The sequence below is a fragment of the Coregonus clupeaformis genome, chromosome 28 (assembly GCF_020615455.1).
Source record: "Coregonus clupeaformis isolate EN_2021a chromosome 28, ASM2061545v1, whole genome shotgun sequence".
Lineage (NCBI taxonomy): Eukaryota > Metazoa > Chordata > Actinopteri > Salmoniformes > Salmonidae > Coregonus > Coregonus clupeaformis.
Window position 1 is genome coordinate 11,070,580 of NC_059219.1, and position 144,179 is coordinate 11,214,758.

A 144,179-nucleotide genomic window follows, 5' to 3' on the forward strand; every position below is an offset into this window, starting at 1 on the left:
AGCTGAAGTGAAATACACACTTATTAAACACGTATTCTAGACTGTTTGGAGTACTCCTGTCAGGCTAGGCATAAGGTATTGGACAGTTCGTTGCTGATGGATATCTCTAGAGGGCCATCTATGGTAGCTCACTGTTTCAACTTTACTTAAACCAATATTTGGCCCTATGCTTTGCTCTCAGGTGGATTTATGTTAGGGAGACTGTAGAAAACACTGTATGGAGGACTAAACGTGTTCCTGTGGTAATATAAAAACGTTTAGCACAATTTATTGTCATATCCAAGTTCTGCTACCCTGGGAACCCTAACCGATATATATCTCCTCAATATCCTCAAATCTCCACAAGATAAAACCAAGCATTTTTGTTTATCTTTTCGGTACACAAGCTTTAGAGGCCCAGCTTGCGTATCATCTTTTATTTTCCTGTCCTTTATTAATGCAAAGAGATTTAGGCTCAGCGTCCTGGTTAGAAATAAAATCCATCCCTGCCATTGATTAATGGCCGCCTCAACCCCCCATGCCCCCTGTCCCTTCACCCCTACACCCCCCACCCCCTCTCCTCTTGGTCCGCTTTTCCCAGAGTCCTGACAATGGATTTGTGAGCAGGCTAATTTTTACGAGGGGGGTGGGGGTAGTAGTAGAGATGCGTGTAGAGGGAGGCGAGGCATCAGGTTTTTGCACACAGATATGTGCCATTGTGGCAGAGAGACTGCATCTGTCCCCCCTCTGTCCCCCTCTCCACTCGGGTGTCACGAGAGGGACGGACAGGAGTGTCGCTTTAATTGGGGGACGAGATGCTGCTGTCATGGCTCATGAACTTGATTTTGGACTCATGCTCAGCTGGAGTCCGAGTCTGGACCTTGTTGGAGATGGTGGCTCTTCATGTTTGTGGATTATTTGGGGATTTGGATTCAGAGGCAAACACTCATCCTGACCACAGAAAACACAGAACAGAATGACATTTCGTCCTTTTCAAGTCCTTCAAGTAATATTTGACACCTAAACTATATTCATTTGAGCACAAGCAGGGTATATAAAATATTGAATGAACCCTAGAACTTAAATTAAGATTGTATCTACACATTTGTACTTTTCCCCTTCTCTTGTACACTGTCCATTATCGCAAACATAATGTTGGCAAGTTTATAACTCATCTCAGTCTCACAGCCAGTATGGTCAGTATAACATCAAGTCCATCTGTGTCAAGTGCATTGCTGAAACATCTCTGCTGCCCTCTACTGTGCTTTATAGTAATTGCAAGACATAGGCAAAACTGCACAGTCAAAGCAGCCCCTGAGCCCCATAATGGCAAGCAGTATCTCATCCCCTATCCATCTCCCTCCGCACCCCCTCTCAAATAAATGAAATTTAAATAAACAACATAATGTAGATATTGCAAAGCAGTCTTTGAGATAGTAAAAGATGGCAGAACATTGCATCACATATATTAATTACATAGCACATAGAGAAATAGGAGAAGCTCACTCTCTTTCTTTTTCTTTCTCTCTATTCCCAGCTCCTCCTGAGTTTTTGCAGTGGCCGCAGTCTGTCTCCAGACCAGCAGGGAGCAGTGCAGTGTTCACCTGTATGGCCCAGGGTGTCCCCGAGCCTCACCTTATCTGGCTGAAGAACGGCAAAATCCTGACGCCTGGTGACAACGTCAAGCTCACCAACAATAACAGGTACAGTAGTATGCTTTTACTCATCTACATTTACTTTTAGATCTGCCAATATAAGATTAAGTAATGTAATTAATACATTCATTACACCACCATTATCATGGTCACTCCAACTCTTAACAATGTCCTCTACCCTCCCCCCACAGTACGCTGGCGGTAACGCGCATCACCACGGAGGACGAGGCCATCTACCAGTGTATTGCTGAGAACAGCGCTGGCACCAACCAGGCCAGTGCCCGCCTGGCCCTCACCCAGTCCACGGAGTTGCTTGAGGCCCCCCAGGACCTGACGGCCATGGCCCTGTCCCCCACCACCCTGCAGCTCACCTGGGCCCAGCCCTCCCCAGAGGTCACCGACGGCATCATCGGATATGTGCTGCACATCCGCATGTTTGGCGGTAAGGAGGCTGTTGTAATATAATATTACTTCATTGTCCAAAGTGAATCTATATTTTTGCTGTCTTATGTAATTCATATGGAGAATTGAATATCATTTTTTTGCTGACACTTATGCATCTAGAAGTACACAAGACTGCCTCTTTTGAATACCTTCCTGTCGTAAAATGCAAAGATGATGACCTCACTTCCTGTTTCCTGTCCCCTCCAGAGCCAGACAGCAGAGAGCTGCAGGAGGCCGTCAGTAAGACCACCTTCCAGCATGAGTTCACCACCCTGGAGCCGGCCACCACCTACTCCATCTACCTCAAGGCCTACTCCCCTCTGGGAGCCAGCCAGCAGTCCAGCACTGTTGTGGCTACAACACTAGGGGGCGGTAGGTCATTTAGATATCATGAAATTAAAGGAGATATAAGCTGTTGCATATCAGAGTGCCTAATTTCTCATGTTCCTCTATCGCTCCTATATTTTCCTCTATCTCTTTTATTTTTCTCACCTTTCTATCTTTTCCTGTTTCTGTCAAATCTCTTAGTTTCAGTTTTTCACATTTTGTTTCTGTCTATTCGAAGCCTCACTCATCTCTTTCCCTTTTCTCTATCTGTCTTCTCATGTGTGGAATTCAATGTGTATGTTAATCCCTTCATCCTCTCTGTTTCCCTCTCTCTCTCTCCCCTCTTTCCTCTCCCCGGTCTTTCCCCTCACAGTACCCAGTTCTCCCAGTTTCTTCACCAAGGTGCTGAACAAGACGGCAATGCAGGTGTTCTGGGAGCTGCCCAGTAAGCCGGGCAAGGTAGAGGGCTTCAAGCTGTCCTACCGCAAGGTCCCCCAGCCCAACTTCCAGGGGCAGGAAGCATTTCCTGGTCACATCAACACCCACACCATCTCCCATCTAGGTCAGTGATGAGGCAGCATACTACTAACCAATGTCACTGCAGGGTCTCAGATTGCAATGACTCACACAAAGCAGACATTTTCACAATGCAGAGCGCCAGTACTGGTACCAAAAGGACCTTTGAAATGGAATGAATGTAACTAAAATCTGTGTATTAGGGTGTTGCTTTTTAAAACTGTTTATGGTTGATTTTCCTAACTGTAAGCTATAAAAATAAAGAGAGTCGCACACTCCATATGTACAACCTCCCAGTAACTGGCCATCTGTTTCAGAACCCGCTGCTGTGTATGAGATCCAACTGGTGGCCTACAACGGCAATGGGGACAGCGCTGCCAACAAGCGTCTGGTTTCACTGGCTGAGAGTGGTACCAGCGCCAAGACCAGCACCGGTGAGACACAAACACTGACCTTAGGATCAGTACCCTATGTGTAGAGTACTGTCAAACACCAGGTGGCGATGTGGAGCAATGATGATCTCTAGTCAGTTTGTGTGTCAGGGGTACATTTTTTATTTCAGTAATTTATCCAGAGCCTCTAACAGTCTTCTTGGGTCTTCCTCGAGTCTTCTTGGGTATGACGCTACCAGCTTGCCACACCCGTATTTGGGGATTTTCTACCATTCTTCTCTGCAGATCCTCTCAAGCTTTGTCAGGTTGGATGGGGAGCGTCGCTGCACAGCTATTTTCAGGTCTCTACAGAGATGCTCGAACGGGTTCAAGTCCGGGCTCTGGCTGGGCCACTCAAGGACATTTAGAGACTTGTCCCGAAGCCACTCCTGCGTTGTCATGGCTGTGTGCTTAGGGTCGTTGTCCTGTTGGAAGGTGAACCTTCGCCCCAGTCTGAGGTCCTGTGCGCTCTGGAGCAGGTTTTCATCAAGGATCTCTCTGTACTTTGCTCCGTTCATCTTTGCCTCGATCCTGACTAGTCTCCCAATCCCTGCCACTGAAAAACATCCCCACAGTATGATGCTACCACCACAATGCTTCACTGTAGGGATGGTGCCATGTTTCAATCTTGGTTTCATCAGACCAGAGAAGAGTCCTTTAGGTGCCTTTTGGCAAACTCCAAGAGGGCTGTCATGTGCCTTTTACTGAGGAGTGGCTTCCGTCTGGCCACTCTACCATAAAGGCCTGATTGGTGGAGTGCTGCAGAGATGGTTATCCTTCTGGAAGGTTCTCCCATCTCCACAGAGGAACTCTGGAGCTCTGACAGAGTGACCATCGGGTTCTTGGTCACCTCCCTGACCAAGGCCCTTCTCCCCAGATTGCTCAGTTTGGCCAGGCGGCCAGCTCTAGGATGAGTCTTGGTGGTACCAAACTTCTTCCATTTAAGAATGATGGAGGCCACTGTGTTCTTGGGGACCTTCAATGCTTCAGAAATGTTTTGGTACCCTTCCCCAGATCTGTGCCTCGACACAATCCTGTCTCGGAGCTCTACGGACAATTCCTTCAACCTCATGGCTTGGTTTCTGCTCTGACATGCACTGTCAACTGTGGGACCTTATATAGACAGGTGTGTGCCTTTCCAAATCGTGTCCAATCAATAAATTTGACCACAAGTGGACTCCAATCAAGTTGTAGAAACATCTCAAGGATGATCAATGGAAACAGGATGCACCTGAGCTCAATTTCGAGTCTCATAGCAAAGGGTCTGAATACTTATGTAAATAAGGTATTTCTGTTTTTAATTTTTTATACATTTGCAAAAATGTATAAAAACCTGTTTTCGCTTTGCCGTTATGGGGTATTGTGTGTAGATTGATGAGGAAAATATTAATTAAATCAATTTTAGAATAACGCTGTAACATAACAAAATGTGGAAAAAGGGAAGGGGTCTGAGTACTTTCCTAAATGCATTGTAAATTACCAAAGTTACCATAGATTGCCTTATATTTTCTGTTAATTACCTAAATTACTTTGGTAAATTACCAGTGGCTTTGCAAACCTAGTCAGGGGATATAAGTAAAAACATATACTCATCCTGGATAAGTGTGTCAGCTATATTATGAAAAGATAAATGTAATGTAAATCTCTTTAGTTAAACTTTCAGATCACAGAAAGAACATGTCAGTGTGGGTCTGCACAGATGTTTGTCAAGTATATACAGTGAGGGAAAAAAGTATTTGATCCTCTGCTGATTTTGTAAGTTTTCCCACTGACAAATAAATGATCAGTCTATAATTTTAATGGTAGGTTTATTTGAACAGTGAGAAACAGAATAACAACAAAAAAATCCAGAAAAACGCATGTCAAAAATGTTATAAATTGATTTGCATTTTAATGAGGGAAATAAGTATTTGACCCCTCTGCAAAACATTACTTAGTACTTGGTGGCAAAACCCTTGTTGGCAATCACAGAGGTCAGACGTTTCTTGTAGTTGGCCACCAGATTTGCACACATCTCAGGAGGGATTTTGTCCCACTCCTCTTTGCAGATCTTCTCCAAGTCATTAAGGTTTCGAGGCTGACGTTTGGCAACTCGAACCTTCAGCTCCCTCCACAGATTTTCTATGGGATTAAGGTCTGGAGACTGGCTAGGCCATTCCAGGACCTTAATGTGCTTCTTCTTGAGCCACTCCTTTGTTGCCTTGGCCGTGTGTTTTGGGTCATTGTCATGCTGGAATACCCATCCACGACCCGTTTTCAATGCCCTGGCTGAGGGAAGGAGGTTCTCACCCAAGATTTGATGGTACATCGTCCCTTTGATGCAGTGAAGTTGTCCTGTCCCCTTAGCAGAAAAACACCCCCAAAGCATAATGTTTCCACCTCCATGTTTGACGGTGGGGATGGTGTTCTTGGGGTCATAGGCAGCATTCCCCCTCCTCCAAACACAGCGAGTTGAGTTGATGCAAAAGAGCTCCATTTTGGTCTAATCTGACCACAACACTTTCACCCAGTTCTCCTCTGAATCATTCAGATGTTCATTGGCAAACTTCAGACAGGCTTGTATATTTGCTTTCTTGAGCAGGGGGACCTTGCGGGCGCTGCAGGATTTCAGTCCTTCACGGCGTAGTGTGTTACCAATTGTTTTCTTGGTGACTATGGTCCCAGCTGCCTTGAGATCATTGACAAGATCCTCCCGTGTAGTTCTGGGTTGATTCCTCACCGTTCTCATGATCATTGCAACTCCACGAGGTGAGATCTTGCATGGAGCCCCAGGCCGAGGGAGACTGACAGTTCTTTTGTGTTTCTTCCATTTGCGAATAATCGCACCAACTGTTGTCACCTTCTCACCAAGCTGCTTGGCGATGGTCTTGTAGCCCATTCCAGCCTTGTGTAGGTCTACAATCTTGTCCCTGACATCCTTGGAGAGCTCTTTGGTCTTGGCCATGATGGAGAGTTTGGAATCTGATTGATTGATTGCTTCTGTGGACAGGTGTCTTTTATACAGGTAACAAGCTGAGATTAGGAGCACTCCCTTTAAGAGTGTGCTCCTAATCTCAGCTCGTTACCTGTATAAAATACACCTGGGAGCCAGAAATCTTTCTGATTGAGAGGGGGTCAAATACTTATTTCCCTCATTAAAATGCAAATCAATTTATAACACATGCGTTTTTCTGGATTTTGTTGTTGTTATTCTGTCTCTCACTGTTCAAATAAACCTAACATTAAAATTATAGACTGATCATTTCTTTGTCAGTGGGCAAACGTACAACATCAGCAGGGGATCAAATACTTTTATCCCTCACTGTACACAAGGACAGGGAATGTGTTTTTTGGGTACTTTTGTTTTCAACTCTTTCTGGGTGTAATTAGTGCACAATATTTGCCTCATTATATTAAAGTTAAAGCAGATCGCTGTATCGACACCACAGATGGTGTGAGTCATGGCGTTTGTGTGGGTGCGTGTGCGTATGAATGTGTACCCCACTACTGTTTCTCTACTAACGCAACCCATTTTTGTGTGTGTTTGTCCAGGTGGGCAGAGCCCATGTAATTGCAGGCAGGATGACGAGGGGTCAATGACTGGCATTGTGGTGGGAATCCACATTGGCATGGTATGCATCATCTTCTGTGTGCTGTTCCTCATGTTTGGCTACCGCCGCAGGTAAGGAGGCACTTTTTGGTAAAATTGAATATGGTAGCAGAATATGGTTTTAATATGGTTTTATAGTAATAGGAAGTGTAATAACTCTAGATTTTAATTTGCACATTGCTTTATTTATTATTGCCTGGATATTGAGTCACTTTGACTCGAGGACATGGGTCTCATGCCATGTTTGAATGCTTCTCTCCCAGCTTCTTCTGCAGGAAGGGGACCCAAGATGGCTGGTCAGGGCCCCGAGGAGGAGACAGGAACCAGCGGGCTGGCTCACCAAAAGAGGGGGTGATCCGCATGCCCGAGGTCATTGAATTAGTGCCTCAGGTAAGGAGCTGTAATATGCACAATTCTACAAATATTATACATCATACACACTCACAGTTCTAGCTTTCTGTGTCCTATGGAGCGGTTAGTATAATAATAACCATCCTTCTCTTTTCTGCCTGTAGAGATGTGACTCTATCACTGCTCCAGTGATGGTTGTTAAAGGTCAAGCCCTCCCAGCGCAGTGCCAAGTCCTCATCGAGCAGCCCCCACCATGCCAGCCTGGCACAGGCACCGGCTAAAGCACCCAAACACCACTCCACTTACCTCCCCCAACCCCAGTCCCTTTACCCTGAAAAATGAATGGCTGTTCTATGGTTCCTCCACCTCACCTGCCCACCAACGCCTTAGCCATAGTCTGCCTATTGCAGCGTCCAGCCATAGTTCTAGCACTGAATGAGAGAGAGAGATTGAGAATGAAATTGAGAGTAAGAGATGATGTGTTGAGGACTTCTGTTGAATGTCCAATACCACAAAGGAAAAAAGGTATTTCATAATAGCTTCAAGTAAAAACAAAGTAGAACCAATGTAGTCATGAGTAACTATTGAGATTTTAACCCCATTTCAAGTCAACTTACTGTCTTGTGTCTTTTACACCAAAGCTGAAAGCCTTATTTTAACATTTTATTTTTAGTTCCATGGAAATGTATTGATAGCCATAGAGGAAATGGGCACAGACCATTTATTATTCAAAATGCTGCTTGCTCATCTCTGAAGAAAACTGCAAATTACTATAGTCCTTATATATTCTGTGTGGTATTGGACATTGTGCATCTTCTTAAAACCAAAACCCATAAATAGCTTCATTTTATGTAATTTTAAGTTAATCGCCAATGGTGCCATTTTCAGGTTCTGCCAAAAACAGATAGATATACTGAGGCCTTTTACCAGTTTGAACAGTGAACATGGCTCTCAGATGATTAGATGTTGAGCTTGAGTCAATGGATGAGATAGAAAGTCTATTAGTCTCCATCTTACATTGAGGCCAGTACCAAAGTGATTTCTGTGTTCAGCTTGTGAAACAGTAGATATAGTGAATGTTGTCAGTCGATAGGTTTTCTCTGGTTAGCTCCACAAGATTGTACCTCAGGGCTACGTAACGTGGTCTGCTTTAGCCTTGCCGAACCTGACTGAGTTGATAGTTTGTCTCACCGTGTTAGCCTTGAGGCGGTCCGGTGTCAAGGGATCACAGATTCAGCCATTTTTGTTCAACCCCTATCCCAAACTCTTTGTTACATTTCTGCTCCCCCACCAAAACGTTTTACCTCCAAAGATAGCTACCTCAGCCTGACGAGAACGTCAGAGCTATCAAGGTAACCATTTTGCCTGTCGTGCTGCTGGTCAAGCATACCTACCTCAACCAAAAGGGTACTTCTGTACCCCCTTTTCCTTTTTCTTTTTGGGTGCCAATGTCAGTCCTGTGCCAGCTGCCACTCCTTGTGTTCAGAGGGTGGTACACTCTTCGATTACTTCCTGTCAAGAAAAGAAGGAGGCCTTGGATTGTGATTGAATGTCACTGGGCCCAATTTCTACCCAGAATGTAACTGGTTGGATCTGTGGGTCTGCAAGTTCACTTATGTTGTTTGACATTGTATGATTCCTGATCGCCGATTCTCTGCTTGAATCTACTGCCAGCTCCTAACCCTGCTATTGGGTCTCAACAATTTGTCCAAACCCTGAACTTCTGCCTTAATTTTAAGCGGGTCATTCAGAGTTGGGCCACTTCAGCTACTGACATGCAGTATGGAAGCACATGGCTATGATTCAAGCACATATTCTACCTCAGACTCAGCAGCTTCACAAATGGGTGATGGAGAGACCACCATCATTGATGATGTCACAACAAGCTGTCAAGAACAACAACATGTCTCCTCAGTCAAACAGGGAAAGCGAGATGAATGTCTCTTTATTAAGGCACCACCTGCTGCTGCCACCATCTCATCTCGCTGGAGGAAGACATGACTCAGAAATGTGCAACAGGAAACAAAGTTGGAAGCCTGACAGAAAGTGAGCAATAAATATGAACTCACAGCTTTTTTTCAACTTTGAACATTGCATGAAAGTATGGACATTAAGGAACATAAAGCCCAAGTTTCACCATTCCGTTATGGATGAATTTGCTGACGTTCTTGCCCTTTCCTGCAGAATTCCAAAATGTAATTATAAATGTATTTTGTTGCTGAGACGGCCATTTTTGGGAAGCTTTCTGTCACCAACTAAAGGTGATTGGTTTGCAGTGCGTCAAATACCTTTGTTGTCATTGGAACCTGTTGTTCAGCAGACCATGGTTCAATTTCTCTAATGACTAATTTGTCTTGTATTTTGTCTTCATGTGTATTCATATTCAATTCTTACCTCACACTCACAAGGCATGAATGACACTAGCTTTTGCCGTAGACCGCTGTTTCAACAAAACTTTCAAAATATTATATGAAAACCAAGTCGAACGATATCCAAAGATGTGTGATTGTTACGGTTTTCAGTCTTTCCTTGATTAGCCTTTTCCCCCCCAAAAAAGTTGTTTTCAGTTGGGTTCCTGTTTTAAGGGGCTGCCATTAGCCAATGACGAGACACACAAGCTTACATAAACAGCTTACATAAACCAAAAAAAAACTAATTCAATGCTAATTCATGAAACCACCTGTAACACTGTAAAATGTTCACTGGTTGTTTTTCATGTTTCTCACTGACAGACCACATGAGACATGGAATTCCACACATTTTCAGTTTCTTTTCAATATAACATTTTACTTTGAAAACCGAAAATGGGATATATATTTTCATATATTGTTAAAAGAAGGATGGAGTTGAAATTGCCAAATAACTGTCCTTTGAATTATAGAAATACTATGACCAAATAACTCATACATATTCGAACATTTAAATAATTTATGTTCCATTTATTAATGACCTAAGCACAGGAATATCTGTGTTGTTAAAAAATATTGTGGTAGAGCATCGCCTTTCCCCCTTTTGTAACTACTGACTAAAATTCCAGTCAATTTGCTGGAGATACTCGGGCAAGTCTCCATCAAGCATAAGAGGATTCCATTTAAGTAAATTTGTTTTCAGATCCTCAAAATATATTGTGTTGTAACTGTTTGAATGGCTGTGAAAGACTTAGCCTCAATACAAGTTATGTCTCTATTTTGTGTGGAGGCCCATCTTTCATTGCCAGTTTCTGAATCTAGTATTCTGTGCAGAATTGGATTAGCTACCACCACATACCCTAACAAAGCCACATAGTGCCACTGTCCTCAAGGTTCTAGATCAACTGTTTACTCCAGGTATCACTGATGCCTTCCTTTTTTTTTTTTTTTACTGTGAATACCTTATCTACCATTTTTTTTCTATTTGAGTATGATATGTGTGATACCAAAAGGAAAAAAATTGCGGTCAATATTTTATTATTTGAATAACAAGACATAAGTTGACCCAATATTTATTTGAACAAAACCACAAATGTTGAAAAGAATAGAATGCTAACAATAAGTTTGGCTTTTCTTTTTATAGAACATTTCTTCTTCTTTCCTTTTATACATTTTCCCTCTCAAGGCTGTCCTGCTGTGTATGGGAAATCTTGCCAAAATTAAGACCTATTAATGAGTTCCTTTTTTAAATGTTATTATTGTTATTAATATTATAATTATTGGCATTTTTGGATTCCCTCCTTTTGATTTTCATATTGGTTGGCTCTTTTAGTTTCTGTTTTATTTGTAGTTGAATGATGTGGAAAATGTTTGCTAGAAATTTGAGAATTTTAAAAAGAATGGTGTATTGTCAGCAAAAGGAAGTGTAAAAAGCAGCATTTTGACATTGAAGGAACGATACCTCAAACTGTCTTGCATTCTCCAAATGTATATTTCCTCTCTTAACTCCTTTAGCAGCAGCTCAGCACCAACCCTGTTAAGTTAATTTGCAAAGATGGACACTTGCCATACTAAAATAAGCCATATAGGAGTTTTCCTATGCCATAATTGACACTACTGTTGTGTATTACAGTCCATACTTTGATATCAGGTTACTGAATTGGAACCTAACAATTGAGTACAGTATTTCTTGATGCCAGACGCACAACCTACCTCTTGCTAAACATTTACACATAGTAGAAAAAACCTGAAATGTAGTGAATAAATGCTTGAACCAATGAAAAAACCAATGCTTTAATGTTCCTACTTTTCTCTAAAAAACATTCATTTTTGTGTGTCATAAGAACCCCCCCAAAGCTTTAAACTGCTTTTAAACTAGTTACAGACCAGATGAGAGGAAGACGTGTATAATGTGTACTATTATAGCATAACTAGAGACCGTAACATTTATCTTTTTTTCTTCTTTTTCTTACTGTACAAATGGATCGTTGTTTGGTTATTAATTGAATTGAACTAACGCAGAGTAAGATCACATTGTAGTTGTTTTTGTCCCTGACTTTTATACCATAGGTCTCTGGTTGATATGACTGTTTGAATATGTAAACTGTTTCTTTATGTTTCTCCTTTCAGATGAAATGACACCTGTAAACCAAATAAAACTAAGATCATTATGTAGACATCAGTCATCCCGGAGAGTTCATTTATAATGCTGGTGATACCCTCATAATGAATGAAAGTTTAAATGTATTAACACTTTTATTTATTTATTTCACCTTTATTTAACCAGGTAAGCCAGTTGAGAACAAGTTCTCATTTACAACTGCGACCTGGCCAAGGTAAAGCAAAGCAGTGCGGTAAAAACAACAATAACACAGAGTTACATATGGAATAAACAAAACGTACAGTCAATAACACAATAGAAAATCTATATACAGTGTGTGCAAATGTAGTAAGTTATGGAGGTAAGGCAATAAATAGGCCATAGTGCAAAATAATTACAATTTAGTATTAACACTAGAGTGATAGATGTGCAGAAGATGATGTGCAAATAGAGATACTGAGGTGCAAATGAGCAAAATAAATAACAATGTAAATAACAATATGGAGATGAGGTAGTTGGGTGGGCTAATTACAGATCGGCTGTGTACAGGTGCAGTGATCGGTAAGCTGCTCTGACAACTGATGCTTAAAGATAGTGAGGGAGATAAGTGTCTCCAGCTTCAGAGATTTTTGCAGTTCGTTCCAGTCATTTGCAGCAGAGAACTGGAAGGAATGGCGGCCAAAGGAGGTGTTGGCTTTGGGGATGACCAGTGAGATATACCTGCTGGAACGCATACTACGGGTGGGTGTTGCTATGGTGACGAATGAGCTAAGATAAGGCGGGGATTTGCCTAGAAGTGATTTATAGATGACCTGGAGCCAGTGGGTTTGGCTTCCAATAACCTTTATTGTTGATTCAAAGATGTGTGTTGTAGACTTTTATCAAAAAGCTATACCCCAGACCTGAACCAGCTAAAATTAGAATATTATAATGTAATGGTTAATGTTAAAGCTGATTTAATTTAAAATGAGTCATGCCTGGTTTCACCCAGTCAACCCTGTTGAATTAATTACACCATAAAGTGTGCCTTTTTCAGAAGCAGCGACAACTATTTTTTCCCTAATGCAAGGTTAGTCAGAGTGTGGGTTTGATTGAATTCCAGCCCCAGTGACATACTGTAGATCTACTGTATGAAATGCAACCGTTCAACATGTAGTTAAAAAATAAATGTCAAATATGGCAGCGAGCAGGGGGTTCACAGGATGACAGAAAGGACACAAGATCAGTTGGATAACAAAGCAAGCAGTCTTATCATGTAGGAACTATCTTCCTTTATGTGCAATCATGAGTCTAAATACAACATCTGGAGTGAATCTGACATATGGTTTATGAGGAGAAGATTTTGAGCATTAGCGTTACATATGCAAAGAATGAGTCGTCAACAGTTTCCTTGTTTTTTTAGATATCAATACCAAATTCAGTGTGTTTTATCTTAGGGACGTCCATGATAGCGACGCCACATTTAAAGTTGATAGGCCACTTTGGAGTGGATTTAAAGTGGTTTAAATGGACACGTAAAATCAGATTTTTGATTTGTCAATAACTCAGCCATATTTTGACCAATCCCATAGCTTTCTCAAACTAAGTTAAGACATGTACCATGGGCCTACATTCCAAATTTGGTTTTCCAGAATTTCCAAGATGGAGAAAATCTATCTGAAGTTTCAAGTCTCTGGGTCAAATGTGGCGGTGGATACGAGGGTTTAAATTAGACTGCTTATCACAGTGTCAACTATAGGCCAATCAGTTACTTATGGCCTCTAGTTTCTGTGTGCCAAATGAGAAAAAAAGTGACCAATTTATGCTTGAGTTATTTGATCATAATCTAAGAATAAAATCGTTTTTCACAGCTTTGCTGTGAACACCTAATTATATTTACTGAACTCGAAAACGATCAGATGCTGCTACAGTGTAGAGTGTACCAGTCTACTCAGCTCTGGCATAGATGCATATGTTTCTATATGGCCTGCTGCCCCCACACTCTGCCCAGGGAGTCCAGGCTAGTGCCAGCCCCAACTAACACCTGCTGAGAATCTGATTAGGCCTGATGCCAGGTAGAGGAGAGAGAAGCTCTGGCCAAGGTGAAAACCGAGTCAGCATTTACCAATTCGATTTGATTTTATGTCATTGCCAATTCAGATGGGGAAAATATGTTTTTGCTGTTGGTTTGCAGTTTAATGACACTGCAGACTCAGCAAGGGGAGAGAGAGTATTTCTTCAAAAGTGTTTTTAGGGTTTGTGATGCCAGCAAAAATTATTTTTGTTTGTATAAGGCCTTCGAAAATGGAGAGAGCTCATTTCTTGTTTTGAAGAAATCTGCTTAACCTGCAACATTGTCATACAACTATACTGTACAGGGGATAAATGTCTAACAAATGCCATTTAATGCCCTTACAAAGTATATTGGTATTAAGTATGTAATATATGACCTGGTGACCCCAACATCTATAGTGCCATTTCCACAGTTGCAAAATCAGTCTAGAAAAGAAACACTGCCAATGTTAAAGGTAGACATTTTCAGTTGACTGCCTGAAAGTCATGAAAGGATTCAAACCCACAGTAACCTTACTGAAATAAATCCCAGTGTGGAGGAACATCTCCTGAGAGACATCTTAAAATAAATATGTTATTCCTGATTGTGAGGTAAGCAATGGGCATTGAGCATCTCATTGACTTTAGTACTGCCGAGAACAAAAGAGAGGGATTCAGCCGGACATCAAGAGCGTGTAGACAGCTTTATGCCTCTTATGGGTCTTGTTAATGTCTCAGTGATGTCTGGTTAAGCCTGCCACTTTCATGTCACCTAAGCCCACACCCTCCTATTTTTCTCTCCCCCTCATAAGGGCTATAAATACACATGAGGATTCACACACTGTGGATGGTCATTACTCTCTGAGCAAAGTTATATCCTGACAATTACTCACACAGGTGAGAACATGCCGCTAATTCAATGTTGTCTGAGACGTGGTGAAATTATGGTAAGCGTTACAGATAATGGTGAAATTAACTTTCCTTTTTCTCCACTCTCTTCTCGTCAACCAACCAACCAACCAACCAACCAACCAATTAATTTCCCCATGGAGACATTTTCCAGCTTGCAGATGTCAACATTAAGACCGCCAATGACACATTATCTTGAAAATGGTGCAAACATTTCTGATAAAGTTGTTGGAGGCAGTTTGCTTAAACTGCTGTCTGCATCACATTACCACTGATTACTACCATTTACAGAGCCATACTACCATATTTGACTACCGCATTTTTTGTTGTTGCAGTTTTATAATGCTATTCTACACATTTTGTCATGAGGCTAATATAGCACATTTCCTGCAATTCTACACTTTTGCCATGGGTCATAAAGAAAATGTTGCAGTTTAAAAAGCTAATTTTCTGCTTTTGTTTACATTTTGCCATGAGGCTGAGAGAGAATTTTGACGTTCCTGCTATTCTACACATTTTGCTATCATATGCTATCTGGGGGGGTTGGTGCCTGTAGGTCGGGGCCCCAGGGCCCATTCAATAATCTGGCCCTGACCATACATGACTGAGAGACAGATACCTATGGAGCAAACTTAATATTTTTATACCGCTAGCAGAGATGTGACTATTGGAAAGAAAAAGGGGGAAAGCTATGAGAACTTTCCTCTCCCTGTCTCCTTTCCTTTCTGAAATGATGTGTAAGAACTGGATAGGTGAAAGTTAACTCCTGGTAGTCATCATTGGTCTGTTCTTTCATGTCAATGCAGTAAGGACAGGAGACGAGGAGCCATGTTAGAGTGAGATGCACCCACTTTCTCTTTGGAATTTATTTAGTTGTTTTGTCTGGTAATGATATCCTGTTGGTGATGAAATGCATATTCTCATTTTGGAATACAGGCCATTTACCATTTCAATTATCTTCCGATGAGCTTAATGTCATAACAGGTTCATGGACAGTCTGACTATTAGCCTAGCATGGCACTTCATATCCTCATCTCCCATGGACACAACTGGGGACAGTTTTTTAGGACGTTTATTTCAGATCCAAATGATCCTGTGATTGTGTTCTCTTCTCTATTTATAAGAAACTGTCATACCAATGTTATACTGACACTGTCAAATAAGGTGCTACCAAAACTTCAAATCAATATTCATTTTGAAGGTCAATAACCACCATCTAAAGGCCATCAATCATGTTGTAGTGCAGTAGTGGCATCTTTCGACATGACAACCATCTAACACTTACATATAGAGCATTATTGAAGAATATATTACATAGGACCTGACAGTCACAAACAGTTCCTGACATAACAGCAAACAATACAGAATCCAAGCTATATTAAGCCTGTCTCCTTTCAGTGGAACCTTCCATCTAATTTCTCATAGGACTAGGATCAGCGATTTCTGGTAGTGTCTGTTGTCACATGTTGGGTTGTGTGGGGAATACATATATGTATATTTTCATCCATTTGTCCCCTGACACCACAGAAATAGACTGTCATTTCTAATTCAACTTGGCATTCATTTGATCTGTGGCAGGTGTGATTCTTCCGGACAGGACCCACCGCAGCTTCTGGCCCAGGGAGTCCTCAGGGAATTGCATTCAGTTTACACCAGAGCATACAGTACTGAAGAAGACAGGATAGTACTGTATGAGTGCTTAAAATTGCACAGCTATCTGTAGGCTCTTCGGCAACTGTTCTCATTTTTTATACTGAGTTCACGCTTCTGAGTTCACTGAGTTCACTGAGTTCATGTTTATACTGTATATACAGTGAGGGAAAAAGGTATTTGATCCCCTGCTGATTTTGTACGTTTGCCCACTGACAAAGACATGATCAGTCTATAATTTTAATGGTAGGTTTATTTGAATAGTGAGAGACAGAATAACAACAAAAAAATCTAGAAAAACGCATGTCAAAAATGTTATAAATTGATTTGTATTTTAATGAGGGAAATAAGTATTTGACCCCCTCTCAATCAGAAAGATTTCTGGCTCCCAGGTGTCTTTTATACAGGTAACGAGCTGAGATTAGGAGCACACTCTTAAAGGGAGTGCTCCTAATCTCAGCTTGTTACCTGTATAAAAGACACCTGTCCACAGAAGCAATCAATCAGATTCCAAACTCTCCACCATGGCCAAGACCAAAGAGCTCTCCAAGGATGTCAGGGACAAGATTGTAGACCTACACAAGGCTGGAATGGGCTACAAGACCATCGCTAAGCAGCTTGGTGAGAAGGTGACAACAGTTGGTGCGATTATTCGCAAATGGAAGAAACACAAAATAACTGTCAATCTCCCTCGGCCTGGGGCTCCATGCAAGATCTCACCTCGTGGAGTTGCAATGATCATGAGAACGGTGAGGAATCAGCCCAGAACTACACGGGAGGATCTTGTCAATGATCTCAAGGCAGCTGGGACCATAGTCACCAAGAAAACTATTGGTAACACACTACGCCGTGAAGGACTGAAATCCTGCTGCGCCTGCAAGGTCCCCCTGCTCAAGAAAGCAAATATACAGTGCCGTCTGAAGTTTGCCAATGAACATCTGAATGATTCAGAGGAGAACTGGGTGAAAGTGTTGTGGTCAGATGAGACCAAAATTGAGCTCTTTGCCATCAACTCAACTCGCCGTGTTTGGAGGAGGAGGAATGCTGCCTATGACCCCAAGAACACCATTCCCACTGTCAAACATGGAGGTGGAAACATTATGTTTTGGGGGTGTTTTTCTGCTAAGGGGACAGGACAACTTCACCACATCAAAGGGACGATGGACGGGGCCATGTACCGTTAAATCTTTGGTGAGAACCTCCTTCCCTCAGCCAGGGCATTGAAAATGGGTCGTGGATGGGTATTCCAGCATGACAACGACCCAAAACACACAGCCAAGGCAACAAAGGAGTGGCTCAAGAAGAAGCATATTAAGGTCCTGGAGTGGCCTAGCCAGTATCCAGACCTTAATCCCATAGAAAATCTGTGGAGGGAGCTGAAGGTTCGAGTTGCCAAACCTCAGCCTCGAAACCTTAATGACTTGGAGAAGATCTGCAAAGAGGAGTGGGACAAAATCCCTCCTGACATGTGTGCAAACCTGGTGGCCAACTACAAGAAACGTCTGACCTCTGTGATTGCCAACAAGGGTTTTGCCACCAAGTACTAAGTAATGTTTTGCAGAGGGGTCAAATACTTATTTCCCTCATTAAAATGCAAATCAATTTATAACATTTTTGACATGCATTTTTCTGGATATTGTTGTTGTTATTCTGTCTCTCACTGTTCAAATAAACCTACCATTAAAATTATAGACTGATCATGTCTTTGTCAGTGGGCAAACGTACAAAATCAGCAGGGGATCAAATACTTTTTTCCCTCACTGTAGCTATGGTCATTAAACCTCATACTGAAAGTATGAGAACAGGAAGCTGTTTGTGTAAGTGTGTACTGTTTTACCAACACAGCTTTTTTCTTACACAAGATGAGACATTGTTTGCTCTGTTGTAACAGACCTATGACAGACAGGAATGACAGAGCTATTTTGGGGGATCGTCAAATGATTAACCCGGGTTAATAATTAATCATAGAGAGTGGAACCAAATATCATGGGCAAATAGTTGTCATTTCACTTTTCTCCTCATCCTCTTTGTGAGAAAGACATAAAGAAGTCCTCCTACCTGTCTAGCAGAGAAGCAGGCACAATGAGCAAGCTCACTTTAGTTGCAGGTAAAAATATTTTCAATATGTTCATGTATATTCTGTTTGTGTAATGTGCAACCTCTCTTTATCTGTGCTTGACTCTAAATCTGTGCTCGTCAAGGTCTGTGCTTGGCTCTTTGCCACTTGGGTGAGTTTCCACTTTTTCCCACACAGATTCTATCAACATGAGACATTTTGTTATTCAAATTGTCACTCAATATTCATGAAGAGAATGATGTTTCTATCAGTCTCTGTCATCTGAAAGGGTTATATAAGGAAGATACTACAATGAAGTTGTGTCACCCTGTGAACTTTGGACACTGGCCATGTCCGAATACCCATACTAGTGTGAAAAAAAATATATTTTATTGCATGTGACATTTTCAAAATAGTACTCCTAATACGCAACTCCCGCCATTTGTTAATTTTGGTACAGCGTGTCAATTTATCTGATTATCAGCTGTCAAACACGTGAGTCGGAAAATATGAGTATGCAGTTTAAGTATGTAGTACGCTAGCATGGGTATTCGGACACGGCCAGTGACTCCGCAAAAAACATATATGATAGACAATGCATTTGGTTCCTGTCTAAGGCTCTAGCTCCCAAGTGGTGGAATGCACATTAATTCTTGCAAACTCCATTATACCAAAGAAGTCTAAAGGAAATTAGTGGGTGGGATTTGACAATAGGGAGCGCTATGATGCAAAGGTATACAACAGTGTTCCTGGGTTCTAATCCAAAATGGTAGACCAAACATCTCTAAAATGCTTTTTCAACTAAGCTAATGCATTACAAAGGCATCAAAGACATCAGTAAAAATTCCATCCTCCTGTTATCATCTTAAGCTCTCCCTTTCCCTTCCTAAGGTCCGTTACCTAAAGGAAAAGGGCTTTGGAGGGGCCATGGTCTGGACTCTGGACCTAGATTACTTTGCTGGACAGTCTTGTGGACAGGGAAAATATTCCCTGATCAGCTGTCTTCGAAAACTCCTCAACATTGGTAAATCACATTTGAACAATTCCTTACTTGTCCAAATGTACTGAACCAGCATATAAACACAACATGCAACAATTTCTAAGATTTAACTGAGTTACAGTTCATATAAGGAAATCAGTCAATTGAAATTCATTAGGCCCTAATCTATGGATTTCACGACTGGGAATACAGATATGCATCTGTTGGTCACACATATCCTTGCAACATGGGGCCTTGCATTGTCCTGAAACATGAGGTGATGGCGGTGGATGAATGGCACAACAATGGGCCTCAGGATCTCGTCACTGTATCTCTATGCATTCAAATTGCCATCGATAAAATGCAATTGTGTTTCGTTGTCCGTAGCTTATGCCTGCCCATACAATAACCCCACCGCCACCATGGGGACTCCGCAAACCCATCGCCTACATTACCCCATTCACGCTGTCTGCCATATGCCCGGTACAGTTGAAACCGGGATTCATCCATGAAGAGCACACTTCTCTAGCGTGCCAGTGGCCATCGAAGGTGAGAATTTTCCCACTGAAGTCAGTTACGACGCCAAACTGTAGTCAAGTCAAGACCCTGGTGAGGATGACGAGCACGCAGATGCTCTTCCCTGAGACGGTTTTTGACAGTTTGTGCAGAAATTCTTCGGTTGTGCAAACCCAGTTTCATCAGCTGTCTGGGTGGCTGGTCTGATGATCCTGCAGGTGAAGATGCGGGATGTGGAGGTCCTGGGCTGGTGTGGTTACACATGGTCTGCAGTTGTGAGGCCGGTTGGACGTACTGCCAAATTCTCAAACTACGTTGGAGGCGGCTTATGGTAGAGAAATGAACATTAAATTCTCTGGCAACAGCTCTGGTGGACATTCCTGCAGTCAGCATGCCAATTGCACACTCCCTCAACATGAGACATCTGTGGCTTTGTGTTGTGTGAAAAACTGCACATTTTAGTGGCCTTTTTATTGACCTCAGCACAAGGTGCACCTGTTTAATGATCATTCTGTTTAATCAGCTTCTTGATACGCCACACCTGTCAGGTGGATGGATTATCTTGGCAAAGGAGAAATTCTCACTAACAAGGATGTAAACAGAAAAAAGCTTTTTGTGCGTATGGAACATTTCTGGGATCTTTTATTTCAGCTCATGAAACATGGGACCAATACTTTACATGTTGCGTTTTTAGATTTTAGTTCAGTGTATATGCAAACACATGTAAGTTTTGCAGCAAAGTGCTATTCTGAATAGACATATTACATTTTCTTTTCACCCAGAACTACCTCACCTGCCGCCTACAAGCACCCCATGGCCAGGGGCACCACCCACAACCAAGGTCACCACTACTACCCGTGTGCCCGGCAGTTTCTGTGCAGGTAGGGCTGGTGGGCTGAATGTCAAAGCAGATGCCCCGGGTTCTTTCTATAACTGAGCTAATGGCATCACCTGGATCCAGAGCTGCCCCGCTGGCCTAGTCTTCAGTGACAGCTGCAAATGCTGCAACTGGCCCTAGGACTGCCTAAAAGCATGTCTGTTAATGACCTATGTACAGCACTGAGGGGCAATTTGCACATTTAATGCATTACACTTTATCTCTTCCAAACACACTTGCTATATTGATTATACAGAGCACATACCCTGTTATTTTATTTGACTGGCTTTATCATCACACTGAATAAAAATTATGTATTTACATTTGTCTCCTTTGTCCCTCTTTCCTTTTCTCTCTCCTTCTACTGAAATGACAGGTATTTTCTCTCTCCTTTTACTGAAATGACAGGTATTTTCTCTCACTGTTGAAATGACAGGTATTTTCTCTCTCCTTCTTCTGAAATGACAGGTATTTTCTCTCACTCTGCTGCCAAGAAGAGGCTCTGGAAGAACATATCATTTTATTACATGTGCACCTGAGCCTCTAGACTGGCGCCCAGTCTCGAGCCTCTTGTCTTTACTGCACAGTTTTAATTCCATAAAACTTTGCCTTGCCAACAAACTGAGATCTAGGGGCTATATTCAATATGTATATTGTAAGATTAAGGCCATTATAAGGTCCAACCAAAATTTGACTTTGGCTTTTAACCTAACCCCTCCTACAGGTTTTGGAGATGTGCAGGGGGCTGCCACACTGGGTGCCCAGGGAGTTATTGTGGGGGGTTAAGTGCCTTGCTCAAGGGCACAACGGCAAGCAATGGCCTCAAGGATTTGATACAGCAATAACCCTCCAGTTGCCAGCTCACTTCCTGACAGATTTATTGCAATATTGTCGATACGATATATCGTCAAAATAATATCCCGATATGTCGTTTCTTTTTTTAATGTATATATTGTTATCACTAATTCGTGATATCTAGGCACCAGTCCAAATTGTGTTAGTGCTAGTTCCAGCCACTGTCAGCAACGTTAGAATAGAAAGGTTTGATTGGACTGATGCTACACGATTCAGAGAGGGCAGTACAGACTTACTTTTGTAAGTATTAATTGAGGACCCAGGTGAGGCGGTACACAATCTTGTTGGCCGTCAGGTCCTCTGTAGCCAGTTCCTGCATCCTCATGGACACAGTGTTGTGGTAGAGCTTGAAGAACCTGTCAAGGTGTTGTAATGTGTTGGGAAGCACTGCACCCGTGTCACTGCTCATTGCGGCCTCCAGCATTGCCCATGGCGCGCTTCAGCACTATCCACATTTGCTTGGCCAGGTCATCCGACAGGCCCTGCATCTTGCCAAAGTAGTTTCGATTGAGGTTCATGTTGTGCATGTTCTTGCTGCCCATGTGGTACTAATCATACATGATGTCATTCCATGAGCACTCCAGGTTCATCAGCTTGTGGTGGCCCTCCAACAGCTCGGCTTGCTCTATCATTAACGGAGTGTCTGTCAACTCAGGCACTGCACAGGAAGGTAGGATAAATATTACTACATAAATACATTGTAACTGTTGTCGTGGAAATTCTAACCAAGTGGGAGAGACACAGTAGTTCCTTCAAATAATTAATATTTATTTAATTAATAATTGCAATAATGGAGCTGGTCAACGACCACCCGTAGGTGATCGTTGAGAGCCCAACGACCCAGAGTTCGGCCTCCCCTTTTATAGAAGGAAACACTCTCTCTTGTCTATGTGCAGTTTAGCAGGTGTGTGAGATCATGGTGGGAACAGAGCGCACAAACAAGTGATAATAACAGTTCTGTTACTCCCTTCTGCCGATACCTTGCTGCTGCTGCTCAAGCTGGGCCCTGTTATCCTCATATCTCCACACAGCTGTGTCCTTGAAAGATACTTACAGAACAGGATGGACCAAAACTGTGGTCCCTCTCAAAAGGCCTTTTGTCTTTGGCCACATGACCAAACCACACAAGGACAGAGATGAAAAATACTAGCTCTTCTCACATAAACAAAACAGATATTGGTAAAAATACAGGTTTAATACAGTGCATGCCATAACATAAGCTTTAAGAACTATTAAAGTAATTATTAATTACATTGTCTCTGCTATACAAGTTTAAAGAGGTTATACAGGATTATTTCCCTCACACTGTACAGTGTCTCATCAAATGCAATGCAAGCCAACAATAATAGTTCCCAATCAAGTGGCATTTGTGCAGCTGACCATACATAAAAACATATTATTCAGGTTCTCCACAGCTGAGGCAAGCTGACTCTGTTGCATCACAGTATATTTTACACGCTTCAGGTTCTCAATGGTGTTGATGCTTTGCCTGCAGTCATTGCCGACTTCTGCCAGGGAGATCTGGATGTCCTTCACATCCCCCAGGGCATTGTGGAGCTGACATAGGCCTGAATGGACCCTGTCTAACTGGGAGTGGATTGCAGCCTGGAGAGTGGGGACAGACAATTGTACATTGTTTAGACAGGGTTTTACATTCATCAAAGGGCAGTACAGATTCACAGAATGCAGCCAATGTCAAAGCTAAACAAATTATTTTCTACGTTCAGTCGTGCTTCTACAAAACACCAGATCTAACTGGGTGATCAATAAACCATGGGATTTATGTCAGTTGCTAGTTCTTAACAGGTAAAAGATTCATTTTCGAATGATTATGCTAGCTAGATAGCTATTGCGGCATACAGAATCAAGCTAACGAGCTAGCTTAAAAATAGCTTGCAAAATAACTTTACCTAATCGATTTTGGTAGCTAGTATCAGACTACAACGCTAGAGTTACAAACTCTTAATAACAATGACTTGGACAATAGCTTTCAAAAACAAATTAAAAAGAAGAAAAAAAGCTTGCTACCTAGTCATAGAAGAAAAACATTTAAACATACCCTCCATGACAGCCAACAGCTGGTGTTCTTTGATGGACATTGCAATCAGTTTCAGTGGTAACCTGGTAACGCACATCGTGATCGACAGGTGGTTGCGCCAGACAACATAGCTGTCACCAACCAACCAGTGTAGAGTATGCTACGTTCGGGGAGGGGGGGTCAATGTAAATTGTCTGGGTGGCCATTTGATTAATTGTTCAGCAGTAGAGACAGATTCCAACATCTGTAAAATGTAATACTTCCCCCAAAAAAACAAATCCTCCTCCAAATATGGTATTTTACAGTTAATACCGTCAATGGCACTCACACTGCCAGGTCTCTGGCCTCCTCCCTATAGGCTGTTTCATCGTTGTCAGTGATCAGGCCTACCACTGTTGTGTCGTCAGCAAACTTAATGATGGTGTTGGAGTCGTGGGTGAACAGGGAGTACAGGAGGGGACTAAGCACGCACCCCTGAGGGGCCCCAGTGTTGAGGATCAGCGTGGCAGATGTGTTGTTGCCTACCCTTACCACCTGGGGGCGGCCCTTCAGGAAGTCCAGGATCCAGTTGCAGAGGGAGGAGTTTGGTCCCAGGGTCCTTAGCTTAGTGATGAGCTTTGTGGACACTATGGTGTTGAACAATGAGCTGTAGTCAATTAACAGCATTCTCACATAGGTGTTCCTTTTGTCCAGGTGGGAAAGGGCAGTGTGGAGTGCGATTGAGATTGCGTAATCTGTGGATCTGTTGGGGCAGTATGCGAATTGGAGTGGGTCTAGGGTTTCCGGGATGATGGTGTTGATGTGAGTCATGACCAGCCTTTCAAAGCACTTCATGGCTACTGACGTGAGTGCTACGGAGCGATAGTCATTTAGGCAGGTTACCTTCACTTTCTTGGGCACAGGAACTATGGTGATCTGCTTGAAACGTGTAGGTATTACAGACTCGGTCAGGGAGAGGTTGAAAATGTCAGTGAAGACACTTGCCAGTTGGTCCACGTCCTGGTAATCCGTCTGGCCCCACGGCCTTGTGAATGTTGACCTGTTTAAAGATCTTGCTCACATCGGCTATGGAGAGCGTGATCACACAGTCGTCCGGAACAGCTGGTGGTCTCATGCATGCTTCAGTGTTGCTTGCCTCGAAGCGAGCATAAAAGGCTTTTAGCTTGTCTGGTAGGCTTGAGTCACTGGGCAGCCCACGGCTGGGTTTCCCTTTGTAGTCCGTAATAGTTTGCAAGCCCTGCCACATCCGACAAGCGTCAGTGCCGGTGTAGTAGGATTCAATCTTAGTCCTGTATTGACGCTTTGCCTGTTTGATGGATCGTCTGAGGGCATAGTGGGATTTCTTATAAGCATCCGGATTAGTGTCCCGCTCCTTGAAAGCGGCAGCTCTAGCCTTTAGCTTGGTGCGGATGTTGCCTGTAATCTATGGCTTCTGGTTGGGATATGTACGCATGGTCACTGTGAGGATATCAGAACAGTATCAGAGATCAATATCAGAGATCCTGGTGTCAGCACTGTGTGAATTTGTATGCTTGTGTGTGTGAATGGAGCTGGATAAGGCTGACAGTATGACCCTTTGAACTGCAATGGGGAGTCATTATGGTGACCTTCCAGTAGATAAGAGGGCTGTTACAGTCCTGTGTTGTTCTGTTCCTGGTTAATTAAACCCTGTCAGCTTAGCACACCTCTTCTGCCTCTATGGACCACAGGATGGATGTTACCACCACATGTCACTAACACTGGTAGCTATGATAGATTCATTGATTTCTATACTGAACAAAAATATAAACATAACATGCAACAATTTCTAATATTTTACTGAGTTACAGTTCATATAAGGAATTCAGTCAATTGAAATAAATTCATTAGGCACTAATCTATGGATTTCACATGACTGGGCAGGGGCACAGCCATGGGTGGGCCTTGGAGGGCATAGATCTACCCACTTCGTAGCCAGGCCCACCCACTGGGGAGCCAGGCCCAGCCAATCAGAATGAGTTTTTCTCCTCAAAAGGGCTTTATTACAGACAGAAATACTCCTGTATTTCAGCTCATGAAACATGGGACCAACACTTTACATGTTGCATTTATATTTTTGTTCAGTGTAGTTAACGCTGGTTTCCTCCTCCTCCTTCTCTCTCTCTCCCTTTATCTATTTTCAGGGTGATTATTCATGATACGATTCATTAATACAGACCACATCGAGAATTCAATAAATCTGATTTTTTATATCAATAAAGACTTTTGACAAGTCCCTCTGTGCATCTTCTGTGACATCTGGGAGATTTTAACCCACTTAACCCCAAACTTCTCCAAGTTTTCACGATCATTGTAAAGCCCTAGTTATTTTGTTCCTGAAGATTATTATTTATTTAATGTGATTAGTGATTCATTTACAGTATGTGCCTCATTTTAACGTCAACCCTGTTATGTGAACTGAACTCTCATTTTAATATAGTGGAACATTGAACATTAATAGTCAAATCAGTGTAAAAGCAGGTGAGCTGGTGGGCATTTTCTGGTGTTTTGTGGTGGGAAACTGAGTGGGTCGAGCATAACACGTCAACCTGTTACCCATAGACAGAAAGGCTAGAAAGGTTTTAACAAAAAAAAGTATTTATTTTTTAAAGCTTGCATTCAATTGCCACTCCCTGTTGAACACACACAAGCTTCCATTCCCTCTATCACACGGGGATTTCTGGCTGATTTAAGATGAAGTCGTCAACCTTGTTATTGTCAATCCTGTTACTTTATAACCCTGTGAATTCCGAACAACAGTAAACAGCAAATACTGTACACTGAACATCACAATAATTCCAATGCTTTACACAGACATGCATTGTGTAGTTATTCTAAACACATTTCTATACCTTGTTATCTTGCTTTATCTTGCTACCCTGCTTCATAAACAATGTCTGTTACTTGAAGTGGGTAAAAACAATTATGTGTCAACATTTGTATAATTTGATAAATGTCTGTTTTTCCCCACAAGGTTCAAGGCAAATCCACAAATCGTACTCTCCCTTTATTAGAACTCTTACCGGCTCAGGAATATACAGATTTTAGTGGGATGGAACAACCCCTAAGTGAATTCATACCTCTGAGTATATGATATTCGGAACATTACATGACTCTATCAATGTGGCTGCCTCAAGCCTCAGAGTTTACTGTAGCTACAGGAGAATGGTCAGGAGAATTGATTTGTATATAGCGTAATGACTGGCTTAGCCCACTACTTGTGACCCTACTAACAAGTATCTTCTTGACCCCTTTAGCACAATGGTAAGATGAATGGGCTTGATGCATTATTGATTCCACCTGTCTGCACTCTGTTGCCATATACACCTAGTGTACAAAACACTGCTATTTCCATGACATAGACTGACCAGGTGAATCCAGGTGACAGCTATGATCCCTTATTGATATCACCTGTTAAATCTTCTTCAATCAGTGTAGATGAAGGGGAACAGATAGGTTAAATAATGGTTTTTAAGCCTTAAGACAACTGAGACATGGATTGTGTACCATTCAGAGGGTGAATGGGCAAGACAAAATATTTAAGTGCCTTTTAATGGGGTACATTATTAGGTGCCAGGGGCACCAGTTTGAGTGTGTCAAGAACTGCAACGCTGCTGGGTTTTGCACGCTCAATAGTTTCTCTCTCGTGTGTATCAAGAATGGTCCACCACACAAAGGACATCCAGTCAATGGCAGGCCAGTGGTCGAAAACATGTAATTGATGAAAGAGGACAGAGGCTGACATGAATTGTGCAGAGAAACAGACTGGCTACTGTTAGTCAACTGACAGTTCAGTACAACATTGGTGCCCAACGACTGGTGCCCAAAGACTGGTGCCCAAAGAAACTGCGATTGCAGTGGGCTAAGGAACGAAAACACTGGACACTGGAGAATTGGAAAAACATTGCCTGGTCTGATGAATCCCAGTTCCTGCTGTTTCATGCTGATGGGAGGACTAGGGTATAGAGAAAACCAAACAAGTACATACATCCATCATGCCGCGTGTGAACATTGCAGGCTGGTGTTGGTGTGGGGTATGTTTTCATGGCACACATTGGGCCCCTTGATAAAAGTGGAGCAACATTTGAATGCCACAGGATATCTTAACATCATTGCCAATCAGGTGTATCCCTTCATGACAGCAGTGTATCCATCTGCGAGTGGAGTTTTTCAGCAGGATTATGCCCCATGCCACAAGGCTAGGATTGTCAAGGAATGGTTCCACGAACATGACAGTGAATTCAGCTTACTGCAGTGGCCTGCCCAGTCACCAGATCTCACTCCAATTGAGCATCTGTGGGATGAGATGGAATGAGCTATTCGGAGTAGAGATCCACTACCAGCCAATTTAACACAACTGTGGGAAGCATTGGAGTCAACATGGGCCAACATCCCTGTGGAACGCTTTCGAAACCTTGTAGAGTCCATGCCCTGACCAATTGAGGCTGTTCTGAGGACAAAAGGGCGTGCAACTCAATATTAGGAAGGTGTTCCTAATGTTTTGTACACTCAGTGTATTATAATATACTGTAGTTGTGCTTCGGTTTTCAAACCTGAATGGCTGAGGTGAATGCATGAATAGTAAGTACAATACAAAATTATGTTTTTCTCCATGACATGCACTGAATGTGACAGTCCTCTGGACTGTTGTCTTTCGAGTGAAACGGCCAACCATTTTATTGTACCACCTACTGCATCTGTACATTGTTTTGTAATTTGATAGTTCTGTATAGTGATTTGTGGCTATGGAGATCATCTCATGCAGCCTGGCATTGTAAGGACACAGTGTTGCATGGAAAAGCAATCTGTAGGCAGACAGCAGGCAGTGTGACATAAGCAGCATGGTGTATATATCAGGGGACACCCAAGGGTTTTAATGGTTTGTAGAAAGTTGTGGAACGGCGCTTAAAATTAGTTTGCCTTTCCATTTTATAGTAATTGAAATAGAATGGCATGTGCTTAACTGTTGCTGTATAACTGGATATCCAAAGTTGGCAGAAACCTGTTGCAGCCCAGTTGATTCTGTTCTGCCTCCCTCTGGACCTCTTGGATACAACGAACCATTCATGTAAGCTCGCAAGATCAGGGTGGCTCCGAAGGCTACCTCTGAACTTCCTTAGCCATGGTGCTTAATGCTGTAGATTAGGCCCAGAAAACACGTGTCTTTTCTGGGTAAAGTAATCCTGAAGGATTTGATCCCTTCAACCCTTGGCTTCCATAAAAGTTTTGTCTCAGGTTGGGCTTGGCCCCTAATTCAAGTGCCTCTTCCCATGCTTCAACAATGTCCTCAAAATGTCAAAGATGGGCGTACAGTCAGAGGGGAGACATTTTGGTGGTGCTGTTTAGCCTGTCACTGTCTTCACCTGACAGAATGAGTAAGTCAGTCTACATACTCCTTAGTACCGCTCATTTCCAGGTCTGCTCTCCCTCAGCCCTCCGAACTTACAGATGTACTTACTGTCAGCACCAGTCATCTACCGTCACCTCCAGTCTCTTTGGTCTGGTCCACACTGGGGGCGTCAGAGTCCTGCTCTCCGCTGTGGGGGCCCTGGTGGGCGGACAGGCGGTCCAGAGACCTGGGCGACATATCAATGTCCCTTCTCCTATAGCACCAGCACATGGCCAGGTCGGCCCGGAACGAGGGCGTGTAGAAGCCATAGATGACCGGGTCAAAACATGTGTTCAGGTTGCCGAAGACAAACAGGGCGTGGTGGATGTATTCAGGCGTGACCTGCAGCATCTCCGGCTGGAACCAGTACCAGATACCCAGGAGGTAGTAGGGCGTCCAGCAGACCACGAAGGACATCACGATGATGATGGTCATCTTTAGAGTCTTCATTCGTGCTTTGGGGATCATGTCTGTACCACTGCGTCTCAGGCAGGACTCGCCAGCTGGAAAAGTATGGCACTGGTTAGTAGCATCCTAAAGCTAATGCAGCTATCATATCTCTCCTAAACATTGTCAATGTATAATTAATGTTGGAACAGCATATAGGCCTCCTGAGGTTGCCATTTTGGCCATGCAAGTATTGTGGTTGCCAGATTGGAATAGCTAGCTTGTACCTTTGTTCCTGTGGAGTTGCTGATTGATCTCAATGAGGATGCGTGTGTAGCAGAAGCTCATGACCAGCAGCGGGAACACGTAGAGAGTGACGAAGTAGAACATGTTGTAGACCGTCTCCTGCCATCGCTCTTTGAAACTGCCATGGGTTACACACTGGGTGAAGTCTACGCCCTCGGCCTTGATGGCCCGGAAGATGAACAGCTGGGGAACAGGAAGTCAATGAGTAACAACAACCACAACATCTAAGATGTATGACAATCCACCTACTGTAAATACAGTAGTACCTTTCACACAGGTATACACTCGGCTACTACAGTACTACTTTAGGTTGTGTTGGGGATAATTTAATCTGCCTTCAAAGTATAACACTCTGTTGAGGTCTTGGCTGCTATTTTGTGCCCGAGCACTGGCCAGAAAGGGGTGGTTTAATGAGAAAATGCAGTGGCTGAGTCATGTCTGCAGTCTTTTCTGATGAATTAATGCAGTGGTCAGTAGCATTTTATTGAATGCTTGTCACAATAACTTTCAAGGTGGATCCATATTCTGAAATGGCTTTCAAAATGATTTGGGGACATAAATCACCATGACAGACATATATAAATATTGAATTGATTTATGGTTTACAATTTTATAATTGTATCCAATCTGAGTTGGGGGCAGAGTTGTGTTAGTTTTTTGCACCAATGCAGTTTTACTTGTTTTCCAATTCCCTATGTATTAACAAAACATTTGATTGTTTTCCGTGTTTAAATACTTGCTTTTACGACATCTCCCTCCTTCCCCGGCTGATGTTGCACTTTCCTAATTCTCAGTAATATAATCACATTTCACACTCTGGGGGGCACAATGAACTAACTAATATCAGCATGCTAGGAATTTAAAGATTTTTTCGCTGAAATGCCTCCTCATTTCCAGGAAGAGTCCAGAAGGCATATCCCTATCTGTCTATCTACCCCCTTGTCCTTGCCCCTCTGCTGCATACGGGCGGTGATTACGTGGGACCTCTGACGGTGCGGCACTGATACGTAAATCCTGTCACGCCCCTCTGCACTCTGCAGCCCTGAAAATTAAATTACAGGGGAAGAGCCTGAGGCGAGACGTTCAAGATACTCATGCTCTGTGGTGAATCACTCGCCTAGCAGCAGGTGCACTGATAAAACTCACAGCAGCCCCAGCGCCACTCTGACCGCAAATTAGGCTTATTTGTCTCCTCAGATTCATAAATCTATCCTCATGAGGGACGCATGCCATTTCCCCCCCTTTCAACATCCCGTCCCACACCCTGACACTCTCCCCCCTTCAAGCGCAGTCACTCTGCTGCTTGAAGTAAGTCATCCAAACAATGTAGAGAAGCCTGGACTATTTTGAAGTTGTGGTGCAGTAGTATGCCATTATTCTTTGAAACCATTTCACATACTGTGCAGGAATATACCCAAGAACAATCCTAACTACATTAAGCTATGTACTGTATAGTGTATTTCCTTAGGCTACATTATAAATCAGATGACTTATATACAGTATATATATATTTTTTTTTTACAGGACAAAAAGATGCCCCGCAGTGTGATCTTGAATTGGTTGTAGCCCAAAACATATTCAAGATCACACTGTGGGGCATGTTTTTTTTCTTCTCTTAATTAAAAAAAGATTATATTACAAGGCATAAACCACTGTGAAGTTCTGAGGAAATATTTGATTTCCCTGTCAAAGCAAATCAATGAACTCATCCATCCACATTTCACTCTACACCAGCTGTCCTCACAGACCAGTGCACCATTAACTATCGCTTTCACATAATCCTTAATGCACTGTTTTTGTTTTTCAGGAAAGCATTTTTCACAGGATTGTGTTTTTGATCCAAGGAACACATTGCCAAAGAGCCATGGAGATCCCCAGCCTAAATTCATTAAATCCCCAGCTAGGTCCATCAGTATGTGTGTACAGTAGGCAAAGAGTTGTTTCAGTTTCTGGATGAGATGACAGTTGAGTACAGCACACCATGCAGGAACAGAATCGTAGGTAATGCCTCCTCGTTAGTCACTGTGTGTGTATGTGTGTGTATTAGATGTACGCTTGACCTTTACCAGATTAATTTAGTATCTGTCACAAATGGTGACCTCAGCCATCCTTTCCCCTGTCATCTCCCATCATCCACTGGGTCGAGAGTGTGAACTGGTACTTGAAACATCTGTGCAAACTGATTGATTATGTCTACACTCCCGCTCAGCCCAGTCAAAGCTCTTCTCTGTCCTGGCACCCCAATTGTGGAACGAGCTTCCCCCTGAAGCTAGGACAGCAGAGTCCCTCCCCATCTTCCGAAAACAACTGAAACCCTGTCTCTTCAAATAATATCTTAAATAAGACATCTTAGTCTCTCCCCCTCAACCCAAAAAATAAAAAATGAATTGCACTTGTCTTTTCCTACTAGCACTGAATTTGCTGTTAACTACTGTATTGAGTAAAAATGTACTTACTACAACTGTGATAAGCTATCTTATTTTTTTTGTGATTACGATCTTGTCTCATCACTGCAACTCCCCAACGGGCTTGGGAGAGGCGAAGGTCGAGTCATGCGTCCTCCGAAACATGACCCGCCAAACCGCGCTTCTTAACACCCGCTCACTTAGCCCGGAAGCCAGCTGCACCAATGTGTCAGAGGAAACACTGTTCAACTGACGACCAAAGTCAGCCTGCAGGCGCCCGGCCCGCCACAAGGAGTCGCTAGAGCACAATGAGCCAAGTAAAGCCCCCCAGCCAAACCCTCCCCTAACCCGGATTACACTGGCCAATTGTGCGCCGCCATATGGGACCCCCGGTCACGGCCGGTAAGGACACAGCCTGGGATCGAACAGCAGGCTGTAGTGACGCCGCTACAATGTGATGTAGTGCCTTAGACCGCTGCACCATTCGGTAGTCCCTCAACTAGCTATCTTAAGGTTAATGCACTTACTCTAAGTAGCTTTGGATAAAAGCATCTGCTAAATTACTAAAATGTAAATATAAATGTCTAAGTGCCTTGACAAACCCACAGCTAGAGCTGCACTTGGCATGAACACGTCATCTCAACAACATATCAGGAATGAACAAAATCACTTTAACCTTTTACAGGAATTTACCTTGAAGTTCTTGGTGTGCCACACTATTTATAGTAAACAAGGCTACCTGGGTTTTAACTCACCTGTGGTAAGGCCAGAAGCACGCTAAGGCCCCAGGCCAAACCCAGCATCCTCTTGTTCCTGTGGTGGGAGTTGAGTGAGTCCAGCGGGTGCAGGATGGCGTGGTGCCTGTCCAGACTGACCACCACCAGAATGAAGGCTGACGAGTGCATGGCAAACAGCTTGAGGAAGCACAGCATCTTACACATGGCGTCTCCGCCATACCACTGCACCGTGATGTTCCAAATGGCGTCCAGTGGCATCACCACAAAGGTCATCATCAGGTCGGCGGTAGCCAGGCTCATGATGAGTGGTCGCAGGTGAGAAGCCAGGCGCCGGCCACGCCCCCGGCACACACTGACCAATAACGCAAGGTTGCTGCAGGCAGCAAATAGGAAGAGGATTAAGGTGGCGCAGACACGGAATTGGGCGGCTCGGGTGAAGGTGGGCGCCTCCCAGTCAACCAGAGGGGGAAACTGGGACATGTTTGAGAGGGCAGGTTGCATTGATCCGGTGGCACCCGCTAATGTAGGCCTCAGGAGGGACAGGTTGCCAGACATCCTGGGTTGGAAAAGAAAAGGGTTATATGAATGACTGTAGATTACAAAGTAAAACATGTATGTCATTATCGTCATTACATACATTATTATCATATACACATAAAAGTTTTTATGCGCCGTCAGTTATTCTATGTTGCTCTGGATAGGATAAGTGATTATTAATGTAAAATAAGACTTCAGGCGACTGAATAAACAGCATACACTACATCAAGATGGTTGTTTTTAATTTCATCATTTAGTCCACCAAACAACTCATCAGAGAGAAGCGTACCCACTGGGCACACCATGATATTTCAACGTGGAAAATGTGGTAATATTTGGTTGAGACGTTGATCAATGAGATTACAACATATTCACCCACTCAAACAGATGGTTGAATTGCCAATGTGTTATCACTATGCTTTCAACCATCTAAAAGCACAACCAAATTCCAATGGAAAAACAATGTCTGATTTTTGGATTAATTGTCACCCAAATGTCTATCACTGCGCTTTCAACCATCTAAAAGCACAGCAAAGTTAAAATGGGAATACAGTGTCAGATATTTTGTTTAATGTGTTATCACTGTGTTTAATTAATCTAATAGAAAACCAAATGACCTGTATTGCAGTTGAGAATACATTAATGCCGTTCGAGATTCTGTGCAGATTGTTACAGCAATTGTGAAGATCTCCATAGACCTGCAACGTGCTACGCATACTATCTTTAACATGCATGCTTTATTTGATTACATAAGAAGAAATGTATAGTTACAATAACCTCAAAATGTGCCAATGGACGTTTTACAAATTTTAAGGTTGAATGTAACATTAGTTTGCAAGATAGCCTAAACCTTAGGCTATTTACTGTATTACAAAAGTAATATTAAATTCTGTTTGGTTGACAACGCAACCAAATATCAACATTTAAAGGAGATGTATATACTGCTTGGATAGTTAGATCTAAGCCACTGTCTTAATCCGATTCTTTAATTTATATTTTTGGTTGAGTTGGAGACGTGAATCCAACATATAATTTGTTAACCTTTGGACAAGTTAATAGGCAATTTATTGTATTTCAAAAGTGATATTGAATTGTTTTTGGTTGTCAATGCAACCAAATATCAACATTTGAAGGAGATGTATATTCTGCTTGGATAGTTCCATCTGTGCCACTGACTTAGTCTGGCTTTAATTCCAGTTTGTCTACAAATTAATAATTGATATGTTGGATTCACGTCTCCATCTCAATAAAAAAATCGACGTTAAAGAATAAGACTAAATCAAATCATACTTTAAATGCACTTTAAACAAAGTTTGTATTTTCAATTTTTTGTTGAATTCTGGGTTTAATTTAAACAATAGCTGTTGATGACTTTGAAAATGCTATACAGGCCTAAATAGCATCATTGATGTTACAGTGGGGGAAAAAAGTATTTAGTCAGCCACCAATTGTGCAAGTTCTCCCACTTTAAAAGATGAGAGAGGCCTGTAATTTTCATCATAGGTACACGTAAACTATGACAGACAAAATGAGAAAAAGAAAACCAGAAAATCACATTGTAGGATTTTTAATGAATTTATTTGCAAATTATGGTGGGAAATAAGTATTTGGTCACCTTCAAACAAGCAAGATTTCTGGCTCTCACAGACCTGTAACTTCTTCTTTAAGAGGCTCCTCTGTCCTCCACTCGTTACCTGTATTAATGGCACCTGTTTGAACTTGTTATCAGTATAAAAGACACCTGTCCACTACCTCAAACAGTCACACTCCAAACTCCACTATAGCCAAGACCAAAGAGCTGTCAAAGGACACCAGAAACAAAATTGTAGACCTGCACCAGGCTGGGAAGACTGAATCTGCAATAGGTAAGCAGCTTGGTTTGAAGAAATCAACTGTGGGAGCAATTATTAGGAAATGGAAGACATACAAGACCACTGATAATCTCCCTCGATCTGGGGCTCCACGCAAGATCTCACCCTGTGGGGTCAAAATGATCACAAGAACGGTGAGCAAAAATCCCAGAACTACACGGGGGGACCTAGTGAATGACCTGCAGAGAGCTGGGACCAAAGTAACAAAGCCTACCATCAGTAACACACTACGCCGCCAGGGACTCAAATCCTGCAGTGCCAGATGTGTCCCCCTGCTTAAGCCAGTACATGTCCAGGCCCGTCTGAAGTTTGCTAGAGTGCATTTGGATGATCCAGAAGAGGATTGGGAGAATGTCATATGGTCAGATGAAACCAAAATAGAACTTTTTTGGTAAAAACTCAACTCGTCGTGTTTGGAGGACAAAGAATGCTGAGTTGCATCCAAAGAACACCATACCTACTGTGAAGCATGGGGGTGGAAACATCATGCTTTGGGGCTGTTTTTCTGCAAAGGGACCAGGACGACTGATCCGTGTAAAGGAAAGAATGAATGGGGCCATGTATCGTGAGATTTTGAGTGAAAACCTCCTTCCATCAGCAAGGGCATTGAAGATGAAACGTGGTTGGGTCTTTCAGCATGACAATGATCCCAAACACACCGCCCGGACAACGAAGGAGTGGCTTCGTAAGAAGCATTTCAAGGTCCTGGAGTGGCCTAGCCAGTCTCCAGATCTCAACTCCATAGAAAATCTTTGGAGGGAGTTGAAAGTCTGTGTTGCCCAGCGACAGCCCCAAAACATCACTGCTCTAGAGGAGATCTTCATGGAGGAATGGGCCAAAATACCAGCAACAGTGTGTGAAAACCTTGTGAAGACTTACAGAAAACGTTTGACCTGTGTCATTGCCAACAAAGGGTATATAACAAAGTATTGAGAAACTTTTGTTATTGACCAAATACTTATTTTCCACCATAATTTGCAAATAAATTCATTAAAAATCCCTACAATGTGATTTTCTGGAGAAAAAAAATCTCATTTTGTCTGTCATAGTTGATGTGTACCTATGATGAAAATTACAGGCCTCTCTCATCTTTTTAAGTGGGAGAACTTGCACAATTGGTGGCTGACTAAATACTTTTTTCCCCCACTGTATATGAGTGATAAAGTATGGTCACATTTAATTTGCTCTGTTAAACCTACCCTTTGGAATGACTTCGATAGCAACAGTGAATCTATTTAGTTTTAAGTGGAGATCTCCCACCAATAATTCTCACGATAGCACATTGGTAATACTCAGTGACAAATATCATAGCTAAGCAGGGCTGGGTTTGGTTAAAACCTAAAAACCCTGGATGGGAGACCAAAGGGTAGATTCTCCAGAAGGAGGTGCTGCCCAGCCTATTGTTTTTTTTCTGATAGTGTTTTTTACATTGAAGATCTGACGTTGTTTTAAAGGTAAAAATTCAACATATTTTACACAAAGGTTGTCTATGTTTAAATTTGGTTACCATGATGACATAATCCGGAGGCAGAAATGTCACCCTCAAAACAACAGCTGATGATTTTCCACGCAGATTCCACATCACAATACGTTGACAAATTAAGTTGAAACAACATTTATTCAACCAGTTTGTGCATGGTGGGCAATGGCATCAAGATGATAAACAATTATCCCGCTGACAGAATCGCAGAGTGACATATTGTGATCTCTTGGTAATCAGAATATGACGCTGCCTGTTATTGCTCAACTATACACAGAAGGCCAGTGGAGATGTATGGGTATTCAACACACTGTTTCTCACTAATGAGACACGAGGCAGCCTCCCCCTGCTAATAACAAACCTCTGCAGTATAACTCACACAGTAATCGCACCAGCACTGCATCTTCCCCACTCATAACTGCTGTTTTTATGGCTCTAGTTGGCCTCCCAAATATCCCTCTATTCTGTTGGCTAGACACAGGTTTGGCATGTCAGCTAAACTCTTGCCCAGTGTAACATATTTATCTGAAGTCTTGAACACCAGGTAAAAGGCCATATAGATGCTACTGTACTTTTCACGACAGATGTTTGTGAGGAAATGTACATAGGATGTATGTTTGAATGGAATGCTCTGTGTGGAATTGGACTTGGGATAAATGCACTGTACTGAAAAAACAGACATTAAATCCTATGCTCAATAAGCAATAAAGGACCTGCTGTTTCAAATAGGCTGTAGTGTTGGTGAGAAGCATTGCAATCATTACTTTGGAAGAAAACAGTGATCCAACCTGATCCGATTCTGTGACCCCAATGGGGTTGTAATAGAGGCCTACCTACCAGTAAATAACCGTGTTGACTCTGACCATGATGGATCTTTTTTATACCTCTTTATGGCCAATGCAATCAGCACACACACAGAGCACAATAACCTGGCCTGTGTTGCATCCTAGCCTCAGAGGACTGCAATTGGTGCCCTAAAGCATCATTGTGTGCACTGTTTGTGGACTGTGATTCATAACGGCACAGTGACGTACAGTACAGCATGGACCATAGTGGGGGAGAGAGATGTCTTTGCACATCAAAGTGTAATGACAAAGCCTCAAAGTGAGAGGCTGATCCAGGAGGACTTCATGTATATCACACACATACAGTGCCTTGCAAAAGTATTCAACCCCCTTTGCATTTTTCCTATTTTGTTGCATTACAACCTGTAATTTAAATGGATTTTGATTTCATGTAATGGACATACACCTAATAGTCCAAATTGGTGAAGTGAAATTAAAAAAATAACTTGTTTCAAAGAATTCTAAAAAATTAATAATGGAAAAGTGGTGAGTGCATATGTATTCACCCCCTATGCTATGAAGCCCCTAAATAAGATCTGGTGCAACCAATTACCTTCAGAAGTCACATAATTAGTTAAATAAAGTCCACCTGTGTGCAATCTAAATGTCACATGATCTGTCACATGATCTCAGTATATATACACCTGTTCTGAAAGGCCCCAGAGTCTGCAACACCACTAAGCAAGGGGCACCACCAAGACCAAGGAGCTCTCCAAACAGGTCAGGGACAAAGTTGTGGAGAAGTACAGATCAGGGTTGGGTTATTTAAAAAATATCAGAAACTTTGAACATCCCACGGAGCACCATTAAAATCATTATTAAAAAATGGAAAGAATATGGCACCACAACAAACCTGCCAAGAGAGGGCCGCCCACCAAAACTCATGGACCAGGCAAGGAGGGCATTAATCAGAGAGGCAACAAAGAGACCAAAGATAACCCTGAAGGAGCTGCAAAGCACAGTGGAGATTGGAGTATCTGTCCATAGGACCACTTTAAGCCTTACACTCCACAGAGCTGGGCTTTACGGAAGAGTGGCCAGAAAAAAGCCATTGCTTAAAGAAAAAAATAAGCAAACACGGTTGGTGTTTGCCAAAAGGCATGTGGGAGAATCCCCAAACATATGAAAGAAGGTACTCTGGTCAGATGAGACTAAAATTGAGCTTTTTGGCCATCAAGGAAAACGCTATGTCTGGCGCAAACCCAACACCTCTCATCACCCCGAGAACACCATCCCCACAGTGAAGCATGGTGGTGGCAGCATCATGCTGTGGGGATGTTTTTCATTGGCAGGGACTGGGAAACTGGTCAGAATTGAAGGAATGATGGATGGCGCTATATACAGGGAAATTCTTGAGGGAAACCTGTTTCAGTCTTCCAGAGATTTGAGACTGGGATGGAGGTTCACCTTCCAGCAGGACAATGACCCTAAGCATACTGCTAAAGCAACATTCTAGTGGTTTAAGGGGAAACATTTAAATGTCTTGGAATGGCCTAGTCAAAGCCCAGACCTCAATCCAATTGAGAATCTGTGGTATGACTTAAAGATTGCTGTACACCAGCAGAACCCATCCAACATGAAGTAGCTGGAGCAGTTTTGCCTTGAAGAATGGGAAAAAATCCCAGTGGCTAGATGTGCCAAGCTTATTGCGACATACCCCAAGAGACTTGCAGCTGTAATTGCTGCAAAAGGTGGCTCTACAAAGTATTGACTTTGGGGGGGTGAATAGTTATGCACACTCAAGTTTTCAGTTTTTTTGTTTTATTTCTTGTTTGTGTCACAATACAAATATGTTGTATCTTCAAAGTGGTAGGCATGTTGTGTAAATCAAATGATACAAACCCCCAAAAATCCATTTTAATTCCAGGTTGTAAGGCAACAAAATAGGAAAAATGCCAAGGGGGTGAATACTTTCACAAGCCACTGTATCAGAGGTATTAAGGTTGAAAGTAGGATTATGATATGTATTCATCATCATTAATTTGATTTTACAGCATAATATCAAATTAGATAAAATGATCAGATAGTATGTCACAGTGACTATAAATCTTATCTTAGCAAGTGCAGTAGATTTAAACATCAATCAACAACCGTCAAAACATTATCAACGAGTACTCAAACACGTGCTATTCACCTAGAGTAAGATGGAATGACACTGAACCTGGAAACACAAAAAGCCAGTGGGTTGAACGCTTGGGGGCAGAGGCTGTTGTTTGGGCTACATGTGCCTTCTGCCTTCTGACTATTGGCTTAAAAGTCGATGTAGAGGACTGCAGAGCCTGACCTTACCCCACTCCAGAGCTGTCAAAACACTTTCCAAAGACATTGCCCTGTGAATACTAAAGAAAAATAAGAAAGCTCATGTGTTTCTACAGCAGGGACATTGGGACAGGGAGACTTCTGCTCTCCGCCAGAGAGAAATGTCATACCAGAATGTGCCGAAAACGCCGGCTGGTGCAACGGATTCCTCATTAGCTAATTTCGTTTGTCAGCCTACCCTGGGGACTAATGTAGTTTATACATCTTCTACAAAGGGCATTGTCATTTGTAATGACTCATATGCAGAGATGGTGTTTGTTATTGGTTTGTAACACAGGGAAAGCCACATTAGATTGAATACTTTTCAGCCTCCTCTGACCACGACTCGTCTCTATTCGGCCCACCATCAGATCCTGATGGCCCCAGTACTGATGCTGAGAACATTGACACAACACTGCACTTAAAGTAGCAGGACAAAGACAACCTTTCTCTTTATCTCCCTGATTTTGAATACCCAACCGTATCACCCTTTCAGTTTAGATGACCTTGGACAAGTGTGTGTGTGTCATATGCCACACACACACTCCCTCTCTCTTTTGCTTTGTCTCTCTCACCATCTCACTTTAATTAATTCAACATTAATTAAGCCTTTCCTATGCCACACACACACGCACACACACGCACACACACACACACACACACACTTTCTCTCTCACCATCTTGCTCACATTAATTAAGTATTTCAACACTGATCCTCACTCTGTCTCCTCTCAATATGTTAACATATTCAAAATGCTCTTGCAGTGTAAAATATCCCATACATTGCAGCTGGCATAGGTGTTAACCACGTAATAAAATTATGTGAGTTATTTTTAGTGGCTGTGATTGTTCTCCCATCCACTGAAGAATCCCTGGCACAGGCACGCGAATGTGTCTGTAGGACATTGGGATCAAGTATCACGCAGTAAATCGATCATCCCAGTCATACACCAGTAGCCTACTGGGGACTTCAAGCAGGGTTCACGGTGTACATTCATGAATTATTTTTTGGCGTCAACGCAAAGCGGCGGTAATATAAGTCCTATATCTAAACCCCGTTCCGTTCTACCCTTGAGCAAGGCAGTTAACCCCCAACAACAACTGCTCCCCAGGCGCCGTGAACGTCATAAGGCAGCACCCCGCACCTATCAGATTCAAAGGGGTTGGGTTAAATGCAGAAGACACATTTCGGTTGGCGTCACTGCCTTTGCTATTTTGGCTTGTGTGCAAGGGAAAACATCCCGGTCGATTCGGAAACTGCAGCAATCTGGATTATACACTTTAAGTGAGGCGAAAACCTTTTACCCAAACTTTGAAAATGGAAGGTAAAAAATGAAAGTATAAGACCTATATATTGAAAATGGAAGGTAAAAAATGAAAGTATAAGACCTATATATTTGTAAAGTTTTGCCTTTATATCTTGGGACATTTGGTTGTTTTCATGGAGTAACTGGACAAGAAGCGTAGATATGCAGGGTTATGGAATATTTTATTCTATTTATGGTTAGTCCCATATAGTCCTTTAACAAATTGGAATATTTATTGATTGTTATGCCACTATAATGTAGGCTATACAACAGTTATTCAAATTGATCCTACAGCGCGTTTATGTAGGCTAGTCATCTGTCCATCACATAATGACGACATGCAGTGAGATATATTACAGGACCATGCTCACTCTTACCTTGTTTAAAGCTCAACTCACGTGGAATGCGCGCATTCCTCTCTATATGCCAAAAAGCACACTTTCTCTCCGATACAATGGTGTCTATTCCAATTGATCAGCTAAACCGTCATGCATTGAAATATCTGTATTATCTTCAGTTGCCGCAGCATCAAAGATAATTGAAAACCAAAATTACGGATTTGTCTCTAAAGTAGGCCTACAACAATTTGACTGTAGCCCATTTCAGCGTTTCAGTTGATCCACTTTTTTTTCACTCTGTTTTCTTTTTGTATATCTCAATATCCATGGGAGTTTCCCAAATGATCCAATGTCCAATCCTTGTCGGGCTCCGAAGCTGGTGAAATAGGCTCAGCAGCTACAGAGCAGTTCAACAGACCACTCTTTCCCAGTACTGTCAGTGCTTTCCTCGAAAATCGACCAGGAGGGGAGCTGTCCATACACCCAGGTGCTGAAAAGAAACCTGGTGCATCAAAAGCATAGACTACAGATTCTTTGCCAACACTGATTTGCAGGCACGTGCACAGATAGGGGTCCAACTGTGCCAGAACACCTGCCCCTTTGGCCTCCCACTCGCCAAGTGCCCTTTTTTTGTGGTGGCATAGTTTTATATTTTTTGGTATACAGTTTTTGTCGTTGTTCTGAACACACTGCCCCCTAGTCGTCGTGATGACGTCAAATGTGCCCTGTATGGAGCGCATGTGCGCCAGGTTGTGCCTTTTTCCTAGTCTGCCCTGTATGGAGTTGTGTTGAGCGATTAGTTCTTTTTGAGGTAGGTTCAGTTTCGGTACTTTTTTTTAAACATAAAATGCACTATGCATTATGTGGGTTGAATGTTGTAACAACACAGAATACACAGGTGGACTGCAATCAAGTTGTAAAAACATCTCAATGATGCACCTGAGTTTAATTTCGAGTCTAATAGCAAAGGATCTGAATACTTATGTAAATAAGGTATTTCTTTTTTTAAATGTGTAATACATTTGCAAAATTTATAAAAACCTGTTTTCGCTTTGTCATTATGGAGTATTGTGTGTAGATTGATGAGGATCCATTTTAGAATAAGGCTGTAACATAACAAAATGTGGAAAAAGTCAAGGGATCTGAATACTTTCCGAATGCACTGTAACCATTACAATAAAAGCACTGCATGAATCTATCATCTTATTTGCAGTACGAGAAAACATTGCCTTTAATAAAAGCATTTCATGCAATTCTTCGTCATTTTGTATGACTAGAGACAAGCTGAATATTTTTTAATACCACAACAGAGCATGACAACCAATGAGCGCATGCTGCAGCACCGAAGACATTTAGATTTCTATAAAGGCTATTGTTAAAAAAGAGGATAGCCTAAGTTTGGAACAGTGCTAAAGTTGTCTACCAACTGTAAAAATTGAGCGCAACAGAACCAGTTACAACTGAAGTATCTGATCATCAATGAATTAGAGAAAAAGCCATGTGTTGTTTAACACAGCAGCCACATAGGTTTAAGGTTTAATTTATTATTTAATTTATTATTAATTTACTATTATTTGTTAATCTAATTTTACTGCTGGCATGACTTACTTAATGTGGAATAGAGTTCTATGTAGTACTGTGCCCCTCCCATTGTCTGTTCTTGACTTGGGGATTGTGAAGAGACCTCTGGTGGCATGTCTTGTGGGGTATGCATGGGTGTCATTCAACATGTCAATACCTCTCACAAATACAAGTAGTGATGAAGTCAATCTCTCCTCCACTTTGAGCCAGGAGAGATTGACCTGCATATTATTAATGTTATCTCTCTGTGTACATCCAAGGGCCAGCCGTGCTGCCCTGTTCTGAACCAATTGCAATTTTCCAAAGTCCCTCTTTGTGGCACCTGACCACATTACTGAACAGTAGTCCAGGTGCAACAAAACTAGGGCCTGTAGGACCTGCCTTGTTGATAGTGCTGTTAAGAATGCAGATCAGCGCTTTATTATAGACAGACTTCTCCCCATCCTAGCTACTGTTGTATCAATATGTTTTGACCATGACAGTTTACAATCCAGGGTTACTCCAAGCAATTTAGTCTCCTCAACTTGCTCCATTTCCACATTATTCATTACAAGATTTAGGGTTTAGTAAATGATTTGTCCCAAATACAATGCTTTTAGTTTTAGAAATATTTAGGACTAACTTATTCCTTGCCACCCATTCTGAAACTAACTGCAGCTCTTTGTTAAGTGTTGCTGTCATTTCAGTCGCTGTGGTAGCTGACCTGTATAGTGTTGAGTCATCCGCATACATAGACACTGGCTTTACTCAAAGCCAGTGGCATGTCGTTAGTAAAGATTGAAAAAAGTAAGAGGCCTAGACAGCGGCCCTGCGGAATTCCTGATTCTACCTGGATTTTGTTGGAGAGGCTTCCATTAAAGAACCCCCTCTGTGTTCTGTTAGACAGGTAACTCTTTATCCACAATATAGCAGGAGGTGTAAAGCCATAACACATACGTTTTTCCAGCAACAGACTATGATAGATAATGTCAAAAGCCGTACTGAAGTCTAACAAAACAGCCCCCACAATATTTTTAATCATCAATTTCTCTCAGCCAATCATCAGTCATTTGTGTAAATGCTGTGCTTATTGAATGTCCTTCCCTAAAAGCGTGCTGAAAGTCTGTTGTTAATTTGTTTACTGTGAAATAGCATTTTATCTGGTCAAACACCATTTTTCCCAAACGTTTACTAAGGGTTGGTAACAGGCTGATTGGTTGGCTATTTGAGCCAGTTAAGTGGGCTTTACTATTCTTAAGTAGGGGAATAACTTTTGCTTCCCTCCAGGCCTGAGGGCACACACTTTCTAGTAGGCTTAAATTGAAGATATGGCAAATAGGAGTGGCAATATCGCCCGCTATTATCCTCAGTAATTTTCCATCCAAGTTGTCAGACCCCGGTGGCTTGTCATTGTTGATCGACAATAATACTTTTTCCACCTCTTCCACACTTACTTTACGGAATTCAAAATTACAATGCTTGTTTTTCATAATTTGGTCAGATATACTTGGGTGTGTAGTTTCAGCGTTTGTTGTTGTCATGTCATGCCTAAGTTTGCTAATCTTGCCAATGAAAAAATCATTAAAGTAGTTGGCAATATCAGTGGGTTTTGTGATGAATGAGCCATCTGATTCAATGAATGATGGAGCGGAGTTTGCCTTTTTGCCCGAAATTTCATTTAAGGTGCTCCAAAGCTTTTTACTTTAATTCTTTATGTAATTTATCTTTGTTTCATAGTGTAGTTTCTTCTTCTTTTTATTCAGTTTAGTCACATGATTTCTCAATTTGCAGTACATTTGCCAATCGGTTGTACAGCCAGAACTATTTGCCATCTCTTTTGCCTCATCCCTCTCAACCTTACTTTTCAATTCCTCATAAATCCACAGGGATTTAACAGTTTTTACAGTCATTTTCTTAATGGGTGCATGCTTATTAGTAACTGGGATAAGGAATTTCATAAATGTGTCAAGTGCAGCGTCTGGTTTCTCGTCATTACACACCACAGACCAACAAATATTCTTCACATGAACAACATAGGAATCACTACAGAATTTTTATATGACCTCTTATACACAATATTAGGCCCAGCCTTTGGAACATTGGTTTTCCTAGATATGGCTACTATATTATGATCACTACATCCGATGGATTTGCATACTGCTTTCTAACAAATTTCTGCAGCATTAGTAAAGATTTGATCAATACTGTGATTAGGGCATGGGAATATAAGAGCATCTGCTAGGCTAAATGAACAAACTAGGCATGCATAGCTCACCGCGTGATCCTCAAACCAAAGACTGGCCAAACTTGTGTTTCTAAAAGTGAGTCCAAAAGGCACTGTTGAATGAATATATAGCGTAATAAGGCATTTTTTGTTTTATGATGATTTAATTGTAAGCTATTTTTTTTTTACATGTAATTTTATACAGCATAATTGCAAAATATATAGGCATGTTGCTAACGTGCTGTTGTTGATGTGTTGTTGAAATGCCGAGCGCTCCTGCCAGCCTGTAGCATGTCACAAATGCTTCACAATTGATTTCTTTAAATGGCAGGCTATAGCCTTGAAATAATAAAATAGCTTAAATAATTCATTTTCAGACTTTTTCTTTGCAACTCTGCCTAGGTCAGCATCCAGGAGTCGCCTCTTCACTGTTGACGTTGAGACTGGTGTTTTGCGGGTACTATTTAATGAAGCTGCCAGTTGAGGACCTGTGAGGCGTCTGTTTCTCAAACTGGACACTCTAATGTATTTGTCCTCTTGCTCAGTTGTGCACCGGGGCCTCCCACTCCTCTTTCTATTCTGGTTAGAGCCAGTTTGTGCTGTTCTGTGAAGGAAGTAGTACACAGCGTTGTACGAGATCTTCAGTTTCTTGGCAATTTCTCGCATGGAATAGTCTTCATTTCTCAGAACAAGAATAGACTGACGAGTTTCAGAAGAAAGTTATTTGTTTCTGGCCTTTTTGTTCCTGTAATCGAACCCACAATTGCTGATGCTCCAGATACTCAACTAGTCTCAAGAAGGCCAGTTTTATTGCTTCTTTAAATCAGCACAACAGTTTTCAGCTGTGCTAACACAATTGCAAAAGGGTTTTCTAATGATCAATTAGCCTTTTAAAATGATAAACCTGGATTAGCAAACACAACGTGCCATTGGAACACAGGACTGATGGTTGCTGATAATCGGCCTCTGTACGCCTATGTAGATATTCCATTAAATATCAGCCGTTTCCAGCTACAAATAAAATAAAAGCCACAATACCCTCACATACCCCCTCAATTCGAGCCCTGGTTTTAACTTAACACACCAAGCTCTTCACTGACACTTAGATATTTAAGGAGTGCATGGTGACTGAAGGAATTGGCTGACAAAATCTATGGATAGTAGACTATAATTTCATCTGTCAAACAGGTAGGCCTACCTCTTATTTCATGAATAGGAAGACATGGGCTCAAACACAAAGCCCTCTTGTTGTTAGTAGTCTAAAGTAAAATTAAAATGAAGACTGTTTAAATGAATTAGGCCTTCTCGAATTAGCCTACTTTTAGCACCAATGCGCTGTCCATCTCCACGGCTGTCGCTTCATAGTAATGTAAGTTTTGTAAATTACTCGAATATGGCTTATTGTGAGATCAATAACACTGATACATAGCTTCATTACGGGCAACGAAACATATTGTTTTTATTCAAATCAATTCTACCAGTAGCAAGCTGTCACGCCCTGACCTAGAGAACTCTTGTTGGTTGGGTCAGGGTGTGAGTTCAGTTTGAGATCTATGTTATTGTATTTCTATGTTGGTTTCTAGTAGTTGTATTTCTATGTTTGGCCGGGTGTGATTCCCAATCAGAGGCACCTGTCGCTCGTTGTCTCTGATTGGGGATCATACATAGGTAGCCTGGTTGCCTACCTTAGTTGTGGGATCTTGACTCGCGTTTGGCTTGTTGTGTTGTAGCCACTGTTTGAGCTTCACGTTTCGTTATTTTGTCAAGTGTTTATTCGTATTAATAAACATGTACGCATACCACGCTGCACCTTGGTCTGACCCATCTCTCAACGATCGTGACACAAGCTTACTGCCGGTCCTCTTTCTCATCTTTGTGCTCTCCCTCTCAAACTGAACAGGACATCAGTAGGCCTCGTCCGCAAGCACAGAATAGAGAGAGCATTTTTTGGACAGGGGGAGGTTAGGCATATTTTCTCAAAGTGTGCCCTTTAGGAAAACCAATTAAACAGATTGAGCGCTTGTTATTTTTGTGTTCTCTTGTAGCAATGATAAACGGCGATGGCTTTGTTAAGCCTTGGGGGGACCATTAATTTACAAAGGATCACAGTTAAATAGTTCAAAAATAGATTACATTTATTTCAAATTGTACAACCATTATTCAACTGAAGAGTAGAGATTTAAGTTAACATGATCAAAGAAATTATACACATTATGACAATCTTAGAATATTGACTATCAAGACATCTTGAAATAAGGCAACAGTAAACATGTCATCCCCCACGAATGATGCAGCGCTTCCCTTGGGCCAATCAGTGTAGTTTTGTAAATGACGGAGCTCTATGGCAAGACGCATCATTCACCGAAGTTTCGTTAAAATCGGGACAGTGGTGTCTGAGATATCGCTTGTGACTAACATACGAACGAACATACTAATGTATTAACGGACGGAGACAGATCCACAGTCCCCTCCCGATTTCATTGTGGGGGACAATGACCAGCATACACACAAGGAGTGTTTGGAAGACAAAGGCAATGACAAGGCAACACTTGTACGTGCCGGAGATGAGACAGACAATATTCTACAGTAGCACTTACTTACATGTGCATTAAAAAATGTTATACCAATTTGCAAAGAGCAGATTTGACCCATAGAAATACACTCAATAGAGTCATTCCTATGAATACTTTCAATTAACCAACCACATTAGCCTGGACTTGCATCTAGTCACATGACTGTGCAGATTTGGGACTTCCATTTCTTTAACAGGGGTATGGTCTCTTCATTATCTGACACACCAGTGGGTGGAACTTCGGAGCTCTCGGACAATGGAGTCTCACTAAAACACATGATACGTGTTCAGTCAGTATCAAACCAAAGCTGATTACTGGAAATAACTCAGTCAACATTACGTACCTGTTAGTCTGTGTTGTCCTCGGTTTAATGCTCTCATATAAATGCTCACCTACAGAAGGATTAAAACAAACAGTCTAAATAGGTTGAACAAAGCTTTTGATAACATAGCCATTACTTTCTTGTAACAATAATATTATGTGCAGAATGTGGATTTAAAAAAATTATAGCTTTATTTTAACAGGCTAGAGTGGTCCTCTGTCCAAATAAGGACTACTTAGCCCACAGACTACTTATAGCTAGTAGCTAGCTACTTCCCCAATGGGAGATTTGTGCAAAAGTTCATGTTGTGCACCTGTTTCTCAGGTTAAGATTGAGGGGGAGTGGTTCTTACGCTGCTGGGTGAGTCCAGGGTGGTCTGATGGGGTCTGGTAATGAGGATCGGGCTGCTCATATGTATTATTCAGGTTCCTGGAGGTGAGAGGAAGAGTCACGCTCAAACATCTTCATCTCAAAAATAACTTTTCAAGAATAATTAAAATGACAAGCAGCAGTGTAACATTGGCCACACACACAGCAATGACAAGTTAAAGGCATCTTAGATATATGGTTACTCGGGGAACGGGAGAATAACAAACAGTGCAGCTATGCAGAAATGAGTGTGTGTGTGTGTTTACAGGAGGATGGTAATGAATCATCAGTGGAGGCCAAGGTCATCCCCACGCACATGAATTATGTATGAGGTTTTGTTTTCTCTGCTGGTGCTCTTATGATACATCTGTGGCTGTCTGATGACTCTCCATTTTCCCATTATTCTAGTCTTCTCTGCAGAGCAGACACTCCCAGAGCTCATCTTCTTCAGTGTAATTTAAGAAAACCCAACAGGTCTTTATACCTTAATGACATTCTGCAAAAATAAACAATTTAAGAGGCCGGCGTCTGGTGGCACGAAATGAAAAAGTGTTTGATTTTTCCAGTGTGCTAATAAAGAATCAAAGTCAATCACAACAAGTAAAATTACTCTGGTTCTATATCGTGGAGCTCCGCCCCATAGGGGAGCTCTGCTCCTAGTGGTTTACCCTCTGCCCTAAGGCAGAAACAGCCTGAAGCAAAATTATGCACACACCTACAGCCAATAGGAGTACAGGTGTCCCTATATAAGGAACCCCGTTCCCTCAATCTGCCTCCCTTTATCTTCAGCGACTGGACTAGAACTGAAGAAGCCATACGAAGACTCTAGAAAGAATTTCGCCGTTGACTGCCAGCCGTCAACGTCTTTCGTCATGAGCACACCTGGGATTTTCCCACCCCCAAAGGCCCTTTTAAGGGCCCTGTGTCGGTGTTCCACCATGGCTACCTCGGACCCCCACGACCTCTGCTTCGTGTGTTTGGGACCGCAGCACGCCGAGGATAGTCTCGACAACCCTCCTAATTGCGCCTCCTGCGCCCTCCTTACTATAAAGGAGAGGGCAGCAGCGTCGGGCGTTCTTTATGAAGGACGTCCCTCTGGATGATGTAATGTCCTCACTCCTCTCTGCTTCAGAGGCGTCAGAGGACAGTGCGGTGTCGGAGGATGACAAGGAAGGCGCCGAGGCGGATATCCCAGTGGGACAATCCAGACCTCTGGCGCCTACCTTCAAAACCCCCTTTCATTCTGAAAGCGCGAGGTTAGAAGGATCCTTGTGCGATGACGACATGGGCTCTGCTAGGTCAGAAGCCCTGTCCGTCGCGGTAGCCTCTCTGCGCTCGGACTTTCCCGGGCTCATTGAGAAGGCTGCCACACGACTCGAGGTTGTGCTGCCCCCAGTTCCCCTTCCTATGGAGGTGGACCTGATGGAGGGCGGCCCTTACTCCAAGCCGAGGAGGGCAGCTGAGCCAATGGCTCCAGCCTTGCCCTCTCTCGGCAAGTATGTCGAGGGTTCGTGGGGGCACCTCTGGCGGCGCGTTCGCCGGCCAGAGCGTATATCCCCTTCACCAGAGTGAGCGGCTATGAGTGGGCGGCTAAGGGAATCCCCAGGCTCGAGGGCGCCATGGCGGCGTTCCTAGTGCCGGGGTCGAGTCCCTGGGCAGCCTCCAAGAAGGCCACTCTGCCAGCACAAAGAGATAGGTTCACAGCCCAGTTGGCTGAGAAATCCTTTACGCTGGGAGCCCAGAGCGTAGCAGCGGCAAACAATATCGCCCTCCTCGCGGCCTCCCTGTCCCGTCTCACAACGGACAGGTCGGAGATGACCAGTGAGGAAGTGGAGGAGGCCTCCAGAATATCTGGAGCCATTCTACACCTGACGCAGGCGGTTGCCATATGCGCGGGAAGGACCATGGCCACCTCCGTGGTCACAGAACGACACCTCTGGCTTTCGATGACGGCCATGAAAGAGACCGACAGAGCGTCTCTACTCAACGCCCCGTCTCCAGCGAGGGCCTTTTGGCCTCGCAGTGAAGGATGCGACGGAACGAATCGCCAGGCTGGACGAGGAGAGGAGGCACCTGGCCAAGCATTTGCCGCTGGCAATGAGGTCCAGCAAAGCCCCAGCTAAACCGTCCATCTCCAACGCCCCCAACAGAGCTACAGTGAGGCGTCGGGCCAGGCGACAGACGCACACCACAGACAGCAGGAGAGCGAGCTCGGCCCCTCCAGCAGCGACGGTGGCAGCGACGGTCCCGCCAGCTAGAGAGGTTGTCACGAGACCAGCTTGGCAGCACCAGAAGGCCTCCCAGAAGCGCAAGCACCTCTGACGAGGCGAGGGGAGAGGACGGAGAACGGCCCGGCGAGTTTCGCAGAAGGGCCTACTGTTCCCCCCACCCCACTGTTCAGGGCGTGGAGGGCTGTGTTGTACATTGTGTGAATAAAGAGATTGTTCTCATTGACATTGTCAAAGAAGGACATTTATTCCATAAGGTTCGGAACACTTCACGTTCTATGTTTCTCCCTCACCATCTTGAGCGCAGCCCAACCCACTTAGAGTGTGTAGCTGAGCGTGCTCAGGAGAGGAAAGGGGTAAAGGTAGCAAGGCGCAGCCTTAGCTCACCTAGTAAAGATCTCTTACTACAGACTCCTAGGAGCTCTGTAGTAAAGGTCTCACATAGTAGGCAGTTGCCTCTGTCCCAATGTGACATGAAGGCGCAGCCGCTAGCCGGGAGTGACGCCTTACTGCAGGCTAATGCCTCAGTCAGTGCAGATCAGACCCGTGCGACGTTCACGGAGAGCGGGAATACCAGGGCTACTAAGGTAGCCAAGGTATGGACGCCTCCGGTATATTCTGAACGTATCAATGCCCATGGCTCTGAGCGCAGCTCACCACACATTGAGTGTGTCGTTGAACAGCCGCATAAGACCAGTGAGGAGGCATTGTGGCTCCACCATGTGGTACCAGTCAGTGATCACATCTTTCAGACTCTGTTGAGTACTGCAATGGATGGGTCTCATGGCAAGCAGCAGTCTCAGTCAGACAATGACGTGATGACGCAATTGCTTTCCGGGGAGAGCGCTCTGTCTCAGGCCAATGCCTCAGTCAGTGCAGTTCAGAACCGTGCTGCGTTCACGGAGGGCCGGATTACTGGAGTTACGGTCGTAACTAACGTATCAAGGCCCCCGATTCACCCAGAACGAGCTGATGTTTCCTCTCCCTTTCGAGGGGGGCCCGCCTTGGGCTATTCCACCAACTCAGTGCTGGGGAATAGCGGCGGCGAGGGCCATAGAGGAATACAGGTCCTTCCTACTGGATGCACCACAGCTTTGTGCGCGCCCGCTTTCTCTGCATCGCTGGCAGTGGCAACAAAGCTGTACCCTCTCACGCTGGCTAGATCAGACGTTGCAGAAGGGTTATGCCCTCCAATTCCATCGGACCCCACCCCCGTTCAGGGGAGTGGTGGAAAGCGGTGATGAAAACGCCAGACAAAGTAGCCGCTCTGATGTCAGAGATTACGGAACTTTTGGCGAAGGAGGCGGTCACAGTAGTTCCCGAGAGCAAAGGAACAAAGGGCTGTATTCGCCCTATTTCCTAGTGCCCAAAAGGACGGGGAGTGAGGCCGATTTTGGATTTACGCATTCTCAACGAGAGCATAACCAAACGGCCCTTCCGTATGCTGACGACAAAACGTCTACTGGAATGTGTCCAGAAGGGAGACTTTTGTACAAGCATAGACCTAAAGGACGCGTACTTTCATGTGCCGATTCAATCACGCCACAGAAAGTTTCTGCGGTTCGCATTTCAAGGGGTGGCGTACGAGTTCACGAGGATGCCGTTTGGGTACGCCCTGGCACCTCGAACTTTTTCCAAATGTGTGGAGGCGGCATTGGGACCACTGCGTCGTCAGGGGATAAGGATATTAGCCTACCTAGACGACCTGATGGTTCTCGCCCGTCAGCAGAGCTGGCGTTCACTCACACGACACAGACGGTGATTCATCTCACGCGTCTGGGGTTCGCTGGAATTGGAAAAAGAGCGCACCCTGGCCCAGTCATCAGATTGTCTACCTGGGACTACAGCTAGACACTGTAATGATGAGGGCTCGAATTTCGGACCCTCGAAGGGCAGCATTGTTACTAGCCCTGAGGAGGTGTCGTCCGAATCACACAGTAACGGCGCTATCGATCATGTCACTTTTGGGTCTCATGTCGGCAGCCCACTCTGTGGTCCCGCTGGGGCTTCTGCACATGCGCAGAACACAGCGGTGGTTCGCCCAACTAAGACTAGACCCAGTGCGTCAACGTCATCGGTTGGTGGTGGTTCCTCTCTCGCTAAGAGCAGACCTGGACTATTGGAGGAACCCGTGCGTTCTCACGCACGGAGTCCCGATGGGCAAGGTGTCATTCCACATTCCAGTGTTTACAGATGCCTCTCTGACTGGATGGGGAGGGACATGTCAGTCTCAAGCGATAGGAGGTGCATGGCCTCAATCAGGTCGTCACATCAACCTCCTAGAGTTGGAAACGGTTCGACTGGTTTTGACCCACTTCGCGTCTACCCTTCGGGGTCGCGATGTGTTGGTCTGGTCAGACAACCGGACCACAGTGGCTCACATAAACCGCCAGGGAGGAGTCAGGTCTCCTGCTCTCCATTGGGCGGCAATGGAATTGTGGCTGTGGGCTCACAAGCACCTTCGCTCGTTGAGAGCAGCGCACATTCCGGGCTACTTGAACGTAGGGGCAGACCTCATGTCAAGAGGGGGGTCCTCGAGACGACGAGTGGTGTCTGCACCCGGACATTGTTCTACGAATTTGGGAACAATTCGGGAGAGCCGAGGTGGACCTGTTCGCGTCACGTGTGAACGCGCAGTGTCCCCTATGGTTCTCTCTGAGAAACCAGGACGAACCGCCATTGGGAAGAGACGCATTTGCGCACTACCCGTGGCCGAAAGTTCTCCTGTATACATTCCCTCCGCTGTCTTGCATTCTCCCACTGCTAGCCAGGGTGAGGTCAGAGGAGCTGTCAGTGATACTGATAGCGCCCGATCGCCCGGGGGCTCCGTGGTTTGCGGAGATGAGTCAGATGTTGATTGCGCCACCTTGGCCAATTCCACATCGACGAGACGCGTTGACCCAGGCGGGAGGCTCGATAGGGCAGTGGCCCATAATCGGCCAACCACTGAGGGCTTGGTTCCTGAATGGTACAGGTTGAGGCGCCGGTGGGTTATCTGATGCAGTGATCAGAACCATACAGGGCGCAAGAGCCAGTTCCACTTCTAAGGTGTATACCAGCAGATGGAATGTTTTCTCACAATGGTGTGACACACAGGACGTGGACCCCATGAGCTGTCAGGTAGAGAGTGTGCTCTCATTCCTGCAGTTTATGTTTGATAAGCAGAAATCGCCCTCCACCATTCGAGTGTTTGCAGCGGCAATTTCAGCTGGTCATGAAGGGTTTAACGGGAAAACGTGTTCAGTCACCCATTAGTGAACGTTTCTTATTGGGAACGCGACGGCTTAGGCCGAGGCCTAGAGCTACGCTGCCCAAGTGGGATTTGGACTTGGTTCTCGAAGCGCTATGTAAGTCGCCGTTCGAGCCATTGAGTCAAATACCCCTCAAGATGCTGTCTATCAAGACGGGCGCTGTTGCTCGCCTTGACTACCGCTAAGCGGGTCAGTGATTTGTGTGCACTGTCGACGAGACCCGACTGCCTTGCCATCAATGGCGATCTGAGCAGAGCGGTGTTACGTCCCTAACCCGGCATTTGTGCCGAAGGTTATTAACAGTGCATATAGATCACAGATCGTGGAATTGTGGGCTTTTCATCCCCCCTCCCCATGGGGAGAGGAGTGAGGAAAGGCTTCATTGTCTGTGCCCAGTACGCGCTTTGGCGTGCTACATTGAGCGCACAGCAGCGGTTAGGTCATCGCCTCAGCTGTTTGTGTGTCACGGTGCGGCTGCATTAGGTAGACCACTTTCAAAACAGCGATTGTCTCATTGGCTTTGTGAAGGAATTGAGACGGCGTACGAGGCGGCGGGGCAACAACCGCCTCAGGGTATTAGAGCGCACTCCACTCGTGGAGTAGCAGCTTCTACTGCTCTTTTCAGAGGAACAGAGGTAGAGGATATTTGTAGAGCAGCGTCATGGTCGACACCGTCTCCTTTTATCCGTTTTTATCTGTTGGATATGTCTTCTAATTCTTTGGCTCGGTCTGTACTCAGCGTGGCTGAAGGGAGACCTTGAGCAAGACAGAGAAGGAAAGCAGGATTGTGACCATGTTCATAAATCCGCTTTTATTAGAAGTAACATATTCTGGATGGACATGTTTTCTAACTTTTAGCTCGGTCGGTATTCAGCAGAGCTGAAGGGCGACTTTGAGCTAGAGAACAAAGCAGGACATTGGACAGGTTCCAATCAGGTCCGCTTTGGTGAGGAAAACTTGTTATGGCAAAAAATAAGCTTTTTAACTCTCAAGCTCGATTGCACTCAGCGCAGCTGAAGGAGAATATTGAGATGAAGGAGAGAGAAGCAGGACGATAGACAGGTCTCTATCAGGTCCGCTCTGGATGAAAAGCATATTTTGTGACATGTCTCCTGACTGACTGTATCAGTATGGTAGAGACATGTATTGAGTGGACAGAATATGAGGTCATCTATCTGAGGTTCAGTTTAGTATGACTGGTATTTTTTGTCCCTGCCTACTAATCTCTGGATTCCATTGAGTGAGTAAGGCGGTCTATTGGACACATAATGTAGAATGACATTTTATGTCATTTCATTAGTGGACGATAGCGTTGTCACAGAATATTGAAGCACGGCTATCTGCTAGTACAGATTAGCACGGCGTCTATTCTGATGATCTGCCCAATAGCCATTGCCATTGTCATTGAGCTAGATGGGGCGGGTCTATAACCGATGACGCGGTATATTGTGACGCCCTGATGGGTTTCTCAGTCGCAGTACTGCGGGAATTGGTTGCAGCCATTGCTGGGCTTGACCTTTTTCATTTTTTTAATGGGAAGTGTTAGGCTCGGCAGGGGAGTACATTTTGGAGCGTTTCGCTCCGCCTTAAACCACTAGGAGCAGAGCTCCCCTATGGGGCGGAGCTCCACGATATAGAACGACTAGTTACCGGAGTGTAACTCCAGTTCTATGAGTGGAGCGGAGCCCCATAGGACTTAAGGCCCTGCCGACCCTCTCTAGTCTCGCTGAAGATAATATCTTGGGAGGCAGATTGAGGGAACGGGGTTCCTTATATAGGGACACCTGTACTCCTATTGGCTGTAGGTGTGTGCATAATTTTGCTTCAGGCTGTTTCTGCCTTAGGGCAGAGGGTAAACCACTAGGAGCAGAGCTCCCCTATGGGGCTCCGCTCCACTCATAGAACTGGAGTTACACTCCGGTAACTAGTCGGTTTATTTATGGGTTGTCTGGATGGGTGTAATTGGGCGTATGCACATGTGTGTATAATGGTGCATCTATGTATGTGTGCCAATGTGTACAGTAAATTAGTGATAATGTGCATTGTGTGCACATGTATGATGATGTTTACAGTGTGTGTGTGTGTTAAATGCCTTGCCTGTTTGCCCCTGGCAGCACAGTCAGATAGCCCGGCTGCTCAGTGAGAGATCCTGTCACCGGTGACTGGGAGTCACCTGCTTCTCCCATGGTCACTGTGTGTGCCTGTTCTCCATCTGGCCCCAGGGCTTCCTCCTCCTTCCCTTGCTCTTCGGTAGACACCTCTGCAGAGCCAGCTCCACTCACTAGGGAACAACAGCCCAGTCAGTACACTGGAGATTAAACTGTATAAACGCATGAGTATACTAACAAGTTCTACAAGAGAGTTGAAAGTGGCTTGAAATTGAAACATTTTTCACAGTCAACATTTAAGCTGAAGGTCCTCACCTTGGGGCTCGTTCTTTGCCCTATGGCCATTCAGAACAGCTTTTCTATTTTGAGTATGTAGACGAGGGCCGAGACCTCTCTATGCAGAGTGTAGTGATGGTTTCCACACAAGCACGCACATCACACGCACACACACACACACACACACTTCATTATAGTTCCCACCAACAGACCAGAAGATGGTTGATATATTATCTGGTTATAGTGTTGATATATTAACTAGATACTGGCTGATAGATAAAGAAATCAGTTTGTTTTCCTGCAACTGAGTATGACGGTCAGGAGTGTGGTGTCCAGACAGTACCTACCTGGGGTTTTCCAGGGATGGTCAGTGACAGCCTGTGTTGCAGGGCCTCACTCAGCTTGTTGACCAGACGCTCCTGGACCGAGCTGGACGAGTCCTGGAAATGAAGACAGCGGTTATCCAACGTTATACGGTCTGATAAGATCTGAGTAACTATATATAATTGGAAAAGTATATTCTATTGGGGATCGATTGTATGGGTTGGTGTATTTGTAGTAGTGATCCCTTTACCTTGCACTTTGACAGTAAACCCAGAGCTTGTTTGTAGTAGAGGGTGGCTCTCTCCAGGTCTCTCAACTTAAAACGAGCTTCCCCTAAACCCTCACAAGCCTGCCATTGGCCCTTATAGTCATCTAGATATATAGAGAGAGCGAGAGAGAAAAGGAGGAAGAAGAAAGATAAATATAAAGAGATATTGAGAAAGTTGAGTAAACAAGGTAGAGAGAGAGAGAGAGAGAGAGACAGAGAGAGAGAGAGAGAATGAGGGTGAGACTTAAAGTGTCAAAAGGGGTCAATGGATGTAAAGAGTCATTAATAGTCTGTTTAAACATTTATAACACACTTCAACATGAAAAATGTGCTTATTATTATTCTTATAAAGAATAAAGTTGGACTTGATTTTGTACCAGTGTCTTTGAAGGCCTGCAGGGCGTGGAGGTAGTTCTCTGCTGCCTCCTCATGCTCCCCCAGCTGACTGAGGGCAAAGGCCAAGTTACTGAAGCAGCGGCCCTGAGCACGACGACTGCCCAAAGACCCTGACACAGAGACACAGAATGAGGGGGAGAGAGAAGGGGGAGGGGTATCAGAGAGACATACAGAGTGAGAGAGAAAAAGAGATTAAAAGAGGGAGAGTGGTTAATATAGGGAACAAGAGAATCTTTACAGCGTCATCACTTTTTTACTCACTTAAAAAAAGCATAAGTAGCTATAATGTCATGCTCACATCCCCAACAGCATGTTGGCTGACCCAAAAAAGATCTTATAACCGTTACATGCACATACGCGCAAGACATACCAGTGTGTGAGTCACTCAGTGATGCTGTGGTAAGCATTCTGTAAGTCCCCATGGGATTGCCTCAGTGGAGTTTCAGCCACACACACCACTTCTCTCTTTTGCTAATGTGAGAGCTGCTCACAGAGACAGATTAGAGGCATGGAGAGCACTGGACACACAGACACACCCAGATACTGTAAAGGATGAATCAGGGTATAATGAAATGTGTGAGGAATGGTCTACCCCTCTGCCTAAACAATTACTCCTACACACCTCAGGTGACATGTTCCTCACACACACATTATTGTCTGTGGCTCAGTTGGTAGAGGGCTTGCAACACCAGGGTTGTGGGTTCGATTCTTGCTGGCACCACTCATACGAAAAAAGATATGCACGCAGAGTGCTTTGGAGAAAAGCGCATGCTAAATGGCATATCATTATTACATACAGAAAAGAACAGCACTGAACTGTGCAGAAAATACAGTATAACTATAATTGATGTAATAAGCTCACCATGCAGGCTGGCTGCCTGGCGGTGGTAGTCCAGGGCCTGCCGGTACTGGCTCAGTGTGTTGTGAACGGCTCCCAGGTTCTGTAGGACCACAGCCAGCCTGCTGGGCTTGGTGCTGGCCAGGGGCAGGGCCCGCTCATAGCACCCGGCTGCCTCCTGGAACAACTTCAGCTGGGAGAAACTCAAGCCCAGGTCGTTGTACACCTTACCTGAAAGACGGAGGGAAAAGGTCCCAAAACTGTGATCAAATTGTTGACTGACAATGCTATTACTCTTTTGTTTTTTCCTCAATTCAGTTACCCTGACAGTTTACCTACCGAGCATCTCTGGGTCTTTGATGTTGTCGCTCAGCTCGAGGCAATCAGTAAGCACGGTGATGATATCATCCATGGTGAAGTCATCTGACTGGAGCATGTGACTTCCTGCCTCTTTGAAGGCCGTGGCGGCTGAGTCCAGCTTGCCTGCCACCCTGTAGCTCTCCCCAGCCCTCTGGAAGCTCTGAGCTGCCTGGGTCCAGTCCTGAAAACACACAGCTTGAATCAGAACCAGCTCTACGTAGGACAGTCAGTGAGCTGTCAGTATATAGATCTGGCTGCTATACATCTCAAATGAGTCAGTCAGACATTGCAGAATCTCTTACAAATGATTATGAATTAGGGATGTGCATCTTTCCTTTTCAAGACGATTCGATATGCATCTAGATACATGGGCTTCGATACTGGAACAATTTGTTTTAGTTTGAAACGATTCGGTGCGATTTGGTTTGATTAGAGGAACGAATCGAAGCGATTCGGTTCGATGCGATGCACTAACATTTGTTGCATAAACACATTCATTTTCCATTTTAAATTAAAATCTGCTGCTGATGGAGCTTATGAGCTGGGCCTCTCTCAGCTGTAGCTGTCTGAGCTGACTTCTGTGTGTGTGTGCGTGCGTGTGTGTAAATGATGTATATGTCTATATTGTATGTAGGCACCTGAGCTGAGCCATAAGGGAAACTCGGCATCTACCACCCCACTTTCAGTTGGAGCTGAAATCACCATCACCCACTAATTAATTTGTCATTTTTGCAGATTAAAAGTGTTGGAGATAGTAATGTATCAATATTCTGGGCCAATTGTGCACCGCCCTATGGGACTCCCGATCACGGCAGGTTGTGATACAGCCCAGGATTGAACCCGGGTCTGTAGTGACGCCACTCGGGAGGCCTCAGCACAATCTTAATGTGCATGAAGGCAAAACTCCTGGTGTTAAGTTTTGGAATGGCTTAAGGGGATGAAGATAAGTACAGTTTACTGTTCCCCTATAATGGTTAGGGGTTGAGATTTTTGGGAGGGCAATCTGATCCTTGAGCTGAACCATAAACAACATACACCTGGAGCTGACTGACCTGTAGGAGCAGGTGACAGTGGGACATTTTCATGCAGGTGTCCCCCTCACTGGCCCCGTCCCCCTGGGAGCGGTACAGCTGGGCTGCCTGGAGGTAGTGACCAGCCGCACGGCCGTGGTTCCCCAGGGTCTCATGGGCTACAGCCAGGTTGAACTGGAGGTCTGCTACCCGCTCGCCCCTCTCTCCTGGCTGGGCACGCTTCAGGAAGTCCAGCCCCTTCTGGGCTTTACCTGCCTCCACATAGGCAGCTCCCAAGTTAAAGGCACATGCCCGCTGGACCCTGGTCTCCTTTAGCTGTGGGTGATAGAGTATGGTCAGAGAGGCAACTTAAACATTATAAAAGATAACATAAGTACCAGTAAACATTATGCAGCATATTTGACTTTCTTCCATACAGTATGTCTAAATGTTGTGGTTGTCAGATGTATGTCGTTGTGAAAACCAATTACCATTTGGTGGACAATAAAGATTGTGTAAACACTGTAATCCATTTGGACTTGGAACCAGACTAGCTTTTGTTGCCTGGACATTTTCCAAAACAAGAAAATCATGTGCCCAGCTCTCCCTCTCACAGTTTTAGTAAGCCCTATATTATATGGGTGAGGTGCAGGACAAAATGTCTCAAAAGGGACAACAAGGAAGTAGCCTAAGTAATGTCACCTCTATGGAAGCTTTGAAGGCCTTTTTGAAGCAGCTGAGAGCTTCTTCACAGTCCCCTTGCTTTAGGGCAATGTTGCCAGAGGCTGTGAGCTCATCAATGTCCACCTGGACCTTCAGGACATCAGCCTCTTTGTCGTTTGCTCTTTACACCCCCGTCACTCTTCTTCTTCTTCTTCTTCCTGTCCTCATGTGAAGGGTAGCTATCGGATGCCATGTTGGGTTCGCCAGGCGGTGGCTACAGGATAGCATTATGAAGAGACTGATGGAAAGAGGAGAGAGAAAGAATTATGAAGGTCAGATTATAGTCACACTCACTCTGGTCATGAGACACTGACAGTACTGCCCTCCTTTGGTGACAGTGAGTACTAGCTATGTGGCTAATAACATGAGGACTCTTCTTCAAATAAATGTTTAATCAAGTCTATTATGTGACACCTCCTGCTCACTGAATTACATTTATTTTAGGCATATATAGCCAGTATTCTCGTATTCAAATAAACATTTTTGAGAAGTAGCATGGACAGATGTTTATCTTGTTTGCTAGCTAACTTAGCTACTTTCATCTCAACTGATGTGCTGCAAAGTTGAAACCACATGACTAGCTAACGCGTTACTAGCTTCTCGAGTCTTGGTAACATGGCTGACGTAGCAAACTTAGCTAGCTATTTCACTCACATTTTCAAGATGAACAATCCATCCAAGACAGAGCCGTTTAAATTAGTTGGTTAGCTCGACAAATACATCGGTAAAGTATCCGTACAGCCTTAACACCTAGTTAGTCTATATCGCTGGCTTTTCTTGTTAGCTAGTTAACGTTACCGAGTTACTGCTTCGTAGAGCCACGGAAAGCTATGAAGTAGCAGGTCTGTTGCTATGGCAATATTAAATAGGAAGTGAGAAGTGTTGGCCATATAAATGATTTTAGGGGAGACTGAAGCAGCAACTTTAATATATTATTGCTATCTATGACTATTTACAAAATGTTTACATTTTTTTATTTATTTTTATTTTTACAAGTACCAAGTAAACATGTCCCAGAAAGTTATTTATGGTTATCACGTGTGTTCGAACGTTTCTAAAATACAAATCATGTACCACAATGCAAAGCGACCGCCTGTATTGGCCAATCAGAACCGCTTCTGATTAGCCAATGAGAGGACGGCGGGATATTCAAAGTTCAAACTTTACGGAAATGTAAACAGAAAAATGTGTCTGCACTACAGTTGAGTCAGTAAGAGAGGAGGAAGGATAGTGTATTTTTATTTTTATTTTTTTTCGAATGTGGAAACAGGATCAACTATTTAATTGAAACACTAACCACATGCGAAAATCATATCAATAACTTGACACCAAAAAATATAACTAGCGTTTTTAGACTACTTGCCAGTAATCTCGTCGGCGAAAAAGTCAAGAAAATGGGAGATTCGGGCACACAAACGCGTTCAGGCTGTAAGTTAAGCGACCTTGGCTTGCAACCTAATTAACCAAAGTTTGTTAGACAGTAAACTGGCTGTTTTGCCTGTTTTAGGTGGATGGCTAACTATAGCTAGCAGGTAACGTTAGCGAATGAGCTAACCTTAACGTTAAAGGCTTACTGTAACGTTATAGCTAGCTAACTCGCTTGCAAGGCTCCTAATATATCTAACGTTAGCTAACTTGTCAAGGTTAACTTGGGTCAAGTTCATGTCAACTCAGGTATTTAGCTAGGTTAGCTAGCTAGATGGTGCTTTGTATAAAGTTATTTGATTGTTTGACATTTTGTTACAGATGAGCGGTTGACAGCTGAGGAGATGGATGAACAACGCATCCAGAATGTTGCCTATCAATACCTGTGCCGTTTGGAAGAGGCTAAAAGGTAAGTTCAGTTGAAACTTTCTTCTCAGTTGGTTTCGGGCAATAACTGACTTGTACTTCAGACTATCAGTATCACTTCACCCTATCATGGATAGCTAACTCGCTTTTGAAGTGAATTGGCCAACTCTCTGTCCACAGGAAACTGGAAAAGCAACTATCTCTGTCAATAAGTCTGATTGCTCATCATGTTTCAACACATCACATGCAAATTCTTGCATTGATATTCGCTAGTAAATTAATATTAGACTTACTTTCTCTCTTGACAGGTGGATGGAAACTTGTCTCCATGAGGAGCTTCCTGCCCCGACTGAGCTGGAGGAGGGCCTGAGGAACGGGGTGCTGCTGGCCAAGCTAGGCCACTGTTTCGCCCCCAAGATCGTCCCCCTCAAAAAGATCTATGACCTGGACCAGGAACGCTTTAAGGTCTGATCTACTGTTCACCGCCCAATGGTTTTACTGAAATGCCTCTGTCAGTAAGAAAGAGAGTTTCCTGCTGAGTAACTTTATTTTTGACAGTTTGTCCTTTATTTTTCTCTGAAAACTAGCACTCTGCCCCTTGTTTCCCTTCTGGATCCTTTAGAACTACCTATTTTTACTAGTACCTGCTTTTCTGCTATAATATAGTATTTTCAAATTTGACTGTGACTGAAAACCAACTCCTTTAGAGCTGAGATTTGAATTTGTGCTGAGCAAGCATAATACTCTATTTCCAAGGCATTGAATAGTGTAGCTGAATATCAAAGATGTGTCATGATGCAGATTAATCCAACTGATCATATGTTTCTGCCTCAGGGTATGGGATTGCAGTTCCGCCACACGGACAACATCAACCATTGGCGCAATGCAATGGCGGAGATCGGACTACCAACGGTATTACATTTAAAGGGAGAAATAAACTCTTTATTAGGCCTCTCCTCACCTATAACAATAGCAATTGTGATTACTGTTACACCTGAACTGCACCTAACCCGTCCCTGTTGTTTCAGATGTTCCACCCAGAGACGACCGACATCTATGATAAGAAGAACATGCCCAGGACTGTGTACTGCATCCATGCTCTCAGCCTCTACCTTTTCCGACTAGGATTGGCCCCTCAGATCCATGACCTCTGTGGCAAGGTCAAATTTACAGGTAAAGAGTCCCAGTAGGCCCTTACTATTCAATCACAACTGGTAACTGGGGTAAAGGGAAAATACCATATTAATGTTCCTCTGTCATTCCTGTGTTTTTGGGGTAATATTTATTCTCCAGAGGAGGAGATTAACAACATGAAACGGGAGCTGGACAAATATGGCATCCAGATGCCAGCCTTTAGCAAGATTGGGGGAATCTTAGCCAATGAGATAACAGTGGATGAGGCTGCTGGTAAGTAGATGCACAGATATTTTACTTTGTTGTTTTCAGATATAGAAAATACACCATATTTCAAGTTAAAATATGAATTCACACTGGCCCAAAATGTGTTTGTTTTAGACAAGGGGTTGTCTGTTGGCGCATTGGTACTCTCCACTTAAACTGATATGGATGAGATTCCAAAATTGAAACGCCTATAGACGCATCAGATACTATTGAAGTTCCTTGGTCATCGACTGTCATTTAAGAGTCAATGTTGTCACCGTCCTTGAATAGTTTACCAAAATGTTGCCTCCATCTCCCTTCTCTCTCCCTCCAGTCCACGCTGCAGTTATAGCTATCAACGAGGCGGTGGAGAGGGGGCACGTGGAGGTCACTGCCCAGGCCCTGCGGAACCCCAGCGCTATGCTCACCAACCTGCAGGAGCACCTGATGCCAGTCTACCAGGAGATGCTGCGCCAGGCACGGGCACAGAAAGCGGCTTTCGCCTACACCAAGGTGACTAACTGACTGAATTAATATGATCATTAAAAAATGCATTTATAGCCGTATCCCTGGTACAGAGTTTCTGTTGGTGTCAGGATAGTAATCATGTGTACTGAATTTCTAGCGTAACGGTTCAGAGGAGAAGGATATCTATGAGGAATACCTGACCCAAAGTGAGATTCAAGAGAACATTGACAAAGTGAATGGTGGGTAGGACTTAACCATCAAACAGATAAATAAGAAGATAAATAACAATCGGAACTAAACCGAGTATTTTGTCACTGTGTTTGCAGTGCGTGCAGCCATAGAGCAGGTGGACGAGGCCCTGGATTGTGGGGACTCTCTGGCCCTCCTGGAAGCCCTCCAGGTCCCCTGTCTGGCCCTGAGGGGCCTCCAAAGAGACCACGGGCCCTGGTACCTGGAGCAGCTGGCCACTGACCGTGAACAGAAGGCCCTGGTGAGAAACTGCACATTCACACGCGCGCACACACACACAAACATTGTGACCCCTGACCTTTGCTCTCTGACCTGTGGCAGGACATGGGCTGTGTGGACCCTCTGGAGCGAGATGAGCTGCAGGAGGGTGTGTGTGTGGCTAACGAGGAGGCCCAGCGCAACCAGACAAGTCAGTACAAACTCAACTAAATACTGTATCGTAGTCAGTTCTTATCACAAGGGGCATGCACTATATCAATTCCAGTGACTTTTGAGTTGCTGCGTGTGTGCCCTGTCCTTTGCACTCACAATGTTCCATTGTAGATCCATCCAAACAAAATGTGCATGTGTTTTATACAGTGCAGAAAGCTGTGAGGTCCATCAATGAGGCCCTGCGTCTTGGGGAGCCCAGGCAGACTGTTCGTGCCCTCATGGATCCTGATGCCCACCTCCCAGACGTCTACCCCTTTGCATCAGCACTCTACCAGAGTGAACTGGCCCCACTGCAGCGGCAGAGCCCTCAGGTAGGTTAGGCTACAGTTCCCCCACCTGGCCCCTTCAAGCTACCATGGTCACCTAATCATCTCCACCATCCCATCTCAACTCAACTCCTTTTCTCTGAACTCCATGCAATGCTGTCTTGGCTGTAAAACAAGACTGTGTGTCCATTAACATTTTTGTAAAATAAAGGTACAAAAATGAAAAGTAATATAAACAATATAGGGGGAAATTACCAGGTTACCGAAATGGAATCACTTTGTATGTAAACTAACTGTAGTGAATGTGGTCCTTGGTGCCTGCAGGGGGAGCTGCAGCAGGAGGAGCTGTTTGTAGCAGTGGAGATGCTCTCGGCAGTGGCTCTCATCAACCAGGCGGTGGAGGCCAAAGATGTGGGGGCCTTCTGTGCCACGCTGGTCAGCCCTGCAGCCGGCCTGGCCGATATTGACGACAGCCTAGTCCAGAGGTGGGTTTCCAGTACTACTCTCCTGACAATTCTCAGAGTTGTCTCCATGTAGCCTAGTTGCAGATCTGTATACTTTAACCAACTCCTTTGTCATTTGCCTCAGGTACTTTGAGGAGCTGGGTGATCAGAGGAGGAAGGCTGGGAGAGCTCTGCTGACATGGAACGAGCTCCAGAGAGGACTTAACTCTGTAAACGCAGCAGCACAGGAAGAACATGACCGTACGTTTGGAGAACTGAACACCAACTCCCAGAAACACTCTGGGTTTAGGTCCATTGACAGAAATATTTTGTCGGCTGCTATTTGACTCTAAAACCAGAGGAACACCTTGTATTTGACTGGATCTGCTTCCTGTTTGTCCACAGAGATCCTCACCATCGGGTTGATTAACCAGGCCCTGTGCCGAGGCGACCCTCAGAAGACTCTGGCTGCACTGCTGCTGCCCTCTAGTGGCCTTGAGGAGGTGGCGACACTCAATGCCCGCCGCTATCACGACGTACTTACCAGAGCCCGGAAGCAGAAGGCTGAGGTATGTCAGCCATGAAGACATAATAGTTTAAAACAGGGAATATAAACAATATTTTGTGGTTCATTATTCAATGCTGTGTTCAATGCTGTGCCCTGTCCTATCACAGGTGAGCTGTGACCCAGGAGCTGAGTTGTGGTTGGCTGACATTCAGGAAGGCGTGAGAAGAGCCAATCACGACACTCAAAGAGCCCTGAAGAGTGAGTTGGCATAGTACCCTCCACATCATGTTTTTTTAAAGCCATATTGAAATTCTATACTGAATGTATAACTTTATCTTAACGTTGTGTGTGTGGGTGTGTTTCCCTGGCCAGTGTCCCTGGGCTTGGCGGCCGTGAACCAGGCAGTGAAGGAGGGCAAGGCGTCCCAGACGCTGCGAGTCCTGCGTTTGCCAGAGGTGGCGCTACGGAGCGTTGTGACAGAATGCGCTGGAGCGTACCAGGCTGAACTCACCGCCCTACTAGGAGCCAAATCTGTGGGAGGTCCGTACCCACTTCCGTGATTCACTTGCGTTCATTCTGGTTGTGATCTATGCACTAGTAGCATATTAGCTGCCAGAATTGGTCAGCATTAACCGTAGACTCAACGATGCACAAAGTAAACATCAATATCGGGTCGATTTCAGCAACAACTAAGAGCGTTGAAGCGTGAGGCTAAACTTCTCCACTGTTTTGGTCCCGTAGCCACCACATTGTAGCAGAGTGAAGCACACCCGTGCTCATGCGCAGATACTATGTGACTATTGTATCGAGCTCATCTCAATATCTGCGGTGCTGCTCCTGGCAGCATCATAACACTGAGTCTACCTTTAAGCTTCTAGGTAGTGACAAGCCCTAATCTCTATCTGATGTACTGGGACTCAGGGGACAACCGGAGCCCATGGCTGAAGACCAAGACTGAGGACAGCCCCTACTACTTCCACCTGCACAAGCTGGAGGGCACCTGGGAGAGACCGCAGGGCTTCGTTCAGAGCACAGTGTTCCTGGCCCACAAAGAAATACAGGTCAAAATACAAAATTACCTGTAAATACAGTGCAAACGAGCTACAGTTTGTATTGATTAGTTAAGCCAACAGTTATTATGGCTGACTGTCTCTGTGGTCTGTCTCCCTCTACAGGCGGTGCTGAGCAGTGTGACTGCGGCCCACAGCCGGGAGGTGCATTGGAAAGCCAGCGAGGGCCTGGTGGTGCAGCTGCAGGCCAGGGCCCAGGGATTCCTCCTCAGACAGAGGCTGGGTGCCCGTCTGCACTTCCTCAACACCCAGCTACCAGCCGTCATCACCATCCAGGTCAGCTAGCTAAGGGTTAACGCATAGAACCACAGTGCAAAGACTATCTTTACATACCCAAATACATTTTCCAAACGGCACGGTGCTCAATGTGTGTTTTTGTTTCCAGTCCCACTGGAGGAGGTTCGTACAGCAGAGGGCCTACAGAAAGAGGCTACAGTATCTCTACCAGAACTGGAGGGCTGTGGTCACGGTAAGGTCGACCAAATAAGCTCTTTGTAAATTAGATGACAAACCCTGTGTTTTCCTGTGTTGAAGTTGACATCTGTTGTTCTTACTGTTTCTCACGTGGTGTGTGTTTTAGCTCCAGGCCAGTGTGAAGATGTGGATTGCTCGGAGGAAATACCTTTCTCGTCGGCGCTTCTTCAGACGTCACGTGAGTGCAACCAACCCATCACCCCTGTACACAAACCTTCATCTCTAATTTTGAACCATTTTGTTGGGGGGGAAATTGCTGCTTGTAGCCTGACCTTTGTCCTTCTACAGGTGGGCGCCATTATAAAGATCCAGGCATTCTTCCGAGCCAACAAGGCCCGTGAGGAATACAGAATGCTTGGTAGGTGGCCACAGCTCCACTCACAAGTCTGTGCCTGGTTTCCCACCCTCTTTTTATTTTATTTTTTACAATGATCATAACTAAAGTCCAATGTAAATACCAAGTCTATTGCATAAGACCAGCCTCACTTGCATTGACATCCCCCGTGTCAACACCTTGATCTTTCTCTTCCAGTCCACTCCACTACCCCGCCGCTGTCGGTAGTGAGGAAGTTTGCCCACCTGCTGGAGATGGGTGACAACGACATCCGCCAGGAGGGGGAGCTGCTGCGTATGAGGGAGGAGGTGGTGAGGACCATTCGCTCCAACCGCCAGCTAGAGACTGACCTGGACCTAATGGACCTCAAGATAGGACTGCTGGTCCGCAACCGTGTCACACTGCAGGTCGGAGCCTAGTTCATTCTGTTATTACTACACTTGTTTCATCAATTCTATTTATTTTTGTCTTGGAATGGGCCTAGAAGTGTCCATAGTCCATCACACTTCTCATCCATTTATGACTACAGGAGGTAGTTTCCCACTGCAAGAAGCTGACCAAGAAGAACAAGGAGCAGCTGTCGGACATGATGGCTCTGGACAAGAGCAAGGGCCTCAAGGCCCTGAGCAAAGACAAGAGGGAGAAACTGGAGGCTTACCAGCACCTCTTCTATCTGCTACAGGTGAGCTGAAGGAAACTACATTTTTTGAATAGGTATTATTGATACAGGGTCAGATATTTTATCTGCCCCCTCATATGTGGCCTGTGCTGAGTTTTCTACAATGGCTCGTTTAATTTAAGTGTATGTGTTCTCAAGACTCAGCCTCTGTACCTGGCCCAGCTGATCTTCCTGATGCCCCAGAATAAAAGCACTCTCTTCATGGAGACGGTCATCTTCACCCTGTTCAACTACGGCTCCGACTGCAGGGAGGCCTACCTGCTGCTGCAGCTGTTCACCACTGCGCTGCGCCACGAGATCAAGTCAGTGTTCGCACACTATACACACACACACACACACACACAGGCTGCTCAGGGGGATCAAGTTGCACTGAACTCAACATCTCACTTTTTCTCTCTCTCTCCCTCCCTCTCTCAGGTGGAAGGTGGACCAGCCCCAGGAGGTGGTGACCGGGAACCCCACAGTCATTAAGATGTTGGTGAGTTTCTACCGCCATGCCCGCGGTCAGACTGCGTTGAAGGAGATCCTGGGGCCGGCCATTAGAGAGGTGCTGCAGGACCGCACCCTCAGCATCCGCACGGACCCCTGCGAGATCTACAAGAGCTGGGTCAACCAGACCGAGACCCAGACCGGCCACAAGAGGTCAGCACTGAGCCAGGAGCAAATGTAGCATCACAGCGGCACACACACATACTCCTATAGAGATCCCTCTACTAGAGTTGGCTTGACTAGACCGTTTTAGATTGGTCAGTATACAGCAAGAAATACATATACTATGCAGACTGGTTTACTTACTTTAGTTGAATGCACTGATTTGATTTGCTCATGACTGGTATTTAAAGCAATGTACGCTCACACTCTCAGATTGGCTTCGAGGTCCATTGAGAACAGTATGTACATGCATACAGACACAGCAACATACTCTGTCTCCTCTCCCCACCCCCAGCTCCCTGCCCTATGAGGTGAGTGTAGAGCAGGCCCTGGCCCACCCCGAGGTACAGCGTCGCCTGGACATCTCCATCGTCAACCTTAAGAACCTCACAGACCGCCTGCTCAACGCTATCACCAGCAACCTGCACAAATTACCGTAAGAGGCCCTCCATGTGCACTCTGCAGAGCTTCTTTTTCATTCTCAATGTAATTAGTTTGAATCACAGCAACCTAATCAAACAGCTGTTGGACATTCACGTCTTCTTCTCACCAGATTTGGCTACAAATTGATTTAGTTTGATTTGTTTCTCTGAGACTTTATTTTCTGTGATGGGAGTTCAACTCTCAGGCTTTCTCCTTCCTCCCACTGTTTCAGATATGGGATGCGCTACACAGCCAAGGTCCTGAGAGATTCTCTACATGAGAAGTTTCCTCAGGCCAGCGAGGACGAGCTTTACAAGGTATACTACTGACCAGACTTGATTTAATAAATCACTTAGATAGATGGATACGGTTAGATATGATCTGAACCATGCATGTGTGATGACGTGCTCTTGTTTGTGTTGTGGTCAGATTGTGGGGAACCTGGTGTTATGATGGTTGTCTTGTGGTTAGATTGTGGGGAACCTGGTGTTATGATGGTTGTATTGTGGGGAGCCTGGTGTTGTGGTCAGATTGTGGGGAACCTGGTGTTATGATGGTTGTATTGTGGGGAGCCTGGTGTTATGATGGTTGTTGTGGTCAGATTGTGGGGAACCTGGTGTTATGATGGTTGTGTTGTGGGGAGCCTGGTGTTGTGGTCAGATTGTGGGGAGCCTGGTGTTATGATGGTTGTGTTGTGGGGAGCCTGGTGTTGTGGTCAGATTGTGGGGAGCCTGGTGTTATGATGGTTGTGTTGTGGGGAGCCTGGTGTTATGATGGTTGCGTTGTGGTCAGATTGTGGGGAGCCTGGTGTTATGATGGTTGTGTTGTGGTCAGATTGTGTGGAGCCTGGTGTTATGATGGTTGTGTTGTGGGGAGCCTGGTGTTATGATGGTTGTGTTGTGGTCAGATTGTGGGGAGCCTGGTGTTATGATGGTTGTGTTGTGGTCAGATTGTGGGGAGCCTGGTGTTATGATGGTTGTGTTGTGGGGAGCCTGGTGTTGTGGTCAGATTGTGGGGAGCCTGGTGTTATGATGGTTGTGTTGTGGTCAGATTGTGGGGAACCTGGTGTACTACCGCTACATGAACCCAGCCGTGGTGGCTCCGGATGGTTTTGACGTGGTAGAGTTCTCGGCCGGCTCCTCCCTGCTCCCTGAGCAGCGCCGCATCCTGGGTTCCATCGCACGCATCCTGCAGCATGCCGCCGCACACAAACACTTCCACGGCGACGGCGCTCACCTGCGCGCCCTCAACGACTACATTACCCTGACGCACTCCAAGTTCCGGTGAGTCATCCCGTCTTTTTAGCGCAACCTCCACCACCTTTTCAGAGGAGAGCTTTATTACTATAATTAGGCTATACATGCTAAATGGCTCTTAAGCATTATTCATATATCTTCCGCAGTAAGTTCCTGCGTGCTGCGTGTGACGTGCCGGAGCCAGAGGAGCGTTTTAACATTGATGAGTACTCTGAGATGGTCATCCTCAACAAGCCTGTCATCTACATCTCCATCAGTGAGCTCCTCAACACACATAAGGTCTGGATGCCACATAAGCTAAAGATGCATACTAACTTTTTGTTTTTAATGGGTTCAGGGGGAGGTGGGTTGGGAACAGACCTTTTCAGTTTAGTAGATCCTGTGCACTAAAGTGTGTGTGTGTGTGTTAGCTTCTGCTGGAGCATCAGGACTCCCTGTGTCCCGACCAGTCTGACCCGTTGCTGACTCTGCTGAGAGACCTGGGGAAGGTGCCCACTATCCATGCTCTGGTTGGTGAGGGGGCTGTAAGCCCCGCAGGAGCCCCAGACAGAGCAGACCCTGGCCCAGTACAGTAAGATGGAGGTGTCCCTCACCCTCACCAGCAAGTTTGATGTGTTCAGGGGCTCTGACGATCACCCTGATGCCAGGGGGATTCTCCTCAGGTAGGGGCTTAAACCATTTAACATTTCAGTGTGGTAAGACTATCACACAATGAAAATGGCATGTCTAATGTGAAGTGTGTTTGTGTGTGCTTGTGTTTTGCAGTACCAAACAGTTGATCATCGACGTGATCCGAGCCCAGCCTGGAGACACACTGAGTGAGGTCCTCAGAGCCGCCTCCTCTCAGGATCAGGTATATTCCACAGCTCTTCCCTGGGATCCCACACACCCTCTTTCTCTCACTAATCCATCCATGGGGAGTTGGTAGTAGTTAACCCCCTAACCGCTGGTGTATTCCTCTCAGGAGGTGCAGCACGGGTGGATGATGCACCGCCGCGCCCAGAGGGACGCCCGCACCCCCGAGAAGATGAAGAGGAACCAGTCGATCGTTGCCGACGGCAACCTGTCTCTGGAGGAGAAGAAGCGGAAGATCCAGCGTAGCCTGAGGAGGCTGGAGAGCCTGGGGGTCCTGACCCCACCTGACTCTGAGACACAGATACTACAGCTCATAGCCAAGGTGGATGGAGACAGATATCATACCAAATCAACTACACCTAGCTCGTCGCAATTGGTCGCCATTTTGTATTTGCAAAAAAAATAATAATAATGTTTTACCTTCTTTCCAAACCACCCCTCCCAGGACATCCGCCACCAGCGTCTGTACCGGCAGCGTCGTCAGGCTGAGCTGGTCAAGCTGAGACAGACCATGGGCAGCCTGCACTGCAAGAGCTCCTTCCACAGCGAACAGGTGGACTTCTACAGTCAGTACATCACCACCTGCCTGGATAACCTCACCGCCAAACACAGGTACACACAAACACATGTGGGAGTGTGACCACACTGCTTGAGGTTCAGTAGGAAAACTGCAACACACTGCTACTGTGCTGAGTTCTCTCTCTCTCTCTCCTCAGTAAGGTGAGTGGAAAGAAGGCAGCGGAGAGCAAAGGGAAGAAGAGCAAGCAGCCCACTCTGACCTACACTGCTGCCCGTTTACATGAGAAAGGAGTCCTGTTGGAGATCGAGGACCTGCCAGTTACACAGTGAGTATACACACATTCAAGCATGAATGTGCACACACACCACCCTACCAAATCACCATGTATGGTTACCTAGGTCCTCAAGAAATGACATGTATTTTATTATTTCTCCTCAGGTTTAAGAATGTGATCTTTGACATTGTGCCGGGTGAGGAGGGCGGCACGTTCCAGGTGAAGGCTCGCTTTTTGGGGGTGGACATGGAGAAGTTCCCCCTCAAATACCAGGTGAGTCTGGGTAGTAGGAGAATGAAACTAGAACAGACATTTAAATACAAACCTATGGTCTGTGTTTGTGTAATTGATGTTGTGATGTCACGAGAGGCTGTGTCCTGGAGGGACGTTACATCCCCCTGAGGTGGCTGCAAACCCAGACAGCTATGGCTCCATCTGCTGGTATGGTCGGGAACTCCACCCCTCTATGGCCAATCTTCCCACGCAGCTGAAACAAATGAGGAGCTGATGAGCTGAAGGTTTGGGAAGGGAAGAGACACACTGAGGGAGTGTGTGGGGGTGAAGAGACACAGTCTCCAACCTGGGCTCTCTGGAGGACAAGAGTGCTGCACGTCCACTTCCATGAGGAATATAAGGATTTGGAGATACTTACCTTTGGGAAATACTCACCTTTGGATATATGCACCTGTGGAAATACGTGAGAGACATTTGGAAGGACTTTTTGCTGGGTTGGCCACTAGCTGCAACGTGGACTACAGTAAGGCTGGGGAAAAGTTATCTGAGCGAGTGAGAATTATGATTTTGGATGTGGAAGAGACATCCCTGAACTGTTAACCCTTAAAGAGCCACAAGAGAACAGAATTTTGTTATATTTTCGTTAATTTCCCAAGACCTATAATAAAATCCTTGTTTTGTTTGAACCTTGTCTCCTTGCACTACTTGAGCAATCCCGCTGAAAGCTGTGTAGCCTCTCGTGACGTCACAGATGGTGGAGAATACGGGCACGCTCAAGCGTTAATAGTGCATGTCAGAGGAGGATACCGAAGGTTTGATCACCCAGTTTTCCAAGTTGGCCGTAGGCTCCCCGCCGACTGAAATGGAGGACATATTGAAAGCCCTTGTTGCTGGCCAGCAAGCCCAGATGCAAGCAAACGTGGCTCTCTTGGAGGAGCAAAAGAAAGCCAACCTTCTGAAGGCAGAGGAATTGCAGTTGCAGAGACAGAGGGTGGTCCAAAATACCCGCCCAATAAAGGCAAGTGACTTTATATCTAAGATGGGAGCTACCGATGACATTGAGGCATACCTGCATGCATTTGAGGCCACGGCCACTAGGGAAGCCTGGCCCAAGCAACAGTGGGTTGGTCTGTTAGCCCCCTTTCTAACCGGGGAATCGCTGAATGCTGTCCGGGACCTGGGCCCCTGACCAGGTTACTGACTATGATGCCCTGAAGTCTGAGATCCTCAGCAGATATGGACTCACAAAGTTTGGTATGGCCCAGCGCTTTCACAGCTGGACCTTCCAACCAGACCAACCTCCTCGGGCGCAGATGCATGAACTTGTCCGAATCGCAAGGAAATGGCTGGATCCGCAGAGGAATACAGCAGCGGCGGTGGTGGAGGCCGTTGTGGTGGATCGTTACCTACGCGCCCTGCCTTATGAGGCAAAACGGTTCATCAGTCAACAGGCCTTGACCACGGCTGATCTGACCGTGGAAGCTGTGGAAAAGTACCAGGCCACAGCGGAGATGCTGAATGCTTCCCGAAAAGACCCCAGGAGGGCGGCCCCACCACAAATGGGAAGAACCCGTCCAAAGGACCCCAAGGTCTCGAACCCAGCCACGTCAGGACTTATCCCGGCTCCAGGGGGAGCCAGAAACCAGGCGGGTCCAAGAAGAGTACACCAGGAGGGGGAAACTCGACAGTGTTACCGGTGTGGGGAGATAGGACATATCTCCTGGCAGTGTGGGAAACCAGCCGATGAACCTATGCCCACTGCGGAGTCCTCCAGCTCAGCACCCACACACACCGTTTTGCCTCGCTCTTGGGAGTCGTAGATGGCGGCCCAGATCGACCCCCCACCTGCCCGGTAACTGTGAATCACCATGATGTGGAGGCCTTACTGGATTCTGGTAGCCGGGCCACCCTGATGCGTAAGGATTTGGTGGGCCCAACGTGTCTGACCCCCGGGAAAGTCCTCCCAGTTTCCTGTGTCCATGGGGACACCAGAGAATACCCCATTACTGAACTTACAATGACCAGCACGCGGGGAACCATACACACGACGGCGGGGGTGGTTGATTCCCTCCCCGTCCCTGTCCTAATTGGACGAGACTGCCCAGCCTTTTACCCACTCTGGAGAGAGTCTCAGGAGAGGATAACCCGAGTACCTCGGAAACGGAGAGGCAAGACTCATCCTGGGAAGGCTCCGGTGCAATCCTCCGAATTACTCACTCCCGCCCGGGCTCGGATAGGGATGGCAGGTGCCCAGACCGACACAGAGACGGAGCTACAGAATCTGGACAAAGAACTGTCTGGTCTGAAGGGGACCGCTGAGAGGTATCGTTTGTTAAAGCAACAGTTAGACATGAAGACAGAAGAGTTAGATATCCTCCAGGCTAAACTCCAACAGAGCTCCTTCCATAAGCAACAGGAGGAGCTGGAGAGGCTGCGCAGGACCATCGAGGAGTGTGAGGAGACCCTGCGCAGTAGTAAGGAGGTCCAGAAGAAGGCAGAGGAGAAGTACAAGGTGTTGGAGAACAAGATGAAGAATGCGGAGGCAGAGAGAGAGAAGGAACTGAAAGCTGCTCAACAGAAGCTAAACTCTGCTAAAACCAAGGCTGATGCGTTCAGTAAGAAACTCAAGGAGAGACAACAGGAGGCTGAGTCCCTGGTCCTAGAGTTGGAGGAGTTGAAGAGAGAGCAGTCTGGCAAGCACCACGGCAATGCGGACGCCCTCTCCCGGCGTGATGCCTTCTTCGCTGCCTTTACCCCGACGAGGACGTCGGTCCCGAGGAGGGGGATGTGTGATGTCACGAGAGGCTGTGTCCTGGAGGGACGTTACATCCCCCTGAGGTGGCTGCAAACCCAGACAGCTATGGCTCCATCTGCTGGTATGGTCGGGAACTCCACCCCTCTATGGCCAATCTTCCCACGCAGCTGAAACAAATGAGGAGCTGATGAGCTGAAGGTTTGGGAAGGGAAGAGACACACTGAGGGAGTGTGTGGGGGGTGAAGAGACACAGTCTCCAACCTGGGCTCTCTGGAGGACAAGAGTGCTGCACGTCCACTTCCATGAGGAATATAAGGATTTGGAGATACTTACCTTTGGGAAATACTCACCTTTGGATATATGCACCTGTGGAAATACGTGAGAGACATTTGGAAGGACTTTTTTGCTGGGTTGGCCACTAGCTGCAACGTGGACTACAGTAAGGCTGGGGAAAAGTTATCTGAGCGAGTGAGAATTATGATTTTGGATGTGGAAGAGACATCCCTGAACTGTTAACCCTTAAAGAGCCACAAGAGAACAGAATTTTGTTATATTTTCGTTAATTTCCCAAGACCTATAATAAAATCCTTGTTTTGTTTGAACCTTGTCTCCTTGCACTACTTGAGCAATCCCGCTGAAAGCTGTGTAGCCTCTCGTGACGTCACAATGTATATCACAGTCTCACTGAAATCAGTGCTCTATATTGCATTTGCTGCAATTATAAATTATTTTGTGCTGCTATTTTGAAAAATCCTGGATTTCAGAACTGTCTATTCACACATCTGTGTTTGTAGGACCTGCTGCAGCTGCAGTATGAGGGAGTGGCGGTGATGAAGATGTTCGACAAGGCCAAAGTCAATGTCAACCTGCTCATCTTCCTCCTCAACAAGAAGTTCTTTAAGAAGTGAGGGGTTAGAGGATACTGCCAGACCACCTACCCCAAAACGGGGCCAAATGCTATTATTAACTCATACCTATACACATCTATTTTTGTACCAATGGATCGTTTTTGTTCATATCTGAGTAAATTGATCCAATCAGTTAATTTAGAAGGATGCTATTCAAACAGGAAATTCACAAAACATGGTCAGTAAGGATGAGGAGGGTTGCTCCTCTTAACAATAATGAATTTGCTCAAGTGTGTACAAATGTGTTTTTGCATAGCCCAACTCCCTCTGAGACACCTGCAGAGAGTTGGGGTCAGAGCCAGCCAGGGGCAGACATTATTAACGGCCTACCTGGAGCAATTAGCGTTAAGGTCTTGCCCAACGGCATTAGACAGATGTTTTACCTTGTCGGCTCTGGGATTTGATCCGGCGACCTTTCGGTTATACTGGCCCAACACCATTGTCTTACGTCAGATCGTGTCACTCCTACGCGACGCTCGTCCCTCAACCACAAATCAGTGCAGACAGCCGTCATGTTATCTGATGTGAGACAACGGGCCCAACACTCTAACCTTGAGGTTACCTGCTGCCCAACTATTTGCCTTGAGAGATGTTGCTCCTCATTTTACTTGTTGTGATGACAGCTGTATAGTATGCCTCAATTTGTATTAATCTCACCCTCCCAGATTTGTTTTATCTTTTATCTACTTTAAGATATTAGAGCAGCTTTACTTTAATAAGGGATTTTAATCAAAAGGGATGTGCATCTGTATTTACATACAATATTTGTTTATCTCTAGTGGTGCTATCTGTGTACGAACGGCTTCATCTTTTATCATTTATTTAATCCACTGATGTTATACGACGACTGTATCCTAATCTTATTTTCAGCCGGCTGATTTCACCACCTTTCTCCCTTTCAAAAACTCACTGAGCAACTTCTCATACATTTTTAAATAGAAACGCTACAGTTTGCCACATAGCAGCCTACACAATCCTCTAGTATTTTCTGCACTACTTGAAATGGGCACAGGACTGCTGTATTTGCTCCCGACTCCACATACATATGCTCTTAGGGGATTTGATGTTGTGCAGCTTAACGTTTCAAATGTCAATGTTTCATTGGCCTAGCAACAGGAACTGGTACTGTAACATGTGCCTTGGGACTTCCTGTGATCATGGCTTATTGTCTCCCTGATGTGTAGGTTACAGACAGGGCTGGCCACATTGTAAGGAATTTGTGTATTTGACCTTAAAGACTGATGAAACAGGGTATTGCAGTGAAGGTGACTTCATTAGCTAGGCTTCTGTCAGCTGGAGCCTTGTGGTCCAACCTTTGACCCCTAACCTAAGAGGCTTGACCTTTTCTTTAGTCTGGGCTTGAAACTTGGTTCAAACTTATGTACATATTTTCTGTCATTTATTTGTATTTTCATCTGTCATTCCGCTACCATTATGTCAGTCTTCATTTGTTTTATTCTATCTCATTCTCTTTTCAACACTAATATGTTCAGGCCAGTCACAATTTCCACCATTTGGTTGCTAATTTGATGTGGACCAACATGACAATACAACTGTCCTTATTCTCTCCACATAGTGCTGTAGCTGTAAGGGAAATTGGTTAAGCTAACCAGACAATAGACCAACTGCCTGATAAATTGTTGTTCTAATGAATCTGACTATGCAATGGAAACTGTTAACACTCCTGTTTTTACTTTTATATTTAAATAAAAATGTAATTGTTCTTTCACAATTTCTCTGTCAGTTTGTTTTACATACTTGATTACATTTCTAAAGATTAATCTATTTTCTTCACCTGTTATTCTTAATGGCTGTTTTTTTCTAATGCTTTATTATATCTTCGTAATGGCCATCAGACATTTTTATCCAAACCATCTCAGCAGATGCTTGCTTGCTTGCTTGCTCTGTGAGCTCCACAAACTGGTAAATAACAAAACCTACCATGGATATTCACCATGTACACTACATGACCAAAAGTATGTGGACACCTGCTTGTCGAACATCTCATTACAAAATCATGGGCATTAATATGGAGTTGGCCCCCCCCTTTGCGGCTATAACAGCCTCCACTCTTCTGGGATGGCTTTCCACTAGATGTTGGAACATTGCTGCGGGGACTTGCTTCCATTGAGCCAGGAACATTAGTGAGGTCGGGCACTGATGTTTGGCGATTAGGACTGGCTCACAGTCGGCATTCCAATTCATCCCAAAGGTGTTCGATGGGGTTGAGGTCAGGGCTCTGTGCAGGCTAGTCAAGTTCTTCCATACCGATCTCGACAAACCATTACTGTATGGACCTCGCTTTGTGCACGGGGCATTTTCATGCTGAAACGGGAAAGGGCATTCCCCAAACTGTTGCCACAAAATTGGAAGCACAGAATCGTCTAGAATGTCATTGTATGCTGTAGCGTTAAGATTTCCCTTCACTGGAACTAAGGGGCCGAGCCCTAACCATGAAAAACAGCCCCAGACCATTATTCCTCCTCCACCAAACTTTACAGTTGGCACTATGCATTCGGCCAGGTAGAGTTCTCCTGGCATCCGCCAAACCCAGATTCGTCCGTCAGACTGCCAGATGGTGAAGCTTGATTAATCTCTCCAGAGAACGCGTTTCCACTACTCCAGAGTCCAATGGCGGAGAGTTTTACACCACTGCAGCCGACGCTTGGCATTGAGCATGGTGATCTTAGGCTTGTGTGCGGCTGCTCGGCCATGGGAAACAATTTCATGAAGCTCCCGACGAGCAGTTCTTGTGCTGATGTTGCTTCCAGAGGCAGTTTGGAACTCGGTAGTGAGTTGCAACCGAGGACAGACGATTTTTACGTGCATCAGCACTCTGCAGTCCCGTTCTTTGAGCTTGTGAGGCCTACCACGTCACAGTTGTTGCTCCTAGACATTTCCACTTCACAATAACAGCACTTACAGTTGACCGGGGCAGCTCTAGCAGGGCAGAAATTTAATGAACTGACTTGTTGGAAAGGTGGGATCCATTGATGGTGCCAGGTTGAAAGTCACTGAGCTCTTCAGTAAGGCCATTCTACTGTCAATGTTTGTCTATGGAGATTGCATGGCTGTGTTAAGTGTTGATTACTCATGGCAATTAAATGACCTTTGCTTATTGTTAGACCGTGCATAATGCATGCTGAATGCTGGTCCCATACTGGTAGCCTACCACAGCTGTGAAATATGATGTTTAAAAGACATAAGGTCCAAGTGATTGCATAAGAAATATCCTACAAAAACTTGCATCAAAGTAGGCTACAATCAATCAATTCAACGTGATGTCTACACTAGAGCAACTGACAACATGAGAATATGTCACATTTACGATGGCATATAGCCTAAATATTGTGTTGTTGACATGATGGGCATCTCGGTCAATTTCTCCTAGTTTCTCCCCTCCAGACAACAACATACACCTTTGAGTAGAGGCGCGTCAGTGACACAAGCACAGTCCAATAATTTGTCTGTCTGGATACGGACAGAGAGCGTGAGAGCTTGACGGGGCCCAATCAGCGCTTTTGTATTGCCTGCCAGTGCCGGGGACTGACTGGTTGTGAGGATTTACTGCAGCGCCCCAGGATCCCAAAACCAAATCCGAAGCGAGTGGAACCTGCTGGGTGAAGGCGAGTCAGGTGAGACCGAGGATTTAGCCGCGGCCTATCTAAACTGAAGTTTAACTAAAAACCTCAATGCCCGGATCATGGTTTTAGATGTGATAAGGTTCCAGACTTCAGTCCAACTGAAGTACTGGGACAATGTGAGATGAGTAGCGAAATAACGGTGACATACATAGTAGTTCTATTGGGTTAATAGTGATTCGTTTTGCCGTTATTTTTAGTTCCAAAATGTAGGTAATAAAAGAGGTCTACCTAAAACAGCAGATACAAACGTTGATAATGTTTCAAGGTTCCACATTTGTTTACATTGTAGCAATACAGCGCGCGTGGATCATATTGATACATATAGAGCAGAAATATGTTTATTGTTTAATCTCGAGTCCCTTGAGGTTAACCTAGATTGGTTGGTGGAAAAAATGCGTCTTCGTGGTGTGGTTATGAACAAAATGTTAATCTGAAACCGATGGTTGTAATTTGATTGTTGAAATATATTTATCAACGTTGCTACGATCGAGTTTCTGAATATGAAGGATATTTGTTGATCGAACTGGAGACAAATGGCATGAAGTGTTGTACATATGTCATACAATAAAATGAATTCAAAATGCATCAGCCATTTACGTAAGTGAAGACGTGTTCACCCTCTCAACTTGTTTCCTAGCCCTATGCAAATGGCCACCATGGTTGGCGATGACAAGTGCTGTTGAAGGAATCAGTGAATGCCTGTAGTGATACGAGGGGCAACCAGATGATCAGAGTTCTTATCAATTGACTTTAATGAAATTTTGTCTAGCTGGTGTCAACTTCGTTTTTTTCTTTGAGTTTTATGAACATTTCAGTGGCAGGTCAATGTATGTTTCAGTGACAAGTCAATTGATGTATTTTTGCATCAGAAATGTCACTTGTGAAAACCAATAGATAGGCAGATAATCTATTTTGTGTATGTAAGTTTTTATTTATTATCATTTTGTAATTGTTTTAAGTTATTCCAACTAGGGTTAGACTTTGACTTCACCTCTTTGGTTTTTGTGACCAACACAGACAGACAATGTTTCACAGTCAGTGCCACTTTTTCCAGGAATCCAATAGTAAATCTTTTCCATCCTTGAGAACCACTTGTTCAAACTATCATGGCATTTACTAATGGAGGCCAAACAGAGACCTTACCACTCCTATTCAGTTGCACTGAATTATACTAAGATATAACGAACTGTAACAAACAGATAAAAAGCCAAAATCTTTGATTTATGCCAAATTATGACAGTCATTTTCCTGATGATTTATTCCTATAAGAACTTGTCTAGTTGACCTTTGCAGGTGAGATGAAAGTTTGGAGAGTCCTCTGCCATACATTTTATTTTCGGAATAGAAATGCAGTAAAGGGATGGACAGCTGGTTGCTCTTCTGTCATTCTAGTCTCCATTTGTATATCTCCTGGCTGCAAATAAAAAAATCTGTTGGGCTGTTTATCTCCAGAAGCAAATTGGACTGAAGTGTGCCATTAAAGGACCACAGTCTGGGTTGAACTGAAGTGGGACCCAAACTGGCAACCCTTTAGGGTTCATATACCTCACATCGTCATCACAACACAAACCCTGACATGAGTGGTTGGCAGACGATGTGTGGGTGAATGTAGGTTAGAAGCAGTGTGGATGGTTTGAAAAGCTTCCACAATACAAACTCCATAGAACTAATCTGAAATTTGCACACGCATGTGTGTGTGTACACGGATGTAGATATGCAGTTATACTTTTTATTCACTACATAGTACATCAGATGGTAGATTGTAGACTCCATGACAGAAAAACTCACCTACTCCTCAGAGGACCCCATGGTCTGCTGTGAGACTGCTATGTAAAGGTACCAGGTTGTTTTGTTTGGCATACATTTGAACCCATTGAGTCCCACCGTAATGACTTCTAACCCCCTTAAACCTAATTTGTTTGAGCTACAGACCATTAGTATGTGTGATTAACGGGGGCTGAGCTAGAGCGGTGTTTGTAAGACAAGGGTGGATCTCGAAGGTGCCTGGGAATAGATCTTTTTACAAAAACGTCTGAATGTTTTGTACTACAAACTACTAAAAGCTATCTATGAAAAGGTGAGTGTCTCACGAACACTTACATGTAACACGTTTTGCTCAATGACGCTCACAAGCTACACTATAATCAAATCAAATCAAATTGTATTGGCCACATGCGCCGAATACAACAGGTGCAGACATTATAGTGAAATGCTTACTTACAGCCCTTAACCAACAGTGCATTTATTTTTAATAAAAAAGTAAAATAAAACAACAACAAAAAAAGTGTTGAGAAAAAAAGAGCAGAAGTAAAATAAAATAACAGTAGGGAGGCTATATATACAGGGGGGTACCGGTGCAGAGTCAACGTGCGGGGGCACCGGCTAGTTGAGGTAGTTGAAGTAATATGTACATGTGGGTAGAGTTAAAGTGGCTATGCATAAATAATTAACAGAGTAGCAGCAGCGTAAAAAGATGGGGTGGGGGGGCAGTGCAAATAGTCCGGGTAGCCATGATTAGCTGTTCAGGAGTCTTATGGCTTGGTGGTAGAAGCTGTTGAGAAGTCTTTTGGACCTAGACTTGGCACTCCGGTACCGCTTGCCGTGCGGTAGCAGAGAGAACAGTCTATGACTAGGGTGGCTGGAGTCTTTGACAATTTTGAGGGCCTTCCTCTGACACCGCCTGGTATAGAGGTCCTGGATGGCAGGAAGCTTGGCCCCAGTGATGTACTGGGCCGTACGCACTACCCTCTGTAGTGCCTTGCGGTCGGAGGCCAAGCAGTTGCCATACCAGGCGGTGATGCAACCAGTCAGGATGCTCTCGATGGTGCAGCTGTATCATTTTTTGAGGATCTGAGGACCCCCAAAAAATTCTACAGCTGCACCATCGAGAGCATCCTGACAATAATCATTAGAAGATAAGGGGTTCTTCTAGATATAAGATCATAGGAAATCCCAGGACATACAGTAGTGTCTATAATACTGTAATAAGCTCACATAGTTGCTGTCACAAACTCCCAACACCACACAGTTGTCACTGAGTAGCTGAATATTAATTTCCCAGTGAGCAAACAATTTCTGTACTTACAGCATTCATATACATTTATTTTAATCAGGTTTTTGCTTTGGCTGACCTATTTTTTTGTTGTTGACATTTGTCAATAAAACTCACGAATGCAACTGTTTGTGGAATTGTTTTGTGTTGTACCTGAAAAGAAAACGGTAGGCCTAAAACACTTAATTGGCTTAATATAAGGGCTGGACATGCAGATAAATGAAAGTCAGATAATTGAAAAGCTGATTTTTGCTGGGGTCTTGGGACTGATAGGGTTAAAGGGAAAATTCTGTCTCAGCATCATTCTGTTACTGTGGAATTGCACGTATTCATAATATGCATGTACATGTCTGTCCATCTTTGTCCTTTTCAAAATCCTCTTAACAAATCTTCTGTCTGGATCAATCATGCTTCATGTATCATTAGGACAAAGATATGGATGTCTTTCTGGGAAATTCAGCATCTCCACTGTACACAGAACACAGAACTCTGACATCTCTGCTCTCTCCTCCTCTTCTTCTTGCTCCCTTTGTCCCTTGCTCCCTCCTTTGCTTAGGCAACCGCAGAAATTAAATTGATTAGTGGTGCGGTCTATAAATAGATAGGCCAGAGTTGCCATGGCAACCATGTGATGTGTTGTGTGATGAAGAACTGGGCATCCTAAGTGTTGTTGTAGTGTAGTGGGAGCAGGAGGATGGGTGTGGGTGTCGGTGTGTAGGTTCGTTTGTCTGGATTATATGATCTGACACTACAGGTGTGTGTATGATATCACAGTCTAATGTTGAAGTGTGTGTGTGTTTTGCATTTGCTTTGTGCTAGATTCATTTCGTGAGTAAATGGATTCATCCAAATGAATATATTCCGATTTTTTTATGTAATGTTTCTGACTTTTTTGTCTAGGTGTCCAGCTACGCCTTGGTTTCCATGGACACTGTTTCCTAATCAGTCTCATGTCAGGAACCCTCTGTACCCTGGGATTGATCATGTGATAAACCCTATTGGTTGTAGACCACAACCCCTGATGCCATTACCGCCATGTCCTCTTATATTTGTCCCTTTCTTTTCAGTCAATACAGTTTTAATGAGGCTACAGTTATGAGATAGATCAACTTAAGGCCCTGTTAATTATTTGTGTCCTGTCCTAATTTCTCTCCTCCCCCCATAAACACACTGATCTTGAATGGAAATAGGAAGATGATGATCCTTCATTAGATATGATTGTGTTTGATTCCCTCCTAATAACCACAGTGACCCAGCATGAACCGCCTGTGTTCTTTATGAACGGATCATTACATGTTTTTATAGTAATAATGGTGATCTATAATAATGATAGGATTTTTAGATTAGCCTTATAGTCATTTCTAGGGATTCAGTCTGACAATGCATATTCAATTCAATTAATTACAACTTTATTTATCCCCTCAGGGGCAATTATGAAAGGCAAGTTAGTCACAAGTATCATAACACAACACATATAAAGGTAGCTAGTATTAATAGTACACAGACCAAATAATAAGTAAAAAATATCACCTTAGCAGAGGACAGAAACATTTGCATTTTTAAAGCTAATTTCCAGCAATTCTACACATTTTGCCATGGAGCTGAAATAAAATGTTGCAGTTTTAAAGCCAGAGGTAATTTTTTTGCAGTTTTACGCTAATCTCTTGCAATTCTATGCATTTTTGCATGGCTAATGCTGTGTTTTTATGCTCAAACATAACTAAATCAATGGGGGCCTGATTACCTAGCATTTATTTTGTTGTATGTTCTCATTATAGGCTATTCTAAAAAAATATATATATAGGTCCATTATCTTTTCTACATACATTCTATTTGGTTTTAGTCATTTAAATTGACACTGAAAGTTTTTTTCCATCCCGAAAATGTATTTGCAATGCACAAAAAATGTAATCCCGCGACCCACCTGGACCCCTGCCGCTACCCACAAGTGGGTCCCGGCCCACAGTTTGGGAACCACTGCTTGGGTATTATGTTGGAACAAATGGTAAAACCCTTAGCTCAGGGTTTTCCCACGTTGGGTCAGGACTCATGGGTGGGTTCATGGCTGATTCCTTTCTTCCATTTGATTGCACCTTGTTACCAATGTGTTGTCAAATGTGGGGTGATCATCAGTACTTCATTATTTGCATACAACCCATGCTCTCTCATTGACAGGTTAGGCTGAGATTGGTGGGTTTCTAAAGCTGCTTCTGCACTGACTTCTGCTAGTACCAAGCAACAATAAGGTTAAAGAAGTAAATCACATCTCTGTTTGTAATCTACTCCCTACCACATACATGCACATACTTGGTCCCTACGTAAACCAAAGCCCTTGGGACTATTTTGCTGACTGTACGACATAAGCCCTTATTCGTCACTTCCCCCCTCGGGGTCTTGCAAACACAACTATGCAGCATATTTTTACGATAAAAAAGTTTTATTTTCTCCCCAGTGTTTTTTGAGGGATGGATGGAGGGAAGTGGAGTCAGGACAGGGAAGAAAGTGTTTATACGGGTGCTTTGTTGGCATCGCACAACTGTAGGAAAATGGAGGAGGGGTGGGGGTTGAGGAACGGGAACAAAGGAGCCTTATGTTGGCATGGTCTCTGAAATCCCAGTGTGTGTGTGTGTGTGTGTGTGTTTGTGTGTGGGTGCGCCTGTGTGTGCGTCTTCTCGCGGGGCTGGGTATGGCTGAAGAATGCTGTACATATCTTTATCTGTTACTGTGTTGAAGTCTTCTATCGTATAGCTCTCTTCTACAGGATATAGGCTACAGTGACTATGATATATACTGTATCGTAGCAGTCTTTGTCCATTGTCCCTGTAGGATTGTTTTATTTTAATGCCAATATGATCATTGTAAAAAAGGACAGTAAGACAGCATTGTGTATATCACTGCATCTTTTAACCGAGGGTGCTGGTCCCAGTATAATTTTTTTTTGTCCAACCTCTAGGTCACATCAACAGTAGCTTACCTTTGCAGGATAATGATTATGTAGCTTCGGGGAATGTTAGTGTGTATGTCTGACTGTCCGTCTCTCTGTCTGTCTGTGTGCTGTTTAAGTGTGTGTGTGTGCGTATGCTGATCACCCCCTCTCGTTTACCATCCTTCCATCTTAGCACCCCCTTTTTCTTCCTCCTCTCTTCCTCTCGCGGTATGGAGGCGTCTTACTTGTGTTGTTTGGCAGCGGGCCCAGAGTGTCGTGTGTGTGCATGTGTGCGCGCATGTGTGTCGATGCGTGTTGGGGTTGGGCGCTGTGGGAGGAGACTGGTGAGAGAGGGAGAGAGAGACGGTGGTTTGTTGCAGCTGAGGGAAACAGTCATCACATTATATAAGGAGCAATAGGGACAGAGAAAGGGGGGACAAGAGGTGCTGGGTAAAGATGGTCACATGTACACACACTGACACAAAAACACACACACCACAAGACAATTCTGATTGGCTTGTTAGCCAGGTTTGGTTTTACTTGCCCTTTCTCACTTTTCTGCCTGCTCCCCATCTCTCTCGCTCTTGCTCTCTCTCTCTCTCTGTCTCTCCACAGTTTTCTATGTGGGTTACCACTTCCTTTTTCCTTTTGTAAAGGAAGTGGTAACTTCCATGTCTCATGATGACTGTCTGGACCTGGAGAGTGAGAGTAGTAAACATATATAAAAAAATGAAGAAAATGCTGCATTATGAAACCATACTGTTTCCTTGTATATGAGTTTGTTTGTGTGTGTGTGTGTGTGTGTGTGTGTGTGTACACAAGAGTGCTACCATTTCTACCTAGCAAGGCATTATGCTCTAATTATAACCAGTCCACCATCCTAGTCCCCTGACAATCCCTCCCTCCACTACCCCCCTCTTCCTGGCCAATCCTCATCACTCTCCAACTTCTTCAAGCATATTATTGGTCGAAGTTGCAGGGCAAACTAACTCCCAGCGGCACAACCTACATTGCCTGCCTGTGCATCCTCAACCAACCCTCCTATGATTCAAGTGTGTCAAATACAATCGGATTTACAGTAACACACACACACACAGGGTACAGTACACATCCATATAGATACATAAAGCCCTCAAGCATGTTCTGTCATGGGTACATATCACATTACATTCCCCTTCATTCAACTCAGACTGGAGAGGTCAGGAAGGGAAAAGTGTGGGTGTGCGTGCGTGCACATGCCTCTTTCTGTACCTGCAGCCATGTTAATGGACCACAAGTATTTCTCCTATTGTTTTCTGTTGGCTTTGATGGAAATATGAACTTTTAGGGTGGAAGTATGAACAATGATCATTGGAGTTGTAACACAGTTGTTACACATGCTTTACTCTTAATTCAATAGGATAGCTGTGTGCTGTACTGTGTTAGCCTGCTGCTAGTCTAAGGTTGTGGGACAGGGGTAATGACAGCTAACTGTTAGCGCTGTCTGAGGTGGCAAAACAAACAATACGGTGGGAGAGCAGCAGACATGTCAGCTATGCTTCTCTGTTGGAGACTAGTAGAGGGAGATGGCACCCTTAAGGCACTTTTTGGGGGCAATATTGCTGAGCAATGTTGCCAGCAATGGTTGCTGCAAAAATGTCCCAATGAAAATGAGCAAATTAATTTTTTATAAGCTGGGGAATTTTGATCAGTCGAAAGCGTTCCACAGGGATGCTGGCTCCTGTTGACTCCAATGCTACCCACAGTTGTGTCAAGTTGGATGGATGTCCTTTGGGTGGAGGACCATTCTTGATACACATGGGAAACTGTTGAGCGTGAAAAACCCAGCAGCGTTGCAGTTCTTGGCACACTCAAACCGGTGCACCTGGCACCTACCCCGTTCAAAGGCACTTAAATATGTTGTCTTGCCCATTCACCCTCTGAATGGCACACATACACAATCCACGTCTCAATTGTCTCAAGGCTTAAAAATCCTTATTTAAGCTATCTTTTCCCCTTCATCTACACTGATTGAAGTGGATGTAACAGGTGACATCAAAAAGGGATCATAGCTTTCACCTGGATTCACCTGGTCAGTCTATGTAATGTTTTGTACACTCAGTGTACATACTGTGTTCAGTTTGTCATGTTAAACTGACGAAAACGTCCACGCTGGGGTGCATGCTAATCGAGATTAGCATACTAACCGAAACCAATGCTAAGTCAATTGGACAAACAGGCTAATTCGCAAGCTAGCTAGCCATGTAGATTTTACATTTAGTTTTTAGTTTTGGATTGTTTTTTTGTATGTTAAACTAGCTGGGTAGCTTGATGAATACCATTTACACTTGCTAGCTTAGAATTGTGAAACAAAACGTTGTCTAAATCTAGTTATCCTAATGTATGCATTGACATTGTTGACTTGACTGGCAGTAGGTTGAGTTCTTTGTTGCTTGTTTGTTAGCTGACAAATTCCAGTACGGATGTGTCAGTCAACAGGCAACAAAAAGCTATAGGAGATGAGTAAATAAATGGGGAAATTGAGGTTTTATTCATGGCCATGTTGCTCAATGCTCATAATTGCTCCAGTGTCGCATACCCGACTCCATTGCCACCAACATTGCTCTGCAATATTGCCTCAAAAAATTGCTAGTGTATCATCAGCTCAAGTATGCCCAATGTACGTACAAATGAAGATATTTTCTTTCTTTGCTTGAGTCACGCATTTCAAGATATGTCATAATCATGTTGCTCTTTTGATCTTTAGAAATTATTTTGTTTTATGTTAGGAAAAATAATCACGGCTAACTTAGAGATGTTTCTACGTACTCCCCTCATCCCTGTCTCTCTCTCTCTTTTTTCATCCATCCAGTCCAGTATGGAGCGACTGAATGAGGAGGCGGTGCGGCTGAGCCTGCTGAAGCGAGGCTTGGACTCCTCCTCGCCTGCAGGCAGTGCCACTAGCAGTGAGCGAGACGAGCTGCTCTCCAAACGCATCAAGATGGAGGGCCACCAGGCCATGGAGCGCCTCAAGATGCTGGCCTATCTGAAACGCAAAGACCTCGCCGGCATGGAGGGGGGAGGGTTGGGAGGGGTCTCAGGAGGCGGGGGTGGTGAGGTCAAGGGTCATGGGTCTTCAGGGGGAGGGGCCTATGAGGAGAAGACCAATGGGAGCCTCCGTGGTCAAGTTGTGGGAGCCCATGGCATGGTGGGAAAGAGCGGGAAGGAGAACATGGGCGAGGAGCCGGTGGATTTCAGCGCCCGGAGAGGGTGAGGGGAGGAGGAGAGAGGAGAGAGGGGGAGTTCAAGAGGATAGGAGGGGAAAATAGAAATCCTTCTTACAATTAAGAATCAGTCAGTCAGAATTGAAAGTGTGTGTGTGTTCCTCCACAGTGACGTGGACAGGGAGCGACACACACCCTCCCCTGATGTGATTGTCCTGTCAGACAATGAGGCGTCCAGTCCAAGAGGGCCCAGCCAAGGGGAGGAACGCCTGAGGGCAGCGAACCTGGAGATGTATGAGGTGTGTGTGTTTGTGTGTGTGTGTTACAGCACATACAGTGGGGAGAACAAGTATTTGATACTTCCCTCAGTAAGAGCATTGAAGATGGGTCGTGGCTGGGTCTTCCAGCATGACAACGACCCGAAACACACAGCTAGGGCAACTAAGGAGTGGCTCCGTAAGAAGCATCTCAAGGTCCTGGAGTGGCCTAGCCAGTCTCCAAGACCTGGACCCAATAGAAAATCTTTGGAGGGAGCTGAATGTCCGTATTGCCCAGCGACAGCCCCGAAACCTGAAGGATCTGGAGAAGGTCTGTATGGAGGAGTGGGCCAAAATCCCTGCTGCAGTGTGTGCAAACCTGGTCAAGACCTACAGGAAACGTATGATCTCTGTAATTGCAAACAAAGGTTTCTGTACCAAATATTAAGTTCTGCTTTTCTGATGTATCATACAAAAATCATACAATGTGAAAACCTGCAAAATCGGCAGTGTATCAAATACTTGTTCTCCCCACTGTATAAGTGCAGTCTATTTGTGTCTTTTTGTGTGTATGAGTGTTAGAATAGTGCATAGTTGTATAGTAATACATTAATTAATTTAAAAACACACATTGTGGACCACTTAGATAGTTTTGAGACACTGTAGGCAATCATAGTAGGCAAACAGTACAGATATTAATTTGGTATCAGCTATAATACATGATATAATCTATACATCATTGGTATCAGCTGTAATACATCATCTATACACATGTAATCAAAAACCAAGTACAATATATAAAAGGACACGTTTTATAGTTGTATAGGTGTGTATGGAGAGGAAAGGCAGAAGTGGGTACAGTATGTGTGCTCATTTGTTTCTATGTGTGTGCTTCAGGGTAAGACAGGGGAGGAGAGGCAGAAGATGATCAGGGCTCTGAGAGAGGAGCTGAGGCTGGAGGAGGCCAGGCTGGTGCTGCTGAAGAAGCTGAGGCAGAGCCAGATGCAGAAGGAGAACCTGGTGCAGAAGGTCAGTCAGTAACCCACCCAACGCTGTCCCATCCATCCTCTATACTCATCTGCTTCAGTCAGTCATTTAGACATTTATTCAGTCATCCACTCGCTCATCCCTCTGTCATCCCTCTGTCATCCACTGCTCACTCTGTAGTTCCCACTACACTCTCTCAGCCACCGCACTCATCCCTCTCACTCTCTCAGCCACCGCACTCATCCCTCTCTCACTCTCTCAGCCACCGCACTCATCAGTCTCTCACTTGCTCATCCTCTGCACTCATCCTTTTCTCACTCACTTACTGCTTATGCACTTTACACTTGGGGGAATTGGCCTATATGGATAGGGCTCTAACAGAAACAATACGAGAAGCACATGCATAACCACTGTAGCAATTGAAAGGCAACACTTTGGAGATTATGGGGAAACAAACAGTTCTCCTGACACAAGAATCCAGATATTACACTGTTCATTTTATGTGCATTTAACATTTGTTGTACTTTCCGCAGCATTTGTTGATAAAGACATCTGGAAATACTCTGGATACATTCAGTAACACAATAAGAATATCCATGCAAAATTTGGGGTAGATGCAATATAAGACAAAACAATTTCAAGGGTTTGAGGGAGAGGTCAAACTGGTGTCTCCAAATTGCTACACACCTCACCAACGTGTGCACAGTTCCTAAGTAATTTAAAAACACTTTTATGAGTCAAGGAAAGAGCCTTCAGCTATTAGATTATATTTTGAGCTCTCCTAGCTGTACTGTTAAGGAACTGAAGCAAGCGCCCTTGTGTTTTTTTTGTTTGGAACGCAGCCCTGCATCCCCACCATCATGCAATTACTGTTGTTAATGCGATCCAAAAACGGTCCATTACAAATTGCAATCAGGGTCAGGTGTGCATATTTGAAAGCATATTATATTTCCAACATGAGTTGGGAAATTATATAATACGATTTTAGTGTTAGGCTTTCACAAGGCACTTCAGAAGAACAGATAGTAATTTTGGTGTGCATGAAATGGAGCCATGGGTGCATTCAGGTGCTAATTCACGGCTAATTTTCTTCACAATACGGCGAACATAGGCTCATTCTGTTCAGAACAACAACCCAGGGTATGACGCCATGTCATCCTCGTAACTGTACATCAAACATAGCGATCATTAATGCCAAAGCAACCCAATTGGCAAGAAGGATGGGGGCATCTTCTTGTTGCAGGTGGTGCTCCCACTTAGAACATCTGTCAGTTGATTCCCATATACTGCTGTAAAACGGATACCCAGAGCTCTGATGGAATGTATAGTATGTTACTATACCGCTTTCCAATTTATGCGCATATCAGTGACCAAATTTGCTATTTTCACCCTGTATACAGTATTGGGTGTGAAGGGCTACCTAGAAGTTGCTTTGGATAAAAGTGTCTGGTAAATAACCGTACTATATTAGTATTATTCTATGTTTGACCCCTCTATCACCTCTACCCCTCTGCCCCCCTCAGGTCCCTGTGGTCCAGAACACAGCGTCTGCCCTCCAGAGTGGTGCCATCCACGGTGCTCAGAGCATGAGCAAGATGTCTGGCCGCCCTGGCCACCACACCCCAGAGCCCCAGAACCATCGCACTTCACAGGTGGGCTACAGCACTACACAGGTGGGCTACAGCACTACACAGGTGGGCTACAGCACTACACAGGTGGGCTACAGCACTACACAGGTGGGCTACAGCACTACACAGGTGGGCTACAGCACTGGTTCTCTTAGGGTTCCCTTTGTGCCTTGAGTCGGTCACAATGCAAGTTGGGCAGGCGCAAGGAAGCCAAAGAGGGGGGTTGGGGGATGGGATTGAACAGTAATTATTTTATTTTGCATGAGAACCATCCCACAATAAAGCAGAGGTCTCCTGTTTCAATAATAGCACAGTGACGCCATCTCGTGGTATGAAGTGGCATTACCCTCTTAAATAATCTCTGGTGAATATGAGCAGGAAAATGACATGACATTGAAAACCGACTAACACCACCACCCATGTCTTACTTATAATCTTCTTCTCCTCCTCTTCCTCCTTCTTCTCCTCCTCTTTCCTCCCCCAGGGTCACTCAGTGATCAGGTCAGCCACCAACAGCTCCATGTCTCAGATGATGATGTCACAGAGCAGGGTGATAGCGCCCAACCCTGCCCAGCTGCAGGGCCAGAGGCTGACACAGCAGAAGCAGGGTGGCATGCGCTCCTCAACTGGCAGCTCTAACAACGCCGTTAGCTACCAGCAGGTAAACCCCAATGTCATCCCTGTTATTGGTCATAATTATCATCAGGGGCGGCAGGTAGCTTAGTGGTTAAGAGCGTTGTGCCAGTAACCGAAAGGTCACTGGTTCTAATCCCCGAGCCGACTAGGTGAAAAATATGTCGATGTGCCCTTCAGCAAGGCACTTAACCCTAATTGCTCATGTAAGTCGCTCTGGATAAGAGCGTCTGCTAAATGACGTAAATGTAAATGTAATAAAGCAGTGAAAAAAAAAAAAATAAGAGTACAGATTATTGAATGGGATAATGCAAACTTTTTTGAGAGATAATTAGAAAATACTATTTTATTGATTAAATTGTATTTATTGGTTCTCTTAAACTAAAGGGATAGTTTACCCAAATTACAAAATCACAAATTGGTTTCCTTAATCTGTAAGCAGTCTATGGACAGGGTATATCCATAAAAAAAGTGCTGAAAAAGTTTGAATACCACTGTCATAGAGGTTCAAAATCAGTTGTTTCCACTCAGATGCCAGGTTTTGAGGGTTTTTACGTCATTTTTAGCAGATAAATGTAGCTGTCATGCCATCAGACTTAAACTTAAAAACACTGTTCTGAATGACGGGTATGGTTCTCTGTGTGTACTTACAGTCTTCCACCCAGCAGGTGGCAGCTTCTCTGCGCTCTGGCTCCTCCTCCTCCTCGGCCATCTACATGAACCTGACCCACATGCAGGCGGCCGGAGCCGCGGGAGGGGTCAGTGGGGTGTCGGGGGTGGGTGCGGTCAGCCCCTCAGCCACACACAGCCCAGGGGGGACATCGGTGGGCTCCTCCATGGCAGACACAGCCAGCAGCCAGGCGGCCGCCAAGCTGGCCCTGAGGAAGCAGCTGGAGAAAACCCTGCTGGAGATCCCGCCTCCCAAGCCGCCGGCGCCACTCCTCCACTTCCTGCCGTCAGCGGCCAACAGCGAGTTTATCTACATGGTGGGCCTGGAGGAGGTTGTGCAGAGTGTCATTGACAGTCAGGGTGAGGGACGGAACTGGAACCCTTTTGCTGATGCCTAGCTAGCCATTAGTCCTGCACACAACCATCAAACCAACAATGTTATCAGATGAGTCGGTTTGGAATTGGGCCCCTCTCCCCTCACTGAACTCTTGTGGCTCTCTCTTTAGGTAAACTGCGTTTGCCCTCCTCCATGGAGCCCTTCTCGTGTGCCCAGTGCAAGACGGACTTCACCCCTCACTGGAAGCAGGAGAAGGGTGGGCGCATACTCTGCGAGACCTGTATGTCGTCCAATCAGAAGAAGGCACTGAAGGCCGAGCACACCAATAGGCTGAAGAACGCCTTCGTCAAGGCTCTACAGCAGGAGCAGGTCAGCATTCCATTGGCTCCCCGTTGCTCTGTTCAGGCAACCATTGTTTATAGGGAAAGTGTGTGTGCGTGTGCGTGTGAATAACCATCTTTTACTAAATTTGTCACAGGAGATTGAGCAGAGAATCCAGTTGCAAGCCGCTCTTGCCACCAGTTCAGCTCAAACTGTTCCAAGCGTCAGTAAGGCTGAGTCTATGAGCAGACATCACACACACAGACAGGTATGTCACTGTCACCACTGTAATAAGTGTTACCTACTGCAATAGACAATCTGTCACCACCACTTTCACTAGCATTGTTCAGCAAAATTGATAAAAGGTCCAATTGTAACAGCTGCATAATGGATACTTGTAATTTTTTTAATCGATCAAATATTGACTGAATTATAGCTCATAAACCACATAAACCTCTCTCTTGTGCAATATTAAACCCCCTATTTATGAGATTTGGTTGTACATTTTCGGGAGTGACTTCCATTGCGGCTGAGTTACTGTGTAAACACTTCAAATTAATTAAATCTGAACTTTTAAAAACTTTACAAAAATTGACCACCCACTTGTGCAATGATCGCTTTCTCTTCTGTCTTTAATCCCTGTCTAAGGGTGGGGGTTGAAATAGATGCGTATCAAAAATCACATGTGCCATTGTTGACATTTTGATCTGGACTGGCATGTGTTTGAGCGGTCATTAAAACGCGATCGCAAAATCAATTGGAAAGTGTATTTACAAGCAAGGGTTGGAATGTGCATTGCTTTTATGTGGTTCTCTGTAGCTCAGTTGGTAGAGCATGGTGCTTGCTATGCCAGGATAGTGGGTTCGATTCCTGGCACCACCCATACTTAAAATGTATGCATGCATGATTGTAAGTCGCTTTGGATAAAAGTATCTCCTAATTGGCATACATTATTTTGAAATAAATCCATCCAGCGACAAATGTGTGACAAGAGAATTTACACCCCACAAAAACAGGCGTAAAATGGCTGCAAAAAGGGGAATCCTGAGGTGGGTGGGGAATGCACGTTACTACTTTCACATTTCCCCAACCGTCATCACACCCCCTTTAGTTGTTGAGGATGTCCCGTGCGGACAGATGGACTCTCCATCTGATGTGTGTTTGTGTGTGTGTGTGTGTGTGTGTGTGTGTGTGTGTGTCCTCCAGGCGCCTCAGCCCCAGGTGACCCAGTCCCAGGCCTCCCTCCAACGGGGTCTGTCCGGCTCGGCCCGAGGCGTCCTGTCCAACTTTGCCCAGGCCTCCCAGCTCTCGGTGGCCAGCAGCCTGCTGGGCATGACTGGAAAGCGCAGTGGACAGCAGGGCACTAGTGGGCACAGCCGGGCACAGCAACAGCAGCAGCAGCAGCAACAGCAGCAACAGCATCACGACAACCGCCGCCAGCTCTACAGCATCCCTGGTGAGTAGACAGACCAGTGGTTGGGCTGGGGATGGGGCTGAGATAAGCCATACAACTGTATAGACCAGGGGTTGGGCTGGGGATGGGGCTGAGATCAGCCATACAACTGTATAGACCAGGGATTTGGCTGGGGATGGGGCTGAGATCAGCCATACAACTGTATAGACCAGGGGTTGAGCTGGGGATGGGACTGAGATCAGCCATACAACTGTATAGACCAGGGGATGGGCTGGGGATGGGGCTGAGATCAGCCATACAACTGTATAGACCAGGGGTTGGGCTGGGGATGGGGCTGAGATCAGCCATACAACTGTATAGACCAGGGATTTGGCTGGGGATGGGGCTGAGATCAGCCATACAACTGTATAGACAGAAGGCCTTTGTAACAGTCTCTCACTGCCTCCCTCCCTCTCCAGGGGTGAACATCGCCTACCTGAACCCAAGCAACGTGGGCGGCCACAAGGGGTCCAGCATGGCTGACCGCCAAAGGGAGTACCTGCTGGACATGATCCCGCCTCGCTCCATATCCCAGTCCATCAGCGGACAGAAATGAACCCCCCACCTCGACGCAATACCACAACCCTACCCCACACCACACTCCAACCCACATCGCATGCAGTGCCTGTTAGTGTGCCTACCAAACTAACCTGTATGAAGAACACAATCAACAAGTCAAAAGAGGCCACCAAACTCTGAAATGACTTTTCATTTGAACGTGATGCAAACCCTTTTTAATTCCTTGTTATTACTATCGTCATTAGTGCTATGGATGTTGTTACTACATTGCCGCTACCAGCTATGAGCGTGCCCATCTTTGTGGAGAACCCCTGTCTTTATATGCTTGTGGCAGTGTCCCGAGTGTGGGGTGCCTTTTGGTTTGGAATTTTGCGCTTGTTTTTGAAGCAATATTTTGTCTAGCTTGAGCTTTCCTTACCAGACTCAAGTCTTTGTTATGTCTGGAATTACCAAGCTATCTTTTTGAGAACTACACCACTCTCCAATCCCTGCTCTTTCCCTGATTTCTGATTTCAACCATCACCCTGTTTTTCCACATTTGGTTGTGAAATGTTGGAAGAGAAATGATGCCAGACCGGCCAAACCTTTGTTTTAAAAAGGTGATTGTGATGGTTTAACTTTGACCTGAATTTCTAAAGCCTTTGAGCTTGAGCTTTCTTCAAAGATTTGTGGGGATAAAAGAGGATGTTTGAGACCCTGGAGTTGTCTGAAGCAATGCTTCTCTAACTGTCTGTTGAAACAAGGGTGGATACATATCTCACAGAGAGAGACAGCCCAACGCACCATCTGGACTTGGATTGGATGCACCGCTGAAAAACGACTACTCCCATTGGACATGAAGGCATAGAAACTGAACCTATAGCACTGTATCCTTTCACCTTTTCATTTGCGGCAGCTGAGGAGTTAGTATCCTAAAGCATATATAATTGATGGGGTATTGATTGGAGAGATCATTTAGAGGGATTTGATTGGACGAGAGATAATGTGAACATACTTAATTGGCTGAGAGATCAGGTGAATAAAGTTTGTACTTAATTGGAGAGGATACAGGTATTGGATTGGGGATCATCACTAGACTCAATATTGAAGGGGTTTCCCATAGGTTTGTACTTATTTAGGAGTGGGAATGGGGGGGAAGAGGCACGGGTTGATCCCTCTCTCCCCTCTTTTCATTTCTTAGCTAATAGGATTTGCTGTTATTCACTCTACCCTGACATACAAAGTTATGGATTCCGTTTAGATAAAATGTTCAGACTATTTCAACTTTCTAATGTCTACATTATTCCTCATGATGTCTGTGAGGCATTTGAAAACTGAGAGTGGCTAGCTGGCTATTAGCTTTAAGCCTGCTTTAAGCTATTTAGATGTTTGGTGTCTTCTGAAGTGTTTGCGTATCTGAAAGGTACTTTACACAGGAGACAATAAATAAATACAGTATGACAAATACAACTTGAATATTTACATAAATCAAACAGTTATATAGAAAGAGACATTTACAGGATTGACATAATGTGTTATGGCAATGCACAGGACTGTACATGCAGAGCACTTAGCTACAGAGAGTAAGAATATTGTTTCTGTCCACCAGGAATCCAGGGTGAATTGATTGATTACTATTGAATTGATTATTGTTCCATCTCATGATAATTGTGGCTCTATTTCAGCAATGCAAGATGTTGAATTATTTCAGGATTACATTTGGAAGTAACAAATACTGGTGCACCCATGTTAAAGCTGCAGGCAATATTAATTCCAATTTCATTTTCTTCTTGCAAGCAGGAGTTGCCGGGTTATTGACCCTTATTCCCTGCAGTTTTACTCCTCGCCCTTTTTGATAAACTTCAAAAGCAGGTGCAATATTTTGAGACACAGGGAAGATGATAAAGTTCATTATTTGTGCTGAATGTTACTATTTTATCCATTTAGTATCCCCGACTACAGTTAGGTAGCATTACTCCCATATACAGTAGTATAAGCATTATTATTATTTTACCCAGATGGAACAGATGTTGTGTTGGCCGTGTTCAGTAAGCACCAAACTGGAGAAAATGTTTTAAACAGAGGTAGTACTACCTGCACTTGTTCTATAGGGGCATTCATTTCTGTTGTCTGTTTGAAAACCTTTCCTACTGTTTGTGCCTAATGAACACGACCCAGGGTTTGCTGTAGTCTAATAGCACAGAACACTCCACAGCTAGATCACTGTTTGGGATGGACGACAGTGACGCTTGGGTGATAGTTATCTTTGTCCTCTTTGTTGTATGTATGCGTTATAGACTTACTTCATCATCAATCTTTCTCTCTTTCTCGAACTATGCCAGATGCACCATTGAACATTTTTGTTTTGAAGAAAGTAAAGAAAAACACAGGAAAAATATCATTTTCAAATGTAATTTTTGTAAGGTTTCAAACATATAAAAAACTACATTTTGCTGACCTGTCAATTCAATTTCATTTCTGACAAAAAATAAAAATGTAAATGGGGAAAAATAAAAATCAAGAAATATAATTAACTAAAGAAATTGAAAATGTCAGGTAATATTATCTTGAACGGCTGTAATAATAATGATCTATTTATTGTACATATGCGTTCCTCCTTTGTGGAATAAGACACATTGAATTCAAGGTGGGTATACATTGTACAGAAAAACTAACAAAAAGCCATGGATATTGTGAAGCTTGTCATTTTGTTGAATGATCACTGTGTATTCCTGTTCCACAAATGTGCAAAGATGTGTGGGGTTTTTCTATTTACTATCAAAAGCATTCTCAACTTTCTATATCTTGTTTTCTAGTACTTAGAGGCAGTAGGATCATCTTTTATGGCGAGTTGTTTGATCTATCCCAGGACCACTTTGTCTATACATTGTATGAAGTCCTCCGCTGTTATTACATGCTTTACTTTCAGCAGCATTGATGTTCAGTTAGCGATTAGTTAATATTATTATCATTATTGTACACTTTAAAAAATGTATCCTCGTAAAAAATATTGTAAGGCTTGGCGTAGATCAGACAACTGGGATGGGACATTTCATTATCTTTTTTTTTCTCCTAGTATATATTTTCCAGATAAAGACAGTGCATGGTCCACATATAAGTAAGAAAGAGACTCATGAGATGAACTACCCGCTGTGTGTTTAAAATACAGTCATAATGGATAAGCTATGTGCTAACCTAGCCATGGTCATTAAGCAAGTCTTCAAATACACCTTTAAAAGATGAAGGAGTACTAGATGTTGTGTCAAACAGAGCTTGGAATACTCTCAACAACACAACGCAAATGGCTCAGAATGGCTTGCATCATATTCTGTCAATAAAGTTTAAGCGATGTTTTCAAGTATTTGATGTGGTCAAATGATGATATGGATCTATGTGGACCTTTATTATGTAATGGCAACATAAAGCATCTGAAAGAATACACTCATAGATATTTGAATAAATAAATGGATAAATGCAAGTGTTTTTTGTGCTGTGGCCGTGTGTGACAGACACATCTCCCCTTGCCTGTGTGTCAGGGTCATTATGGTTCTGACTAAAGGGAGTACAGCTACCACCAGAAGTGACTTTCGTAGCAGGTTAGGAGAATTTACGCAGCAGGTTAGGAGAATTAATGTGGCAGGTTGAGACTTAGGTTAAGGTTAGGAAAAGGGTTAGGGCTAGCTAAAATGCTCTCCTAACCTGCTATTAAAAGTCACTACCGTTCGTAGCTGTACTCCCTCTTGTCACAACTGGTCATTATGGTGATCGACATGATCTACATCACTTGTCTATAAACAAGAATTATACAATTGCATAAACCAAAAAAAGAAATGGAAAAGAGAACCCAAATGATTAGATTTTAGTCATTTAGCAGACGCTCTTATCCAGAGCGACTTACAGTTAGTGAGCGCATACATTTTTCATACTGGCCCCCTGTGGGAAACGAACCAACAACCCTGGCGTTGCAAGTGCCATGCTCTACCAACTGAGCTAAAGGGGACCCTAAATGATGTCCTAATACTCTCCAGGACAGGCTGCTGTATATTTCATCCACCTCTCAAGCTCAATTTACCCCTACCTATACAGTGGGGAAAAAAGTATTTAGTCAGCCACCAATTGTGCAAGTTCTCCCACTTAAAAAGATGAGAGAGGCCTGTAATTTTCATCATAGGTACACGTCAACTATGACAGACAAAATGAGAAAACATTTTCCAGAAAATCACATTGTAGGATTTTTAATTAATTAATTTGCAAATTATAGTGGAAAATAAGTATTTGGTCACCTACAAACAAGCAAGATTTCTGGCTCTCACAGACCTGTAACTTCTTCTTTAAGAGGCTCCTCTGTCCTCGACTCGTTACCTGTATTAATGGCACCTGTTTGAACTGCACAACATTTTGGAGAAATAAGCTTTTTGTGGACATGGAACATTTCTGGGGTCTTTTATATCAGCTCATGAAACATGGGACCAACACTTGACATGTTGCCTTTATATTTTTGTTCAGTATATATATATTAGTCATTAGTCATTAGATAATATATAAGTTATTAGATAATTAAGAGATTATGAAGCATTACCTCAAATGAAAGATTTTTTAAAAATTACATAAACATTTGTAATGCATTGCTATTCGAAACTACATGATTCAATTATAAAGATGTTTACATTTGTTTTTACATGTACATTGTTTACATCACTTACAATGATAGATCCCCAGAAAAATATTTAACTGATTCCTCCAATACTGTCTATCTGTGGTGCTGTAATCATCACGATTCCTATCAACAGCATCATCAAACCAACCATTATCTGTACGGTCTGTGGGAGAAAAGCTAAGGATTAGCTTCTGACTGGATTTAAGTGAATAAACCATATAAAACATAAAACATCTTAAATTCCCAAAGTACAATGGCTCATTGTGCATTAAAACAGTATTACAGTACCTTTCGCCAAAGCCACAAACCTAAATGATAGTTTGAAAATAAATAGAAATAGGTACAAGTAATTTATAACAGTTTTTATCTCAATATCAAATCATTTCTAGGTAACAATTAAGAACCTTACTGTGATTCATTAAAATGGTAAAAAAGAAACAAAAATAGCTTCTTAGCAAAGAGCAATTTCTCAAGCAAGAATTTTGCTAGGACTGTCTGGTAGTGGTCTGAGTGGGGAGGGGAAAACTGAAAACTAGCGGTTATTGGCAGAAGGTTTGGAAATGTCTTTCTTATTGGTCTATTAAATAATTTACCGTTGAGCGATGTCACCAGGCAGGCCAAAACTCCATCCCACCAAAACAGGCTGACATTTCAGGCGGTCTTTTCAAACAGCTCTTACACTAAAAGGGCATTATCATAAAGACAGGCATCGAGGCATTCAGTTACTGTTCTATTGAACACTAGAAAGGGCAAAATGAGTGAACTAAGCGACTTTGAGCGTGGTATGATCATCGGTGCCAGAAACGGCTGGCCTCCTGGGCTTTTTACACACAACAGTGTCTTTACCGAGAATGGAGCCACAAATAAAAAACATCCAGTTAGAGACAGTCCTGTGGGCGAAAACAGCTCGTTGATGAGAGAGGTTGAAGGCGAATGGTACTAATAAATAACGGCGCCATACAACAGTGGTGTGCAGACCGGCATCTCGGAACGCACAACTCGTCTGCCTTTGTCACTGATGGGTTATTGCAGCAGACGACTACACCAGGTTCCACTCCTATCAGCTAAAAACAAGATGAAGCGGCTGCAGTGGGCATGCAATCACCAACACTGAACAATTGAGGAGTGTAAAAACATTGCTTGGTCCGACAAATCCCGGTTCCTGTTGCGTCATGCTGATGGCAGAGTCAGGATTTGGCATAAGCAGCATAAGTCCATGGCCCCATCCTGCCTGGTGTCAATGGTACAGGCTGGTGGCGGAATGGTGTGGGGAATGTTTTCCTGGCACACGTTAGGTCCCTTGATACCAATTGAGCAACGTTTGAACGCCACAGTGTATCTGAACATTGTTGCTGACCAGGTGTATCCCTTAATGGCTACAGGGGTGTCCGACCCAGTACTAGATGAGTGTACCTAATAAACTGGCCACTGAGTGTATAGAAAACACAGGAAAATCACGTTTTTGACTGCACTGGGCCTTTAAAAAAGCAGGCTAATGATGGATGGACCAATAACTGACATGGTTTGGCAGAGCAACCTGTACATTCCTATCCTTCATTCATTCTTGGCCATTTTATTCCCTCAAGACTATTGTGTCTCTTCTTATCTCCTCTTGTGGTTCCTCTTGTGGTTTTCATGAACAACTGTGTGATCAGTTTCTTATACGACCTAATTCATGGCTAATGCGTGAATTTGAAAAATTCATCTCAAAACGCATGTGTGTCAAGGTTCATATGGTGTAACATATCCCAACTGTGAGTACAACCCAACCCATATCCCAACTGTGAGTACAACCCAACCCATATCCCAACTGTGAGTACAACCCAACCCATTTCCCAACTGTGAGTACAACCCAACCCATATCCCAACTGTGTACCGTCACACATAGGGTCTGGTATAATAAAGGTGTGGTATAATATAGGTGTGGTGTAATAAATGTGCGGTATAGTAACGGTGTGGTGTAATAAATGTGTGTTATAATAACGGTGTGGTATAATAACGGTGTGGTATAATAACGGTGTGGTATAATAAAGGTGTGTTATAGGCAACATTCTGAATTGAGTAAGAAGGAAGTAAGAAACTGAAATATACTGTTTGTATTGTTAGTTTTTGGCCTATATCTGGTCAGTAACTGGAACACTCACTCACTTCACGAAGTTAATTTTACAGCAACCTTAAATACCATATCCAACAACTGAATGAAAGTGTTTGACCAAGGTTGATGCTTTTGGCTACAGTGGCTTATATCATCATCAAACAATCTACTCTGAAGTGAAATGGACTACGCACAAATATCCAATTGTTCAGCAAGTTTATATGGTTGTCATTACATTGAGAATCAGGACTATAATGGCCTATGTAATACATGTTGCACACCCTCAACTCTATGGTGCCAGGTTTGTCATCCATGTACTTCATATAAATGTGCACTAGAGGACAGTACTGTTTAGCACACATCAAATTGGGGCCACTAGACAATAAATAGCTTTCACTTGTATATAAGAACCTTGACAGCTGGGGTGTGAAAGGGATTTTGTTGATTTTTGCCTATTTAAAGGTAGTGTCAGATGGTCTTATTTCTTGCAATAAGGGCTTTGGTCTTTTAGCACTGACTGTATTATAGTCATGCAGCTATGCATTGGTTGAATATCATCGTCATGATCTGTCAGGCCATTACCAATAATGGTCTCTGGGGTAGACGTAACATAGTAAATGTAAATCCGGGAGTAATGATATGTTACATTTCGAATGGTATGTATGAATTTGTGGCAGTCCATCATCCATATCATATGATATGTTACGAATTTCAATTCGTACAATATGTTACAAATTGTAAATCGTACAATATGTTACGAATTATTTTAACATATGATATGTTACGAATGCCAATTTGTTGTGGGTAACGTTAGCTAGGTGGCTAACGTTAGCTAGGCTAAGGGTTAGGTTTAGGGGAAGGGTTAGCTAAAATGCTAAGTAGCCGCAAAGTAGCTAAAAAGTAGTTGCAAAGTTGCTAATAAGATTTCTGTGATGAGATTCAAACAAGCAACCTTTGGATTGCTTGACGTTCCTATGTAACGTTATACGCCCACCCATCCAACCGGACTAACCACCCTACTTCGGTTTTTGCCATGAGTAACCTTCTGTCTTCTGTAACCATACCAAAGGTATATCAGACTAATTTGAGTGTTCCGGATATACGTTTACTATGTTACGTCTAGTCTATCAACCAGGCTGCTATACCGGATTTTTGACACAGTTGTTAGCATGATGCCCCGTTTACATCATGAAGTGCACGTCATCTTCATGAATTCTTGCTCCGCTACTGAATGGACAAGTGTAGTGTTTGTAACACAAGATGGAGGAGAGCTTGTCTCTCGTCAGAGATCGCATTTATTTTGGGAGATAAGATATGATATTTTCATTCAAGACATATGTTGTTTCAGGTGATAATAAAACATTTTTACTTTTTCCTCAACTTGTTTCTTTAACTTTATAGCGAGTCAAGCTAGGTTGCACTGCAGAGCAGCTAGCTAAAAGCTAGGCTAGGTTGAAGATACCATTGTAGCTAGTGACCTCCACCTTATAATTATCATCAAAAACAAACGTCCTTACCATCACAATAAACTTAAACGGGAGGCAACAGTCATATAATATAATTGGCTTACCAGCCAATGTGTAGTATTTAACATTACTATTAAAATTGCAATCACTTATAGGAATGGGTTATTGTTTACAAATTGCTAGCTAATCCCATAAAGCCATCACCGAAAACCACGTCATTTCATCTTCCTCTGTGGTTGGACTGAAGACGATGCAAAGTTTAAAAAAAAATCAAAAGTATGCTGCATCTGTCTCACAACGGAGCCTTCAACCGCAAGGGGGCGTTGCGTTTCCAATCCATTGTGGACATCCCCATTGAAATGCAGTACATCTGCCGCAACATAACGGAGTGCTTATGGATAATGTAAACAAGGCTTTAGGATTGTCAGACAATTTTTGGCCCAAACCTAGCTCAAATTCTACACGTTGGAGTAAAACGAGGCTACAGCATCCATAAGGTGACCATTATGCCTCGTTCACATTACCCATAAGCACTCCATTATATTGCGCTGGATGTCATGCATTTCAATGGGGACGTCCACAACGGAGTGGAATTACAACGCCCCCTTGCGGTTGAAGGCGCCGTTGCTAGACAGACACTGCATAATTTGACATTTTCCAAACCTTGCGTTGTCTTCAGTCCAGCCAGAGTCCGGAAGTTACCAAATCACAGAAGAAGATTAAAATATGTGGTTTTCGGTGATGATGGCAGCAACCGAAATTGATTAGATAAAGTTATTTTGCAAGCAATTTTTAAGCTAGCTAGCTTGATTCTGTATGGAGCCATAGCTAGCTAGCTAGCATAATCATTAGAAAAGGAATCATTCACCTGCTAAAACCTAGCAACTGACATAAATCCCATGATTTATTGATCACCCAGTTAGATCTGGAGTTTTAGTAGAAGCACGACGGAAGTTAGAAAATAATTTGTTTAGCTTTTACATTGGCTGCATACTGTGAATCTGTACTGCCCTTTGATTCATGAAAAAACATATCTAAATCATTTACAACTGTCTGTCCCCACTCTCCAGGCTGCAATCCACTCACAGTTAGACAGGGTCCATTCAGGCCTCTGTCAGCTCCACAATGCCATGTGGGATGTGAAGGACATCCAGAACTCCCTGGCAGAAGTCAGTAATGACTGGGGGCAAAGCATTAACACCATTGAGAACATGAAGTACTTGTAAAATATGCTGGGATGCAACATCAGTGGAGGCTCCTCAGAGGAGGAAGGTGAGGACCATTCTCCTCAGTGAATATATATATATTTTAAAAGTGAAAACTAACTAAATATATTCACATGTCACTAAATAATTAATTAAAACACACTTGCAATGAAGGTCTACAGTAGCCTCAACAGCACTCTCTGGGGTAGCACCATGGTGTAGCCGGAGAACAGATAGTTTCCGTCCTCCTCTGTGTACATTGACTTCAATACAAAACCTAAGAGGCTCATGGCTCTCACCCCCTTCCATAGACTTACAGTAATTATGACTGAATTAGAGGGTGATGCCTCTGGAATTTATGCACTGATTGAGTAGGTGAAGTTATGGAGATTGTGCTCCTATTAGAGAAATAGTGAGAGAGACAGTTCCTCCATTTAGGGTTATTTAATGTTGATTGGAGATTAACAATGTTTGCAATTCTGTGCCATGTCACTCAGCTGTGATTATCCAATTAACTGTCCATTTATCCAGATGTGGTCTGAAAATAATAATAAACATGAGTACAATGGCATCAATACTAATATTGTTCAACTGTGCTGTTTCACAAAAGTTACATTTTATGGACACAGTATATTTTACATTAGTTATCTTGTTATTTTTAGTCCCACCCCTCAGCTCCACTATGGTATGACGGTTTGACTTGGAAAGTTTTTTTTGCCTGGTCACAGACAGCCGTTGGGTTGTGCAATAAAATCCACAAGCGAAGGGAAAAGGTGAGAGGAGGAGCGTAGATGCGAGAATGAATTATATAACGAGCAAAGTGATCATGCTGTTTGGATGTGGCTGCTATGAAAGTGAACTGTGTGATCAAGGGTGTATTCATTCCGCCAATTCTGTTGCAAAACGTTTCTTACACGGAAGCAAATGGAATGAAACGGGGATGGATCTACCTAAATTTGTCCAATAGAAACTCTCGTTTTGGACTAATGATTACACCCTAGAGCAGCTAGATGCAGTCAACAGCGTGCAAGGCGGTATTGAATGTGTCACTGTCTGTAACCTTGATTACTCAAATATTTATCTCGACCTGTGCACCTACATTGTAAACTTTCATTCGTAGGCTGTAGCAACCTTATGATGGGTATAGGGAACATTTTAGTATCATATAGTAGCCTAAACCTATCTATGTTACATTGAGCTGGGTGAATGGAATATGAATAACAGTCATCCAATATGCTGTAATAGAAGTAAGGCCATGCTCATTAAAAAAACGGCACCTACCGCCACTGAACACAGTCAGCTAGCCTCAGCCGTGGAGAACCTGAAGTATATATTTTCAGGTATGTTCAGCTGCAGCATTAAATGTGATTGGGAACTATTATTGTTGGTTTGCATTGCATTTGATGTGACACTGTACAGTTAAAATGTATTTGTGTAGTAATATTTATCCTACATTCCTGTGCAGAGCCTGAGATTGTGGCAGGACACTCCGTTAATGATAGAGCAAGCCGAGCTGTTGGAGGGCCACCACAAGCTGATGAACCTGGAGTGCTCATGGAATGACTTCATGCACGATCAGTACCGCATGGGCAGCAAGAACACACACAAAATGAACCTAATTCGAAACTACTTTGGCAAGGTGGAGGGCCTGTCGGACGACCTGGTCAAGCAACTGTGGATAGTGTTGCATCGCGCCATGGGCAAGGCTGGAGGCCACAGTGAGCAGTGACGCTGGTGCAGTGCTTCCCAACACTTTACAACACCTTTACAGGTTATTCAAGCTCTACCACAACACTGTGTCCATGAGGGTGCAGGAACTGACTACAGAGGACCTGACGGCCAACACGATTGTGTCCCTCCTCACCTGGGTCCTCAATTTAAGGGAAACTTCACCGCTAGACACTATTTGGGGTGTTTTTCCAGTCTCCCTACATAATTTTAAGCGATGAGAGGGTGTTCCAGACATAATTATGCACCATAGCGGTATTTTTGAAATTCCGCAACGGTAGAGTTCAACCAATGACGTTGTCACGGTTTCGGCCGAGGCTGCTCCTCCTCCTGGTTCGGGCAGGCTTCGGCGGTCGTCGTCCCCGGAGTACTAGCTGCCACCGATCAATGTTTCATGTTCGTTTGGTTTTGTCTTTATGTTGTACACCTGTGTCTGGTTAGTCCTCGTTAGTGTCCTATTTAGTTCTCGTTGGTTGTGTTTGTCTTTGTGTGTGATTGCTCTTCTGTTTTCGTGTTGGAGATACGTACTTCCCTCCAGTGTTTTGGAGAGGGTTTTCGCACATGTTAGTGCGCCGTTTGTTTGACGCCTGTGTGTGCCGTGATTTCGCCTTCGGGCTTATTGTGCTTATTTTCTACGTGATTATTGCACTAAAGTATTTTGGACTGAGCTTCTGCGTCCTGCGCTTGATTCATGCACCACACCCACCTTCAGCACCCCTTGACAGAATCACACACCAGAATGGAATCAGCAGGATCTGCAGTTACGCCTGAGTCGCTCGAGGAGCATGTCCGCGGCCAAAATGACCAGATACGACAACTGGGGACCGCTCTACAGGACGTCATCAACACCTTGCACCGATGGGAGGCCAGCGGGGTACCCACGCCTCCACCTACCCTGCCAACCCCATCGGCCGGTCCACCAGTCCCAGGTCCGGAACCCAGGGGGATTCGGCTCTCGCTCCCGAGGGCGTATGACGGAACAGCTGCCGGGTGTCAGGGGTTCCTCCTGCAGGTGGAGCTCTACCTGGCCACTGTATACCCGGTGCCCTCGGGACACGAGAGCGTTTCCGCCCTCATCTCCTGTCTCACGGGCAAGGCGTTGGAGTGGGCTAACGCCGAGTGGAGGAAGATGGACGCCAACACCATCTCCTACGCCGAGTTCTCCCGTCGCTTCAAGGCCGTGTTCGACCATCCACCTGAGGGCAAAGCGGCGGGGGAGCGTCTAGTCCACTTGAGACAGGGGAGGAGGAGCGCACAGGCGTCTGCTCTAGAGTTCCGGACTCTAGCGGCGGACGCAGGGTGGAATGAACGGGCCCTCATCGACCATTTTCGATGTAGCCTATGGGAGGACGTTCAACGTGAGTTGGCCTGCAGGGATACCCATCTTACCTTCGACCAGTTGGTCGATATGTCCATCCGTCTGGACACCCTGCTGGCCACCCGTGGGACGTCCCGAGGGGGTCCGTCCATTCCGCCCTCCGGCACCTCCGAGCCGAGCCCTATGGAGCTCGGGGGTGCCGGGCGCTAGAGAAAGGAGGAGGAGGAGCCCGAGGGGGCCTGTCTCCTGCACCAAGTGCGGTCGTGGAGGGCACACTGCGGCCAGGTGCTGGGGAGGGTTCTCCGGGGGAGAAGACAACAGGCCACGCACTGGGGGGGCCTCCCAGGTGAGTAGACGTCCCACTTACCCAGAGCTTTCTGTTGCGCACTTTTGTATACCTGTTTGTTTTCCACAGGTTGCACCTCATTCCCAGCATAAGGCGCTAGTAGATTCAGGCGCAGCTGGGAATTTTGTTGATCGGAAGTTTTGTGTAGATTTAGGGATCCCTCTCCTACCTGTTGACAAACCTTTTCCCGTTCATGCCTTAGATAGCCGCCCCGTTGGGGTCGGGGTTGATTAGGGAGATCACAGCGCCACTTAGGATGTGTGCGCAGGGGGTCATGAAGAGACTATACAGCTGTATCTGATCGACTCTCCTGCGTACCCAGTGGTGCTGGGAATTCCCTGGTTAAGCACCCATAACCCTGCTATTTCGTGGCAACAGAGGGCTCTCGATGGGTGGTCTGCTCAGTGCGAGGGGCGATGTCTGGGTGTTTCCGTGGGGGGCGACTTCGGTGGAAAGTCCAAACCAAGTGCCCGCACTGCACATTCCGCCTGAATATGGGGATTTAGCTCTTGTGTTTAGCAAGACTAGGGCGACGCAGTTGCCTCCTCATAGACAGGGGGATTGTGCGATTGATCTCCAGGCAGGAGCAGCGCTCCCACGGAGCCATGTGTATCCTTTGTCTCAAGAGGAGAGAAAAGCTATGGAGACTTACATAGCCGAATCTTTGAGACAGGGATACATTCGGCCCTCCACTTCTCCCGCCTCCTCGAGCTTCTTTTTTGTGAAAAAGAAAGATGGAGGGTTGCGCCCGTGCATTGATTACCGTGGTCTCAATCAGATTACTGTGAAATACAGTTATCCACTTCTGATTGCGACCATGACGGAGTCATTGCATGGAGCGCGGTTTTTCACAAAACTGGATCTCAGGAGCGCGTATAACTTGGTGCGCATTAGGGAGGGCGACGAATGGAAGACAGCGTTTAGTACCACGTCAGGTCATTTCGAGTATCTTGTCATGCCATATGGGTTGATGAATGCTCCATCAGTCTTCCAATCCTTCGTAGATTACATTTTCCGGGATATGCAGGGTCAAGGGGTGGTCGTGTACATTGATGATATTCTGGTGTACTCGCCTACCCGAGCCGAGCATGTAACCCTGGTGCGTCGTGTATTGAGGAGGCTGTTGGAGCACGACCTATATGTCAAGGCAGAGAAACGTCAGTTTTTCCAGGAGTCGGTCTCCTTTTTGGGTTATCGGTTGTCCGCGTCAGGGGTGAGAATGGAGGTGGATCGTGTGTCCGCTGTGCGTATTTGGCAAACCCCAACCACTGTAAAAGAGGTGCAGCAGTTCTTGGGCTTTGCGAATTACTACCGGAGGTTTATCCGGGGTTTTGGACAGGTGGCAGCTCCCATCACGTCCCTTCTGAAAGGGGGTCCGGTGCGCCTGCAGTGGTCAGCTGATGCGGACAGGGCCTTTGGGAGACTGAAGGACCTGTTTACGTCGGCTCCGGTGCTGGCGCATCCGGATCCCGCATTACCCTTTCAGGTTGAGGTGGACGCGTCTGAGGCAGGTATAGGGCCGTTCTCTCTCAACGGTCCGGCTCGCCACCTAAACTCCGCCCCTGTGCTTTTTACTCAAAAAAGCTCAGCCCGGCGGAGCGTAACTATGACGTTGGGGACAGGGAGCTGTTAGCTGTAGTTCAAGCCCTTAAGGTGTGGAGACATTGGCTTGAGGGGGCTCAACACCCTTTCCTCATTTTGACTGACCATCGGAACCTGGAGTACATCCGGGCAGCGAGGAGACTGAACCCTCGCCAGGCTCGATGGAGTATGTTTCTCACCAGGTTCGTATTTAAAATCACGTACATCCCTGGGTCCCAGAATGGTAAGGCAGATGCACTGTCCCGGCGGTATGACACAGAGGAGAGGTCCGTTGAGCCTACTCCCATACTACCGGAGTCTTGCCTTGTGGCACCGGTGGTGTGGGAGGTCGATGCCGAAATCGAGCGAGCATTGCGTACCGACCCTAGCCCTCCACAGTGTCCTGAGGGTCGGAAGTACGTTCCGCTCGAGATTCGGGATCGACTCATTTACTGGGCTCACACGTCACCCTCCTCTGGACATCCGGGTATTGGCCGGACTGTGCATTGCCTTAGCACTAAATACTGGTGGCCTACTTTGGCTAGGGATGTGAGGGTTTATGTCTCCTCCTGCTCGGTGTGCGCCCAGTGTAAGGCGCCCCGACATCTGCCCAGGGGTAAGTTACAACCCCTGCCCGTTCCACAACGACCATGGTCCCACCTCTCGGTGGATTTTGTGACAGACCTTCCCCTCTCTCAGGGGAATACCACCATCCTGGTCGTTGTGGACCGGTTCTCAAAGGCCTGTCGTCTTCTCCCTATGTCGGGTCTTCCTACTGCCCTACAGACCGCTGAGGCCCTATTTACCCACGTCTTCCGGCATTACGGGGTGCCCGAGGATATAGTGTCTGATCGAGGCCCCCAGTTTACCTCCCGTGTTTGGAGAGCGTTCATGGAGCGTTTGGGGGTCTCGGTTAGCCTTACCTCAGGGTACCACCCGGAGAGTAACGGGCAGGTAGAACGTGTCAACCAGGATGTGGGTAGGTTTCTGAGGTCGTATTGCCAGGACCGGCCTGAGGAGTGGGCACGGTATATTCCCTGGGCCGAGATGGCCCAGAACTCTCTCCGCCACTCCTCTACCAACCTAACCCCCTTCCAATGTGTGTTAGGTTACCAGCCGGTTCTGGCACCGTGGCAGCAGAGCCAGATCGAGGCCCCCTGCGGTGGATGATTGGATGAGGCGCTCGGAAGAGACGTGGAACGCTGCCCACGTCCACCTGCAGCGGGCCGTCCTTCGTCACAAGGCGAGCGCCGATCTCCACCGCAGTGAGGGGCCGGTGTACGCACCCGGAGATCGAGTCTGGCTCTCTACCAGAAACCTACCCCTCCGCCTGCCCTGCCGGAAGCTGGGTCGGCGGTTTGTGGGGCCCTTTAAAGTCCTGAGAAGATTGAACGAGGTGTGTTATAGGTTACATCTACCTGTTGAGTATAAGAATATTAACCCCTCGTTCCATGTGTCTCTTCTCAGGCCGGTTGTAGCTGGTCCACTCCAGGACAATGAGATAGGAGAGACTCCTCCGCCCCCACTGGACATCGAGGGGGCTCCGGCGTACACCGTTTGGTCCATTTTGGACTCCAGACGCCGGATGGGGGGTCTCCAGTATCTCGTGGAGTGGGAGGGGTACGGCCCGGAGGAGCGGTGCTGGGTGCCGCGGAGGGACATCCTAGACCCATCTCTCCTGTCGGAGTTCCACCGGGACCATCCCGCGCGCCCTGCTCCGCGTCCTCCTGGTCGTCCCCGAGGCCGGGGTCGGCGCACGGCTGGAGCCGCGCGTCAAGGGGGGGGTACTGTCACGGTTTCGGCCGAGGCTGCTCCTCCTCCTGGTTCGGGCAGGCTTCGGCGGTCGTCGTCCCCGGAGTACTAGCTGCCACCGATCGATGTTTCATGTTCGTTTGGTTTTGTCTTTATGTTGTACACCTGTGTCTGGTTAGTCCTCGTTAGTGTCCTATTTAGTTCTCGTTGGTTGTGTTTGTCTTTGTGTGTGATTGCTCTTCTGTTTTCGTGTTGGAGCTACGTACTTCCCTCCAGTGTTTTGGAGAGGGTTTTCGCACATGTTAGTGCACCGTTTGTTTGACGCCTGTGTGCGCCGTGATTTCGCCTTCGGGCTTATTGTGCTTATTTTCTACGTGATTATTGCACTAAAGTCTTTTGGACTGAGCTTCTGCGTCCTGCGCTTGATTCATGCACCACACCCACCTTCAGCACCCCTTGACAGACGTCATTTTTGATTGAGGCTGCTGTCTGATCAAAAAAATAATTTATGGAGTCATGTTTTGTAGCAATTATTGTGGCCTTTGTGTTACGCCGATTGTACAATCACGCTAGCAATGAGTAGATATGGTTGTCCTTGTTAAATAGAGCCTATCTGCCACAACATTGCAGGATATCTAGGTTGACTCATTTTCCCTGATTTTTTTTAACGTTGTTTTACGTACTAACATAGGGACATACTGCTCTATTAATTTGAGCTGGAATACACTGAAGAGGAGTTGAGACTGCGAGAACAAGAATTGCGAGACCAGCAAGCAGCGATGGGGAGCCATGGGCAGACTCTGACTGGTGGTGCCTATGCGGGTGCTGTCCAGCCATGCCGACAGAAGAGGAATGTCTGTGCTGCAACTAATTCGATCGTGGACGGTTCGTACTGGAGAGGGTTACTGCAGACCCCATGGATTGTGTGTCTGTGACAGACCATCAACGTTTTGAAGCACATATGGATAGAGGTGTGCTGGAGACGTTTTTCAGAACCTCCAAGATCAACTGGCGGCGGCAGCCTAGACCAGCGGGACCAGGAGGGCAAATGACAAATTAGGTAGTAAGTTGTTTTGCTGTTGGTAGCTACTAGCTAGCTAGCAATATAAGCTCTCTTTTCACATGAGGCAGTGTTGTTCAGTACAGTATAATTTTGTGATCGATTCGGCCATAACGGGGCTTGCTAGTACCACTACAAGCCAAGCTAGCCAAGTTGAGCTAGCTAGCCTTGTTTGCTACACCCAAAATGTCCTGTAGCCTAAAGTTATAGCTAGCTAGCTAGCTAATGTAAGCTAGCTAGCATAGCTAGCCTCAGTGCATCTTATTAGTAGCAAAACTGGATAAATGTTTTGATGATGATGATGAAGAGTAAAGGTAATACTTTGGCTTTATGACTCATATTGGTCTTTGAGTAACTATACCTGTGTGTTGTAGCTAGCTAGCTAGCGTGTGTCTGTGAGATGGGTCATATTCTGCATCATGCTGCTACAGTGGGAATACAGACAGTACACAACGATTGCCCATGAAAGTCTAAAAAGGTTTTTGTCATTCTCTTAAAGACAATACTGCTTGGTGACCTATAGATTATTTTTGGAGTTTGTTCTAGGTGTGGAGAAGCTAGGCACAGGACACTGAATCCCCTTGCCTGCGTGTGTTGTTAGGGCCATTCAAGCAATTTATCCCTCACACGATGGACAGTAATTTATCCCTCACACGATGGACAGTATGTTGAATACAAATAAGTTTACGTGAAAGGTCCACAACAACAATCTCCCCTTGTATCAAAGTGACTCCGAACACCTCACTGCACCCACCGAACACTCCCTTTGTAGAACTGTAGTATTTATTATAGACGTTAGTAGTATATTTTTATTCTACTGCATATATGTCATACATTGCCATAACTGTTCCTACATACTGCTGTGTAAACTCACCTCGGTCTCCAGAGCAAATTAACGTGTCTACTTATTTGCTATATTGACAGACTAATCTACAGTTTTATTGAAACATCTTTACTTGCCAAGTTGAAATGATACACCAACTACATACATCATTTGTTTTAGCAGTAACATTTTAGCTAGTTACTTCCTAATACATTTAATGAATATCACAATAAATTGATCCAGAAGTTGAAGTCAACACTTTATTGGTTTCTGATGCAGCTGGAATCATTCAGTACACTTGTCAGTACACATTTGATCAAACCCCATTATATTCATATGTACAAGAGCTAGCAATATCTATACCACAATGCAGTTGTGAGTATACTATGTATTCTATGTTATACTACAACATCAGTCTAACTCTGCTTGACTTGGGTAGGAGCTCACCAGAGCTGAGTACCGGCACCTCAAATGTTTTACTGCTTGAATTCATGCACCTCTTATTAGCTCAAAAGTATTGTGAAGCTCCTGCACCTAAATATAAACAGTTCCGGCGCCTACTTCAGTCCAAGTCAAGCACTGGTCTAACTGAATATGGATGTTGTGTTGGCTGAACGTTTCAGGCAGGGTCCTGAATGTTCTTCTGCTGGTGAACCTTGTCTTGTGTTGGCAGAACTTCATGAGCTCCATGACCTTGGACTCATAGACTAGACACCCCTGTGCAGTCTTTTCCTCTTCCGAGTCAGATGATGTTAAGCTTGAGCTTTTTCCCGGATGAAAGATTTAATCCAATGGGTCTACAGGATCTGTACTACTAAAGCTAGTGTCAAGGTCATCATCAGCAGCAGCACCATTGGACATACACTAGTCAGTGATTAGGCAACATTTTACTCCTTTGTCCCCATCAATACACACTCAAACAAGGTACTAAACTCAGCAAAAAAAGAAACGTCCTATCACTGTCAACTGCATTTATTTTCAGCAAACTTAACATGTGTAAATATATGTATGAACATAACAAGACTCAACAACTGAGACATAAACTGAACAAGTTCCACAGACATGTGACTAACAGAAATTGAATAATGTGTCCCTGAACAAAGGGGGGGTCAAAATCAAAAGTAACAGTCAGTATCTGGTGTGGCCACCAGCTGCATTAAGTACTGCAGTGCATCTCCTTATGGACTGCACCAGATTTGCCAGTTCTTGCTGTGTGATGTTACTCCACTCTTCCACCAAGGCACCTGCAAGTTCCCAGACATTTCTGGGGGGAATGGCCCTAGCCCTCACCCTCCGATCCAACAGGTCCCAGACGTGCTCAATGGGATTGAGATCCGGGCCCTTCGCTGGCCATGGCAGAACACTGACATTCCTGTCTTGCAGGAAATCATGCACAGAACAAGCAGTATTGCTGGTGGCATTGTCATGCTGGAGGGTCATGTCAGGATGAGCCTGCAGGAAGGGTACCACATGAGGGAGGAGGATGTCTTCCCTGTAATGCACAGCGTTGATATTGCCTGCAATGACAACAAGCTCAGTCCGATGATGCTGTGACACACCGCCCCAGACCATGACGGACCCTCCACCTCTAAATCGATCCCGCTCCAGAGTACAGGCCTCGGTGTAACGCTCATTCCTTCGACGATAAACGCAAATCTGACCATCACCCCTGGTGAGACAAAACCGCGACTCGTCAGTGAAGAGCACTTTTTGCCAGTCCTGTCTGGTCCAGCGACGGTGGTTTTGTGCCCATAGGCGATGTTGTTGCCGTGATGTCTTGTGAGGACCTGCCTTACAACAGGCCTACAAGCCCTCAGTCCAGCCTCTCTCAGCCTATTGCGGACAGTCTGAGCACTGATGGAGGGATTGTGCGTCTATGACAGCGCTACAGGGAGACAGGACGGACAGCCGATCCTGTGCAGGTGTTGTTACACGTGGTCTGCCTCTGCGAGGACGATCAGCTGTCCGTCCTGTCTCCCTGTAGCGCTGTCATAGGCGTCTCACAGTACGGACATTGCAATTTATTGCCCTGGCCACATCTGCATTCCTCATGCCTCTTTGCAGCATGCCTAAGGCACGTTCACGCAGATGAGCAGGGACCCTGGGCATCTTTCTTTTGGTGTTTTTCAGAGTCAGTAGAAAGGCCTCTTTAGTGTCCTAAGGTTTCATAACTGTGACCTTAATTGCCTACCGTCTGTAAGCTGTTAGTGTCTTAACAACCGTTCCATAGGTGCATGTTAATTAATTGTTTATGGTTCATTGAACAAGCATGGGAAACAGTGTTTAAACCCTTTACAATGAAGATCTGTGAAGTTGTTTTGATTTTTACTAATTATCTTTGAAAGACAGGGTCCTGAAAAAGGGACGTTTCTTTTTTTGCTGAGTTTATATCCATCCTCCCCCCCTCGTGTCAATAGATCATGCATACTAACCTTCACACACAATACCCACCCCCAACTGTCACACCCTGGCTCTGGGACTCATTATGTTGAGCCAGGGTGTGTTCATTCTATGTGTGTATTTCTATGTTGGTAATTCTGTTGTGTTTAATTCTATGTTTGCCTGAGTGACTCCCAATCAGAGGCAACGAGTGTCAGCTGTTTGGCTGGTTGTCTCTGATTGGGAGCCATATTTAAACTGTATGTTTTTCCCTTTGGGTTTGTGGGTTTTTGTTCCGTGTTCGGTCATTGATACCGTGGACGTCACGAGTCGTTTCTTGTTTTGTATTGAGTTTAAACTTTAACTAATTCAAGTATGTTTGTTCATCACGCTGCGCCTTGGTCTGTTCCATATGACGATCGTGACAGAAAAACCCACCATGCAACGACCAAGCAGCGTGTCCAGGGGCAGCCCTTGGGCTGGACATGGGAGGAAGCGCCGGGAAAGGCCCTGGCGAAAGAGGAGCAGCGTGTCCAGGAGCAGGCAGCCTGGACATGGGAGGAGATATTGGACGGTAAAGGGTCCTGGACTTGGGGGGAAATCCTGGCCGGGATGGATCGCCGGCCATGGAGTGAGACAGTGGAGAGGCGACGGAGAGAGGAGCAAAGGCGTGATCAGGGTCGTCGTCGGACGGTCGAGAGGCAACCCCAGAAAATTTTTAGGGGGGGGCACACGGCATGGACGACGGGGCTGACGGAGGCAAAAAAGGGGCGGATCCAGAAGGCCACCAGGCCAGGGGTACACCGCCCTGTACGTCCTGTGCGGATACCTCACACAGAGTGTGTGAGGGTAGTTATTCAGCCAGGACGGGTTGTGGCCGCTCTTCACTCCAGGCCTCCTATCCGTCTCCACAGCCCGGTTCGGCCTGTCCCTGCTCCACGCACCAAGCCTACGGTGTGCGTCGCCAGCCCAGTCCGGCCTGTCCCTGCTCCACGCACCAAGCCTACGGTGTGCGTCGCCAGCCCAGTCCGGCCTGTCCCTGCTCCACGCACCAAGCCTACGGTGTGCGTCGCCAGCCCAGTCCGGCCTGTCCCTGCTCCACGCACCAAGCCTACGGTGTGCGTCGCCAGCCCAGCCCGACCTGTCCCTGCTCCATGCACCAAGCCTACGGTGCGCGTCGCCAGCCCGGCCCGGCCTGTTCCTGCCACTCGCACCAAGTATACGGTGCGCGTCGCCAGCCCGGCCCGGCTTGTTCCTGCCACTCGCACCAAGTATACGGTGCGCTTCGCCAGCCCGGCCCGGCCTGTTCCTGCCACTCGCACCAAGTCTACGGTGCGCGTCGCCAGCCCAGCCCGGCCTGTTCCTGCCACTCGCACCAAGTCTACGGTGCGCGTCGCCAGCCCGGCCCGGCTTGTTCCTGCCACTCGCACCAAGTATACGGTGCGCGTCGCCAGCCCGGCCCGGCCTGTTCCTGCCACTCGCACTAAGCCAGGGGTGCGAGAAGTCAGCCTGGTAAGGCCCGTTCCTCCTCCACGCACCAAGCCAGGGGTGCGAGTCGTCAGCCTGGTAAGGCCCGTCCCTCCTCCACGCACCAAGCCAGGGGTGCGAGTCGTCAGCCTGGTAAGGCCCGTTCCTCCTCCACGCACCAAGCCAGGGGTGCGCGTCGTCAGCCTGGTAAGGCCCGTTCCTCCTCCACGCACCAAACCAGGGGTGCGCGTCGTCAGTCCAGCACAACCCGTGCCTGGGTCACCGGTGCCTGGTAAGGTACCGGTCAACTGCTCCACTATGGAGCTGAAGCTAACCGCTCCTGCTAAGTCCTGCTCCAGCCGGCAGGGCCAGACTGGACCAGGGGCGCTATGGGGGGTGTATTGGAGGGTGGTGGTCAAGGCCGGAGCCAGAACCGCCGCCGAGGAGGTATGCCCGCCCAGCCCTCCCCTGTTTTGTTCAGTTGAGGCGCGGTCGCAGTCCGCGCCTTTAGGGGGGGTACTGTCACACCCTGGCTCTGGGACTCATTATGTTGAGCCAGGCTGTGTTCATTCTATGTGTGTATTTCTATGTTGGTAATTCTGTTGTGTTTAATTCTATGTTTGCCTGAGTGACTCCCAATCAGAAGCAACGAGTGTCAGCTGTTTGGCTGGTTGTCTCTGATTGGGAGCCATATTTAAACTGTATGTTTTTCCCTTTGGGTTTGTGGGTTTTTGTTCCGTGTTCGGTCATTGATACCGTGGACGTCACGAGTCGTTTCTTGTTTTGTATTGAGTTTAAACTTTAACTAATTAAAGTATGTTTGTTCATCACGCTGCGCCTTGGTCTGTTCCATATGACGATCGTGACACCAACAGACACCAGTAACCCACACTATCCCCTCCTTACTAAAAACTCTGCTTTTCTCCAATTTAGACTTCAAGCTTTGCATAAACAATTAATTAATGCTGCAATATGTAACTTTTTGGGCGACCCGCCAAATTCACTTAGAAATGTGAGTTATAGATCTGTCGTTCTCATTGAAAGCAAGTCTAAGAAGCGGTAGATATGTTCTATGTGTGCTATTTCTACGCTTCCTGTTCTTAAATTTAATTTTTGCGTCTTTTACTTTCAGTTTTGTACACCAGCTTCAAACAGCTGAAAATACAATATGTTTGGTTATTGAAAATATGTTTCACAGCGGTTTAGATGGTACAATGATTATCTAAACTAAACATTGCTTGTATCGTCACATAAATTGAAATTAGGTGAACTATTCGAATTTTAGCAACCAGGAAATGGCGGAGCGATTTCTGCATATTGCACCTTTAAGCTACAGCAGAACCTTTAAACTACTTACAGTTGAAGTCGGAAGTTTACATACACCTTAGCCAAATACATTTAAACTCAGTTTTTCACAATTCCTGACATTTAATCCTAGTAAAAATTCCCTATTTTATGTCAGTTAGGATCACCACTTTATTTTAAGAATTTGAAATGTCAGAATAATAGTAGAGAGATTTATTTATTTCAGCTTTTACTTCTTTCATCACATTCCCAGTGGGTCAGAAGTTTACATACACTCAATTAGTATTTGGTAGCATTGCCTTTAAATTGTTTAACTTGGGTCAAACCTTTCGGGTAGCCTTCCACAAGCTTCTCACAATAAGTTGGGTACATTTTGATCCATTCCTCCTGACAGAGCTGGTGTAACTGAGTCAGGTTTGTAGGCCTCCTTGCTCGCACACAATTTTTCAGTTCTGCCCACACATTTTCTATAGGATTGAGGTCAGGGCTTTGTGATGGCCACTCCAATACCTTGACTTTGTTGTCCTTAAGCCATTTTGCCACAACTTTGGAAGTATGCTTGGGGTCATTGTCCACTTGGAAGACCAATTTGCGACCAAGCTTTAACTTCCTGACTGATGTCTTGAGATGTTGCTTCAATATATCCACATACTTTTCCTTCCTCATGATGCCATCTATTTTGTGAAGTGCACCAGTCCCTCCTGCAGCAAAGCACCCACACAGCATGATGCTGCCACCCCCATGCTTCACGGTTGGGATGGTGTTCTTGGGCTTGCAAGCATCCCCCTTTTTCCTCCAAACATAACGATGGTCATTATGGCCAAACAGTTCTATTTTTGTTTCATCAGACCAGAGGACATTTCTCCAAAAAGTACGATCTTTGTCCCCATGTGCAGTTGCAACCCGTAGTCTGGCTTTTTTATGGCGGTTTTGGAGCAGTGGCTTCTGAAAAACGAGTTTTAATGACTCCAACCTAAGTGTATGTAAACTTCCAACTTCAACTGTATAAACACGCCAACTAATACACCAAGACACGGACCATGTTTATGCCTAGCCCCAGTATATTATATTGATCATCATGGAGTCATGGACAGATTTAGGAAAGGTGACTTACACTAGTTTCTGGTGCTGAGCTTGATGTTGATGCCGCTGCAGATGTTGATGGGATCGGAATCTGTAAATAGAACACATAGGCCAGTCACGTTAGCCTCTCCGGTAGTTAGTTAGCTAGCTAACGGTTAGATACGGTCCAGTAGGCTGTAGCTAACGTAACCTAACATATACTGAACAAAAATATAAATGCAACATGTAAAGTGTTGGTCCCATGTTTCATGAGCTGAAATAAAAGATCCCAGAAATGTTCCATATGCACAAAAATAGTATTTATCTCAAATTTTGTGCACAAATTTGTTTACATCCCTGTTAGTGAGCATTTCTCCTTTTCCAAGATAATCCATCCACCTAACAGATGTGGCATATCAAGAAGCTGATTAAACAGCATAATCATTACACAGGTGCACCTTGTGCTGGGGACAATAAAAGGCCACTCTAAAATGTGCAGTTTGTCACACAACACAATGCCACAGATGTCTTAAGTTTTGAGGGAGCGTGCAATTGGCATGCTGACTGCAGGAATGTCCACCAGAGCTGTTGCCAGATAATGTAATGTTCATTTCTCTACCATAAGCCACCTCCAACGTCATTACAGAGAATTTGGCAGTACGTCCAACCGGCCTCACAACCGCAGACCACGTGTAACTACACCAGCCCAGGACCTCCACATCCGGCTTCTTCACCTGCAGGATCGTCTGAGACCAGCCATCCGGACAGCTGATGAATCTGAGGAGTATTTCTGTCTGTAATAAAGCGCTTTTGTGGGGAAATATTCATTCTGATTGGCTGGGCCTGGCTCCCAAGTGGGTCGGCCTATGCCCTTCCAGGCCCACCCATGGCTGTGCCCCTGCCCAGTCATGTGAAATCTCAAGATTTGGGCCTAATTTATTTATTTAAATTGCCTGATTTCGTTATATGAACTGTAACTCAGTAAAATTGTTGAAATTGTTGCATGCTGCATTAATATTTTTGTTCAGTATAGGTAACATTAGACTGCAAAGTTACAAATCACATCGTCAAGATAGCAGCTGGCTAATTACATTGATTTGCTTTGGAATGTCTAGCCAGCGTATCATGAAATATAGCTAGATTTTTGTTTAGATAAACAAATGTAGTTCGCTAGGTAGTTAGGTAGCTAGGTTAACTACATTACCTCTGCTCTACTTATTAGTAAGGTAACAGATTAAATGATACCCCAGCAGCCTGTGCTTGCTTGTAGTTTGCACATCCAGGTACTGAGCACCACACCATGACTAAACTTTACAGTTGTTGTCGACATAAGAAGAAAAATAAATAGTTATTCGCAAGCTGATGTTCTATGAATGAGTGGCTGTCCAGTGATTAACGTTAGCCACCTCGACAGAGGCGGTACTACGTCCTTAAATTGTTATGAATTCTGGATATTGTGGTTTGCATACAACCAGGAATTGTAGATGGCTCGTTTCTACCGGTGAGATGCAGAAATGCTCGTATTTGTATGTAGTGAGGAAATTCTCGATTTTTATGACACATTATATGTTAATAACATATGATTGGACATATACAGTGAAAGAGCAGCGGTTAAATGTCCCGAGCATGTGCTGACCAACTGGCAAGTGTCTTCACTGACATTTTCAACATGTCCCTGACTGAGTCTGTAATACCAACATGTTTCAAGCAGACCACCATAGTCCCCGTGCCCAAGGACAATAAGATAACCTGCCTAAATGACTACCGACCCGTAGCACTGACGTCTGTAGCCATGAAGTGCTTTGAAAGGCTGGTCATGGCTCACATCAACACCATTATCCCAGAAACGCTAGACCCACTCCAATTTGCATACCGCCCCAACAGATCCACAGATGATGCAATCACTATTGCACTCCACACTGCCCTTTCCCACCTGGACAAGAGGAACACCTACGTGAGAATGCTATTCATTGACTACAGCTCAGCATTCAACACCATAGTGCCCTCAAAGCTCATCACTAAGCTAAGGATCCTGGGACTAAACACCTCCCTCTGCAACTGGATCCTGGACTTCCTGACGGACCGCCCCCAGGTGGTAAGGGTAGGTAACAACACATCTGCCACACTGATCCTCAACACGGGGGCCCCTCAGGGGTGCGTGCTCAGTCCCCTCCTGTACTCCCTGTTCACCCATGACTGCATGGCCAGGCACGACTCCAACACCATCATTAAGTTTGCAGACGACACAACAGTGGTAGGCCTGATCACCGACAACGATGAGACAGCCTATAGGGAGGAGGTCAGAGACCTGGCCGTGTGGTGCCAGGATAACAACCTCTCCCTCAACGTGACCAAGACAAAGGAGATGATTGTGGACTACAGGAAAAAAAAAAGAGGACTGAGCACGCCCCCATTCTCATCGACGGGGCTGTAGTGGAACAGGTTGAGAGCTTCAAGTTCCTTGGTGTCCACATCACCAACGAACTATCATGGTCCAAACACACCAAGACAGTCGTGAAGAGGGAACGACAAAGCCTATTCCCCCTCAGGAGACTGAAAAGATTTGGCATGGGTCCTCAGATCCTCAAAAAAATCTACAGCTGCACCATCGAGAGCATCCTGACTGGTTGCATCACCGCCTGGTATGGCAACTGCTTGGCCTCCGACCGCAAGGCACTACAGAGGGTAGTGCGTACGGCCCAGTACATCACTGGGGCCAAGCTTCCTGCCATCCAGGACCTCTATACCAGGCGGTGTCAGAGGAAGGCCCTCAACATTTTCAAAGACTCCAGCCACCCTAGTCATAGACTGCTCTCTCTGCTACCGCACGGCAAGCGGTACCGGAGTGCCAAGTCTAGGTCCAAAAGACTTCTCAACAGCTTCTACCCCCAAGCCATAAGACTCCTGAACAGCTAATCATGGCTACCCAGACTATTTGCACTGCCCCCCCAACCCCATCTTTTTACGCTGCTGCTACTCTGTTAATTATTTATGCATAGTCACTTTAACTCTACCCACATGTACATATTACTTCAACTACCTCAACTAGCCGGTGCCCCCGCACATTGACTCTGCACCGGTACCCCCCTGTATATGTAGCCTCCCTACTGTTATTTTATTTTACTTCTGCTCTTTTTTTCTCAACACTATTTTGTTGTTTTATTCTACTTTTTTATTAAAAATAAATGCACTGTTGGTTAAGGGCTGTAAGTAAGCATTACACTGTAATGTCTGCACCTGTTATATTCGGCGCATGTGGCCAATACAATTTGATTTGATTTGACTCATGTAGAATCAGTGATATCTGGGCACCATTCCAATCATACCTTCTTAGGTTGTAAAGTAAATATGGTCACTACTGCGGTCTTAATTGCCAGCTCAGAAACATCTTGTTTGTTTAGCCTGCCTGCATTACATGCGAATCACCGATAAATTATAGATATTCTCTCAGATTTTCAATGAATGGGTGTGTGTTTCTGTATGCACTGTAACAGTGTTGCTTCAGTCCCTCTCCTTGCCCCAACTTCAGCTCGAACCAGGGACCCTCTGAACATATTGACAACTGTCACCAACAGAGCATTGTTACCTATCGCTCCACAAAGCTGTGGCACTTTCAGAGCTAGGTTTCAGAGCGGGCAACGTCACTGATTGAATGCATGTGTCTGAGCTTGTGACTGTTAGTGAGTTTATTTGTGTGTAAAATTTTGATTCAGGCATTGTTGTGTGTGCGTGCGTCCGTGCATTGCTGTGTGTGAATGTCCACAGTACACTACAACACATATATGGTTCTCTCATTTATACATCTGACAGTGATTATGAGTTCCAGTGTGGAGATGATGGGTCACCCAGAGCTATTATTATTATAGTTATTAAAGACGAACAAGGTTGAGTGCAGAAAGACCAGCTTACACTCTCGCAACCTTCCACAGTTCAACATCACAGAATGGCTGCACAAGGTTCTGCAGACAGACAAGATGGACTGGTAGAAAGATACAGAGCCAGAGGCTCATTAAGATGGGTACCACCCATAGCCGCGGGAAGTAGGGGTGCTGAGGGTGCTGCAGCACCCCCTGAAAAATAATAATAATAATAATAATAAATAAATACAAATTGTTTTTCACAGAAGTAGTGCACTGGGCCTTTACTAGTATTAGCGGACCGATATAGACGTCTGTAACGCGGACAAAAACATTTTTTCAGCGTCTCCTCTTTGGCAAAAAAAGGTAGTTGTATAATTAAGAACAGTATCTTGCAGGATTCAATAGTTGGAATTGTAAGAGTTGTTGCCCTGTCCCTTTCTCTGCGATTATCATTCTCATGTAATCCAGAAAGAACAAAACCCTCTCTTCAAACATTTACATCAAAAGGTGCAAAGTTATGGGCAAAGACACAAAACATCCACATCAATATTTTTCTTAATAACATAACATGGAAAATAACCACTTTTTGTGCAGTATTAATTTACCGTCCTTACAAAACACTTAATGTAAATGTACATTACTGTATTGTACATAGGCTGGAAAATCTAGATTTGTACCTGTAGACGTTCTATAGCCACAAAGAAAAAGAATGCACAATACAGTAATTAAGGACATTGAGACTTCAAGTGGTTTGTGATGATGTGATGTGATGATGTGGCTCAGTTGGTAGAGCATGGCACTTGCTAATGCTAGGGTTGTGGGTTTGATTCCCATGGGGGAACAGTATGAAAATGTATGCACTCACTACTGTACGTTCTTCTGGATAAGAGGGTGTACTGAAAATGAATGAATAGACCATTTCAGTTTTCACATAGAAATAAGTTGCATTTGCAAAGTATTTCAAGAAACTGGAAAACGTATATCAAGCAAGTATTTTTATATTCCACAAGTATTATCAGATTAACTGATTTGTACAGATAATGATCAGACTCAAGTTACTAATCCTGGTAAACACTCAAATACATTTAGTTAAAATGTTTTCACAACAGTAGTGCACTGGGCCTTTACTAGTCCTGTATAAGCTGACCGATATAGACGTCTTCAGCGAGGGCAAGTTTTTTCCTCTCTCTCCTCACATCTGATGCTTGTGGGTGCCCATATCAGCAAGACCTTCAAACAGAAGGTCCTGAAGCTCTGTTTAAAACAGATTAAATAATTCCTCATCAAATAAGGCTTAGAAAAGTTGTCTTAATATATAATTGTGTTATATTTTTGGTCATGACTACACTGAGGTTAGTAAAAGTATCTAATGGAAGTCTACAAATGTCAAATATTGGATGTTCAGATACAGAGAAGAGGTGATCGCCAAAAAAGGAAGAAGACCCCTTGAGAAACCGGCACCTCCCTCTGTTCTATGTCCAGTATATTGAGTCCCACAGGTATTTCACTGTATATAGGAATATGGTCATTCATAAATTTTCTGACCAAATGTGGCTAATGTATAACCATACAGAAATCAGGAATGCAGACAGGCTCTATAGACCTCTATATCTATATGAGTGACTGAGTCGAAAACGCCACCTCCTGTTGTTATGTTGGGTATCTACTCACCAGAAAATATGTTATGAAATATATTTATTTTTCAATGACGTGCATAGTTAAAATGAAGGTTTAACCACATTAACCAAAAACAGCTCACTCAATCAAGTCTAATTGTGTTGTAAGTATAAAAGTAAATCTTGCTTTCATATAATAAAAGAAAAGCTTGAAATGGTAGTGGAATGTGGTAATGTCTTAGTGTGGTGGGAAGAATGCAATACATTACCTTGTATGCGGTACAAAACACATTATTGTGGGAGCACCTCCTCTAAGAGTATGAATTGTTTGAGAGAGTTTGAATCCAGTGGAGGCTGCTGAGGGGAGGACGGCTCATAACAATGGCTGGAACGGAGCGAATGGAATGGCATCACACACCTGGAAACCACGTGTTTGATGTAGTGGATGTAGTGATCACAATATAGTAGCCATATCTAGGAAAACCAAAGTTCCAAAGGCTGGGCCTAATATAGTGTATAAGAGGTCATACAATAAGTTTTTTAGTGATTCATATGTTGATGATGTAAATAATATTTGCTGGTCTGTGGTGTGTAATGAGGAGCAACCAGACGCTGAACTTGACACATTTATGAAATTGCTTATTCCAGTTACTAATAAGCACGCACCCATTAAGAAAATGAGTGTAAAAACTGTTAAATCCCCTTGGATTGATGAGGAATTGAACAATTGTATGGTTGAGAGGGATGAGGCAAAAGGTATGGCAAATAAGTCTGGCAGCCCAACTGATTGGCAAACATACTGCAAGTTAAGAAATCATGTGACTAAACTAAATAAAAATAAACTATACTCTGAAACTAAAATATATGATATGAAGAATGATAGTAAAAAGCTTTGGAGCACCTTAAATGAAATTCTGGGGAAAAAGGCAAACTCGGCTCCATCATTCATTGAATCAGATTGCTCATTCAACACAAAACCCACTGATATTGCCAACTACTTTAATGACTTCTTCATTGGCAAGATGAGCAAACTTAGGTATGACATGCCAGCAACAAACGCTGACACTACACATCCAAATATATCTGAACAAATTATGAAAGACAAGAATTGTACTTTTGAATTCCATAAAGTCCGTTTGGAAGAGGTGAAAAAATGATTGTTGTCTACAGTGGTGTAAAGTACTTAAGTAAAAATACTTTCAAGTACTACTTAAGTAGTTTTTTTGGGGTATCTGTACCTAACTTTACTATTTATATTTTTGACAACTTTTACTTTTACTTCACTACTTTCCTAAAGAAAATAATGTACTTATTACTCCATACATTTTCTCTGACACCCAAAAGTACTCGTTACATTTTGAATGCTTAGCAGGACAGGAAAATTGTCAAATTCACACACTTATCAGGAGAACATCCCTGGTCATCCCTACTGCCTCTGATCTGGCGGACTCACTAAACACAAATGTTTCATTTGTAAAGATGTCTGAGTGTTGGAGTGTGCCCCTGGCTATCCGTAAATGTAAAAAACAAGAAAATGCTGCTGTGTGGTTTGCTTAATATAAGGAATTTAAAATGATTTATACTCTTACTTTTGATACTTAAGTATATTTTTGCAATTACATTTACTTTTGATACTTTAGTATATTTAATACCAAATACTTCTAGACTTTACTCAAGTAGTATTTTACTGGCTGACCTTTTATTAAGGTATCTTTACTTTTACTCAAGTATAACAATTGGGTACTTTTCCCACCACTGGTTGTCTACCAACAATGACAAGCCACCGTGGTCTGACAATCTTGATGGAAAATTACTGAGGATAATAGTGGACGATATTGCAACTCCTATTTGCCACATCTTCAATTTAAGCCTACTAGAAAGTGTGTGTCCTCAGGCCTGGAGGGAAGCTAAAGTAATTCCGCTACCCAAGAATAGTAAAGCCCCCTTTACTGGCTCAAATAGCTGACCAATCAGCCTGTTACTTTGAGTAAAGCCAGTGTGTCTATGTATGCAGATGACTCAACACTATACACGTCAGCTACTACAGCAACTGAAATAACTGCAACACTTAACAAAGAGCTGCGGTTAGTTTCGGAATGGGTAGCAAGGAATAAGGTACTCTTAAATATTTCCAAAACTAAAAGCATTGTATTTGGGACAAATCATTCACTAAACCCTAAACCTCAACTACATCTCGTAATAAATAATGTGGAAATTGAGCAAGTTGAGGTGACTAAACTGCTTGGAGCAACCCTGGATTGTAAACTGTCATGGTTAAAACATATTGATACAACAGCAGTAGCTAAGATGGGGAGAAGTCTGTCCATAATAAAGTGCTACTCTGCCTTAACAACACTATCAACAAGGCAGGTCCTACAGGCCCTAGTTTTGTCACACCTAGACTACTGTTCCGTAGTGTAGTCAGGTGCCACAAATAGGGACTTGGGATAATTGCAGTTGGCTCAGAACAGGGCCCTTAAAAATACACGGAGAGCTAACATTAATGACATGCATGTCAATCTCTCATGACTCAAAGTGGAAGAGAGATTGACTTCATCACTGTTTGTTTTTGTAAGAGGTGGACCGAGCTGTCTGTTTAAAATACTAGCACACAGCTTGGACACCCATGCATACACCACAACACATGCCACCAGAGGTCTCTTCACAGTCCCCAAGTCCAGAACAGACTATGGGAGGCGCACTGTACTACATAGAGCCATGACACATGGAACTCTATTCCACATCAGGTAACTGATGCAAGCAGTAGAATCAGATTGAAAAAACAGGTAAAAATACACCTTATGGAACAACAGGGACTGTGAAGACACACACACAAAGGTACAGACATGCATACGCACACATTGTGATATTGGTTGTATGGTGGTATTAAACATTTTGTATTGTAGATATGTAGTGGTGTAATAATGTTATATGATGTTTTATATGTAATGTAAGTGCTTTAATATGTTTGGACCCCAGGAAGAGTAGCTGCTGCCTTAGCAGCAGCTAATGGGGATACCTAATAAATACAAATACCATTCCACTGATTCTGCTCCAGCAATTACCACGAGCCCGTCCTCCCTAATTAAGGTGCCACCAACCTCCTGTGTTTGAATCCTAAGCAACCTGCCTACACATTGTTGGAGGTACAATTAACCAACATAGCTACTGTAGTAGGTCAAAGCAGTGTGCTGGAATAGGCCTGTTCTGTATGTGCTCTGTGACACACAACAAGAAGTGCACTCAAATAGGCTACAAACTGTATTATGTGAGATCCACAGCTATTGAACAGCCCTATGGGAGCCTTAGCTTGCTATAGTATTTTCTGTATGCAGAAGCAGTAAATGTACTTTGGTTGCAGCACACGGCCCCTTTGTATCAGCATTCAGCAGTCAGGTCGCTCCCTGGAGCTCACACCACAATCAAAGAAAAGCAGGGGTCACACCGTCTGGTTCCTCGTCAAATGAAACTGGGATGAGCTGTCCTTGACACTGATAGAATTCCTAATGGGATTTTCCTGAGAGGAATGCAGTCCATGGACACAATGCCACATGGTCAGTTGTACAGTGGAAAAACATAAATTACTTACATTTCTCTGTCTTTGTTATGTTTGAATGTCACTAAAAACAACAGAAAGGCTGTTGATATGACTCTGATTTACATACAGAGAGGTTTGTGACAGTGAAAAAAAATGATGATTAAAAAAAGCATTGCAGCTTTGCACTGTCAGTGCAAATTTGGAAATAATAACCAATGGGAAAGTCCTATTCCCTCGTCTGTCTCCTTTGGCAGATTACTGCATTCTGTGGTGTCACAGTACAAATTGCTGCACAATAGATTTTCATCATAACACTTATTCATTAGGGCTGCAAGGAGTATTCTCAGTCCCAAAGGCAATGCATGGAGTAGAGTGCAAATGAGTGTTGCACAACACTGCAATGCCAAGGAAAACTTATACTACCATGATGGGATACATACTTTCACATAGGCTATATAGGCATATAAACAGCAGATCCTTAAACAGGGCTGGATTAATGTAGGGGCTTACAGGGGCTGAATATTAATACATATATACAATATACAGTACCAGTCAAAAGTTTGGACACACCTACTCATTCAAGGGTTTTTCTTTATTTTTACTATTTTCTACATTGTAGAATAATAGTGAAGACATCACAACTATGAAATAACACATATGGAATCATGTAGTAACCAAAAAAGTGTTAAACAAATCAAAATATATTTTATATTTGAGATTCTTCAAATAGCCACCCTTTGCCTTTATGACAGCTTTGCACACTCTTGGCATTCTCTCAACCAGCTTCACCTGGAATGCTTTTCCAACAGTCTTGAAGGAGTTCCCACATATGCTGAGCACTTGTTGGCTGCTTTTCCTTCACTCTGCCGTCCGACTCATCCCAAACCATCTCATTTGGGTTGAGGTCGGGTGATTGTGGAGGCCAGGTCATCTGATGCAGCACTCCATCACTCTCCTTCTTGGTAAAATAGCCCTTACACAGCCTGGAGGTGTGTTGGGTCATTGTCCTATATAAAAACAAATGATAGTCCCACTAAACCCAATCCAGATGGGATGGCGTATCGCTGTAGAATGCTGTGGTAGCCATGCTGGTTAAGTGTGCCTTGAATTCTAAATAAATCACAGACAGTGTCACCAGTAAAGCACCCCCACACCATAACACCTCCTCCCCCATACTTTATGGTGGGAACTACACATGCGGAGATCATCCGTTCACCCACACCGCGTCTCACAAAGACACGGCGGTTGGAACCAAAAATCTCAAATTTAGACTCCAGACCAAAGGACACATTTCCACCGGTCTAATGTCCATTGCTTGTGTTTCTTGGCCCAAGCAGGTCTCTTCTTCTTACTGGTGTCCTTTAGTAGTGGTTTCTTTGCAGCAATTCGACCATGAAGGCCTGATTAACACAGTCCCCTTTGAACAGTTGATGTTGAGATGTGTTGGTGACTTGAACTCTGTGACGCATTTATTTGGGCTGCAATTTCTGAGGCTGGTAACTCTAATGAACTTATCCTCTGCAGTAGAGGTAACTCTGGGACTTCCATTCCTGTGGCGGTCCTCATGAGAGCCAGTTTCATCATAGCGCTTGATGGTTTTTGCGACTGCACTTGAAGAAACTTTCAAAGTTCTTGAAATGTTCCGTATTGACTGACCTTCATGTCTTAAAGAAATGATGGACTGTCGTTTCTCTTTGCTTATTTGAGCTGTTCTTGCCATAATATGGACTTGGTCTTTTACCAAATAGGGCTATCTTTTGTATACCCCCCCTACCTTGTCACAACACAACTGATTGGCTCAAACGCATTAAAAAGGAAAGAAATTCCACAAATTAACTTTTAAGAAGGCACACCTGTTAATTGAAATGCATTCCAGGTGACTACCTCATGAAGCTGGTTGAGAGAATGCCAAGAGTGTGCAAAGCTGTCATCAAGGCAAGGGTGGCTACTTTGAAGAATCTCAAATATAAAATATATTTTGATTTGTTTAACACTTTTTTGGTTACTACATGATTCCATGTGTGTTATTTCATAGTTTTGATGTCTTCACTATTATTCTACACTGTAAAAAATAAAGAAAAACCCTTGAATGAGTAGGTGTGTCTAAACTTTTGACTTGTAGTGTATATTAAATATGTAGTATATGTTTTTTATTTTTTTACTGCAACCGCCAACCACAGGAGGATTCAGGAGCCCACTCTCAATGAGTGTAGACAGCCTGCTGCTGCCTGCTGCCGCTCTGCTAATCGTCAGATGGGAGGAGGAGAGGAGGTAGGGAGCCCAAGTGGGTAACTGATTTGTAACTGATTAATAAAATAAACTGCATAATTAATAAATGTGGCTGGTCAATTGTGTGAGTCAGGGGCTGGACCCAAGAGGCAAAATAAAATATATATTTTTTTGTATTTTGTAAAAAATAAAATGTCCAACCACAGGAGCCTGCTCTCAGTGTTCAAAATACACCAGCGAGCATAATTAACCACAGAGGATCAATAGTAAAAAAAAACTTTTAAAAAACGGTGTATTACATGTTATCACAAGCGCATACAGGTAACTGCCAAAATAAAGGAAACACCAACATAAAGTGTCTTAAGTCTTAATAGGGCGTTGGGCCACCACAAGCTTCCAGAACAATGCGCCTTGGCATAGATTCTACAAGTGGACCTAAACCATGCCAGGAAAATGCACCCCACACCATAACATAAACTTTGTATCCCTCATATACTCAAGTGTTTCCTTTATTTTGGCAGTTACCGATTGCCTACAGTCGGGAAGGCTGCAATTTGGGCAGCATGTGTGCCAAATAAACTATGATTTCTTAATCTGGCCCTGTCCTTAAAGATGCAACCTGATAAATAGTGATGTTGTTTGAATAACATTGTCAAATAAGTCTGGAAAACTCACATCCCTGATCAATGTGTATGTAGGCTAGTCTAGCCATATACTGTGATGTCCAAAATTATTGGATCCCTTGATAATGATTAGCAAATAAGACCTGGTGAACACATTGGGAGGGATCTTAGACCATTCCTCCATACAGAATCCTCCCAGATTCTTGATATCCTTTGTCTGCGCGAATGAACTAGCCTCTTCAATTCAAACCACAGGTTTTCAATGGGGTTCAAGTCCGGAGACCGAGATGGCCAAAACAGGGGATCCCAAAAATGTGTCCACTATCTTTTTAGATTTTTTTTATTACTTGTTAAACAAAATGTATTTCTTTCTCTGAGCAATTTCATTAGCATAAAATAATATAATTTTTCCATTTATTTGAGCAAACAATATAGCTCAGTATTTGTATTATTATTATTATTATTATTATTATTATTAATAATACTTTTTTCTGCTCGTCTTTATCAAGGGATCCAATGAAAGTTTGTCACTTTCACAAAACATACTTTATTCATCTATTAACCATGTCCAAAGTTATGCTTTGATGGAGATGAAGACTACCTCACCAAATGACTCCTTTATCCATTGCAGTGTTACTGTACGTTATCTTATGCTTAGCCTATGATGACGCAATCTAAAGTCCCTCCTCCAGGCCTTTGCCAAAGAAGACATCTTCCACCTGTGCTGGAGTGCATCTTGTTTAACAGATGAATGTGTGGAGGTCACTTCTGGCTAAAATAAATACTTTGTCTTCCTGTCATGTGCAGCAGAGAGTCAGGCAGGCTTCTAATCAATATTGGTCGTGGTGGATATTTTGCTCAATTAAGAGATTATTTTGTCATTCAGACTGGCTGATAGTCTCAAACCTTTACTGAATACCCAATACCTAAGACTAGTATAGAACATATTTTGCACCCTGTGATTCTTGCCACCACAGAAAAGGAAGCATATCATTTTTCTGAACGAATATCCAAATTCATGGAGATTGGATGATTCTTGAAACTGAAAGTACAGTATTATCAATTTTATGAATAATTTCCTTATATCAAATTGACATGAAAAAGCTCATATTAAAGACACATGACAGCTAAAGGCTGTTATAATTCACTTATGAACATTTAACAAATATTTATTCCACAATCAAATTACAATCAAGTTCAAACGTGAAAATAGATTACATATTAGAATTGACTTTGCTATTTCCTAACAGGCATACAAAAATATTTCTTTTTTGTTTTTATTTCTATTAAACTTCAAGTAACCTACATACAGTTCAATCAACAGGAGGTCAATATCAAACCTTGTAGCACATAAACATTATTTCATTAAAGACAGAAATATTTCAAATGGAAGCGGGACAAGCGGTTACATTGTAAGCTTGGTAAACATTTTCTAACTTTTTTTCTCTTAAATCTCACCCTATACAAATAGGAAATATTTAAAAGTGACAATCTAAATGTGTAAGTAACTTTAAATGTTAGTTCTGTGAGCCTCACACCCTCCCCTTTGGCAAATCAGTGTACAGTAAATGTTTAGAAGTGCTTCAGATTGCTTTCAATGTAAATGTGTAAAGACAACTTCACATCCACCATAGTTGAAGGAAATCATTGACATTACAGTACAGCATATTGCACATGGACCTATTTCATGAGCAAATTAGGTTTGTCTTATCTTTACATTATTTACAGTTAATATGTGCTAGGAGCTCTTTCCATGTGGAAAGGCACAGCACCAATGTGCACTTAATTGGGGTTAACTCTTCTAAAAGTCATCTTACAGTATTCACACACTCCAATGTAAACAAACATGCTTTCATGGGATTTCTTTGGAATTTTGTATGAAATTAATTGCACTTCAATTGACTTTTTTTTACATTTTTTATCAATTGATAATAACATTATTACAGTGTGATACTCATAAAGGGTCCCACATGTTGATCACACTGTAGTTCTCAGGGTAAGTCAGGCGTGTGGTTAGACCATATAGCCAAATATCTCATATAGCCAAATATCTCTCTAAAACACAAAATCTCAAGTGATTAAAAGGTAAAGGCAAATAAATACAGTGAAAGTAGATAACAGCAACAATACAATGACAGTGAAACCTTCCGGAAATATGTCTTGAAAACCATTTCATGGAATGTAGCAACGTTCTCCCCCAAACATACCCATCAACATGAGAGCATTTTAGGGTTGTAGTTTGACGTTTTAAAGCAGCTAATACAATAATTGAAAATCTGGAAGACAGCACATTCAGAACGACAATTCAAGGTAAGCTGTTGCTAGCATCTCTACTGTTGATTTGTTCTTTCGACTTAAAGTGTCATAGATAGATAGGGTGACTGATTTCAGAGGGGATGAAAATGTATTCAGCACACTGAACAATAGGCATAACATTGGTGCAAATTTTGCAGTGTGTAAACATCTAAAAACCCAGAAATACGTTTCTATTTCTGTTGACTGCAAATGGTATATTAATAAATAATTTGAGGAGAAATGAAAAGAACATCTGCTGTAAACCTTATTACTCTATCAACCAGCTTTCTGTGACAGAACAGAAAGGAAACACATCAAATTAAAATAGGTCACCTAAAAATAAAAAGAACCATCTGCACTCGACACAGAACAAGGATGGGACTGAGGCCTCACTCTGAATGAGCCAAATTCACGTTAGTGGTCCTGGTTTAAGCACTGGTTGAGGATAATGGTGGGCTAACTAGATAGATGTGATCCACCACTGTACCCCAACTTGCCCTCACATGTCCTTTTAAGTCTCAGTCCCCGTTGGACTCAATTACCTTCTCTGTCAGGATCTCCTGGAAGGTGGAGAGCTGCTTCATCTGTTCCGTCTGCATGGAGTGCCTCCTCATCAGTTTCTTCTTCATCTTGAAGTCTGGGCCTCTCTTGGGTGAGGCAGGGGCAACTGGAACCAGGATCTTGGGACCAGAGTGGACGGGGGAAGTCGGCTTGCCATTGGCCCGGATGTCTGGGATGGGCCGGTGGGGGTTGACATTGAGTGGGGGCAAGAACCCGGGACGAGTGTGGGAGATGTGGTCCAGGAGGAGGGTGCCTGAGCCTCTGCGCTCCAGGAGGCCGGGGGGCCGTCTGCGCATGGTGATGGGGGACACAGAATTGGGGATGCTCTCAAGGGACTCCCGGGAGGAGGTGGTGAGCAGAGAGAGGGGCGAGGCGTTGTACTTCCTCCGCTCCACCGACACGCGCCCCGAGTCTGGAGATCCAGGGATGGACTCAGGACACAGGTGTGTGTCTGACTCATAGTGCTCCATACGGGTAAGTTTGGGGTAAGCCAGGGCGCGTGAAGCCACCGCCCCTGGTCCGCCTGTATTTTCCTGAGACTCCGGCGCGGTGTTCCTGCGGTACAGGATCTGGTGTTGTTGGACCTTGTCGGCCCAGGAGGAGCTACAAAGGGCTGCGCAGTCCTCTGAGCAGGATCGGTCAATGAGTTTGGGCGAGCAGGGGTCGTGTGTTTCGATGCTGTGCCGACGAGACAGGAGAGGCCTGCCAGGACCCGAGATTGACAGACCATTCATCTCAGTGATGATCCTACCCCCACCTTCCTCCTCCAGTCCACCATCAACCCCCTCCTGTGGGACCCTGCTGAGCACTGAGGGTGCTACCAGCCCCCAAGGCTCCGAGTTGAGCCTCTTCAGGAGCTTGCGGGGAGGCGGCCTTTTCTCCCCTAGTGTTCTAGTGGAGGGTAGGGGTAATGCTGATGTCAGCGCAAAGCTGAAGATACTGTCCTCCTCCTCAGCCTTCTCTGCTGCTGGGGAATTGGAGGTCCGGATCGTCACCTCTGAGGGCGACATGCAGGCCACGGGCAAGAGCTTGTCCACCACCCCTGGTGATGGGGGGGAGTTGAGGTACTGCTTGGTCTTCTTGGTGCCAGAGGGTGACGTGTCGGTGGTGATGATGATCACCTCCTTGCCCTTGGCCTTGCAGGCATCCAGCAGGACCTGGAGGGTGTCTCGGTCACCTCTGTTGATGGCATGGACAAGGGCGGAGGAGCCTGTGTAGTCCTTGAGGCTGGGGTCAGCTCCATTCTCTAGGAGCAGGGACACCACCTCTTTGCCCGCCTGCTCGACACAGGCATGCATCAGGGCGGTCCGCCCAGACTTGTCTGGGATGTTGGGATCGGCTCCTTTCTCCAGGAGGTAGCGCACCATCCTCTGGCGGGTCTGGGGGTCCTCGTAGCCAGCCAAGCAGGCAGCAGAGATGGGGGTCTCGCCCCGCTCGTTGCCTTCGTTGATGTAGGCGCCCCCTTCCAGGAGGAGCCGGGTCAGTCGCAGCTTGCCCTGGAAGACGGCTTTGAGGAGGGCGTTCCCCTCCGTATGGAGGGCTCCTCCATCTCCCATGGTGCCTCTGGTACCTCTTCCTCCAGTCAAACCTGCTACACCCAGCTAGTTAGCTTAGCGCTGACTGGCCATCCTGAAGAGGAAGCTGGTGAACCTGTGATGAAAAACAAGGAGATGTTATAGAAGACTAAATGTACAGTACAGACAGGCAGTGCTGAAGGGTGGTTAGGATGGTTGGTTTGGTTGGTCTACGCATCTATCTAATGTCTAGTATGCAGCGGTACAGTAATAGTGATTGCAATTGAAGCCTTTGATATGAAGTGTGTCTGTAAGAGCAAGACAGGGAGTGTCTGGAAAGCCAGCTCATGAGGTGAAATGGCAAAAAGATGCATCACCTATCTGGTGTAACAAAAACATTTTAGACAGTCTTTTTCAAAGGGAAACAACTATTTCTCCTTCGAAATTGACAACATCTCTGCCATGATGGGTGAATGCATGATACTGGTCCTTGACTGCACTGTGCTAAGTTTGGCTTATTTTACTAACTTTTATTTGTCTTTCCTGGTATTCCTAAACTATAACTATGCAGAGTTGAATAAAGTTTGACTTTGCAGAGGATTAACTATGCATGATTTTGACTTTTTGCCTTCCCATCAGCAAAATAGCAACTTCCCCCTGTATAAATATGGTAATATGTAAAACATACTGAATAATTAATAATTTGATGCTTGAAAGTGAGATTATCCCAAGATATGCAAGTGTGAGATAGAGAAAGATGAGGCAATGACTCAATTTTTTTTATTTTATTCTGATATCCAACAGGATGTAATAAGGTGAATTGACTTGTCTAGACTTCTAAATGACTACTAATACTGATTTAATTCTAATTTTCAATTTTCTGTGACTGAAAATCAACAGAATGATGTTCTTGCAATATTCATTCTATCAAACCTTCCTCTAAGTAATCTATTTGAATGATCTCAAACGATCGATTATTATCTACCAAATATATATTTTAAATTCTCCAGCCACAGCTTTCACCGTGACCCAAGAGGAGGAGGGACTGGCTGCCTGTGGCTCACCAGTGGGTCCCAACCCACTCTTTGGGATCTACTGATCGATTTGGATGGAGAGAAAGATGCATCTTGTGCAGAGAGAAATAAACAGCTGTCTAGCTATGAATGAGCTTCCCCCCGTATGTCAGCTGGGATATGTAGTTCTATGCCAAGGTGATTCAACGTGCCCTGTTCATGTTAATAAACAACTCTATTTCATAACCCAGGTGAACAGTGAGCATGGGGACAGACAGTGGCTATACAAACAGAAACACGGAGTATAATAGAGAAGTAGTTAGTGGTGGTCATGGGGAAGGGAGTGGGGGTGAACCAGAATGAAGAGGGGAGATATTATTTGTTTCTGTTCTTCATTCCCCCTGAGTGTAGCAATATAACCAACAACCTCACATGAAATAGGTTGAGAGACTCGTGACTTCTGTTACAACATTATTATAAACCAGAGTCTTTCTTTGGCTGTGTTGAAACACATATTGAGACGTCTAACTAAGCATGCATATTATAATACACACTGTAAAAATAGAATGTCTTAAAACATCATGATTGTGTAATGAAACCATGAAAAGTAGTGCACCTAAGCGGAGATCTGGTGTTTGAAGGGTGTTTGAATGTAAACCCAATGTAAGTGTTTTAAAACACAGAATGTGTTTTAAAACAGAAATGTAGTACTCTGAAACACCCAAAGTGGTTCTTCAACCTGAATATTTGTGTTTTTAAGAGTGTTGTGAAACACTTTTGGGGGTTTCAGTGCATGAAAAAGGCAGCATCAAAACACAAAAACTGTGTTTTCTCATACAATCAACGGTTAACAAATGCAAATGATTTATAGCCTAAATATTGATTGATGATTAGGGCCTATGGATAATATTTTTTGTGGGATTCCACCTTTATTTGTTCAATGCTTTATTTAGACAGATTAGGAACAGGGGGCAGTAAGAGTACATTTAGCTGGAATGTTACCCACTCAACTACACAGCCACGTTGTAAGAAATTATTCTGGGGTGAATTGAAATGGACTAAGAAAAACAACCAACATATAGCCCTACTTAATAAAAATGAATGCAAGTCATGCAGAGCCTGTGGTCTAGCGGTAACGCACCCGGCTGTCACACCCTGATCTGTTTCACCTGTCTTGTGCTTGTCTCCACCCCGCACCAGGTGTCTCCCATTTGTCCCCATTATCCCCTGTGTATTTATACCAGTGTTTTGTGTTTGTCTGTTGCCAGTTCGTCTTGTCAAGCCTACCAGCGTTTTTTCCGTGCTCCTGTTTTTCCAGTCCCTGTTTTCTAGTCCTCCCGGTTACAACCATTTCTGCCTGCCCTGACCCTGAGCCCGCCTGCCATACCATTCTGCCTACCCTGTCCTCGAGCCTGCCTGCCGTCCTGTACCTATCTGACTCTGACCTGGTTTACAAACTTCTGCCTGTCCTCAACCTGCCTCTTGCCTGCCCCTTGTCTATTAATAAATATCAGAGACTCTAACCATCTGCCTCCTGTGTCTGCATCTGGGTCTCATCCTGTGTCGTTATACCGGCTCATCCCGTTACATCTGGGGCTCATCCCTTTCCCACCGAAGACTGAGGTTAAATGCCCTGCTCCAATCCTTCAATCTGTTTCTCCCACCTATCTGTATCCCCTCTGTCATTCCATAACTGTCTCAATAAAGTGTAAAAATACCCCCAAAATATATTTCGTAAAATGTATGCAAGTCGTTTAAATTATTTGTTAATTTCATTTTACTAAAATAATGTAAAAATAAATCCAATTTAATATGTTGCTCAAAATGTAAGTATCTTTCATGAGGATAACCAAAGAGACTGAGAGAAAAATTTGAGTGATTGAACTCATTGGAAGTCTTTGGTTTTAATCACCTTGCATTTCCTATCTTACCACGTCACTCTGTTTTTAGAGGATTGTGGGTAATCCAACACTTTTTGTCTTTATGATTCTTTCACACAATGTTGTATGCATGTTGGAAGAAAGAAAAGTAAATTTATATATCAGTATTAAGCTTGTTGTGCCATGAAGTGTAATGGATCATGATGAATGGATACCAAAACCATCAGGCAAATTGACGTTCAATGATGACAGAACGTGTAGAAGCCTCAATTATTTCATTTCAACCTCTAGTTAGGGCTGGTGGTTTGAACACTGCTTGGAAATGCCTGCAAAAATGGTATAAAATGGCAAATTATCAAATACATAAAACAATGTTGAACATTGTGACACTTCAGGAAAATGGATCTATTCTGCACTAAATGATTTTCAAAACATCATAATGGTGTTAAAAAGCTTTTAGAGCAGGGGTGGGTGTCAAACTCATTCCATTGAGGGCCTAGTGTCTGCTGGTTTTTGGTTTTTCCTTTCAATTAAGACCTAGACAGCCAGGTGAGGGGAGTTCCTTACTAATCAGTGACCTTAATTCATCAATCAAGAACAAGGGAAGAGTGAAAACCCGCAGACACTCTGCCCTCCGTGGAATGAGTTTGACGCGTGTTTTAGAGAGAGGAAACAAAACCAAAAGAGAAGGTATCTAATTCTGCACTAAAAAGGACTCGAAACACCAAAATAGTGTTTTCAATCTTTTCTGTTAGGGCTCCCAGTCCCTGGCAAGGTGTTGCACAACACTTGATTAAGTAGTGTTACAACACACCATGTTATGTTTCAAAACATTCAGGATGATGTGTTTCAATATAAAGTTAAGGTTTTGTCTTCTTCAAGTTGGTGGCAGCTCAATTGCCACTAGTTTTGGTTTTACAAAGCACTTCATTTTAATAGTCTTTACAATGGCTAGGGCTCGGTCTTTCTTTCATTCAGACTGTGCTCAATACACTCAATTACATTTCATCCATCCACCCCTTTTTATTATGGCCTATTTTGCCTAAATAATTCTGTTGGGAATCAATGGCAGTTTAATAACAGTTGTTACTTTGTCATTACTGGCTCACTGCCAGGGGTCTCCGTGGGTGGAGGGGGCAGCTGTTGACAGGTGCTGAGTTGAGACGGGCTGAGGCAGAGGCTCTCTATCCTGAAAATGTGGCTATGAGGCTGCCACCCACAGCTCTCTGTGTGTGTGTGTGTGTGTGTGTGTGTGTGTGTATGTGTGTGTGTGTGTGTGTGTGTGTGTGTGTGTGTGTGTGTGTGTGTGTGTGTGTGTGTGTGTGTGTGTGTGTGTGTGTGTGTGTGTGTGTGTGTCTGCGTGTTTGGGCATCTGTGGGTCTGACACTAGTCTGTCCATGCTAAAGACCCAATCTGTCGACTTAGGCTGACATTGATCTGCATTAAAGTGGATTGATGCTTTTGAAACAATGTAGTAAATTATTATTGCAGTTACTGCCGGGACTTTGATGCAGGGAAACTTAAATCCGTTCTACCTCATTTCTACCAGCATGTTAAATGTGGGAAAAAAGCTCTGGACCACTTTTACTCCACATACAGAGACGCGTACAAAGCTCTCCCTCGCCCTCCATTTGGCAAATCTGACCATAATTATATCCTCCTGATTCCTGCTTATAAGTAAAAACTAAAGCAGGAAGTACCAGTGACTCGCTCAATACAGAAGTGGTCAGATGACGCAGATGCTAAGCTACAGGACTGTTTTGCTAGCACAGACTGGAATATGTTCCGGGATTCTTCCGATGGCATTGAGGAGTACACCACATCAGTCACTGGCTTCATCAATAAGTGCATCGATGACGTCGTCCCCACAGTGACCGTACGTACATACCCCAACCAGAAGCCATGGATTACAGGCAACATCCGCACTGAGCTAAAGGGTAGAGCTGCCGCTTTCAAGGAGCGGGACTCTAACCCGGACGCTTATAAGAAATCCCGCTATGCCCTCTGATGAACCATCAAACAGGCAAAGAGTCAATACAAGACTAAGATTGAATCGTACTACACCGGCTCCGATGCTCGTCAGATGTGGCAGGGCTTGCAAACTATTACGGACTACAAAGGGAAGCACAGCCGCGAGCTGCCCAGTGACACGAGCCTACCAGACCAGCTAAATTACTTCTATGCTCGCTTTGAGGCAAGCAACACTGAAGCATGCATGAGAGCATCAGCTGTTCCAGACGAATGTGTGATCACGCTCTCCGTAGCCGATGTGAGTAAGACCTTTAAACAGGTCAACATTCACAAGGCCGCAGGGCCAGGCGGATTACAAGGACGTGTACTCTGAGCATGCGCTGACCAACTGGCAAGTGTCTTCACAGACATTTTCAACCTGTCCCTGACTGAGTCTGTAATACCAACATGTTTCAAGCAGACCACCATAGTCCCTGTGCCCAAGAACACTAAGGTAACCTGCCTAAATGACTACCAACCCGTAGCACTCACGTCTGTAGCCATGAAGTGCTTTGAAAGGCTGGTCATGGCTCACATCAACACCATTATCCCTGAAACCCTAGACCCACTCCAATTTGCATACCGCCCCAACAGATCCACAGATGATGCAATCTCTATTGCACTCCACACTGCCCTTTCCCACATGGACAAGAGGAACACCTATGTGAGAATGCTATTCATTGACTACAGCTCAGCGTTCAACACCATAGTGCCCTCAAAGCTCATCACTAAGCTAAGGACCCTGGGAATAAACACCTCCCTCTGCAACTGGATCCTGGACCAGGTGGTAAGGGTAAGTAACAACACATCTACCACGATTGTCCTCAACACGGGGGCCCCTCAGGGGTGCGTGCTCAGTCCCCTCCTGTACTTCCTGTTCACCCATGATTGCATGGCCAAGCACGACTCCAACGCCATCATTAAGTTTGCCGACGACACCACAGTGGTAGGCCTAATCACCGACAATGATGAGACAGCCTATAGGGAGGACGTCAGAGACCCAGGATGGTGCCAGGATAACAACCTCTCCCTCAATGTGATCAAGACAAAGGAGATGATTGTGGACTACAGGAAAAGGAGGACTGACAACGCCCTCATTCTCATCGACGGGGCTGTAGTGGAGCAGGTTGAGAGCTTCAAGTTCCTTGGTGTCCACATCACCAACAAACTATCATGTTCCAAACACACCAAGACAGTCGTGAAGAGGGCACGACAAAGTCTATTCCCCCTCAGGAGACTGAAAAGACTTGGCATGGGTCCTCAGATCCTCAAAAAGTTATACAGCGGCACCATCGAGAGCATCCTGACTGGTTACATCACCGCCTGGTATGGCAACTGCTCGGCCTCCGACTGCAAGGCACTACAGAGGGTAGTGCGTACGGCCCAGTACATCACTGAGGCCAAGCTTCCTGCCATCCAGGACCACTACACCAGGCGGTGTCAGAGGAAGGCCCTAAAAATTGCCAAAGACTCCGACCACCCTAGTCATAGACTCTCTGCTACTGCACGGCAAGCGGTACCGGAGTGCCATGTCTAGGTCCAAAAGGCTTCTTAACAGCTTCTACCCCCAAGCTATAAGACTCCTGAACAGCTAATCAAATGGTTTTACGCTGCTGCTACTATTCTCTGTTTATTATCTATGCATAGTCACTTTACCTCTACCCACATGTACATATTACCTCAATTATCTTGACTAACCTGTGCCCCCGCACATTGACTCTGTACCGGTACCCCCTGTATATAGCCTCGCTACTATTATTTTACTGCTGCTCTTTAAATTGTTGTTATTTTTCTATTTTTCTTCTTTTTTTATTTTTACTCATCCATTTTTTACTTAACACTTATTTTTCTTAAAACTGCATTGTTGGTTAAGGGCTTGTAAGTAAGCATTTCACTGTAAGGTCTACACCTGTTGTATTCGGCGCATGTGACAAATAAACAATTTGATTTGAAATGTGCATATCTTCTGGGTGACCTTAATATTGAGTGGCTTTCATCAAGCTGTCCACTGAAGAAAAAGCTTCAAACTGCAACCAGTGCCTGCAAACTGATTCAAGTTATCAGTCAACCTACCAGAGTATTTACAAACAGAACAGGAACTAAATCATCCACTTGTATTGACCACATCTTTGCTAATGCTGCAGAAATCTGCTCTAAAGCAGTATCCACGCCCATCGGATGTAGTGATCATAATATAATAGCCATATCTAGGATATACAAAGTTCCCAAGATGACCTAAAATAGTGTACAGTATAAGTGATCATACAAGAGGTTTTGCAATGATTCCTATGTTCAAAATGTGAAAAATATTTGTTGGTCTGATGTGTGTAATGAGGAACATCCTGACGCTGCACTTGAAGCATTTATGAAATTGCTTATTCCAGTTACTAATAAGCATGCACCAATTAAGAAGATGACTGTAAAAACTGTTCATTACCTGTGGATTGATGAGGAATTTAGAAATGGTATGGTTGCGAGGGATGAGGCAAAAGGAATGGCAAATAAGTCTGGCTGCACAGCCGAGGGGCAAACGTACTGTAAATTGAGAAATCATGTAACTAAACTTAACAAAAAGAAAACAAAACTGTACTATGAAACAAAAATAAATGATATAAAGAAGCTTTGGAGCACCTTAAATGAAATATTGGCCAAAAAGGCGAACTCGGCTCCATCATTCATTGAATCAGATGGCTCATTCATCACAAAACCCACTGATATTGCCAACAACTTTAAGGACTGTTTCATTGCAAATTTAGGC

At 44.4% G+C, this 144,179-nt stretch overlaps 6 protein-coding genes across 11 annotated transcripts in view; 3 read left to right on the plus strand and 3 right to left on the minus strand.

Moving 5' to 3' along the window:
- The window catches only part of LOC121570094 (immunoglobulin superfamily DCC subclass member 3-like), a 15,661-nt gene extending 6,147 nt beyond the window's left edge, over positions 1–9,514 (plus strand). Inside the window, exons 6-13 of the mRNA XM_041881576.2 lie at positions 1,517–1,682; positions 1,826–2,076; positions 2,286–2,450; positions 2,779–2,967; positions 3,239–3,355; positions 6,884–7,013; positions 7,205–7,331; positions 7,457–9,514. Coding sequence (XP_041737510.1) covers positions 1,517–1,682; positions 1,826–2,076; positions 2,286–2,450; positions 2,779–2,967; positions 3,239–3,355; positions 6,884–7,013; positions 7,205–7,331; positions 7,457–7,573 — 1,262 coding nt within the window. The 3' untranslated portion in view covers positions 7,574–9,514. The remainder of the gene's footprint in view (positions 1–1,516; positions 1,683–1,825; positions 2,077–2,285; positions 2,451–2,778; positions 2,968–3,238; positions 3,356–6,883; positions 7,014–7,204; positions 7,332–7,456) is intronic.
- Positions 9,515–28,192: 18,678 nt separating this feature from the next.
- On the minus strand, positions 28,193–42,227 carry LOC121570099 (gonadotropin-releasing hormone II receptor-like). 2 transcript variants are annotated; one of them, XM_041881585.2, is made up of 4 exons: positions 41,670–42,227; positions 32,973–33,510; positions 29,794–29,995; positions 28,193–29,622 (listed from the first exon to the last, which is right to left on the minus strand). In XM_041881585.2, exons 2-4 carry the CDS (start codon positions 33,507–33,509, stop codon positions 29,201–29,203), a joined length of 1,161 nt encoding a protein of 386 aa, XP_041737519.1. In that variant the 5' UTR covers position 33,510; positions 41,670–42,227; the 3' UTR covers positions 28,193–29,200. The 2 variants fall into 2 exon arrangements, with proteins under 2 accessions (XP_041737519.1, XP_045064314.1); XM_045208379.1 differs by lacking the exon at positions 41,670–42,227 and having other exon boundaries at positions 32,973–33,602.
- A 5,296-nt stretch (positions 42,228–47,523) lies between these two features.
- On the minus strand, positions 47,524–60,653 carry LOC121570097 (tetratricopeptide repeat protein 24). Its single transcript, XM_045208316.1, has 13 exons — positions 60,599–60,653; positions 60,440–60,567; positions 59,780–60,073; positions 58,707–58,908; positions 58,392–58,598; positions 57,511–57,639; positions 57,116–57,237; positions 56,889–56,981; positions 56,581–56,659; positions 56,255–56,438; positions 48,662–48,738; positions 48,331–48,379; positions 47,524–48,253 (listed from the first exon to the last, which is right to left on the minus strand). The coding sequence occupies exons 1-13, from the start codon at positions 60,651–60,653 to the stop codon at positions 48,142–48,144; spliced, it is 1,731 nt and encodes a 576-aa protein (XP_045064251.1). The 3' UTR covers positions 47,524–48,141.
- Positions 60,654–61,646: 993 nt separating this feature from the next.
- Positions 61,647–78,159, plus strand: iqgap3 (IQ motif containing GTPase activating protein 3). Its single transcript, XM_041881575.2, is given in 37 exon segments — positions 61,647–61,888; positions 62,207–62,294; positions 62,560–62,716; positions 63,086–63,163; positions 63,280–63,424; positions 63,545–63,658; positions 63,966–64,144; positions 64,257–64,338; positions 64,426–64,589; positions 64,670–64,757; positions 64,928–65,091; positions 65,371–65,531; positions 65,635–65,750; positions 65,895–66,058; positions 66,165–66,255; positions 66,370–66,537; positions 66,919–67,058; positions 67,173–67,343; positions 67,453–67,536; positions 67,648–67,719; positions 67,830–67,899; positions 68,074–68,282; positions 68,405–68,557; positions 68,693–68,856; positions 68,972–69,196; positions 69,501–69,641; positions 69,861–69,945; positions 70,679–70,911; positions 71,031–71,163; positions 71,295–71,432; positions 71,434–71,546; positions 71,650–71,737; positions 71,849–72,061; positions 72,185–72,351; positions 72,456–72,584; positions 72,698–72,806; positions 76,317–78,159. Coding segments are annotated over 37 exon segments (4,944 nt in total). The 5' UTR covers positions 61,647–61,854; the 3' UTR covers positions 76,431–78,159.
- Positions 78,160–79,890: 1,731 nt separating this feature from the next.
- On the plus strand, positions 79,891–99,399 carry LOC121570096 (transcriptional repressor p66-beta). Of its 5 annotated transcripts, none has more exons than XM_041881578.2 (11): positions 79,891–80,065; positions 88,904–89,301; positions 89,425–89,554; positions 90,410–90,541; positions 92,023–92,172; positions 92,612–92,788; positions 93,426–93,789; positions 93,936–94,135; positions 94,245–94,355; positions 95,294–95,543; positions 95,960–99,399. In XM_041881578.2, exons 2-11 carry the CDS (start codon positions 88,910–88,912, stop codon positions 96,094–96,096), a joined length of 2,043 nt encoding a protein of 680 aa, XP_041737512.1. In that variant the 5' UTR covers positions 79,891–80,065; positions 88,904–88,909; the 3' UTR covers positions 96,097–99,399. The 5 variants fall into 5 exon arrangements, with proteins under 5 accessions (XP_041737512.1, XP_041737513.1, XP_041737511.1 ...); XM_041881579.2 differs by having other exon boundaries at positions 93,429–93,789; XM_041881577.2 differs by having other exon boundaries at positions 79,892–80,065; positions 93,414–93,789.
- A 33,900-nt stretch (positions 99,400–133,299) lies between these two features.
- The window catches only part of LOC121570098 (ankyrin repeat domain-containing protein 34A-like), a 22,425-nt gene continuing 11,545 nt past the window's right edge, over positions 133,300–144,179 (minus strand). Inside the window, exon 2 of the mRNA XM_041881584.1 lies at positions 133,300–136,654. Within this exon, the coding sequence (XP_041737518.1) occupies positions 134,962–136,560 (1,599 nt within the window). The 5' untranslated portion in view covers positions 136,561–136,654 and the 3' untranslated portion in view covers positions 133,300–134,961. The remainder of the gene's footprint in view (positions 136,655–144,179) is intronic.

Excerpts from the sequence above, each read along its gene's own strand:
- LOC121570099 (XM_045208379.1), bottom strand. The coding sequence starts at position 33,602 with ATGATAATAATGTATGTAATGACGATAATGACATACATGTTTTACTTT. Across the intron at positions 29,996-32,972 it reads TGCTTCTGGCCTTACCACAG|CTGTTCATCTTCCGGGCCAT; the intron begins GTGAGTTAAAAC and ends CCTGTTCCCCAG. Across the intron at positions 29,623-29,793 it reads GCAACTCCACAGGAACAAAG|CTGGCGAGTCCTGCCTGAGA; the intron begins GTACAAGCTAGC and ends ATACTTTTCCAG.
- LOC121570097 (XM_045208316.1), bottom strand. The coding sequence starts at position 60,653 with ATGGCATCCGATAGCTACCCTTCACATGAGGACAGGAAGAAGAAGAAG. Across the intron at positions 56,982-57,115 it reads GTTTACTGTCAAAGTGCAAG|GACTCGTCCAGCTCGGTCCA; the intron begins GTAAAGGGATCA and ends CTTCATTTCCAG. Across the intron at positions 48,254-48,330 it reads AGGACAACACAGACTAACAG|TGAGACTCCATTGTCCGAGA; the intron begins GTACGTAATGTT and ends CATGTGTTTTAG.
- LOC121570096 (XM_041881577.2), top strand. The coding sequence starts at position 88,910 with ATGGAGCGACTGAATGAGGAGGCGGTGCGGCTGAGCCTGCTGAAGCGA. Across the intron at positions 93,790-93,935 it reads GAGTGTCATTGACAGTCAGG|GTAAACTGCGTTTGCCCTCC; the intron begins GTGAGGGACGGA and ends CTCTCTCTTTAG. Across the intron at positions 95,544-95,959 it reads CCAGCTCTACAGCATCCCTG|GGGTGAACATCGCCTACCTG; the intron begins GTGAGTAGACAG and ends CTCCCTCTCCAG.